The sequence below is a fragment of the Pagrus pagrus genome (assembly GCF_965226575.1).
Source record: "Pagrus pagrus genome assembly, contig: HAP1_SCAFFOLD_62, whole genome shotgun sequence".
Classification (NCBI taxonomy): domain Eukaryota; kingdom Metazoa; phylum Chordata; class Actinopteri; order Spariformes; family Sparidae; genus Pagrus; species Pagrus pagrus.
The window spans coordinates 10,772-154,950 of NW_028175401.1; the positions used below are offsets into that span (position 1 = coordinate 10,772).

The 144,179-nt window shown below is 41.5% G+C and overlaps 2 protein-coding genes across 16 annotated transcripts in view; both read left to right on the plus strand.

Annotated features, from left to right (window-relative positions):
• Window positions 1-23,888: 23,888 nt before the first annotated feature.
• On the plus strand, window positions 23,889-73,885 carry LOC311253891 (uncharacterized protein). Of its 6 annotated transcripts, XM_084384358.1 has the most exons (10): window positions 23,889-23,977; window positions 25,460-25,568; window positions 27,460-27,622; window positions 50,910-51,433; window positions 51,525-51,692; window positions 58,669-67,347; window positions 68,125-68,842; window positions 68,923-69,011; window positions 72,720-73,330; window positions 73,417-73,885. In XM_084384358.1, the coding sequence occupies exons 9-10, from the start codon at window positions 73,303-73,305 to the stop codon at window positions 73,770-73,772; spliced, it is 384 nt and encodes a 127-aa protein (XP_084240484.1). In that variant the 5' UTR covers window positions 23,889-23,977; window positions 25,460-25,568; window positions 27,460-27,622; window positions 50,910-51,433; window positions 51,525-51,692; window positions 58,669-67,347; window positions 68,125-68,842; window positions 68,923-69,011; window positions 72,720-73,302; the 3' UTR covers window positions 73,773-73,885. The 6 variants fall into 6 exon arrangements, 1 of the variants encoding a protein (XP_084240484.1); XR_014622016.1 differs by lacking the exons at window positions 50,910-51,433; window positions 72,720-73,330; window positions 73,417-73,885 and having other exon boundaries at window positions 68,923-70,920; XR_014622017.1 differs by lacking the exons at window positions 23,889-23,977; window positions 25,460-25,568; window positions 27,460-27,622; ... (2 more) ...; window positions 72,720-73,330; window positions 73,417-73,885 and adding an exon at window positions 52,943-53,470 and having other exon boundaries at window positions 68,923-70,920.
• A 42,318-nt stretch (window positions 73,886-116,203) lies between these two features.
• LOC311253889 (uncharacterized protein) overlaps window positions 116,204-144,179 on the plus strand; it is a 49,548-nt gene continuing 21,572 nt past the window's right edge. For 4 of the 10 annotated variants that reach the window (XR_014622008.1, XR_014622009.1, XR_014622013.1 and 1 more), the window contains exons 1-5: window positions 116,204-116,297; window positions 118,227-118,389; window positions 119,613-119,720; window positions 135,092-135,214; window positions 138,248-138,404. Coding sequence is in view for 2 of the 10 variants with exons in the window: in XM_084384355.1 (XP_084240481.1) it covers window positions 119,689-119,720; window positions 143,660-143,778 (151 nt within the window). In the remaining 8 variants the exon portion in view is untranslated. Of the gene's footprint in view, window positions 116,298-118,226; window positions 118,390-119,612; window positions 119,721-135,091; window positions 135,215-138,247; window positions 138,405-143,659; window positions 143,779-144,179 lie in introns of all 10 variants that reach the window. The other 6 variants (XR_014622011.1, XM_084384355.1, XM_084384356.1 and 3 more) reach the window with 3 other exon arrangements.

Consider the following 144,179-nt stretch of genomic DNA (forward strand, 5'->3'; position numbering starts at 1 on the left):
GGACCTTCCTTAGGGGAGAGCGTCTTGTCGTAAGAGGTCGAAACGCTCGATGATCCTAAGGCATTCAACTGAGGATGTGTCCCAGTGAGTACAAGACTTGGTTGGGCTGCGATCGGAATTGGACACTCCGGTGTTCTTTTTCCGCGTTTGGGGTTTCGCGGGCAGAAATTGCCCTCGTGCTCTTAAGTACAGACACAACATGTGGCTTTTTCACAACACTCTTGTGATCCAGTTTAAACATCAGGTCGGTCGTCACTGGCCTTCCTTGTGCGCATACTGAGAAGTAGGGATGTCTGTCATGGCGACGCGAGAGGTACCCGTCTGTCCTCGAGCTCTCTTGGACTCTCCACTTGCACCCACCACATTCCTCTCGGGGATTCAGGTGTAACAGGTGTGCCTGCTGGTGATGTGTCTTGGGAGTTTGATGGAATCTGACAGGGATGCTTTCCGCCGCTGTTCAGAGTACCCCGCTTAAGCCTTCTTAAGATCCTTTGCTGTAGTTGTCGGACTCCACTGGTGCGGACCACATGGAGGGGATGGCTATAGCGGGGACCGCGCCCAGCTCTGTACACCTCACTCAGCTATGATAATGTTAATTCAAAGTAATCACCTCTAAAAATCAAATGAAATTACACTTTTCCTAAAAATAGTCACTTACTATAGAATTCTGATCTTCTCTCTTTCTTTGTGTTTGCTGATTGTGCTATGTGGTTGGAATTTGTGCAATGTGCTTGTAATTTGTGCTCAGTGATCGACATGCTAGATGATCCTAAAAGACACTCACTTGTGGGGGTGGTCCAGTTAGCATGAGACTTGGCAGGGCTGCGATCGGGAAATAACATTCCGCTGTTGTTGTTTCTCCGCGATTGGAGTTTCGCGGGCAGAAATTGCCCTCGTGCTCTTAAATTCAGACATAACATAGGGCTTTTTGCAAGAGTGCTTGTGATCCAGTTTGCGAATTGGGTTTGTCGGTTGATAATGCTGGGGTCCTCACTCAATCCCTGCGGTGCCTGGGGCTGTAATGGCCACTAGGTCTGTGATAAGCGGCACGGGTGTGGACTTACAAGCTGCGCTGACTTACCTTTTGAGCACTGTTTCACGGGGCTTGCGCTTAAGCTCGGTTAAGATTATTATTATTTCTTCGGCTGTAGTTGTCAGGCTCCACTGGTGCGGACCACATGGAGAGGATGGCTATAGCGGGGGGAATGCACCCTGCTTTGTTCATCTCACTGTACTTACTTACCTGCATTTGACATTGGGCTGCAATGTAAAATTGGCCTATGAGATAATTTCCATACAATCATTTCCACATGAAATTCATAGACATAAATCACTCAGCTAAACAATTGTGGTCTTCTCCTCTTCCTCTTCCTCCTCTTCTTCTTCTCTTTCTTCGCTGTTTTTGATTGATTGTTGACTTACCTGCTCAGTCGCTCGATTCTATTCTATTTTGTCTTGCTCTCTTTTCACTCACTCACTCTGCTTGAAGTCGCTGTGGTTGTAATTTTGAACATACTAGCCTAGCTTCTAAACTAGCTTTTGGTCTGTGCTTTGATAAATAGGACATCCCAAGTTCACTTTTTCACTTCTCATACTCTCTACTCTCAACTCTTTTCTCCTCTTATATGGTTCATGGAAGCACGCGGGCGGTGGCCTGGGGACAAACATGCGTCGGCCCGTGCCTTGCCGTTGTCTCTCACACAAACCTATGTTGTCGTTGGGCAATGTAGGGAGAGGCTCTGAGTACCTTATCCACTATACCTAACCCCTTACCTAACCCCCTAACCCTAACCCCTTACCTAACCCCCTCACCTAACCCTAACCCTAACCCCCTAACCCCTAACCCTAACCCTAACCCCCCTAACCCTAACCCTAACCCTTTTTTATGCAGTTATTTTCCTCTAACCCTAATCTCTTTCCTTTATGGAATCGCTCTTCCAAATGCTTATAATAGCATTATTTTTTCCGAATTATAATTACTAGGAGTAATTACACAGGGTAAATCCTACTAACCCTGCTTCTGGGAATGATTTCACTTGTGGAGTGTGCACTGTAGAGGAAGGTAGATTAGGTAGGGATGGAAAATGGAAGAAACAGGAAGGAAATAGGTATGAGGGAATAAGGATTAAAAATAAATGTATTAACAAACATGAATATATAGACAATTGGATGGGTAGCAGAATTTATAACAAGAGGGTATTGGAAAGGGAAAGGAAGAAAGGGCAATAAATATATATTTCATAAAAACACTAAATTTAGAACCTAAATTCATAATTTCATATATAGAACTAATTGGGGATATAGGAAATAGGGTTAAAAACAACTAACAGTCCACGGTGGTGGAGAGTGCACCTACAGTTCCACCTTGGTGGATGCCGTTTTTTTCCCCTAACCTAACCCTAAGGCTTTTGCCTCCACGAACTCTGACAGGAAAACGTCTCGCATCAATGACATCAAGGCTCTGATGGAGCTGTAGATGTCTGACAATGGGCCTGAGTTCATGTGTTAACACTGCAACAAGACAAACGTTCACTTGTCTTTGAAGCATACCAACAGATGACTGTGTTTTATTTCTTTGGCACATCAGTGTTTGACATCCTTACAACTGATGCCCTACCCAGACACTTACCCTGACCCTAACCACTCCCTACCCCTACGCCCACATACCCCTACGCTCACACTAGGGTTACACTTGACACCTTACAGTCACACTTGACCACTTACAGTCACACTTGACCACCTAGGGTTGTTCAAATGTCATGACAATTGACAAGACTTGGATGCTAACATACCCCTACACTCACACAACCCTACACTCAACCGGACACTAACTAACTTTATTTCGTTGTTTTTACGCGTTTTACCTCGAAGCTCGCTACAGTATAAGGCATAATTTGTCTTTAAATGAAGGCTTCATGAAGGTGCCGGGGGATGCTACCCCTGGCACCTAACCCTAACCCGTACCCCTACACTCACACAACCCTACACTCACACAACCCTACACTCACATAACCCTACGCTCACACAACCCTATGCTAACACAACCCTACACTCACACAACCCTATGTCACACAACCCTAAGCTCACACAACCCTAGGCTGACATAACCCTACGCTCACACAACCCTAGGCTCACACTAGGGTTACGCTTGACCACTTACAGTCACACTTGACCACCTAGGGTTGATAAAATGTCATGACTATTGACAAAACTTGGATGTCAAGTGGTTAGGCACATAGGCCTTAGATGGTTAGGTTTAGGATAGAAACTCAAACCCTAACCCTCATACACTTTACCCAACCCAAACCCTAACCCTGGAGTGGTACGCAGATGTCCCCATCACCAAAATGAGGATGCTGGAGACATCTGTTAAGGACAGTCAAAAGGACAAAGTCAAGGGCATCTGAAGTGCCGGGGGATGATACCCCATAAGTATAAGGCATAATTTGTCTTTAAATAAATGTTTCATGAAGGTGCCGGGGGATGCTACCCCTGGCACCTAACCCTAACATACCCCTACACTCACACAACCCTACACTCACACAACCCTACACTCACATAACCCTACGCTCACACAACCCTATGCTAACACAACCCTACACTCACACAACCCTAGGCTGACATAACCCTACGCTCACACAACCCTAGGCTCACACTAGGGTTACGCTTGACCACTTAGTCACACTTGACCACCTAGGGTTGATAAAATGTCATGACTATTGACAAGACTTGGATGTCAAGTGGTTAGGGTTAGGCACATAGGCCTTAGATGGTTAGGTTTAGGATAGAAACTCAAACCCTAACCCTCATACACTTTACCCAACCCAAACCCTAACCCTGAAGTGCTCCGCAGATATCCCCATCACCAGAATGAGGATGTTGGAGACATCTGTTAAGGACAGTCCAAAGGACAAAGTCAAGGGCATCTGAAGTGCCGGGGAATGCTACCCCAACAGTATACGGCATAATTTATCGCTTAATGAAAGTTTCATGAACCCTAACCCAGGTTTTTGTTTACCAGGCAGTGTAAGTCCCATGTGGCATCCTGTTTTTTTTTTTCTCGTTTTACAAGCATTGGCTTCCGTTTTTGTTTTGGATTATTTGTACATAGTACATACACAGTGGTCCCAGGGATCCAATAGAATTCTATGGGACTGACCACTGAGGCCATACTAAAGAGTCCAGACAACAAATTCTATACCTCAGCATGTGTGTCCCAATCGACTCAGAATGGCCTGAAACGTGCTCCTAAACACTTTCTGGAACTTTGATTTTTCTTTGTGACACTTCCCTAACCCACTTCTCTCAACTCAAACCCTAATTGGTGGAAAACTACAAAACCTAATTCTTATTTCTATTCTAGCCCTATCCCTATACTCTAAACTTAAACCTAATATTAGATAAAGAAGAACCAAAGTATTGGGAGAAATGATTATAATTGGATTTCTAAAAGGGGAGGGGCTTATACATAAGGATTGGCAAACTAAATTCAGACAGACAGGACGGTATAAAAGGGAATGACACTGAGACACATCAGTTTGGCACAACACAACAAAGAAACAACATCTACTTACCTGTCCGGGGTGGCTTGCCTGAAGAACTCCTAGTACGGACGAAACGTCACGATGGCCACCTACGGACCAAAAAACAAAAAGCCATATTTAACCAAAATAATGGAAACATATGAAAATTTCGACTGAAACTTAGGACTTTTTAAGACCTTTTTAAGACCAACCCCGCACCTATTCTGGCATACATTTATGAAATAATGCAAAAAAATTCTGTCAGAATAACTAAAAATACCAGCATAACACAGGGAGAAATAACAATCACTTCTTTTAATAAACAATACAGTTTGTGTGCGCGCACGCCTGTGTGCAAAAGTATTACAAATGGAGCATACAGCCCTATAAAACTCTGCTGCAATCTCTCAACACTGTAAGAAACAAAACAACTGTGTGAGCAATGTGTGTGTGCAGATACATTACACAAAAGAACAATGTCTTAACATATTAGACGCAATTATATACAAAACACAATAACTGCAAGGAATGTGTGTGAGTGAGTGAACGTCTGTGTGTGCATGTATTACAATGGAGCTGGAACACTGTATTAACAATCAAAACCATAAAAACAACACAAACAACTACAGTGTGAGAAGTGTGTGCATGCACCTGTGTGTGAATGCATTACACAAAAGAACCATTTCTTCATCAAACCATTTCTTCACAAACATTTCTAAAAAGAAAAACACACACTCTTTTGGTCAGACGTTTCCTACAACATAATTTGTCTTCACTGACCGCCACCGTTTTACAATGTAACTCCAGGTGGTGCACAGCCCAGAGAAGAAAAATGGAGAGACGCCGGATCCAGCAGTTGGGCACCCGAACACCGGGGGGTCTCAACGAGAGGATGGAGGGGCCTGGTTCGTTGCGCAGTTGATGGCCTGAGCCTGGGTCGTGCCTGGAGGGGCAAATGTCAATGTGGTGTAACCGTAAAAACATCGTACCAAATAGTTAAACTTGTTCAAAAAAGGTGAAATTCTCAATAAAACACCGTATCAGCTACTTTGGCATAATCTTACATTTGTGTTGTTTAATAATGAATAAAATCAATGGAATGCCATTGTTCTGAATATTATAATTAATTTGGAGAATTGTGTCTGTCAAGTCAACTTCCTAAAGTGTCAAGGTGGTGTAACCAACATTCAAGGAGCCATTTTGTTAATTTGTGCAAAAAGACCACGTGACAGGAAATTATATCACAGAGAAGGACCCCTGATAAGCCAAACTACTGCATGACGAGACTAGTAACTCTCTTGGCAATCTTGATAATTTGACATTTTTAGGGTATGGTCAGGTGTGCTTAGGGTTACATGTCAAATGGTATGACCCCAGGAAAACATTTATCATTCATAATAATTGTAAAAATAAATATTTATTTTAAAAAATGTGTTTGAAATCTTCACACCGAGGCCACGTGCTTACATAGGTGTCCATCATAATGCCTGTTAAATTTGAATTTAAATTGAAATGTCAAATGGTGTAACTGGTTACACCGTTTGACATTTGACCTCCTCAAAATTATTCATACCCTTGCTAATTGTTGTGATCTTTTATTTTTGTGAAGAAATGACTGCACTTTTTCAAGTTTGTTTATGAATTATATGTGACCAATAAGTGAAATAATGACATCAACACACAATTCAAGAAATTCTTTATTTCAGGGGTATTTTATTCATGGATTCCCAAAAAATGCCATGTTCAAAATTATTCATACCCCCGACAATACCTCAACAAAAATGTGGTTATTTTAAGATGTTACAATGGAATAAATACCATTAACATTGTTGAACAAATTTTAAACGCTGATTTAAAAAAAAATTGCATCTTCCCAGAAGAGTATGAATAGAGGAAAAGTGTTCTGGTCATTCTTAATTTCTGGTCATCATGGTCAAGAAGAAGGAGCTCAGTGAGGACCTACCTCAACGTCTTGTGCGTGCCCACAGTGAAGGAAAGGGTTACAGGGCCATTTCAAAGCAGTATGATGTCCCTGTGGCAACCGTCCACAGCATAATCAACAAGCACAAGAGCTTCAATACTGTTAAAAACCTCAGCGGGCGTGGCAGGAAGCGCAAGATGTCCCCCAAACTTGCCAGGACAATCTGCCGAGAAGTCAACAACAACCCCCAAACCACAACGAAGGCCCTAATTGAAACGCTTGACCAGGCAGAGACAAAGGTGTTACGGCCCACCATTGAGCGAGTCTTGCACAGAGGAGGTCTCCGTGGACGTAGGCCTCGGAAGACACTGCTGCTCAGGAAGAAACATCTGGAGGCTCGCCTGTCCTTTGCAAGAGGTCATTTGAAGCAAGATCCCAGCTTTTGGTCAACTATCCTGTGGTCTGATGAGACCAAGTTGGAGTTATTTGGCCATATGGATGCTGAATATGTCTGGAGGAAGAAAAGAGAGGCATTCACCGAAGAACACTTTGCCCACAGTCAAGTACGGTGGTGGAAGCATAATGTTATGGGATGCTTTGTCAAGGTCAAAGGAATCATGAGAAAGGAGGATTACATCAGGATCCTTGATGAAAATGTGAAGGAATCTGCTGAGAAACTCCAGCTTGGCCACAACTGGACATACCAGCAAGACAAGGATCCTAAACATACTGCCAAGGTAGTGAAGAAATGGTTCAAGGACAATGATGTCAACGTCCTAGAATGGCCAAGTCAGAGTCCTGACCTGAATCCCATCGAAAACTTGTGGCATCGCTTGTAGACCAGAGTGAAGGCTAGGAAACCGACCAACCTGACCCATCTTGAGGCTTTCGCAAAGGAAGAGTGGGCAAACATCTCACAGGAGACATGCAGGAAGCTTGTGGACACATACAAGTATCGTCTCGAAGCAGTCATAAAAAACAAAGGCTATGCGATTGACTATTAAAGAAAGACATTGGACTAGGGTATGGATAATTTTGAACATGGCATTTTTGGGGAATCCATGAATAAAACACCCCTGAAATGAAGAATATCTTGAATTGTGTATTGTTGTCATTCTTTCACTTGTTGATCACATATAACTCATAAACAAACTTGAAAAAATGCAGTCATTTCATCACAAAAATACAAAATAACAACAATTAGCAAGGGTATGAATAATTTTCTATATGGCTGTATATGTCTTCCATTCACTTACAATTTTAAGCAATATATAGTGCAATAATATGTAATTTCATAATGTAGCAGAATGAAGTCGGTGAACAGTGACAATGTTGAAAATGAACAGCAGCTTTAAAAAGACTTAAAACTCCAATAATCTGACAAATGTTAGTCAAAGATTAAAATTTAGATCTGTAAAATTACATTTATTAACTTTCTATTGTTTCATAATTATTGCAATATAATAGAGCCTCTTTTCCCCCTATAGCTGCTATTTGCAGATCCTGCTGCAAGGGCCAATTACCTTGCCAAAAGGCGCGAAAGGTTGTTTTTACACACACACACACACACACACACACACACACACTTGAAATACTGTGAAAGAATACTCCAGTAGCTAAGCTTTCCAAAACAAAGCAGGAGAAGTTGAGGGAAAAGTGGAGAAAGTACCAGCGAGACTGCTGATGTTCTTAACTTAACCCCACAATCTATGGACACGTCAGATGAGCAAATTCAGCATCTCAACAATCCAGAGCATATGCATAATCATCTGGACGATCGTGACTATGAGCAGCCAGTTACAGAGAGGCCGCAAGCATCCTCAACCCCTGCAAGGAAAGGAAAGTAAAGAAAGAACAAATACTATACAGCTCAGTGCTGAAAGAGAGGGAAAAGCTGAGGTCTGAACTTCGCAAAGTTAAAAGGGAACTCCCGGCAGCAAAACAAAAGACAAAAAAAGATACAGGAAACTGCATTGGCAAAAGACAAAAAAGAAAATGGTCAGTGAAAAGAACAAAATGAAAAGCAATAAGAGCCTCACAAATTAAAAGAGAGGAAGTGGCCAGCTTTCTCTGTAGGGATGAGAATAGTTGCATGTTATCAGGCAAAATGTATCGCACCTGTGCAAGTGTTGCTATAATGAGATTGACTTTGAAGGACCTCTGGAGGAGACTGTTCTAACATGGCAGCAGTGTAGTCACATCTGAAGAAGGCAAAACCTTTGCTAACTTTGCAAAAGTCACACAAAGTGGAAAGTGTGATGATCTGCTGGCTTTGCTTAACAAGAAGCTAGACTCTCTAGCTAAGCACCAATTCAACTGGCTCCACCAAGTCAAAACACTCAGAGAGCTGAAAGAAACACTACGTGAGGATGAAGTCTGCATTCGTGTAGACTTCTGAGAAATATGGCTGTGAGCTCAAGAAGTGAAATTCAGGCTTTCCGCTTCGGGGCAGCCGCTAGCAGGTTACAATCCACGCAAGTGTGGTGTATACACCCTTATCATCCTTTTCCTATGCCGCTCTCTCTGCCTCTCCCCGCCATGATGAATGTGCTGTATGGGCTCGCATGGAGCCTGTATTGAAGGATGCCATAGGCAAATGTAACACACCCACCACTCTACATATCATAAGTGATGGACCAGTGACCCAATACAGAAACAAGAAAAAAAAATGTTCTTCTCAACACAATGCCTTTTCTAAATGGGTTTCAAAGGGTCCCTTGAAATTAGTGAGAGATCGCATGGGAAAGGAGCTCCTGATGTAGTGGGAGGGGCTGTCAAGCATACTGCAGACACAGCAGTCCAAAGAGGCACTGACTTGCAGACAGCTGAGGAACTTCCTGAAGGATCAGCCCTCAAGCATCGAGTACTTTTGGATATCCGAGGAAGTCGTTTCCAAGTACGATGAGTCGGTCCCAACAAATGTCCCGGCCGTAAAGGGTACGCTGAAAATTCGACAAGTGACCTCTGAAGAGCGAGCTGCGATTCAGTGGAGGGAAATTTCATGTTTCAGACCTGATATCTGCAAGTGCTATGATCCAACTGCAGTAGATCTCCGCAACCTGCAATCAGAAGACCTCCCCTCAACATCTACCAACTGTCAGCAGGATCTGAAAGGCAAGTTCATTCTGGTCAGATATGAAAGTAAGCCTTTCGTGGGACAGGTCATCCAGGTGGTGGGTGAAGAAGTAAAAGTGAGCTTCATGCAACAACTGGGTGGGAAGAATGTCTTCACCTGGCCTCATCTACCTGACATCCCTTTTTTATTATGCGCCAGAACCTTTGAACTCATGTAACTCAAAACTCATGACACAGGACTGGAAACATTTCCAAGCACACACACAGCCCTAAACACACGATTCTCCGTCTCTCTCTATCCCTTCCACCACCACCTCACACACACAACTTTTGACATGTTTTTACACTAATTCATCGCAGTCAAAACACGAGTTCACATGATTTTTGGAAGTTTGTTTTTCAAATTAATTCATAAAATAACACAAGTTCACATGATTTTTTGATGTTTGTTTTTTAAATTAATTCATAAAATAACAACTTCACATGATTTTTGGATGTTTAATTTGTAAAAATTAATTAATCTTGTTGATGTTTTTTCTTCATTGAAAATAATTTATAAAAGTTCAATTGACCTTGTTCACTGTCATGCTTGATTTTTAGTGCCAGTTTCTTCAACAGACAATGGCCTTTGTAGAAGCAACATAGTCAGGTGGTGTAACTGGTTTGTGTCAATTGGTGTCACCAGTATTTTTCATAAAAATTGTATAATATACAGGAACATTCATGAGGAATAAGATGTAATCCTCTACTGCAATGTATTAACGTGTTTTTACAGTTTATACATAATTTGTCAAATATTATTTACAAAACAGTGTTTTCAGCATTTGTCCGGCTCTATATTACTAAAACGCATACAATTTTCATTTAAAATAATCCTAATAAAATCTATTTTCATGTGATATTTTAAAATTAAGTAACTGTTTTCATAAGTACACTTGCAGACATGAAACCAACAAAAATACAAAATATACATTTTAGCAAACCTGATGCAAGCTTTTTAAAAAAATTTAATTTTTTTTTTGAATTGCTCATAATGCAAACCCTTATTTGTCACTGACCCGCCTCTGCCTCCTAATTGTGCTGCTGCCTGTCTCTCAGACTAAAATGTGAAATGCCCCAACGCCTGTGAGAAAAGACCTTTTTTGTTGTTGTCATAACCATTGCTTGACCCCACACATCAAACATCCAAGATCAAAGATGTTTTGGAAAGCAGTATGGTGTGACAATTTGCTCCATCGCACCACTTTGTGCTGCAGGGTCTTTTTTGACCCCAGAGGACAATTATTAAGGATTAATAATTCATTATTAATTATTAAGTAATTTGATTGGACATAATTCAATCAAATGATCTCAAATTTATTTCAATCACAAAGAGCATAGTATCGGACAACCCTCATTATTTTCAGACCATTTGATGAATAAAAAACAATTTTGACAGGAAAAGATTTAACTTGGGGTCAGAACCACAGGACAACACGAGGATTAAGGTAAATATGAATTGTTTTTTTCAACTTTGTAAGGTGTCCTGTTCAAGCCACACGTGCGTGGTCAACTAGGTGATGTGTGGTGACATCTATGTGTCCGCACTGAGCAGTGGGGGAGGGGCAGGGGTTACAGACACAGCACACAGAGAGAGAGAGAGAAACAGGAGGGAGGAAGACACACGCGTGAGAGAGAGAACAGCCCCTACAGAGACAACACGCTGGAAAGGTGAGAAAATGAGTGACGGCAGGAAACGCAGTAAAATTGAGTGTAGAGTATTAGACTTGCAGGAAGTGATACAATAGGCATAAATCATGAAAATTAATTTTCATAGTGAAATAACATTTTACTTTTTTGTATTTAAAATTAAAAGGTTTTCAAGTGAAATTCCTTCTCAGTTAAGATTGTCTAGCCCTGCCTGAAAGAAATGTATTAATTCTTGAGTGTTTGTTGGGGCTATGGAACCCACAATTACCTCTGAAGGGCAATGTGGTTATGAGCAAAATAGAGAACCGTACTCAATTGCACTAAGCAATGTTTGGTTGTTTTCCATGCGTCTCCCTCGACAATTTTAATGCTCGCAAATGCCAAGCGCATCTCTACTAGAAGGTTGAGATGTGTATATTGCAGTACTTTCAACATCCTAAACCTGAGTATTATGAGTGGCAAGTTATGATAAGCAACTTCACATAGGAATCCATTTTGTGCAGCGCTTCTCTGGATTCAGAGGCTTGTAATTCCCAACTACATCAATATATTAATACACTTTCTGTTTGAATGTGTAGAAGAGATTGTTCTGAATGTTGAATTTGAGAATCTTATCAAAACAGATTTCCATTAATAAATGACGTGGTTTTATTTTGCCTTTAAGTGTGGGGGCGGGGGAGGGGCGCCCCCTCTCCCTCCCTCAGAGGAGAGGGGCTGTGGGTTGAACTTGACTGTTATTTTAAATCACAACATACAGCTCTCCTGAGTAGAAACATGGATTGTGCTGCAAACAAAAGAAACCACCAACCTAATGGCAAATACCAGGTAATACAAATGTGTAACTTAACTCATATATTTAAATAATATTATCTTTTATCTATTATCTGTCCTTCAAGGTTAAGGTTTCATATCACAGATCGTGCAGGGCCAATTATTCCAGTCCTAACAACTGTAATCAAGATCTTTTTGCTTATGATGCCAAGTATCACAGAAGCTGCCTTGGACACTATATTTCAGAGAGAAACATTTCAGCAGCCAGACATAAATATCTGTCTGAAAAAAAGTTAAGTGAATATGAAGAAGCTTTCACTAAACTAATTGAAGAAATAACTAGCAAAGTTTTTTCTGAGAATATGACTGTCAGAACACTGAATGCTGTCACCGAGAGCTATGTTTCAAAACTGAGTGCAGCTGCAGGACCAAGCATGTATAAATCATGGAAACTCAAAGAGAAATTGATCCAGCATTACGGAGATGAACTGATTTTCATTGAACGTCCTGGAAAATCAGATCTTATCTGTTCTAGTGCCGTCGCTGTTGCTCACGCAATGAGAGGAGCTTCCATACTAAGAGAAAAACTAACAGAGGACAAGGAGCCAATGCCTCAACTGAGAACAGAGACTCTCACTGACAATCAAATCCTACACAAGGCTGCAGGTATCCTAAGGAGAAGTATGGAAGAGGTTAGGCATGAGCCTCAGTTCTACCCAGGTGGTGACACGCTTTCCCTTCTCCAGTGCAGTAAATATGTACCAGCAGAAGTGTATGATTTTGTTAACTGGTGCATTACTTCTGATGCCTTCAGAAAACTGCAGACCTGTAATGATGACCCAGCCATAAAGAAAAATCTACGTGTGATATCTTTTTGCCATGGTGTAATTGCACAGTGCTGCGGCCTGCCGCATATTCGTCACCGACATCAGATATTTATAAAAAGCAATAAAATCAGGCAACTACAAGGTCAACTACATTCCTGAGGACCCCATTTTCAAACCTTCAGCTCTACTGCATGCTTCAAGATCACTCAAGCTCCTATAAGTTTACCATTTTCCCTTAAACTTGTTCGTACAGATACTCTAGAGAGATGAAAGCTATGAAAAATACACTTCAAGAGGTAACAAAGGAAAGGAACAGAATGAAAAACCATTGGGTACAAGAACAAGCTTGGAATAAAAAAACACAAGAATCACCCTGAAAAAAAACAGAGCAGCTGCTGCGGGGAAGCCAACTCAAAAACCCCTCCATCAAGAAAATTCAGCTGTTCCACAATGCACTCATTCATGAAGTCTGCCCACAAGAACAAGAACTTGACGCTGTCAGGCAAGGTTCTGAAAAAATATTGGCTACTTCACCAGACAAGGCAATTTTGTTTTATTTTGTTTACCTGAACTTTGGTTCTACAGTGTTAATTAACATCTGTGAAAGAAACTGGAGTCTAGCATCCAATCAATGGGCGGCATATCATCTGTTCATCTGATCAAAATAGAGCATTAGGGATCAAAGTCTCTTTAGCCAGCCTGTTCTGCAGTGCATCATAGGTAGAATAAGATGATGCACAGAAGAGAAAAAAAATTGCAACAGTGACACTTTTGACACTGAAGTGGACTTAGCTTTTAAGCTAGAGATTTTAATGAATCCGTTGACACCAAATACACCATGCTGGCTTACTGGGAAAGGGGTGAAACGTTGCTCCAAAGTTGAAATGTTTTAGCACGAGTGAACTTTGAAGGGGGGAATCTTAATATCGCATGTCATGCTATGTGACTATCTCGCACGCGCACATCGCGATGGCGATGTTCAACCGATATAGCACTACTCAGAAGGTTCAGGATTTCTACCATAATGCAGCACGAATGACAAACAGGACACAATCACGCGGAAGGAAATAAAGCATCAGAGAATGATTCTGACTGATACAGTATTGAACCTCCACAAAAAGTTCACCAAGAAGGAACCAAGAGTGAAGCTCAGTTATTCATCCTTCTGTGCCTTACGTCCATTCTATGTCACAGCACCTAGACCGTCGGATCGTAAGACACGCCAAGTACCGTGAGAATGCTAAGCTGATGCTTGAAGTCCGAAGAGAAATGGTGTCGTCGAGCCTATCAAACTGGAGGATAGTTTTGAACTTGTCTGCTGTTCACAGACAAGCGAGGCACGTCTTCTGCGCTCCTGCACCCGGTGTCTCCACAAACATACACTTCCCACACCACAGCAAGACCAGACCAATGTTGAATGCCAGCAATGGGAACGAGTTCAGGATCAACACAAGACTTGTTGGGAGAGCTTCTCCTACGATATGAAGACAAACTGAAGACAGAAACAACAACACACGTGTGCTCATTTCAGAACCAGACCAGAGAGTACAGCAGCATGATCGAGAAGTGCAATGATAGCACAGTAAGTGTGCGTGTTGACTTTTCTGAGGCGTGGAAATGCAAGTATACTTCTGAGGTGCAGTCATGCCATTTTGGTCAGAATCTCCCACAGCTCAACCTGCACACTGGCATGTACTATACAAAAGAACAGAAGACAGGCTTTTGCACAGTATCAGAATTCAAGCGACAAGATGCGTCTGCCATTTGGACTCACTTGGAAGCAGTCCTGACAGATATTCGTTTAAAGTTTCCAAAAGTTGATACTATTCACTTTTGGTCAGATGGCCCCAGCAAGCAATACAAGAACAAGAAGAACTTTTCTCTCCTCTGCAGTGTCCCTCCAACTCTAAGTTTCAAGAGAACAACCTGGGAGATATACAACCTGTCTGCTGAAGTCATGGATTTCATAGAGGAGAAACATATACACCATATACTTCCCAATAAAGCTAAATGAGTGGTGGAGTGATGTAAAACAGTCAGGGAATACTCACAGGAGTTCACGAATTATCATTATTATTATTTTTGTGCCAGATGTGTTTTGTGGCATTTACACAGAATGCTTTCTTTAATTTGAAACATTTCAGTTTATGGAAAAGAGACTGTAAGACGTAGTTATTCATTTATCTGTTCTTCACGTCTAGTTTACAGAAGAATATGATCTATATTATTTTATGAGTGGGGGGCACTACATGACAGTTAAATATGAGGTCAGTGATGAATTCTATCTTATTGCTACTGGTAATGATTTTTTTTTTTACTTATGATGATTATTAAGGGGTACTTTTATTAATGATAGCCTATTGCTAATTGAAGATGTTTCTTATTGAATGTTTGCCACATTGCTCACAATTGTTATTTGTTATCTGTTCTTCACTTCCAATATACAGTTTACAGAAGAATATAATGTATTATTTTATGAGTAGGGGACACTACATGACAGTCGAAGATGATGTCAGTGATGCATTTTACATTATTCCTACTCGTAATTACTTTATTTTTTACTATGATGATTTGATATTTGATGGTATGTAAGTAAACGTTGTATGATGTTAGATCTTTTAAAAGGAGTACACGTGAAACAGTATAAAAAATGAACAAAAGTGAATATTCGACATTTAACAGCATATGTTTACTAACAATGCCAGATAATGATTTAAAAACTCTAAATACATATTAGACAAAATAAATTAAAATGTATTTGCTTTTTATCATGTCTGCGGTGTGGACAAAAACAAAGTAATAACTGGAAGAACGCCTATTTTATGAAGAAAATACAAAATGAGGAGGTTGCACCGATACATTGCTCAACAGCCAAGACCTTGGTCTATAATGATATACCTTCAGATTTTGTTATTTAACTAACTTTTTATTTTTCAAATTAAAACCCGTTTTATTCAAATTCCCAAGAATCGGTGAAAGCCACTGGACCAGTTCTAGGTTCTGATGGAGTGGGGCGACAGATTAAAATTAAACCAGAGACCAGGTTCTTTAAAATTAAAGCCTGTACTTTACTTAAAGTAAACAAGAACAATAAACACAACAGTGTTCAGACAGTGTCTATCGTATCCTGCAGGTATGGGTTGGTATTCGCTTTCCCTTTTTCAGGTTTCTTTTCCTGAATAAGAAATATTCTTCCTTAATAATTCATCCAGGTAGGATGATTTAAATTATGTTAGACCGGTCTGTGACCAACTATCTCAATTTATGGTAATAGGTTGCACCTACTTTGGTTTCGTTATTTTTCTATTAATTCCATAAGTAGAAAAACCTTTTCACTATTTAAAAGCATCTAAATCCAAATAAAGCAAAACAATATTACACCTTAAATCACAATATTGACAATTATGAAACAGAATGTAAACATGTAACACTTCAGTTCAAGTTCAATAAAGTTAAAGTTCAGTGAAATATCTCCAACACTCCTACCTCTCTGGCAGCGAGTTTACCAGTAATCCATCTGGCAAATCCTCATTGAAGCGATGAATATGAAGGTGAAGATGAAGATGTCTTTTAGGGACAAAGTCTGTGGGTTTGGCTCGCGATCTTGTGTCCCACGGTCGCGTGCGTAGGCTATGTGTTGTCTCCCGCGCCGAGGAAGAGTGTCTCTCTCTGGTTTAGCTAAGGCGATTACCTCTTTGCTAGCGACCAGTCACTCGTTCAAGTGCAAACAGTACAACGAAGCATCAATAAAACGAGCTGAAACTCACCAAAACCGCTGTGGCTTATTCAAACATGGTCCTCATGAAACACCAAGTACATGGGTATTATTTTCCAGGCGTTAAACCAACTGTCTCTGTAACTATTTCACTGTTAATTTCTCTGCTTCTCTCCCCTCCCCCCTCGCTCTCGGCTCTGCTCAGCTGAGCTCTATGCGTAAACACGGGGCAAAGAGTGTCTTAAAGGGGAAGCGTCATCACATTTCTTAAAGGCATGTTTTACATCATTTCCATGCAATTATTGCCAAATCTGTGTTAACTGGCTCTTAATGAAACGTATGCATTTAATCCAAAAACATACTTATGCTTCTAATTCTTTGTCATTTCCACATATTAATCCTGTGCTAACTCAACAAACCATACAAACTGAGGTAGCAACTATTCAAGAGGGTTGAGTTACTCCCTGCCTTGTAGGCTACACTATTTATTAATAGAAAAATAAAAGCTCAATTTCAACAAACCAAACTGATGAACTGAAGTGACTGACAGTAAATCACACACTGTTCACTTAATTTAAATTTCCACAGAAGACAATAATTTTCACAAAACTATATCAGGTTGCAGTGTCTCATGCAGCATTGTAAGCGGGGTTACCCATTGTTTATTTTACTCCTGAAACCTGGCATCTTTTAGCTTTCGCAAGTGCATCGATATCAGGTGTCACATCCTGACTGGCAGCCAATTTCAGGATGTTATTCAAGTGCTTGTGCTTGAGCCTTGAGCGCAGCTTTGTTTTATTGATGCTCATTACAGAGAAAACTTGCTCACAAAGACATGTGGTTCCAAACATGCTCAACACTTTTGCAGCAAGGGCTGTCGAGTTGGGGTGACCTGGCAAGAGATACTGATAAAATATGTCCAAGCCAGCTGTGGCAAATTAGCCCTTCAAATCTGAGTCACGAAAATGTGAAATTAACACCTTCATGACGTTAACACGTAAACACGTTTGACACCCCTGTTCTAAATCTAAAGGGAAATTTTGACACATTCGAGATTCTCCTCTGAAAATTGTGACACCACACACAATACAGTGAAATTCTATGAAATCAGAATTATTGCTTCAGTAATATTTGGCCGATGTATGTATATGTATATATTTATGTAGCACTTTTGTTTCTATTCTGTCTACCAGTTACTACTTAGTTATTGTAGCCTACAACAGAGTTAGGAAGTCCCTATAACAGATATATTCCTGTGTTGCAGAAGAACCTCAGCGATATTGATGAAAAATGATGGGCTCTGACTGCCATTGTTTTACATACATTCAAACTTAAACTTACACGGGGTCAAACTAGCAGTAGCAGCTACAGGTAAACAAGCCGGCTGTCGGGGGTGCGCGCGCAGCTCAGAGATGACATCTTCCAGGTCGGAGGTAGTGGGTCAACCTACAGACCGCGGATGTTGATAACAGACAGAGGGGAATAGCACTAGTAACAAAATATTGGTGAAATGAACTAGTTTTGTGGCAGATAATGCTCATAGAGGCTGCGCTTCAGTGCCCCGAACACTCCAGTCCAGTCCGGTCCAGGTTGTAAAAAAACTGTAGTTCCCCTTTAAGTAGTTTCTGTGCTTACAATAATGTTTGTGTCTTAATTGAGAAAAATAACTTTTTCTCTGATCTAAAACAGAGCTCTGAGCTGATCTCCTCTGAAGATAAGGGGTCAGGTGATTGGCAATTTGGCAGTTGGAATTTCTCTAATCCACCCAGTCATGGCCCATAGCCATGACAATAGCATTTCATGATGATGATATGATAACAACATAAACATTTAATTTTTAAGTATGATAACTAACAACAGCAGAGCTAGGGAGAGGAAGTGTTGGTAAACCTAAATTTGGTTGAAAAAATTTCCACATTGAAGCCACTGATACATAGAAACTTGGCATTCACTATTTTGTGTTTCTGATAATATGGGGTTTTCTGTCTGTAGGAGATGACAAAAAAGGCAAAGATGGCTGCACAAGTCCCTCCCCGGGTAGGTGTACTTGTATTAGACAATCTGGCTCTATTGACGCCTTTAAATCTAAACTCAAAACTCACTTTTTTGACTTAGGCTTTAATTAGTCCTTGACATCGACTGCTAGCTTCCTCGGTGGGTCGGTCTCAGTCTCGATGAGTAATCTATAGTATTAGATTCCACATTGTCCTGAAACAAGCTATTGTTTTGAAGAAAGTTGCATAACTGACAGGGGAGGTTAGAAATGGGTCTACAGTTCGCCAATACACCTGAATCTAGAGTAGGCTTTTTAAGAAGAGGTTTAACTACAGCTAATTTAAATGACTGAGGTACATAACCTGTAACTAGAGACAGTTTGATCACGTCTAAGAAAGAATCAGAATCAGAATCCTTTATTAAGAACTTCTTTAAGCAGACTGGTTGGGACGGGGTCTAGGAGACAAGTCGATGGTTTTGACAAAGAGATCGTTGAGGTTAATTGTTGAAGCTTGATTGGAGAAAAACTGTCCAGGTATACAGCAGGTTTTACAGCTGAGTTTAAAGTTCCTGTGCACTTGACACTAACAAATCTGAAGGTCAGTATTGGTGTATTTTACTTGAGAACCTGTTAGTGTTTATTTTTGATTTTTTTCTCTCAGATGAATTGGGCAGGGTGCCTGAGGAGAAGAGGACATCATGGAGACAAAGAAGTCAAAGTGGAGAGAGGGCATCCAAGGAGAAAAGGAACAGTTGGAGAAGAAGCGGGATGTCCGAGGAGAAGAGGATGACATGGAGACAAAGAAGTCAAAATGGGTTTTAACAACAGTTAAACAGTCAATGGGTTAAACAGTCAATGGGTTTTAACAAATAAGGTGCGAGTGACTTTGGAATCTTACTATAAGCATGTACTTTTACAAGTTACAATATATCTGACGAGAAAAAAAGGCAATTACACTGATTTACCGTGTGCTCCCGAATTAGAAGTCCATCTTCCTTACCAAGGTAGAGGCAAAGAGCCTTGAGAACTGCTGCCTTTTTGAGATTAACATCACTTGTAGCCTGTGTGAAGAGATTCCACCGATTAAAACATTCAGAAACACATAAATAACTGCAAAGAAATTTTCCAATATCCAACCTGTGGTAACCTACAAACATTGACTTCCAATCAGCTTTGTCAAGTTTGATCTATATAGCTCAAAAATATGTCAAACATACTGTAAAAGGTCATCCTTTTTTAATTACAAAATAGCTGAAGCGTGGCCTAGTTTTTATTTTTTTTAAAGTGAGGTATGAATATGTTTTAACTCCTGTTTATTAAGGGATATACAGTACAACCAACATCTACAGCCCGATCTTTTTATCACCACCTAAGAAAACAGGATTGAACTGGCACCTGTCTGATCACATGGCTGCATCTCTCGCCCATATGGTATTATTGCCTTAAAAAGACAATATTTCTTTAGAAATTATTTTTGCACCTTGCAAATAATCCAGGCTGTTACTGATGATGCAAACTGGGGCTTCATATGGACAATACAATTACACAGTGATTGCAATTAACATTGTATATTTAATATGCTGTTCTGTTTTAAGGGTGACTTTAACATCTGTCTATTTTCTGGCCAGAAACATCTCCCTTCTTCTGGAAAACAGATGTCAACTGGGGTAAAAGATTGTCCAACTGTACCATGAAGTTTGTCTCAAGTGGAAGTGTTGTAATCTGCTGGAATTAGGCATTTATCTGTTAGAAGTTAGAAGAGTAGCTTGCCATAGAGTTCTTCTGCCCCCAAGTGGCCAAAATAAAGAACTGCTTCCTCTACAGGAGATTTTTCTCTCTCCAAATGTTGGTTGTTTTACCGTATCAGACTTTAAATTTTAACAGGTGCACACTGAAATTGCACAATAAGAAGAGAGGAAAAGGCAAGCATGTATTTACCTCATCAGTATGAAAGAATGCAGACCATCTGGCTTTAAACTCTCTGGCTGCTGGGTTTTGCTTCACCACCTCACTGTTTCTTTGTCTGACATCATTCAAAAGTTCAACTCTCACATTTTCAAGACTTTCATCTGTGAGGGTGTGATGGACAATTTAATTTTAATTTTAATTTTAATTTTAATTTTAATGAAACGCTACAGATTGGATGGTGCCGGAATCATGTTTGTGATTGCACTTACATCTCCAACCCAACGCCACAATGCAATACCACCCAAAATGAAAGCCAACCAACGCTGCTTCTTATAGGCCAGTCAGCAATCGCAGACATTACCCTCGTTAATACCAAATTGAGTTAAAATGTTGAAAGTGCAAAAATTACCAGCATGGCAATTAATAGAAGCAAATAAATATAAGAATACTGTGCAAGTGGGCCTAAGTTTTCACACATTTTGTAGGATAATTTTAAAGTATAGCTTACTATTCATTTAACAGATATTTTCTTTTATGTGAAATAATATTTACAATTACACAGTCTTCAAAAGATTAGATTCTATGATTAAGTTTATCGATTTGAGGGTCCATCCTTTGCCCATTATCACCAAAAGTATATTTTTTATCTAGCTTTTAGGATCAACCAATCACAGCTTTTGTAATGATGACTCATACCTAGCAACGGGGTCAACCACACCTCCTCACTAAGATAGGAGTTTCTGTCCATTCCTTGCTCAGCATTGTCTGAGAATAATCTGGAATCACTCCTAAGCTAAGACTCCTTGCTAGGAATTTTTAGGTTAAGTTAGGAGCTCTCTGAGAGGATTCTCAGAATCTTTAGGAATATGGGCCCAGGTAAATATTTGTACTTAGATCTGTATCAAGACAACACAATGTCAACTTCACGGTTGACCTTTCCTCCAATACAGTAATGATGACATTAGTGTTCTGTTATTTTGTCACTTTTTGAATTAAATTCTTGAGAATTTGGACAAAACTGGTTTAAACTTTGAAAAAAAACCCAAGAAGAAATCTATACTCATGTTTATAGAACAATTTCTCAACAATTAAGTACAGTAATGTAAGTAAAGTTTTATGTCATTTGTTCATAAAATATGTGTTTTTCCTGTCATAACTTAGTTTTTGTCAACACCGTTAGACACGATAGAAAATTAATCATTCCTATTTGTTTGGTCTGCTATAGATTTAACCCTTGTGTCTTCACCTTGACTACACACATGTTAAATGTTGAATATTCCTTTTTATTAAATTTTTATGCTGTGTCACATGTGCTCTTTGAAAACTCTTACGTCACAAAAGTCTTATCATTTGCATTTAATACAAAGAATAAAAGTTCTGGACATAAAAGAACACATTATTTCATTTAAAGAAACAACTACATTAATAATTTGGCTGTTTTAGAGAAACAGTTTGAAAGTATTCAAAAATACATACAAAATACTAAAGATTTTCTCCACTCAAATACATTTAACTTTGCTCATCCACTTAATTAAACAATTTGGTACAACAAATAACTTATCATGTAAATTTTACTTTCTTTCACCACTGTCAGACAGAGAAAATGATGGTGTTGACAAAAATAACAAACCTATAGGAACTTTTTTGACCTTTTTATTTTAGCAGATGTGAAGAGTTGTAGGGGGGTCGTCAGGAATATAGCTGACTATGTATTTGTCTGATTTTACTGCTAAATTATAAATGGCTTTTTGCTGTGACGCTAGTTTGGATGCCTCTTTCCTTTTATTTTATTCCAGGCTGTTAAGGACAAACGCCTAAAGACATATTCGCCATAACGAACCCCTGCTTATGGTAAATATACCATATTTCAATATATTTCCATTGCACAGTCAGTGGTGTAGATGTCAGCGTTAGATGTTAACTACTATCTGATATTATTTTGCTTCTGGATTCTTTCTCTTCAGAAAAATTGGTCAGAGATTATCAAGGCCACGTTGCGGGTGCCAACCCCACAAAGAAAATGCTGGAGAACGCTAAACAGTGTTCAATGCACATCATTCAGTTTTTGCGGTTCATGGCCAACTCAAAAATCCCAAATGTGGATTTACTCTTTCTGAAGAATTATGGAAGAGTTCGAGAGTAAGACTACACATTTTTTAAAGATTTATCTCTTGGAATTGATGTGTAATTAAAATAAAAGACATGAACTTGAAAAAAATGTTCACCAAGGTTTGTGGCTGAACTCAAAGGGCGTGGATTCAAACCGAAAACACAGAAAATGTACCTCACTGATGTGAGGTGAGGTGTGATTGGATAAAAGTCTACAGTAACTGAAGGAACTTACAGCACCATGAGTGAGGAGGGCTTTGCTGTCCTTCAAGACAGTATTGAGGGCAAAATAGCTCCCCTGGAAGTCAAAAGATGTCATGATCATGATAATGATATATAGGAAATATTAAGGATATAGATGAAAAAAGACTTGACTTTATTGATCCCTTTGAGATGACTCCCTCAGGAAAATTGAATTTCCAGCTGCTTACAAAGTAAGGAAGCAGCACACAAGGCAGTTTGCAAACAACAACAACAACTACTCGCAAACGGGTTTATAAATATATATATACATATAAAAATAAGAAAAAAAATGAACAATAAACTCTTAGCTAAAAATAAACAATAAATTCTTGGTTAAAAATAGAAAGTAGAGATAAGAAGAAAATGAAAATAAATATAGAGGACTGTATATGGCATTGTGTTATTGTACAGTGGATAAATACAAGATACAGTTCAGTCACCAAACACGCTTAATTTTGTGGATTGTTACTCTTCATCTTGTGCCCTGATCAGGTTAATTAATAAGAAAGACAGATGATAAAGCTAAGATTCAACTATAATTCTCCTTGAGCATTAACATTCCAGGTCTGTCCTAATGTATACTTGTTAATTGATAGTATCAAGGATCAGGTAATACTGTATGTACCTTGCATGTACTTTGTGAATGTGGTAAAATGAATCCTTTATATTTTGTTTTTTGATCTTTTGTTTGTTTCAACTCACGCTTATGCACATAAATATGTATATATACTGTATATGGATTTGTATTATTCACCCCTTTGGATGTTTTCCTCTTATATATAAAAAAATATACAAAAAAAGAAACATTTTCAGAAATGGGGGAAAGCTGAAAATTCGGTATACAACAACTGTTGCCTGGGTTCTTCATCAGTCAAAGCTTTATTGTAGAGTGGCAAAGAGAAAACCACTGTTGAAGAAAGCTCATTAAATCTCAACTAGTGTTCACCCAAAGGCATGCGGGTCAACTGGAAGAAGTTTCTTTGAATAAAAAAATATTATTCATTTAATTTGCTAAGTAGCACGTTACCTTTCCTTCGTTAAATCGCCATTACATTGTGACTTCCGCCGGTATGCTTTTAATGTGAAATCTGACCGGAAGTTGGCTGTCATACAACCGCCAGCGTAACAACTCCGAGCCACAGCAACAGCTCCGTGCCACCGCTGAAGTCGATGAAACAGGGTAAACAAGCGGCGTGTTCAGTAAGTATTCAGTATTTTCTTGAGATATACAGTAGCGTAATGCCATGACAGTTTGATGCGTTGTGTAGTCATTTATTTATTTACTAAAACTGTCGGCTTTCTTGTTTAAGGGTCGCTAGCCGAACACAGGTGTATCACTAATTAGCACTTGCTAGAGTTAACAGTCAGCTAATTAAGACAGTTATCAGAGTTTTCGGGTACCATGGTGGACTGACTCGTTAAAATTAAGGTCATTTGCATGTTCGGGTGTCAGTTATCTTATTTATTTTTCTTTTTTATCTGTGCCAGGGTAGGAGTATAGCGGCCACATTCATCGAGTCCATCACACCTGGTGTGGGGGGATGGGTGATTGGTTTCGCAGCACAATGCACTTGACTCGATCCAAATTTAACCTGAAGTCATGCTTATGTGGGCGACGATAATCCAACCATGTTGAAGCAGGCAAAGTTTTTAGAGCCATGCTTTTCAGACAAGGCGCAGTTAATTTCGAACGATTTTAATGTTGGTTGGTTATAGTTATTAAGCAGTGTAGCAAGCCAGGTTTTGCTTGGAATATTACTTAAAAACGTAGTGGACGTGTAACCTAAATCATGCCAGTGGAAATCAAATTCAGAGAATATATATCTTTATATCATAGAAGAAAATAATAAACGAGCAATATGTTAAATGAAGGATTTAGGGAACCTACTGTTGGAGCCATATTGCTCATATATGAAATGTTTCTGTTTGAATACTGGTATTTATGCGTTTTATTTTTATGTTTAGAATTATTATATTATTGTAGGCTACATATTTTCATGAAACAGTGTTATGCCTTGGTTAGTTGAAATGATTGTTCCCCCTATGGTTTGCTTATGGTATCATCTGTGGCTTGATGATGAATTGTCAGGTGTGTTTAAACGGGAAAGCAGGAAGTGATTTCCCTTGGACATGGACGGGGTGATCGTACAGTTTTTTAACCACCGAATACCATCAGTTTACTATCAGTTTCGTTTCATTTGTTGATTATCCATTGGTTGATCGTTTGGAATTGTGCATCCTGATTTATGGAGTTCGTTTGGGATCGCAATAAATTGCTTTGGATTAATTAAGATAGACTACTGGGCGATTGTTGGAAGGTGCGTCTGAAAAGGTTTACCCTGATCTAGACTCGACTGTACTGATTGATTTCATTACACAATAAACTCAATATTTCACAACTAAGTTTAGGTTGGATTTAACAGAAATTGAGTTGGCATAGCACAATAAAAAGAACAGAAGACCAAGTACTCTGTTGTTTGAGTCTCGTCATCAGTTTAAATGCTTCAAAAGTGGCAGGTGGAGAGAGATGGTAAAAATTGAATGTTTGCACTTCCTGTTTCTCAGTTTGCTAAGGGGAAGAGTCCATATGTTACTCAGGTAACATATTGTTTAAAACCCTGTAATCTAATTTAACTAGAAGTGATGCCTAAGCTATCTCATTTTTTATTAATTTCTTTGCAGTTTGAAATGCCACCAAGGATCAGTCTTCTTAAAGATGCCTGTCACCATGTTGTTTTAAAGACTGACAAAACATGGAGATTGGAGGTGAAGTACATCAATGCAGTGAAAGGTAAGATGGTGTTAGATTAGATTAGATTAGATTGTACTTTATTTATCCCTTGGGAAGGTTCCCTCAGGGAAATTGAGGTTCCAGCAGCATCACAAAGACCGACAGTACAGTAAAAAAGTAAAAAGAAAAGACAAGCACACAGAGTTCAAATAGACAAAAAGTAGAAGTAAAAGCACAAAAAGAGCACAGTTGTGTGTAGGACAGGTACAGTGCAAGTATAAATATATAAATACAAAAATATAATAAATATAATAATATAAGAAAAATGGTACATTGCACAGTAGATATTGCACAGTTATTGTTGTTATTGCACAGAGATATTGTACAGTTATTGTAGTTACTGCACATTTACAGCACTACAGATCTAGGTGTTCAGGTCATGTTGAATGCACCTTCCCCACTCTCCTGCTACTCCTCCCCCTCCCACCAAGTGCAGAGTTATAGAGTTTGATGGCTCGTGGGACAAAGGAGTCTTTGAGTCTGTTTGTTTTGCACTTAGGGAGGAGCAGCCTGTTGCTGAGAATAAATGTTATTGTTGTTAGTGTTAAATGTGTTATTGTTTATCTGGCTGTCTATCTAGATGTATAGATGGACAAGTGGTGATACATTTCTTATCAGTACATATACTCCTTATCAGTTCTTTTGCTTACTATTTTCTTTTTCCAAGAATAGATTCAGAAACAGATGATGATAATTTTTTATTAATTTTTATGTTACATTATGTTGTTTCTAGAGCAGCAACAGTAAAGCTAACAGCAGGAAAAACCACTATATAAACTAATATATCACTAGAAATTAGTCAAAATGTCGGTAAAATAAATACATATTCTTGAAATCGTAATATTGAGTAAAGTTTAGAAAGGATACAGAATACAGACGTCATACAGTAACAGCCATTCATCCTGTCGTCCTCCCTCTGCTGAGGTGATGCACTGCCTGCATGTATCACCTCAGCAGCAGCTGCGTGGCTGAACCGTATACCAGCAGGGTCACCTTAATAGCTGGCAGTTGGCAGCACATCTCAATCATGCAGCCATGAAGTGAACTTAAATGTTGAAAAGGGAAAAAGCAGGAAGTGGAAGATAAAAATGATAAAAATGGATTTAAAATCCTTTATTCAAAACATGGCAAGGTACAGGAATGTGTTCTTGTGATGGATATAATAATGGATGCAATTTAATGTTTGGGTATTTCTTATAAGTGTAGGATGTACTGTACAGGAAGAACATGTGGGGGAGGCGTGTCGTCTTAAACGTGACTTGTATTGGGATGTCCTGATGTCAGCCTCCTGTATTCACCAGAGGTGGGAATTGTGGAGTCATCAAGTCATCTCCATGCCATGTATTTGTTCTGCTCAGTCACTGAACCAGGTGCATTCACTAATTAGCTCACCTTCCTGGCTGAAGAGCTGTGCTGATTGGACTCAGCTGGTTTAGTGCATGAAAAGAACAAATACAGGGCATGGAGATGATGTGATGACTCCACAATTCTCACTCAGTCAGGATTAGGTGGCCCCCCTTACCAAGGTTATAAACATTTTTGCCCTCTGTTCACCATTTTGTACCCTGATGAATGCCTTTTAGGTTGAAACAGGGCAGTGTTTTATCGTTCCATAAGTAGCCATGTTTTGAACAGAGGCATTTAAATCCAACTCAAGTATTTTTGTCCTGCTCCATTGCTTTTTTTTCTCATGTTGACCCTATTCTTTAAGAGCTCCAGCATTTTATTTAGTTTGACAGTATAAAGACAGGGCATGAGCACACCACTACCACTTTTTCATAAATTCTCGTTCTTTATCTACAGTGTGTGTTTTTATACATTTAGCTACAGATCAAAAAACAATTGTAGTGGACATAATTTGTTTTTTTTGTCCTTAATTTTTTTCTTACAGGACGTGGTTTATTCACCCGAGTTTCATTCTGCAAAGGATACTTTGTAGTTGAATGCAGTGGAGATTTGATTGATGATGACGAAGCCCAGAGGGGAAGAAGCTCTTACCACCCCTCATGCTCTACATTTTTGTTTGCATTCAAGTGGAGAGGGAAAACATGGTGGTAAGAGTTTCAGTTACTATACTGCTTTATAGTTATATACATTGTTAAATTTTTTCTTCAACAATATCTTTATTAGATTTTTTAACAACCCTAGAGCTGAATGAAAGGGCAATGTACAACAATATGACAAATAGGTACCAGATCAGCCCATCCCCACAGGTCCGACCATACATTCCTACAGAGTGTGTACCAAGTCAGATTAGTAAGAATAAATACAAGCCTTCAGTATATCATAAAAGAAAGAAAGAAAGAAAGAAAGAAAGAAACAAACATATATAGCCTAAAACACAACTGTTGCAGAGAGGGATTAAATGGCAGGGAGAGGTAGAAAAAAAAATTAAGACAAATAAAAATAAAGCTAGAAACAGCACCAAATGATGAATAAGCATGTTTAACAATCACATGACATTGTTTAAATATAAGAGGATTACTGTATTGTGGACTCCGTGTCCACATATGGTAGAAAACCACCCCAGATCTTTTGGAACTCTCCAGGTTTACCCTTCAAATTATACATAGTCTTTTCACCTGGTATGCATGATGCTAATACATCTTTCCAATGCATAGCTATACATTTGTTGGCTGTAATAAGGGCAATTCTAATAAATTTGAGTTGGTTTTTATTGACTTTCAACATAGATGTGTCACCCAGGAGAATTACTCTTAGCTCTGCGGGGATGGTTAGTCCTGTAATATCATTAAGCACTTTGACTATAGACATTTTATGTAGTCTGTCAGGGGTATAGTATGTTCTATGAATAAGATTGTATTGTGTAATTTTATGTCTAGAGTTAAAAGAAAAACACTGACTACTAGTACACAATGATCCCCTTCTTCAAAATTACACTCCAGGTCTTCTTCCTGTTTACATTTCACTCTTAGCTCTTCCCAACCTCTAATCTGAGAAATTCCTGAGTAAGAGTAGTATATTTACGCTGCCTGTGACGCATACCGGGACTTCTGTGAGATCGAAAGCTGTTGTTTACTGTGTCTCTCTCTTTCTCTATCCATCTTGGCTGTTTTTCTTCGATTTCTGAGTATTTCATAGTCAAACTGGTTTTGTACTGCAGCTAACGTTAGACTTTATAACTTGTACGTACTTTGTCGAACCGCTTTTCTGTTACTGGGTAGTCTGTTACTGCCCGGTTAGCTTCCTAGGCTTAGCCTAGCTCACTGCTTTTTGCCTTTCACCGCAGTCGACACAGCCTCGACAAACAAGTGTTACGATGGCTTGTGCTGACTGTTCTGCAGTTGCAGATAGGGTGTCTCTATTAGAGAGACGTGTCCGTGAGCTAGAACAGCTTCTCTCAGTTAGAAACACGGGCACTGCAGATAGTGTTAGCCCCAGGCCTGATAGCAGGCCTGCTAGCCTTAGCACTAGCTTAGTCTCGTCGGCAGCTGCTGTGGAATTTGTCCCTGCTCGGTCGCGGCGTGGAAGGCGCGGGAGCAAGCCACTGGTTGTGTGGTCTGAGAGCAGATGGCCTTCATCCTACTGGAGTCGGCGCTGCTGCTTTGTCTAGCAATATAGACAGGTGTTTGATGCAGGTTTGACATCAGGGATGTAGCATTTGGCAGGTCACAGGTGACTAGAGAGCCTGCTAGCGATACAGTCAATGCTGGTGTGGAGTCTAGTTAACATGGTATTGTAGTGCAGAGTACCAGACTGATACCCTAGTTTGCAACATTGAGACTGTCACCTTCCCCCGCCACTCTCTCATTGAATCATGCTCTAAATATGCGCGGGGCTTCTAACCGACGTGTACCCGGTTACACGTCTGAGATTTATGATCTCTTTCTATCGCAGTTGCCTCCATTCAACCGCCTCCTAATCCCATTAAATCAAAGCCATTCCAGTAGTTATCAGACAAAAACGTTTATTCAACGTTATTCTGTTATTCTTAACCCTGTTAAAAGAGCTTTTTCCTCACTCGAATCGAGGGTCGAAGGACAGAGGGTGTCGTCTCTGTACAGATTGTAAAGCCCTCTGAGGCAAACTGTGATTTGTGAATTTGGCCTATACAAATAAAATTTGATTTGATTTGATTCTTGTAGACCTATTTCAAATAGGTACTAAATTAAAGCCAACATAACAGATAAATCACAGAGCTTCATTTAACATTTTAAGGCTTAGGCCTACTTATGACAGAAAGTAAAATGAGTTGAAAATAAAATCTATCATTTTGACAGAAAAGAAAACGTGAGTGAAAGCTGAAAAAGGTTTAACCTTCTTCTTTAATCATTGTTTTAACTATTTCTCACAGTTGTACAATTTGTTTTTAAACTTATAGTTCAAACTGCATCCCTCTCTCGCAACGGAAGCTGCCTCTGAATTTTAATACGTCTCATAGTAAAAGTAATCTGGAATTGGCGATAGAAAGAAACTAAAAAAGAAGCCAAAGTATGCTGAAGTGAGAGGAAAAAACTTCACCTTTATATCCACAAAGCTAAAAAAGTAGAGGGGGAATCTCACAATTATTCACTAAAACTGTCGGGGGGGGGGGGGGGGATGTTTTTTTCCTCCTCTTTAGACGCGAGGATATGTGATCAGGTCGTAAAAAGCCGACACAGAACACCAACCAACAATATAATGTATACAACAACACGTAACAATAAAGGCTAAAATAAAAAGCCATTACAATTTTTTTTCGATTGCTAAGGAGCATTGGTCGAAACTGAAGCGACATGTTCAAAACTCTTAACACAGTCTGCATTTCCATCTTGCAGCTCAGCTCAACAGTTAATCTCATGCCCAAAAGTGTGTCTCACAACACACACAATCACTCTTAACAAACGGAACGGCAAAATACTAACAACAAAGAACATTACATCAAATACATCTTATATTTCAAGTTTGAATGATTTTTGTCAGGTAAATCAGTATTTTATATAGGATCTTTTGCACTTTAATGGTTCTAAATTATAGTATATGCTGTAATATATTGCAACAACACTGAATCAGGAATGCAGAGATTTATTCAAGAACATTTGTGCTTTTGCATAAGTACTTCAGGACCATACAAAAAATAAAGATTACGTAAACAGAATAATGCAGAATCTCAGAATTCCAGGGGTAGAATACAAATTACAGTAAGAGATAAAACTAAACTCCTTCCTCTCCTGGCTGCTCTTCTCTCTCTACCAACTTTGCCTGCTGCTCTTTGATCCATACTTGCACAGGAAAAAGAATCAGAAGCCACTCCTTTTGTATATGCTGTTATGGCTACTCTTGCATTCAAAAAAGGTCAGAGTAGTTTCTGAGGAGGAGGTCCACGACTCACTAAATAATAAGCACTCGCGGAGATGTTTCCAGTTTCAACAAAAAGTTTTGAATTTATTTACATAAACAGAAATATTCTCCGGGTTGACTTCAGACAATGAGCAAATAAAAAACGTAATTTAGTGGTTGATAAACTGTTTCACTCCTCACTCCTTCAACACAAAAAACAGACAAAAGCACAAACCAGCTGTCCTCTCTCCCTAATCACAGGAGGAGGATGGCCTGACTAGGAGGAGGGACCTGAGCAGCAAAACGATCATAAATAATAGTTCATGTACAATATATATCCTGAATAGTCATCCTTATCATTAGCATTATTTTATACCATTACCATATACCATTTTCCAAATAATTAATACAAAGAATCAATAGGCTCCAACATCCCGGCCCCTAATTGTTGGCTTTAGCAAAACAATTACATAAATAAGATTCAAAAGGAGCCAAAATAGAACAATTACACAAGGGAAATTAATTATGCTCTTTAAATTCAAAGTCCATTCAGTTACTTGATGATGACTATCTGTCTTCTCAAAGTTCATAATCGTGTCAGAATATCTGAAACGGTCCATAGTGAAGGCTGGAAAATCACGGCCTCTCTCCATTTATCCTGCTGCCTCCATTAGAAGACAGAGCTTATCTATTGGTCGTTGAATCGCACTGCTTTTGGTTTTAACCAAAACACTTCTCACACAGCCCTTGGCATCTGGAAATGTCTTTACAACACGGCCCATAATCCATGAGTTCCTTGGTGCTGTGTTATCAACAATGATGACCAGATCTCCAGGACTCAAGTTCCTTTTTATGCTCTTCCACTTACTTCTTTCTTGCATGAGAGGAAGATACTCTTTTGTCCACCATCTCCAGAAGAGATCTGTAAGGTACTGTGCTTGTCTCCACCTCTTCCTTGAATAATGATCTCCTGGTGGCATAGTTGTTTCGCTTTCAGTTGGAGCAAATGGTTTGGGGTTGGTGGTTCCAAATCATTGGGTTCACTTGACACTGTAGTTATCGGTCGGTCATTCAGGATGGCTTCTACCTCACACAGTGCTGTTGATAGAGTTTCATCGTCCAGCGTTTGTTGTTTTAGAACAGATGTGAGGATCTTTTTGACTAGTCTGATCAGTCTTTCCCAGACTCCGCCGTGGTGGGCTCACAAAGGAGGGTTAAGTCCATTTTACTCCCTCTGTTAAAAGGGTGTTTTGAATCTTCTGATGATTCAGCTCTTTCAAAGCTTCTTGTAGTTCCCTTTGGGCCCCGACAAAGTTTGTCCCACAGTCCGTCCTGATACTTATAACTGCTCCTCTCCTGCAGATGAATCTGCGTATAGCATTTATGCATGAGTCTGTGGTTAGGAAGTTTGCCATCTCCAGGTGGATAGCTGACTCACCAGGCAGTGTGTCTGACTCCTTCTTAGCTGACTTAGCAATTTAAGTAGTTTTTTCACCTTCAATATCCAGGCTACAGACCTCTGAAGTCGGTTCCATGATGAGTGATACTTGATTAATGTGCATATCGGATGTTGGTTTTCAATCCTCACAGTTAACTGTGATCTCCTTTTCCACACTGTTAACTGTGACCTCCTTTTTCACCTCAGGGTCATTTGCTGATATCTCTCCTAGACCTTGTGTGATCTTTGGCCATGTCTTTTTTTCCTCTGACCAGGTATTCAGGACCTCTCAGCCATCTTGATCTTAAGAAAGATTCCACGTGCAATCCTCGTGATGCGTCGTCAGCTGGATTGTCTCTTGAATTTATGTATCTCCACTGGCTTGTGTGAGAGAGATCATGGATCATTGCAACTCTGTTGGATACAAATGTATGAAATCTCTTTGTTTGATTGTGAATATACTTCAATACAGGTGTACTATCTGTCCAGAAAGTTGAATCTGTGAGTGGTAAATGCAGCTCCTTCCTCAGCATCCGATCCACTTTTACAGCCAATGTTGCTGCAGTGAGTTCAAGCCTGGGTATGGTGATCTGCTTGAGAGGTGAGAGTCTGGCTTTTCCAAATATAAAGGAGATATGGATTTTGCCTTGGTGATTTGTTAGTCTAAGGTAGCTTACTGTACCATAACCTGACTCACTTGCATCGCAGAAGTGATGCAGCTCAGCGGTCGCCACTGGGTCGTAGTTCTCAGGCTTTATACATCTTGCTGCTTGAAACCCACGTAACTGAATTAATTCCCCGATCCATCTCTGCCAGGGCATTGCAAATTCCTGTGGAATAACTTGATCCCATCCATACCTGGATTTGCAGAGCTCTTGCAGTAGTTGTTTGGCTTTCAGGATGAAAGGAGAGAGAAAACCTAATGGGTCATAAACTGAACTTACTGTGGAGAGTATACCTCTTCTGGTTGCAGGCCGGCTGTTGACAGTTACTTTAAAGCTGAAGGTGTCACTGTGGGTGTTCCAGTGGATTCCAAGTGCAGGCTCGACTGTGATTTGTTCTTTCAGCTTTTCTTTACCCAGGTCCAGTTCCTTGACTGCCTTTGCTCTGTGATGCTCAGGAATGCTTGCTAACACCTCACAGTTATTGCTGACCCATTTTGTCAATGTGAAACCTCACTGATCGCAGGCTTTAGTGAGATCTTTGACAAGCTTTATGGCTCGGTCTGCTGTTGCCACAGATTGGAGGCAATCGCCCACATAAGTTAGTTTTGATGGTTTTCATAACTTCATCAGAGTAATGCTTCTGGTTGTCATCAGCAGTTTGACGCAGGGCAAAATTAGCAATGCTCGGGGATGATACAGCGCCAAAGAGGTGAACTTTCACCCTGTAAACATCAAGCGGTTTGCTGATATCACCCTCTGGCCACCACAAAAACCTCAGAAAGTCTCTGTCCTTTTCATCAACATGTACTTGATAAAACATTGCCTCAATGTCTGCCATAACTGCAGTTTGTTCTTGGCGAAACCTTAATAGCACTCCGATGAGGGCGTTTGTTAAGTCTGGACCTTGGAGGAGCTCCTTATTCAGAGACGTTCCTTGAAATGAGGATGTACAGTCAAACACCACCCTCAGTTTGAGTTTTCGCTTGTGGTAGATGCCATCATGTGGGATATACCAGACCCGTCCATCCCCTCTGCGAAGCTGCTGAGGTGGAACCTTCTCTCCATAACCCTTTTTGAGAATGTCCTCCATGAAGGAGGTGTATTCCTCGGCATACGTCTTATCCTTCTTAAATTTTTTCATAAGGTGCAGTGTGCGTTCCTTTACCGTATCATAGTTATCAGGCATGACCTTGTCTTTATCCCTGAAAGGCAGTGGTAAATGACAGTGGCCATCTTTAAGGAATGCTGAGCTGGAATCAATCTCCATAAAACGTTTATCCTCAACTGACATCTCAATTTTCTCCTCATACATGTTCTCAGAGAAATCCTGGTTATATTGTCTGATGAGTAGATCCTTCAACTCGACAACAGAGATTCTGTTACTTGACACTGCAATGGGCCCAGCACGTTCTGCAGGACTATTAACACTGAGTGGTCCAGTTACCACCCATCCCAGTAAGGTTTGGACTGCATATGGTCCATTATCATGACTGTTTATTATTTTCCATGGCTCCATTGCTCGAGGAACATCAGTCCCAATGAGGAGTTCAATGTCTGCCTCAATTTCCTTTAACTGAGATAAGGCCACCTCTCCAAATCAGCTTCTGTGATTATGTTTTCCTTTGAGACAGGGATTTTGTTCTGCGTGTAAACTTTCGGCAGGTCCAGATATGTGCAGCCCTCCAAGTCTCCCACCTCCAGTCCTCTGACCTCATAGGTCCCTGCAGGGTTTTCCTGTCCCATTGTTCGCAAAAGTATCTCTGTTTTGCGTCCTTTCGCATTCAACAGGTTCATTAGATTTTCTGTGCAAAATGTTGCTGTGCTGCCTGGATCGAGGAAGGCATAGGTCTGAATATACCTGCTCCCTTTTGCCACCTTAACTCTGACTGGAACAATCGCAAGTGCACAGTCTCTCCCGGCCCCAGTTCCATCACCTGCTGAAACGAGCACTGCTTATGGGGTTATCTTCTGTCTCAGCAGTGGCTTTTGGTTGATTTTCCTGTTTTGGGCCTTTTGCACTTTGAATATGAAGTACAGTAGGATGTTTCATTTGACAAACTTGACACATTAATCTTCTTTTTTGCTTAGATGACCTTTTAGTAGGCAACCAAAGCAGTACCCATGGCTTCTTAAGAATTCAACCTTGTTGTCATGTGACTGTGTTTTGAATTGTGGGCGGTCGATCAGAGTGCGTTTTACAGCGCATCCTGCTTTCTCTGTATTCACTGCTACTGAAGTAGCGAAGCTGCTGTTTTTGCCTCTTATTAATTTTGGTTCATTTTTACTTCTTGGGATAGACTTTTTTGTTGTCATTTGGTCTTGAATGTCCCCGAACAACGGATCCAAAAGCATCTTAGAATGTTTTTCCACAAAATCCACAAGGTGCTGAAATCTGATTCTCCTGCCAGTTCTCTGTTGTGTCTCATAGGCTGTGGTTCGCCACCTTTCCCGGAGTTTGTAGGGTAGTTTGGATGCTATTCGCCTTAGGTTTGATGGGATCTCGAGTTCCTCTAAATACTGTAAATCTTGCATTACATTACAACATGCTCTCAAATACATTGCATATGCATGCAGCGTTTTCCCATCCTCGGCTTTAATCGCTGTCCAGTTCAAGGCTTTTTCCAGGTAAGCTCCAGAAACTTTCATTTCATTCCCAAAGTGCTCTTTTAAGAGGTGTCTTGCTTCACTATAGCCCCTGCTCCCACCCATGTGCAAGTCTCTTGGTAAACCAGAGATAAACTGCTCAAGATAGTAGAGTCTGTCCTGATTATTTTTAGTCTTGTCTTCAATCCAAGTGTTCAAATGCATGGATAAAAGACTGATATGCCAATGGGTTACCATCAAACACAGAAATCTCTCTTGCAGGTAACAGACAGGTTTTGCTGTGAGACAATGAGTTCTGCTAAGTCATTTGTCTTTGTCTTTGAATAACCACATCCAAGTTATCATGAGCAGCATTAGTTATGGTGTGATTATGATTTGCAGTTTCGTTTTTATGTTTTTCAGTTAAATTCTTGTTTTGAGGTTTATTTTCTGGTGTGTTGGTACCCCTTGTAGGTGGAGGTCTGTGGAGACTTAAGATGGTTTGGTGAAGTGGAGTTTTGGGTATTGCACCTAACTGTGCAAATTCTACATTGCTCTCCATTGTTTCTGGTTCATGGTGAGAGTCATAATACTCCTTCATGCCATCACCCAGAGCTTCCTGATCCACCTCATCACTTTGAAGGATTTTTATTTTAGCAGTTGATGCTGCGAGGTCTGCTTCCAGCTCCATTTGCTCCATCTTTGATTTCAGTTTTGTTTCCTCCAGTTGCAAAGTGTGTTTTTCTTTCAATGCAGCAGCTCGAGCCATCACAGCAGCTTGTTCCGCTTTGGCCTTTTTTAACTCTGAGGAGACTGAGGAAGATCTGGAGGTTGATGATCCAGTGGAAGTGGAAGACTTTGATTTGTGTGACACATTTGATATGCTGTCCAGTGGTCCAACTTTTGATTGTGCAATTTCTCTTTTCCATGTTTCAACATCTTTCATGAAGTAATTCAGGTTAGTTATTCTGGGTTCATACCAGTCATAATAATCATTTTCCTTTTCCTCCTCTGATAAGAGCTCTTGCACAGATTTGTGAGCATTTTTAAATTCATCCACAGCTCCTTTAAACGCTTCAAATGTGTCATTGACTTTATCAACATTTCCAACGTCAGTCATCAAAGCCTTTATTTCATTTGTCCTCCTCGTGCATGCTCCCAATCTGCCTCTGCGCGAAGCAATGCGCGATTTCAACATGTCCTCAGACTCAGTTGCGGTCTCAGGTGTGTCAGACATCATCACAAATAACCACACAAATTCCTTTAATTTCCGTTAAGTTCATTCTTAAACATCATTCCAACGTCCCCGTTTTATTGCAATCCACATCCACAATCCACAACTTTGCCTTCCATAGTGTTCGATTGTTTCTTTGTAGCGCAACGGCGCATTCGTTCATAGAGTCGATCAGCTGATTTTAGTCACGGCCCGCCGGCTGCTTTCTTCATCTGTCGGCGAGTGATCCGCCGACTTTCCACTTTCCTTCCTTGCATTCAAAAAAGGTAAAAAAAAACCTAGTTTCTGAGGAGGAGGTCCACGACTCACTTAATAATAAGCACTCGCGGAGATGTTTCCAGTTTCAACAAAAAGTTTTGAATTTATTTACATAAACAGAAATATTCTCCGGTTTGACTTCAGACAATGAGCAAATAAAAAACGTAATTTAGTGGTTGATAAACTGTTTCACTCCTCACTCCTTCAACACAAAAAACAGACAAAAGCACAAACCAGCTGTCCTCTCTCCCTAATCACAGGAGGAGGATGGCCTGACTAGGAGGAGGGACCTGAGCAGCAAAACGATCATAAATAATAGTTCATGTACAATATATATCCTGAATAGTCATCCTTATCATTAGCATTATTTTATACCATTACCATATACCATTTTCCAAATAATTAATACAAAGAATCAATAGGCTCCAACATATGCTTTCTAATGAGGCCAAACGCAGTGAGACAGTTAAGCCCACATGCATTTCTGTTTTGCAGACTGTGTTAAGAGTTTTGAACATGTCGCTTCAGTTTCGACCAATGCATCTTAGCAATCGAAAAAAACTAACAGTTTTTGTTTTCAGCAGGACGACATTTGCGCATGGAGAAGATGAGCGCCGCGCTCTTCTCAAGTCCTCCGCAGCCTATTCTACACAGCAGCTGTCTTGCCTTTAAGTGGTCTCGCTGGTCTGAAAAACACAAATAGCTGTGGCCGCGGGTTTTTTTTATATATCACAGAACATTGTGCCCTATGCATCTATTGTGTATGCGGATAACTGCACTAGTGGGAACATTTAATTGTATAGTTAGTTAATGTTTTTATCTGAAGCTTTTAGGCAACATTATCACCCCTAAAAATACTATAGGCCTATATATTGGTGAGAAATAAACGAGGAGGAAAAATGACGCGTAAACTTTTCTAAACGGTTATGATTTATTATCCGCGTACCCGTTTACACGTGTAGATGTTGACACCCCTATAAACCACAATAATTTAATCTTGATCTCCACCTCTGACAGTGGGGAAATGTCTTAGCAAGCACCTTACACAGTCTCGCATAATAAAATACCAAAGCTAATCACAATGGCATCCCGGCATCCCGTCATCCCTACCTGCATAGGCAGCCAAATCTAACTACTAAAAGGTACCTTGTTCCAATTCCTTGGCTTTATTAATATTAGATCACTGTCAACCAAAGCCTTACTGATTAATGATTTGATTACTGATCATAAGCTGGACATGATTGGCTTATGTGAAACATGGCTGAAATCTAATACTTTTCTGCCATTAAATGAAGCCTCCCCTCCTGATTATAACTATGCCCATGTTGCTCGGGCCTCTAAACAGGGAGGAGGCGTTGCTCTAATCTACATCTATCTATTTTCAGTTTAAGCTCCAACCAGGAAATTAAATTTACTTCTTTTGAGGCCCTGGTGTTAAAACCATCTCCATCAAGTAGTAACAGGCTTTCCCCTGGTGGTAATCTACAGACCTCCAGGGCCTTATTCCCAGTTCCTAGAAGAATTCGGTGAATTTATTGCAGATCTTGTAACTAGTTCAGATAAGATCCTAATTATTGGGGATTTCAATATCCACTTAAATAAGCCTTCTGACTCTCCTAGTCAGTACTTCTCAAATGGTGGGGGGCGCGGTGAGGTGTCGGGGGGGCGTGAGAGGCAGGTCAGGACTTTCATTTCATTTTCCACTGTCATTATTAGTAGCCCCATTCACACTGCTGTTTGCATGCGGGGATCCTGCGCCAATTCTCCCCATCTGCCTCTGTGTGAAAGTTTCAGATGCGGCGAGGGGTGAAATTTCCCTCTGCCTCTGATGCTCCTACGGAGGTATCAGAGGCACAGTATTGGCGAACCGAACCAGTGTGAGCAGATAAGCCGACGGTGGGGAGCGGGGGGTTGTCGATCTGATGGTGTTCACTGTGTGATAACTAAACAGGTCCGACACTCAATAAAATATAGAGAAATGTCCCACAAAGCAATGTTACAGGACCAAACAACAGTAACGTGGTAACTGGTCGTGTCTTTGGCAACTTATGAGGAAAAAAATACAGCAATTATATGTGGAAAAGTGTCTGTCAGCCTGTCGGTCCAACCGACTCTTCGTCACATTTCTGCCCGAAAAACGGCGTCTGTCCCCGGCAAAAAACTTTAACTCGGCAAGTGTTTGTCGCGGTGAAAAACATCACTGCTAAGTCAGCCCTACTGACCGAGACTTCAGTGATCTTTCCTCCATAAAACAGCCTCCCTCCCTGCGAGTGACAGACGGCGTCCCGTTTACTGATGGTGATTATGTAATTAAGAGAAAAATGTAACTTTGTCATTTTCCAGGATGTTTGGTGGGTCAGGATCCCACATTAACTGCATCCATATGATGATAAGTGTGTACATGTTTAGATTTGTCAGTGCGTAGTAAAATAACGTTTAAAAAAAAGCAATATTGTTGCAAATGTTGCACAAAAAAAATTAAAAAGTCCTTTTTGAAAAGGAATAAGCTGATGAAGCTGACAAGTGACCAATGTTTACAGTTTAAAGTTTTGAATGTTAATGTGTTAAGTCTATAAAAATGCACATCCCAGTGAATCATTTGCGCTTTTTTCTCTGTTTTGAGAATCACAGTCTTGTTTAAATGTTACAAATTGAGTTAATAAACTAAACTTGGAAATTGTTTGAAGTTGTTGCAGATGTTAACAGATGAGATGAGATGCAGATGTTTTTAATCTATTTTGATAATCAGGTGATTGTATGCAGAATGCTGGTGCCAGCAACTCATACAGTGGTTTATACAGATAAATGAATAATTATTATCAGGTTCTCAATAATATTTCAATTCAGGGGGGGTGTGAAAAAATGTCTGTCCTCTAGGGGGGGCATGACAGAAAATAGTTGAGAACCACTGCTCTAAGTAAAGCTTTTTTGGGTCTGCTCGATATGTCTAGCTTTACTCAGCTCGTTCATGAACCTACTCATTCCAGTGGTAACACTCTGGATTTGATTCTTTCCCATGGATTAGATGCGTCAGCCCTGAATGTTGCTTCCGTCTCCTCTGCTGTGTCGGACCACTCTCTTATTACATTTGAAGCGTCATTAGCCTGTCCCTGTATCAATGACACAAATGTTTCCACCTCTCGTCATATCAGCCCGGCAATCATAGCGACACTCTGTGATAAATTGGCTGGGGTCCTGGCCCCTTTTGCGATTGCGACAAAGCCTGTGGAAAAATTCACCAATTAAGTTAACTCGGTAATCGTTTCTCTCCTCGATTCTGTGGCACCGGTCTCTACCAAGACAAGACGACCAAAGAAATCTTCTCCCTGGTTTACTAATGAAACCCGAGATCTCAAACAGGCCTGCAGGAAAATGGAACGTGCATGGCGAAAATCTAAATTAGTCGTTTTTCATCTTGCATGCTGTCATAGTGTACTTAATTACAAGCGTGCTCTTAATGCCACTAGAACAGCATATTTATCTGGCCTAATAAACAATAATAAACACAATCCTAGATTTCTCTTTGACACTGTGGCTAAACTTAATCAAAAAACCACAGTCTGTGAGCTGTACATCCTTTAATGCAAATGATTTCTTAGATTTCTTTTGCAATAAAATTGATGATATTAGAGCCAAAATTAATTCATCATCTCTGGCTTCCTCGTCAAAGTTGATTATAAAACAGCCTTCTGCCGATTCTCAGTTAGCCCCGGCTCTAAACAATTTTGAAGATATCTCCCCTGAGATATTGTCTAAAATTGTCTCATCCTCAAAGCCAACTACCTGCATCCTGGACACCCTTCTGGCAAAACTGTTTAAGGATCTATGGCCAGCACTGGGACCTACAATGTTAAATATTGTTAACTTATCGCTCATGACAGGTGTTGTCCCTGCTAGTTTTAAGTCTGCTGTGGTTAAGCCTCTACTTAAGAAACCCCACCTTGACCCAGGATCTCTAAATAATTATAGGCCAGTATCCAACCTTCCCTTCTTCTCCAAAATCTTAGAAAGAGTTGTGTCCCAGCAACTTTCAGGCTACCTAACTAATAACAATCTCCTGGAACCTTTTCAATCAGCTTTCAGAGCCTGTCACTCCACCGAAACTGCCCTTACTAAACTCTTACTTAGATTTAGACTCTACCTCAGTGCTTCTGTTACTAGATCTCAGTGCTGCATTTGACACCACAGGTCACGGCATATTGTTATATTGTATATATAAAAGTACTACATCGATATTTACTGATGTGAAGTATGGTGTTCCATACTCGGAGTTTGGGAATACAGAGTTAGGGAATACATTTCCACTATGTGGAACTATGTGGACGACACTCAGCTGTATGTGCCCATCAAAGCTGATGATAAATCTCAAATCGCCAAATTGGAGACCTGCCTGTGTGCCGTGAAGAGCTGGATGTCAGAAAATTTCCTGCTCCTAAATTCGGATAAAACTGAGATGCTGGTCATTGCTCCCCCTCGACAGAGACACCCCTTTGAGAAATAACACAACTGTCGAGAGTTACTGTCACGTGATCAAAGTTCAACTGTTAAGAATTTAGGTGTTACTTTTGACTCTAGCCTCTCTTTCCATCAGCACATAAAAGAAATTACCAAGATCGCTTTTTACCACCTGCGCAATATGGCCAAAATTAGGTCCTTCCTGTCCACGGCCTTTGTTTCGTCTAGGCTGGATTACTGCAATGCCTTATTTTCGGGTCTTCAACATGGGAGCACTAAAGGTCTTCAGATGGTTCAAAATGCTGCAGCTAGAGTCTTAACATGTACAAGAAAATTTGATCATATTACACCAATCTTAGCCTCACTGCACTGGCTCCCAATACATATGAGATCAGACTTTAAGGTGCTGCTGATGACATACAAAACTGTACACAGCCTTGCCCCGTCGTACATGTCAGATCTTATTATACTGTATTCTCCAACTCGTGCACTACGCTCTCAAAATTCAGGGCTCCTGATGGTTCCCAGGGTTAAGAAGAAGTCAGCTGGCTGCAGGGCTTTCCCCTATCAGGCCCCCTTCCTCTGGAATAAACTCCCAGCTGATATTAGACAATCTGGCTCTATTGACGCCTTTAAATCTAAACTCAAAACTCACTTTTTCTGACTTGGCCTTTAATTAGTCCTTGACATCGACTGCTAGCTTCTTCGGTGGGTCAACTCAGTCTCAGTGAGTAAGCTATAGTATTAGACGCCACATTGTCCTGCCGACGAGTAATAATCTGCTTATTCTGATTAACATTGCATTTCTATAACCTTGTTTTTCTTTCTGTTCCCACAAGGTGCAAGCTGTGTCACTTTCTCCCCCTCTTTCTCCTCCTACTCTCTTTTCATTCAGGCTCCCTTCTGATGAACTCAGGCCCCAGAGACCATCTACCTCTCCTGGCTCCTACAGCCCCACATACTGTCAGATCTGGATTGTCACACCCGGGCTCCGTTGGATCGTTCCTCTCCTTGTTTCGCTATCTCCTTATAACTGTATTCCTGTAAATTTTGAGGCCTCCTCATTCTGATCTCTCTCTCTACTACTAATTATCCTGTGTGGCCTGCCCTCTTCCAGGTCACCACGGTGGACAGGAGGTCGTGTGGCTCGGGCACCCCCTGACGATGCCTTGTCCTGCTCAGTCGTCTCCTGGATCCACATACTTTACATATATAATTTTTATCAGATTTTCTGTCAATGCAACCTGTAAACTGTGATTGCTGTTCTTTCTGTACATGCGACATCTATTGCATGACTGTCCGTCCTGGAAGAGAGATCCCTCCTCTGTGGCTCTCCCTGAGGTTTCTTCCGTCGTCTTTTTTTTCTGGTTAAAAGGGTCTTTTTTTTTTTTTTTCCCCCATCAAGATGGCAAGTTTTTCCTCACTCGAATCGAGGGTCTAAGGACAGAGGATGTCGTTCACTTTACAGACTGTAAAGCCCATTGAGGCAATGTGATAACTTGGAACAAAACTTAATAGAATATGAACAGGTTATAGATCCGGAACATAATCTTTTTAAAAACAAACACCAGTTGCTGTTGTTATACAGAAAACAGTTTAACAATATTACTGTTGAACATGGGATAAATATTATTCATTTTAACAGTAGAATTTATATGCAAACTTCCAAAGTATAAATGAATATCTAATGCAGTCCAAAAAGCCTTTTAACATTATAGCCATCTTAGAAACATGGCTTGACGAAGAGAGAGGTACAGATTTTGTTTTGCAGGGATAGGAACTTAATTGCATTAATAGAGGGAGCAAAACTGGAGGAGACGTGGCTCTATTTGTTGACAAAGGCCTCACAAGGTTGTGGACAATATGTCAGTAATCATGGATGATGTAATGGAGTGTGTTACTATTGAAATATGTATTGGAAAAAAAGAAAAATGTCATTGTCAGTTGTGTGTATAGGAAACCTGGTTCAAACATTGAAATCTTTATAGAAAATATGGAAAGGGTATTCGCTAAAGAAAAGCAAAAAAGTCAATTATGTCTGTGGGGATTTTAACATAGCCTTGTTGAATCCCAACAACCATAAAATGACGGATGCATTTGTGGAAGCAATGTATAGTATGAGTTTATTTCCAACGATTACAAAACCAACCAGAATAACATCTCACTGTCACTCTGATTGACAATATTTTTACAAACAATATGGAGAGTAGTACTGTTAGTGCATTATTATTTAATGACATTAGTGATCACCTGCCTGTCTTTGCGATTCATGAATGTAACTACAATAGGAACTGGGGGTGTAATGAAGTTAAATACAGGAGAGTAAGATCTGAGGAAACTATAGCTGCATTTAGGAATGATTTAATTAATTATGATTGGAAAGTTTGTGAAGACACTGATAATTATTTTTAGACATATTCAAAAATGAGTATGACAAAAGCTGTCATATGTATATATATATGCAAACAATGTAACAAGAATAAGTATTCTGAAAACCCCTGGATGACTAAGGGACTGCAAAATGCCTGTAAGAAAAAGAATACTCTGTATAGGCACTTCATAAAATATAGAACAAAAGAGGCGGAGATTAAATATAAGAAATACAAAAAGGCATTAACTAATATTATGAGAGTATGTAAGAAGGGTTATTATAATAAAATATTAGAGTAATAAAAACAATGTAAAAAGTATATGGAATATATTAAAGGTATAGTTGGTAATCCTGTTCAGAAACACTTTTTGTTATACTGGGTGAAATGGCCTTTCCATCCTGAGAGTAGTCCATACATAATGTGTTCAGAAAAATAAACAAAATAAATCATACCTCTGTGGCAGCTGCAGGCCTGTAAAATCTCTGACCAATCCCTCCCTCTCAGTCAGAGTTTAAAGAACCGTTGCCGGATATATTCAACACAGTCCACATGAGCTGTGTCCAAATTCAGGGGCAGCATCCTTCAAAGTGCGGATTTGAAGGCCAATCACAACGCTGCGCGAAGGATGTCCAAATTCGAAGGCTCCTCCAAATGCAGCCCACAAATGCAGCCTGCTTCTCCCGCTTTTTGGAGGACGGACCGCTACTGTCCTTCGCGGCCTCCCATATCCCAAGATCCTTTGTGCGCCGCTGCTCAGTCACGAAAAAGAAGAGGGAAAACTGAACAATGGCGACATCAAGTGGCGCGGACTTGACATTTAAATGTAAGTTCTGGGTTTATACTCGGTTTTTACTCATTTGATCATCCATTGCCAGATATGTTAAACTTCAGCGGACTTTCAGTTAAAATACGTGACCCTGGTAATGCATTAGCATACGGCATAAATTAGCATTATGCCGTTGGAAGTAAAGCTATAAAAGCCTTCGCTTTCAAAATGTTAGACGTTCAGAAAACCATAAAATCCATTCAGTCAAAACTCTTTCGCGGGCCTGGGCGGCATCAATCATGACATAACCGTAAGGGCGGGAACATCTGGTGACGCAAACCAGGAAATACGCGGAAGGCTGGACCGTCCAATTTAACTATGGTTGACGCAACCGTCAAAGGACTCTCCGAAGGACCCGGCCTTCGAAGGATGCGGCCCCTGAATTTGGACACAGCTATGGAGTTAGCAGGAGATCCACACTCCAGTTCAGAAGGTGGCGGTAATGCACACCTAAAGTTGTTTGCCAACAGCCATAAAACAGCAGCAGAAGAAGAAGCAGCAGAGTTACCAAGAGAGAACAATGGCAGAGAAAATGCAGCCAAAAGTAGCACTTCCAGAAGTGATGCAGAGGTTGCTGTCTTTCTGTTGGACAGGTAATTAGTTGTTTTGCTTCGGGGATTTGTTATTTTCATGAAATATGTAACGTTAGCCAAATTAGCTACTTTTGTCGCTTGTCTTAGCCCAATGCTAATGGCTCTCCTCTGCCCTGCTGATGGACTGGACAACTATTCCCTTAAATAATATAATTAGAAAAAGACAAACCAAACCAGATTACCCTGAATTGTTTACGGACAATGGCATAACAATTACTGATAGGAATGAAGTGGTTGACAAATTTAACAGTTTTTTTGTTAATGGATGGGTCCTAATCTGGCCAAAGAAATAAATCCGAGAAGAAATGTGTTGAGGAAAAATGTGTGGAGAGAAATCCAAATTCAGTCATATTGGTAACTGAAAAGTAAGGAAATTATTGATATTGTAAATAAGTGTATAAGTAAAACGTCAAAAGATTAGAATGATATCGATATGAGTCTTCTAAAGAAAATAATAAATGGAATTGTGGGTCTGTTAACACATATATGTAATTTATCATTCATAACGGGAACATTTCCAGATAAAATTAAAGTTGCTAAAGTAATTGTATAAAGATGGTGATAAACACCTTTTCACCAACTATAGACCTGTATCCTTGCTTTCTCAGTTCTCAAAAATTATTGAAAAACTTTTTGTTACAAGACTGGATAATTTCATTAAAAAAAAATAATATATTCATGGACAGTCAGTATGGGTTCAGATCAGGCAGATTAACTTCTATATATTTGTTGACCTAAAAAAAGCATTCGACACAATTGATCATGGGATGCTACTTAAAAAACTGGAGAGGTATGGCATCAGAGGGGTTGCATTGGATTGGATAAAGAGTTACATTAAAAACAGGCTTCAATTTGTGCAGATGGGTCTTCACAAGTCAAAGAACCTGAACATTACCTGTGGTGTCCCACAGGGGTCGGTCTTGGGGCCGAAGCTAGTTATTTTGTACATTAATGACATTTGTAGAGTTTCAAATGTACTGAAGTTTGTTGTCTTTGCGGATGACACAAATATTTTTTGTTCTGGGGAAGACTTGCAGCAGCTCTTGGAAGTGGTCACGGAAGAAATGTATAAATTAAAAAGTTGGTTTGATATAAATAAATTATCATTGAACCCAGGGCCGCCCCTGGCAAAATTGGGGCCCTAAGCAGAATTTTATTTTGAGGCCCCCCCCCCCTTTACAAAATGACTGTATCACGGAATGCCATTTAGGTTTACAACCTTTTATAAGTAGGAACAAATCAAATGAACAGCCTCTTTCAACAATGGAACAAGCCTTTTACAGATGCAGGCTGCTTCAGTAGACATGCTGCCTGATGGCCCTTGTGACATACTGGGTGCTGGCTCCGTGTCACCCTTAGTAACAAACTTCAGCATTGACCCTGTTATGACAAGAAATCCACCATACAAGCAGATTATTAATTTTTGTTTTGGTCTTAATGGTAAATTACACAATGAAATTAATGTAAATACTAGCCTCACAAAGATTAAAATGCAATTAATGCAAATACGACTACAGCTAATAATATTCATTATGATTTGATTTGATGATATTTCTATATCTAAATATTTTTAAATACTTATTTTTACATTTAGTGCTTAGGTTCTATATTCCTACACTGCTGTTTGCTGCTGTAACGCTTTACATTTCTCCATTGTGGGTCAAGGATTATCTTAATTTTTCTTATCTAATCTTATATGACTGTTATAAATTAAATTCACCAAGAGATGGCGACATTTTACCTCCATAAAAATAGCCCAAAACTTCTATTGATAGCATAGATTGATAGGCTATAAACCTGAGCCAACATACGACCACCAACTGGTCAATTAACCGCTCCTTTTTCAACAGAGCTGAATGTATATGCAGTTAACAAGACATTCAATAAATGATAATCAGGGCCGCTGGAAAATTTCATCTCCAGTCCACATCTAGACAGAATTATCCTCTCTTCTGTCTCATGATTAGCATGCTAGCAGCTGGGGTGTTTATGCCACAAAGTTTTCTTTTTTATTTCAACAACATACCCACCTTCAAGTGAAGCACGAGCCTCCTCTTGTTTAGACTTTGTCTTTCTTTTGCTTGCTCCCGATTCATATTGCCGTTGGGAGGCCATCTCTCCACCTGCATCCAACTGCCTGTCGGCGCATCTGACCGCTGATTGGTCAGATGCTGCGTGCTGTCAATCATTGCGGCAACGTGTGCGGCGTCAGATTACTCGTCTCTTTTTTTTTCTCTCCTGCCTTTGGCTGACTTGGTGCTCTAAGCGTGCCTCACGGCAGCGATGCGCATCCTTTGCGCATTTGCGGAGAATGCGTCCCCTTGTGCAAAATGGGGCCCCCCACGGATCGTGGGGCCCTACGCACAGCGCGTGTTCTGCGTCTAAGGAGGGGCAGCGCTGATTGAACCTGAACAAAACTAAATTTATAAATTTTGGACATCGTAAAATGAATGAAGATGTTCACGTAGAAATGAATAATGTTGCAATAGAAAGAGTTTATGAAAACAAATTTTGGAGTGTTTTAATTTTTAATTTATTAATTTAGTTTTGCTGGAAGGCCCACATTAAGTATCTGTGTACTAAGATGGCAAAGAGCATTGGAGTGCTGAGTACATGTAGATATATCTTGAATCAAGCAACACTACACTTTCTGTACTGTGCACTCATTACAATATCTTTTTTTTATTTTTTTTTATTATATCTTTATTTGGAATGGACATAAATACACCAGCATATCAACATTGGTAAGAGTGAAAACAAGTGTCCTTCCGGTTTTGTTTGTTTGAGTCCAGGAAAAACGCATCACCAGCCGTCCAGGCATGCGAGTCCAAAAAAGGTATAGTCATGGGTCGTGGATTAAATTACGTTCGGCCTTTGTAGTACCCACTTTCCTCTAATAACTTAAATTACACAGCAATTGTAATGGAATAATATCAGTGGATACAGGTTATCCTCTTAAAAGACAGTACTGATAATTTGCGTGGGGTACACAAAGCCAGATGAGATTTACATGCTCACTTAGAGAGAACTCTGGTACAACTTACTTGTAGATCTCATCTCTCATCTCACAGTTTAAATGGAACTATGTACAGGAACCAGGGTGGTCGCCCGCTGCTGCTGTCATAGAAATAATTAACAATAACCAGTCAGAAATTAAGTAAGTAATCTAGGAAGTAATATTACCAGTGAGATCAAATGAAATCTGCTCTCGTGGGGGTTATGAATGAAATCCAGTTGTTCCAGATTTGGTAAAATTTGTCCTTTTGGATTCTTAATTGATAGCTCAATTTTTCCATCCTAAATATCTCTAGGGTAATTCCAATCCAATCATCCAGGGTAGGCTGAATCGGGCTTAACCATCTCCTTGTAATTGTTTTCTTACTAGCCACCAAAAGTAATTGCAGCAGCTTTATCTCGGTCCTGCATTTCAAAAAAGAGACAAGACCCAGGTACAGAACATCAAAAACCAGAGGTATTTGAGTGTTAAAAAACGTGCTTAAGGAAGCCTGGATACCCCTCCAGAAATCATTTAACTTGGGACAATCCCAGAAGATATGATAGTGGTTAGCAACAGTTGAACCACATTGTCTCCAGCATGCCATATGTGTGGAAAAATTCTGATTCACGTTCTGTAAGGTCGGTCAATTTACATTCATAAGCAATATATGATCGTAATTGCAGGTATCTATGAAATTTGTTTCGTGCCAAGCCGTGATTATCCCGCAAGGTCTCAAAGCTGTGCACAGGCTTTCTTCGAGTAAGTGAAAGGAGTGTTGTGAGACCATACAATGTCCATGATTTAAAACTAGAGTTGTGCCTATTGGGAATAAAATCTGAGTCATAGGCAAACCATCTGAAAATTCTCAACATTCTATGCATCTCACAAATATTAATTACCTTCTGCCAGACTCTGAGTGTGTGGGATACCCAGGGGTTCGCCGACTTTTCCAAATGAGACGTTAGACCTTATCCGCTATTACACATATTACCATATCTGATCTATTGTGTTGAAATCTGGGGTAATACTTACAAGAGTACCTTAAAAAGGATATGCACATTGCAAAAAAGAGCAGTAAGGATAATAAATCATGCTGGGTATCTTGATCATACGAATCCTCTATTTTTTAAATTACAGACTTTGAAATTTATGGACTTAGTGAAAGTTAGAACAGCAATAATAATGTTTAAAGCAAGAAATAATGCACTGCCTGAAAACATTTAAAAAAATGTTTCAAGATAGAGAAGGTAAATATCATCTAAGAGGAAAATTAAATTTTAAAAAACCTTGTGTACGTACTGCTTTTAAAAGCATGTGCATATCAGTCTATGGGGTAACATTGTGGAATGGTCTTGAAGAAGAAATCAAAGTACTAGCTCTATACAGTTTAAAAACAGATACAAGAAAGCAATTCTTGACAAATATAATAAAAAAATAAGACCTCAAAACAACTATCTATTTTCTGGATGTAATTATTCTATTACATTTCTGTTCCTTATACGAAGCAATATGTATAATATAAATATAACTAATTGCAATCACGGCTGGGTTATGGAATACAGTACTTCACTTTGGTGGTATATGGGGAGTGACTGGGGAATTAACTTTTTCGAGTTTAGGATATTGTAGGAGGCTAGTTTAAGTATGCCTTGATTTTTTGTTAATTGTTTTGTTGTATTTATCATTTTGTCATTACTTTGTATTTTACTTTTATATATTTCTTTTTTGTTGTATTTATTTTATGATGTGAGGAAGTTGTGAAGAAGGGACAGGACTAAATAAGCTTTCTGCTTCCTCCTGTTCCCTCTCGAACAGATTATTTTGTTTGTCTGACATATCATTTTGATGGCTACTTGTTGTTCAAGATAAAATGAAGAATAAAGAATGAATTGTGATTTTGGGCTATATAAATAAAATTTGATTTGATTTGATTTGATAAACCCCCCCCCCACTCCCTGTTTACTACGCACAAGTTTATCTAGAGGCTGCTCTTTTAATGGTTGAAGATGGCCACCCTGTTCGGAGATAACAAAGTGCCTAACCTGGAGGTATTTGAAATAATGGGTGTGGAGTAGTCCATACTGAGATGAGAGCTCTTCAAAAGTCTGAAGGGTTCCATCTTTGAACAAATTCCCAAAAGTTGTAATACCTCTTGTAAACCATAGGTTTGTAATACCATCTCTAAGGGCTTTAGGTAAAGAGGGATTGGAGTGGAAAGGGGATTTGTCATAAATAGGTTGAATACAGCCCGTTTTCTTCCAAATTTGCTGCCATATCTTATAAGTATGGACAATAACTGGGTTTGTTGTTGTAACCAAAAGAGAGCTAAGCGAGCTGTTATATTGAACTGATTCCAGTTTGAACTCTGTTAAATGGTTCTGTTCAATTTGTTTCCACTTAGGTGAATGGGATTTGCACTGTTTGCCAGACCCACATTGCTGTAATTTGTGCTGCCCAATAGAAATGCTCAAAATTGGGGACTTTTCAGTCCACCTTTTTCTAGAGGGTTTTGCAATATTAACATCTTTATCCTGGGTGGTTTGTTTCTCCATATAAACTGTGTGATGCAAAGGTTGAGTTGTTGAAAAAATTGCTTTGGGACCAGAACTGGTAACATCTGGAAACCTGTACGCCTACAGGTGAGAGATTGACCATTTGGTGACCTGGTGCAGCCAGAACAACCTGGAGCTTAATGCTCTAAAGACAGTGGAGATAGTAGTGGACTTCAGAAAGAACCCAGCCCCACCCGCCTCCTTCAACCTGTGTGGCTCCCCAGTCAACTCTGTGGAGTCCTGCCGTTTCCTGGGCACCATTATCACCCAGGACCTAAAATGGGAGCCGAACATCAGATCCCTCACCATAAAAGCCTGGAATGGGAAATTGCATTACTATACCATTTTTATTCATTATGTCGTCTTACATTGTCTTCACTGTGTTCTTCCCACATCCTCGAATGTTTGTACTGTCAGCACAAAGAGAGATATGTGCTTCTTGTTATGGGAACGGAGCCTGGTACAGACATGAGAAGGACACAGGGCATTCCTTTCCTTTAACAAAAAGGGTTCTCAACTGTCTCATCTTGTTCTTCTTTCTGCAGACCGCATGCCACTCTGTTGATTGATGAACCTTTTTTATAAAGAATAAAATCCTTAAAAGACAACTGGTATTTCTTACAAGTTTGTTTCAGATATCTCACAAATAAGACAAATTTCCACAACAATTTGGTGTCAGAAGTGGGATTCCTTGTGTGACAGGATCTGGAGCCTGCAGCGGACTGTGACCGGCCAGCCTGGAGGAAAACTTCGTCCAGCCTCTACCTCGAGAAAAAATCTTAAGAGACGAGAGGACTGACCGCTGCGGCCCCGGACCGTCATCACTGGAATCCTTATTGAGGGAAAAAGGACCACGTTGCTTAACAAACGGTGAGATACTGAAAGAAACGAAACTTCTTTAAGAGGGAAAATAAATGAATAAATAATTATAATTATGTTTTGGAAAAAAAAAAAAAAAATTAAGTAAATTAGTAATTTTTGCTGGATTTCTGTTGATCATTGTGATAGTTGGGCGACTCGAACCAATTCAGGGCAGAGTAATACCGGGTTCTGGGAACACCGGCGCTAATAGGAAGAAAAGGTGTTTATCCTATTAAGCTGTTTTACCGCTGGATTGGGGGCCAAATCAGGGCCGAGTGAAACCAAGCAGAGACAAGGGGTCTCTTAAGGTTATCACCGCTGGTTGGCTGCTTTTTTTCAGAATTTGTAGCGTAATTAAACTGAATTCATGGTAATGACCGGGTCTTAAGGATAAATATAAAGTGCACTGGGACAAGTGACAAGTAGAACAATGGGAGGCAAATCCAGCAAAAAAACAGGAAGCTGGCGTAGGACCAGACCTGGCTGCCCCAAACATAAATTACATAAAGGTTAATGATGGTAATGAGGCTATAGAGCCTTTACATGTCTGGGTGAGAGAGTTTGGTTTTCCCTGCGGAGGGACATTCAGCATGAGACAGCTGAATCTGTTGGAGGAGAAGATTAATTTTAGAATAAAAGAGATAAAAGCAAAAAGAAAAGTGTCACATAAAAAAACTTGGGGAGGTTGAAAGGCATTTGAAAGCCTTTAGGATGTGGAAAGTGGATGCAGGGAGAGACGTAAATGTGCTAGTCAAAATGAGAAGGAAAAGAAGAGTGCAAGTGATGAGAAAAGAACAGAGTTGTCTTCTCAGAATCGGGTTTCTTCTCTGTATCCCCCACTTCCAGGTCCTATGCCTCAGTGTCTCAGAGTGGACTATGACCTCGACGCGTCCCTCCTGTTCAACCCATAGCACCGCCGAGACCACCACCGCCACTACGGTCTCCAGCACCACCGCCATACCCGGACGACCAGAAACCGTCATCGTCTGCTTCCCAACCAGATATGAGCGCAGCGGGACACAAACAAGGGGATGCGAAGCTCAGTGCCAACAAAGGACAGCTAACCAAAACCACATCTGTTGCTGCAAACTTTGGAGAACATTCCCCTCTTACTCCTCGACCTTACACCAGAAGCAAGGCCAACAAGGAAGATAATACAGGAGCCACCGGCACCTATCCCATGGTGGAGGTGGCAGGAGCCCGGGGCGTCCAAATGGTTTTCCGCCCCAGGTCTGATACTGATGTGAAAGAACACCTGCCACAGCCGAGTACATGTGGAAAGAAATTTGATGAGGACTTAGAACTTTTCTGTCGAGAATTCAGCCCAACCCTTCCTGAACTGAAACGCCTGCTAATCCTGAAAATGGGAGCAGCAGATTGGTCAAAGCTTTCAGAAAAGTTTCCAAGTGGCGACACGTGCTGCTCACATCATGACTGGGACGACGTGGAAAATGAAGACTATAGACATGCTGTTACCGCGCTGTATACAGTAATTACAGCTGCCTTCCCACCTCGGATGAACTCTGCTAAGATCTCTGACTGCGTACAGGCGAAAGGTGAAACTGAGGCTGCATATCGAGGACGAGGTCACAGAGGATACGGTGACTGGAGACGCTCTTATTGTGATCCAGAAGTGTGTCTCCGATGTGAACAAAAAGGACATTGGGCCAAGGATTGCACCAAGACTCTAGCTGCGACCTCCAGCCAGGCGGACTGAGAGAAGGGAAGGGGGGTGCGGCCGGACAGCTCATTCTCTACTCTGACTCACCCGACGCATCTGGAGCCTGGTAACACACCCACATCGCACACTACAGATCACACGTTTGAATTGTTATGTGATGCAATAACCTTCCTTGAAACAAAATGTTCACCTCCAGCTGGTACATATGTGAAATATGAAAACAATGCCTTTAAGAAAATGCCAACATATTCTCTATCTGTGAATGACAGAATGGTTTCTTTCCTTGTTGTCTCTGGTGCCACACACTCAGTGATCAAAGGAAAGGAGTTTCTGAGCTCTCCTAAAATGTGAGTCTGCTTTGTCAACTCTGCAAGTGCTTCTGGTGTAGTAGTACGTGAACATTTTACTGTTCCTCTTAAATGTTCCGATGATAACAGCACCAACTTCAAACATGCATTTCTGTTGTCAGACTGCTGCCCTATAAATTTATTGGGCAGAGATCTCATGTGCAAACTGGGAATAACTCTTATTCCCACACCAGATGGTGTTCAAGTCATAAAACCTCATGAAAATGCACAGTTGTTTGTGAAATATTGCCCTGATCAGCTGTTGTATGCTTATCAGTGGAAGCTACCGTAGAGCGATATCTGCAGTCTATTTTTGGAAGAGGCCAGAAAACACACACCCCCTGGCCCACCACACACGCACGTGCAGTGCATGCCAAATGACTCACTTCAGTGTACATCTTTTGTTTCAGTGGGTCCAGATAGACAGTATGAAAAGAAATGGTATGATGACAAATACAAAAATGAACGGTTGTGTATCACACACCTATGTTGGACAGAAAACAAATGCATTGCATCTGTGCAACTTACACCCACTCAAAAACATCAGTACTATGTAAATAACTCTGCGCCGCACATTGCACTTGAAAAAGCAAACACTGATAAATGGGAGGATTTGGGTCTTTTTGCACGTGCATGTAGATCAACCACTAAGTGGGACCCCACAGATGACCCACATGTGTTTTACAATCCAAAACTGCATGCATTTAGAAAGGTTTTTCTGCAACCACTCACACACAACGAACAGTTCAGTTAGTTCCACCTATAACATCCTCGCACATTTTTCTGTCAGAGACTGAGGCTGCAGCCATCCCAGCCCTCCAGGAAGTCCTAAGACTCTGTGGGCTCGAGGAAAACATGATGTTGGTCTAATTAAAACAGCAGAACCAGTGGTGATCACCCCCAAATCTGATTACAGACCTTGCCAACACCTTGCCAAACCTGAGGCTATTGAAGGTTTTTGAGTCCCTGAAAAAGGCAGGAGTAATTGTGCCTTGTGACACTTCTCCTGTGAGGACTCCTATTTTTTCCTGTGAAGAAAATAAGAGACAAAGGTCAACCAACTGAATGGCGTTTTGTACAAGACTTGCAAGTCGTAAATGATGCTGTACAGCCGAGAGCTCCTCAAGTTCCTAATCCTTACACAATTTTGTCACAAGTGGTTTTCGGTGGTGGACCTGGCCAATGCATTTTTCAGTGTTCCTGTTCATCCAGATAGTCAGTTCTGGTTTGCGAGTCCCGTACTGTTTACGACGCGTTGCGGAAAAGTCTAGAGCCTCTGGCTTTGTCCGAGGGCTCTGCACTTTTGCAGTATGTGGACGACCTTGTGATTTGTGCGCCAACAAAAGAACAATGCGAACGCGATACGATCCGACTCCTAAAACATGTCCGACAAAAGGTCACATTTTTGGGTCATGAGATTTCCAGCGACGGGAAATCCCTTTCACCCAATCGTGTTGAGGCAATTCAGAACATTCCCAGGCCTAGAACCAAAAAACAAGTTCTTTCGTTCCTGGGAATGTGTTCTATGCAGTGTTAGAAGCACCACTTGGTGCCACGGTGCATGGTAAAAGCCCACAATCACATGATTTAGTGACATGGACTCCTGAGGCTGAAAAGGCCTTCACTGACCTGAAACTAGCTCTACAGACAACACCTACTTTAGGGCGACCTGACCCGAGCAGACCATTCACACAGACTGTTGATGAGAGGAATGCATGTATGACATCAGTGCTGCTCCAAGATCATGGGGGGAAACTTAGACCTGTGGCTTATTTCTCTGCTAAACTCGACCCTGTAGCTGCTGGGTTGCCACGTTGTCTCCGGGCTGTAGCAGCAGCTGAGAAAGCTGTTATGGCTTCAAGGGATACTGTAGGTTATTCAGATCTGACTCTCCTTGTTCCTCATGCTGTTTCTCTAATTTTGCTTGAACAGAAAACCTCACATCTCTCCACAGCACGATGGCTAAGACACAATACTGTTTTGCTTGACATGCCTAACATCAAGATCAAAAGATGTACTGTTCTTAACCCTGCTACATTGCTTCCCATTCAGGGGGAGGGTGAAGATCACAACTGTGTTGCTGTGTTGGACGAGGTGTGCACCCATTGCACCGATTTGTCTGAAACTCCACTGATTAATCCTCACTTTGTTTTGTTTGTTGATGGCTCAGCATCCCGTAACCCAGAAACCGGTAAAAAAACAGGTTGGTTATGCTGTAGTCTCACTACATGAGACTTTGAAATCAGGTTCTTTGCCGCCTCACTACTCTGCTCAAGCTGCAGAGTTAGTTGCTCTCACAGAGGCCTGTAAACTAGCAGAAGATAAATCAGTAACGATCTGGACCGATAGTCGTTATGCTTTAAGCGTTTTGCATGATTTTGGTGCTCTATGGAAGCACAGGAAATTCATAAAATCTGATGGAAAGCCTATTCTGAATGGTGACAAAGTTTCTGCATTATTGGATGCTGCGTTATTGCCCAGAGCCATTGCTGTGTGTAAATGTCAGGCTCACACTAACAACAGTGATTCAGTTTCTACAGGGGGGTATTTCAGAAAGTGGGTTTTGTGAAAACTCTGAGTTTGTTAACCCTGAGATGAGAGAAACTCTGAGTTTTTAGTTCCAGAAAGAGAGGTAACTTAAACTCTGAGTCTGTTACTGCGGTAACTGACTCTGTGAACATAACCTGCTCACTGGCAGGTTTACCTGAAGAAACCCTGAGTCTGACGGAGCTGTCTGACAGCAGCTGTCCTTTCCTTCAGTCCGATCATGTTGAAGCAGAAATAATTCACATAGTTTTACACCAGGAGGAGAATTTAGATTCATTTAGATGAGCTCTCACTCCCCGACGAGGACTGAACCGAACAGTAGACCGCTTCTCATCAGTCCGTCATTTATATTCTCCGGCCGCACAGCGAATATCAGGCTACACATCGCTGACGTGCTCTCAGATCTGAACAATCCTCTTTGTTTGTTTTTTTTGTTTGTTTGTTTTTAATCACTTCGCAGGTTAATCAATCACCTTCAGCAACCAGAAAAAGAGAAATAACTCACATTTCATTTGACTTTCTTTATTTCCCACAGATAGCTACAAAAGTAACCATCAGTAGAGCCTATTGTATTTTTTCCAACAACGTAATTTCAATGTCCGTGTTTCTAGTTTGCAGCCGCATTGAGTATAAGATTAAATGACTTCTAGTTAAATCTGTAGACAGTAGGCTACGTGTGTGTCTGACTCCAATGTTGGGTACTGGGGGAGAGTGACGCCCTCAGCCTCTGGTCACCCAGCGACCTGACTCAGGACCAGCTCCTCTGTCTCTGGCGGACGTGGTGGAGGTGAGCACCACTTCATGTTCATCTACTCAGCAGGATGTTAGGACACAGATGTGTGTTAAACAGCATCTGTTGGTGGTAAAAGCTACTACAAGTTAAAATATCCACTGAATAAACTTTTACTTTGTTTAATATGTGAAATAAAACCAAAGTGAGGAGCCATCGTGAGACTGTTTTTATATTTTCAGCCGATTTGAATTAAATAAAATAGCCTAAAATAAAATAAAACACTGAACAACATTCAACCACTTCCTCAAAGGCTAATATAAAAGAAAGTGATGTTAAATTCAAAATGAAAAGACGGCCGCATCTAAAACTCTGTCAGTGATTTTTATTACGGCTGCAGCCGTGTTACTTTTTTTCCCCACAGAAAATGTCTGCTTCCTGTTTTCTCCCCTGTTGCCATGGTGAATCACAGTATCGGAGCTCCATTGATGATGGCTTTTTACTAGTCGTCAGGCACGAGCTCAACTCAGAGTTAACGTACTCAGAGTCGACTTACCTAACTCAGATCAGCTATCCTGGAACTGAAAACTCAGAGTTTCACTTCACAGGGTAAGTCAACTCAGAGTTCAGGGATAGACTCAGAGTTTGTTGAACCTCCTTTCTGGAATACCACTCTGGAAATGCACGAGCAGACGCAGCTGCTAAAGCTGCTGCTGGAAAACATGGAGTAAGACACACCCACACCCTGCTTCACTCTGACCCTGAAAAACACACAGACACTAGTGCTTCCAACTCTGACACACACACACAGATATTAGCGCTTCTGCTGATGAAAAAGGAATCTGGCGATCACTCGACTGCACATACACTAACGGCATCTGGCACGGACCTGACAGTAAACCATGTTTACCAAAACACTTTTTTCCACATTTTGCCAAATTTGGGGGGGAATGGGGGAATGTTTGATCTGATAAAAAAACATTGGTTCACAAAAGGCTTTACAGCCTATTCTCAAAGATTTTGCCAATCCTGTCATATCTGCACTACACATAATGCAGGTAAAACTACACGACAGCCACAAGCAGCACATCCACAACCAGAGGGACCTTTTGAACATGTCATGATGGATTTCATTGAACTAACCCCAAGTGAAGGCAAGAAATATTGCCTTGTGATGGTTGACATGTTTTCCAAATGGGTTGAGGTGTTTCCCACCTCAAAGCAGGACAGCGCTGCTGTGGCCAAGGCCCTGATGACGTGTGTGATACCACGATGGGGTATCCCCAGGAAAATAAGTAGTGATAATGGTACACCATTTGTGAGTGAAGCTATTAAACAGCTAGGAGGTTTTCTTGGGATTGACTTGAGACAACACTGCTCCTACCATCCAGCGAGTGGGGGTGCAGTGGAAAGAGAAAATTGCACTTTGAAATCAAAACTTGCAAAGTGTTGTGAAGAAACAGGTCTCTCATGGACTAAAGCCCTGCCGATTGTGCTAATGTACATGAGAATGAGAAAAAGAGCGCGCGCAAATCTAAGTCCCTTTGAAATCCTCCTTGGCAGGCCTCCCGAACTGGGAGTAGGGCCTGTTAATAGACCACTCCCTGAGACCTGTTTCTATGAAAATGATATGTTGCAATATTGCCAGACGTTGTCCTCTGCTTTATCTCAAATCCACAGACTGGTAAAGGACGCCCTTCCTGCTCCGGCCAACCATCCTCTCCACAGCCTTACTCCAGGCGACTACATCGTGATTCGTGACCTCAGGCAAAAACACTGGAGGTCCAAAAAGTGGAGCGGCCCGTTCCAGGTCCTCCTCACCACCCACACTGCCGTCAAAATCGCTGAGAGAGCCACCTGGGCACACGCCAGCCACTGCAGGAAGGTCCCAACTCCACAACACGCTGAGGACCAGGAGTGTTCATAACGCCAGGAAGAGAAGCAGACGGTCACAGTATTGACATACTGTGGGAGGAAACAACTTTCGGAGCGCCGATTGATCGAAGCACTGATTCACCTGTGTGCAACATGGAAAGACGTCAACGTCCGTGGCATCCATTCAGGCAGCCAGGCATGTGCGGTCTCCGAGGCACCTTGTGCTGTCTTGTGGGGATCGCTGTCATCATAGTGGTACCCATATTATGGCCTTCGACTCATCCCAGCAAAAGTGTCTCACAAAACACTACCACTCACAACAACACTGCACTTCTACACAGAACCAAAAGACACCTGACCTCTGACCCCTATGGACCAGACAGGGCCCCTGAAGAATCTGTGGATGCAGTATGTCAATTATACTGCACGCACAATGACAAACTCATCATGCCTCATCTGTCAAGGCTACACAGCAAACCTGTCACTGGTCAGTCTGCCTGGAAATCCTCATTGTCGCACTGAACCCAAACCAAGAGTGGGTCCCTTTGTAGTGTGTCTGGTGGACTGTTTGCTCACTAGAATATCTACACAACCTCACTGGAGGTACAGCCACTCACTGTTCAAATCTTGCCCTCCGCTGCCCCGTTTCTCAGTTCCTTCACCACCATTACCAGTTGCAGGACAAGTTGAAGTAGCATCGGGTGCTACCTTTATTTGTTTCAACCGCACCTATGGCAGTATCAGTGTTGGACAGACACGTCTTAAATGTGCAAAAACTCATATCCTGTATCCTCCTGACAGCAGCAGGCAAAGAACTAATCGAGGATGGCTCTTATGGTCGGCGCTGGAAGCGTGATGCGTTTGACTATAAGATAGAGCCATACCCAGACATCTACTGGGATTGTGGTAGAATGCGAAAATCTCTACCTGCTAATTGGACTGGTTTGTGTGCAGTAACCATGTTTGCTTCGCAGGTACACCTGTGGCCGGTTGGAGAATACCATCACTCCCAAAATTACAGGGTGAAACGTTTCTCTAACCCACTTGGCAGTTTTGACAAAACAGTGTACATCGATGCTATAGGGGTGCCTTGTGGTGTCCCTGATGAATTCAAAGCTAGAAATCAGGTTCTTGCAGGCTTTGAAACAGCTTTTTGCTGGTGGTGTACACTGAATAAAAATGTGGACTGGATTAATTACATCTATTACAACCAACAGAGGTTCATAACTACACACATGATGCCCTCACTGGACTAGCTGAGCAGATGTCAGCAACATCTCTGATGTCTTGGCAAAACAGAATGGCGCTTGACATGCTGCTGGCTGACAAGGGGGGCGTCTGTGTAATGTTTGGTGACTCTTGCTGTACTTTCATTCCCAATAACACAGCCCCAGACGGATCTGTCGCCCAGGCTCTTGAGAGACTGAGGTCTCTTCGTGGAGAACTTTCTGGTATTAACAGCACCTTTGGCTGGTTTGATACAATGTTTGGTAAATGGAAAGCACTGATCTTGTCTCTGCTCACTGGGCTCATTGTAGCATTAACTCTCATGGGACCAGGGCCGCCCCTGGCCAAATTGGGGCCCTAAGCAGAGTTTTATTTTGAGGCCCCCCCCCCCATTACAACATGACTCTTTCAACAATGGAACAAGCCTTTTACAGATGCACACGTCTGCATTTTCTGGATGCAAAGTCATCAATGAGGTCATCATATGACAGCTGCTGTGCCACTTCTGAGTTGATGCTTATGATAGCCAGGCCACTAAAGCGTTCTTGCGCCATTGATGAGCTTCAGTTTTTGCTCAGCAAAGGCAACTGTAACAGGGAGAGTTCCTGCAATGGTGCTAGCCTCCTCACAAAGATTAAAATGCAATTAATGCAAATACGACTACAACTAATAATAATATGCATTATGATTTGATTTGATGATATTTCTATATTTAAATATTTTTTATATACTTATTTATACATTTAGTAATTAGGTTCTATATTCACACTGCTGTTTGCTGCTGCAACGCTTTAAATTTCTCCATTGTGGGTCAAATAAAGGATTATCTTAATTTATCTTATTTTATTTTATCTTATATGACTGTTATGAATTAAATTCACCAAGAGATGGCGATATTTTACCTCCATAAAAACAGCCCAAAACTTCTACTGATAGCATAGATTGATAGGCTATAAACCTGAGCCAACATACGACCACCAACTGGTCAATTAACCGCTCCTTTTTCAACAGAGGTGAATGTATATGCAGTTAACAAGACATTCAATAAATGATAATCAGGGCCGCTGGAAAATTTGATCTCCAGTCCACATCTAGACAGAATTATCCTCTCTTCTGTCTCATGATTAGCAGGCTAGCAGCTGGGGTGTTTATGCCACAAAGTTTGCTTTTTTATTTCAACAACATACCCACCTTCAAGTGAAGCACGAGCCTCCTCTTGTTTTCACTTTGTCTTTCTTTTGCTTGCTCCTGATTCATGTTGCCGTTTAGAGGCCATCTCTCCACCTGCATCCAACTGCCTGTTGGCGCATCTGACCGCTGATTGGTCAGATATTGCGTGCTGTCAGTTGTTGCGGCAACGTGTGCGGTGTCAGATTACTCGTCTCTTTTTTTTCTCTCCTGCCTCGGACTGACTTGGTGCTCTACGCGCGCCTCACGGCAGCGATGCGCATCCTTTGCGCATTTGCAGAGAAAGCGTCCCCTTGCGCAAAATGGGCCCCCCCCACGGATCGTGGGGCCCTACGCACAGCGCGTGTTCTGCGTTTAGGGAGGGGCAGCGCTGCATGGGACTGTGTGGTTGTTGCATCATTCCTTGCATTTTTTTTTTTAATTTATTTATTTAGCACAAACAATATCATATAAAGAAAAAAACCAACATGAACAATCAACATGACAGGGATGTGCAAAGGGGAGGTATGAAACCCAAAAGGGCTTATATGAAAACCTCACCCACATATTCAAAGATCAAATTTAATACAGTTTAAAAACAATAACATAGGAAAATAATTAAACAATAATGAAAAATAAGTAGAAAAGTAAGTGATTAAACAGTAAATGTAAGGAAGTAAGGGGAAAAAATACATACATAAATGAATAATACAAAACAGAAATAATGAATGAGATGATAAGGAAAGAATAAGAAGTGTGAGAGAGAGAGAGAGACGAAGGAAAATCATGACAATAATTGTCTTATGTTTGATGGTACATGGTTTGACTGATTAGGTACTTTTTGAGAGCCTTTTTAAATGACGATAAATGAATAATTTTTTTCAGATTGTCGGGTAGCTGATTCCAGAGACGTAATTGCATTAGAGTCTTAATTGTTGGAGCCATAGATAGGTCCATCTCAACGTCAACTGGAATGGCATCACTTGAACCACCTCCATATTCAGAAGATAATTCCCTTGATCTGTTCCCTCACCCTGGTTGGTCCCCTCCTCCTTATCCTGACTCTGACGATGAAGACGTGTAAGGTGTGGTGAGTTGAAAGAACACACAGAGACTAATGAAGTCACTGTGTGTGATATCAGTATTATTTTTCTCAAGCTTATACTATTATGAAAAGTTTTGACATTTAGTAACAAGTTCACTAATCATTTTTTCTCAAATGTTTACAGCTATACTTTTATGATTATTGTTTACCCATTTCTAGTCATAAAATATGTGATGAATAAAGATCAGGGATTTGCAGCAGAAGACGACATCATACTACCTTGTGATCGTGCTCGTAACCTCTCCAAGGTAGTGGCCCCCTCTACGCTTGCAAAACACAGGGGCTGGAGAGGAGCAAGCCTGCATCCCTGAATCCATTTTAGCTTGATAAATTGAAAAATATTCTTTAAGACACATAGATGATTAAGATGTGTTGGTCTATTTTATTAGTGGATGTTTGCTTAAGAATCAAATATATGCAGTGTTCTATATTTTTGTTAGAAATAATCACATGACATGATCAGTAATTCACATGTGTTTTGCCTCCTCCCAGCTTGCAATGAATACTAGTAATGTCTATGTTCCACAAACACAGCTATTATTGATTTTCAACTATACAATATGTGATAACTTAAATTGAATCCTGAGTGAATTTTTAAGTTTGATGTCTAGTGTGTAGTTTGTATATACTTAAAGTGATCAATAAATGATCAAAAGGGAGGAGTGTAATGGGAAATTGTATTACTATACCATTTTTATTCATTATTATGTCTTACATTGTCTTCACTGTGTTCTTCCCACATCCTTGAATGTTTGTACTGTCTGCACAAAGAGAGATATGTGCTTCTTGTTATGGGAACGGAGCCTGGTACAGACATGAGAAGGACACAGTGTAGGAGATACACTAGTAATAATTGTAATTTATTAATCACTGGCGATTAATAAAACACTCGTTAATGGGGCACCACCGCCGATGTTTTGTCTATTTGAATAATCCGGAGGTAATTAATCAAATCCGACTAAACAAGGTTAACTTGTATCAATTCTAATCAATTTTAAATCAATTTATTCAATCTCATAAATGAAGTAGTGAATTCTACACAGTTTCCATCGGTTCTCCACATTAAAAACAAACCTGCACAGACAACGACATACGGTTAAATAGGTTTATTGACTAAATAATTCAGATTAAATAAATGAAATGGCAATTTAAATGAATAGCAACAGGGAACAGGAAATGTTACCAAATTTCTCTTAAACTAAAAGATCAGAACCCTAAGACACCACTCATTTATCATGTGTGAATCCAGCTGTTATGGGTGATGGAGAGCCTACTTTCTTAGCAGAGTGGCGGAGTCAGCGGCGGAGGGTTTCTCTCCGGTGGTTTGCGACTCTAGCCGGAAGTCCCGGTCCAATGGCCGAGTGTCAGCTCATCGGGAATCAGCCGGTTGGGGACCACGGTCCGATGTCTTAGGAAGAGTGTGGCTGGTCCAGTACTGAGCCGGTGACGATTCTGGCTCACTGCCCAGCGGGGAGTTACCGCTTGAGAGTGTGCTGTCTTTCACAGGAACTCACTAAAACTAAACTATAGTTTTTAAACGTTTCAAAACAGTGCTTCACCTTTCACAGAATCTCACCATGGCTCAATAGATGAACTTTGTCTATCATGAAAAAGGATTATGTCATGATTAAAAATCACTGAACAATTAAAGGAAATTAAAACAGGATCAAAATAAAAACACACTTGAATATACCGTAGAACTAGTAGAATTGATCACTTACTTATTCCTCCTGGTTCTAGCTTAATACTTGTTAAAACAAAACATATCAGAAACATTTACTGGTTATCAAGGAACTTATTACACAAAAGATCTCCTGAAGGTCTGTCCCAATCGTACCAGGGCTTATCATCAGGAGGTGCTGTGGTTTCACCGAACACAGGACACATTAAACATTAAAATTGATTTTAATCAAATTTCATCACAGAGACACGGGGAAAAGTTCAGTGTTATCAACTTCTTTAGCTGTTTCTTAATCTGTTAACATTAAGAGCATAAGTTCCTGGTTTAATGACAATTAGAACTTGCTTAAAATCTGGATGAGTGCAGAAACCATTATAGGATGGAATGTGTGATAAGAGAGGCATAGTCCTAAACCATTTGGGCAGGAGGGCTAGGAAAACAGAGGAGAGGCCCAGAGTGCTTTTACTCTGGAGGGTGTACTTGATAATTCTTGTCACAAGAAGACAAGAAGACACAGAACATCAGAGTCGTTACCTAATTTACAATTGCAAAGAAATAAGTTATAACACATGATTATGACAGTTCTTCTGTTCCTCATCATCTCTGAAAGGAGATTCATTTGATGATGAACTCGACCTACCTGAGAGAAAGGAGTGTTCATCTTGAGTGGGGGAAGAGGGCAAAAAGGGTTATTCAAGCTGTAAATAAAGAAGAGGGGTTTTTCCTGTGATGCGTCAATCTGACGGTTTCATTGGAAGCAAAACAAGTCAGGTGAAGAGGTGAGAGACTTCATAGCGTCTTTTTCCTGAAAACAGTCAGCTTGCAGATGAGAGGAGTAATTAATGCAAGAGCAGAACCTCAATGGAATGTAGAGGCGATGGACATGTGTTCCTACAACAGGGCATTCCTTTCCTTTAACAAAAAGGGTTCTCAACTGTCTCATCTTGTTCTTCTTTCTGCAGACCGCATGCCACTCTGTTGACTAATGAACCTTCTTTATAAAGAATAAAATCCTTAAAAGACAACTGGTATTTCTTACAAGTTTCTTTCAGATATCTCACAAATTAGACAAATTTCCACAACAAGCCCAACAGAGGATGTTCTTCCTGCGGCAGCTGAAGAAGTTCAACCTGCCAAAGACGATGATGGTGCACTTCTACACTGCCATCATCGAGTCCATCCTCACCTCCTCCATCACCATCTGGTAAGCTGCTGCCACTGCTAAGGACAAGAGCAGACTACAGTGTATCATACGTTCTGTCGAGAAGGTGATTGGCTGCAACCTTCCATCCCTTCAAGACCTGCACAGCTCCAGGGCTCTGAGGCGTGCAGGTAGGATTGTGGCCGACCCCTCCCATCCCGGTCACAGACTATTTGACCCTCTACCCTCTGGCAGGAGGCTGCGGTCCATCAGGACCAAAACCGCCCGCCACATGAACAGTTTTTTCCCCTCTGCAGTTGGGATCCTCAACAAGTCCCGGGTCCCCCACCCCCACTGACACTGACTCTTTCACTCCTGCACTCAAACCCACCTCTGCCCTTGAATCTTTGCATTACATTAATGCAGAATTTGTACATCCTGTATTTTTAATATCTTCTATATTTTATCTTCCGTCTTTATTTATCAGCCATCCCACACTTTTTGCCTCTGTGTGTTGATAGCGTTTATATTGTTTATATTGTATATGTTATAGTCACTGTTTGTTTGTTTATTGTTTATTGTCTTCAATGCATGCACCTTATTCACCAAGAAAAATTCCTTGTCCGTGTAAAATCCCTCTTGGCAATAAATCTGTTTCTGATTCTGATTATTATGAATGCAGAATTGACTTCAACATAACACTGTAATGTATCTTATATTAGTGACAGGGGGTTGTAACTGCATGTGTTGGCATGTGTTGAAAGGCGTGCAAGATTACAAATTGTTATGTGTATGTGGATGGATTAGTATTTTGCACTGCATTGCTTTAGGCTCAAGTTCACATAGAATTGTTACGTTTATGAAATAAGAAAAAGTTTGGGAAATACTTCATACTTCAAGTCTCATGTGCTGATCAGAGTTGTGATTAAAAATAAGGGCGGGCCCCAGATGATTTCCAAATACCAATAGGGTCGCGTCATTCTTAAAGTAGGGAATGACTACACTCCCATTAAGTGTAATTGTTGTTTTTGTACACTTTTGTGCAGTTATGGTTACACATACCCTTTTTCCACCCTCCCACTCTTGTATTTCGTTTGTTATTCATTTGACATAAAAGAGAAAAACACACAGTAAATCATGCAGTGAAAAGCTGACAGCCCTATGCCAAACACATACTTTATATGACTTGTTAATATGGATTCAAATGGGCAAGCTGAATCATCAAGATACACATTTTGTAAACAACCCTAACCTGAAGCTGCACTTGTACTACTGGGATTGCTTTGAGTGTTGCTGTATATAATCTGAAACCATAGACAGCTGTTCTTGATCACGGAGACAAAGATCACAAACAACAAAGCATCAGGGTACTGTCAGTCCAATGGCCATTGTTCTCGAACATTTTTCAAAACAATTGAAGCACCCAGCCTTTACACCCACTGACTCATCCTCAGCATTTTTTTAATGTACCACAGTAATTTAATTTTTTTTAATGTAAAGTATACACTTACTTACTGGACAAAAGATTATGAGGTGCACACTCCACAGTAAACTGCACCCCAATAGACCCTAAAAATTGCTTCTTTTTTTCTTTAATGCCACCTAAAGATGTGCACTGAGCTCAAAACTCATATCTGCATATTTTGTTGTAGCCACACAGATATTGGCCGCGTTTCCCAGATACCATAATTCTTAAGGACTTAAGAAGGCTTGTAAATGACCTTTAATATGAGCATAGTATTTCTATAAATGTGTTTTTATGTTTACTTATTAACATTCTTTAAAGCCAGGCTTTTATTTTTTATATATTAAGCAGACGTTACATTCAGTGCTTTTATTTTGAAAGCGTCTCGCCGAGACCTCGTACACATCCGGTGCTTCGGACTTTACCTGCAGTAGGAAAAGTGTGTCTGCAAGGCCAAGAGTTTGTCTTCAATGCTAAAGTGTGCCTAACTCACATGAAACGCCCTAGCACCTGGCTAATAAGGGGCACAAGGTTTGTTTTGTTACCTTTTCATGCCATATTTATGTCCGGCTCGAGTTTGGTTGCCGTGGATATTTTCATGTATAGAACGTGTTGTGGTTAACGGTAGCTACTATTAGCAACGGCCAAGCTGTCGTGTCGGTCTGTATTGGAAATGAGATGAAGCTATAAGCTAACTCGTAGGTTGTTTTATTAGTGCAACAGGATGTATTTTGTCTGTTTTATGTGAGATCTGCTGAGGTTAAAAACTGTTTTTTTTGAGTTAGAAACGAACGGTTAAAAATGCTAATTTCATGTTAAATATTGTTTTATATTTCACTCTATGGGAGGTTGTCCTTCAGTTAAAATATGAATTTTCCTTCATGATTGTTACATCAATCGTAGCAGTTAAAATATATATTTAAATTCATGGAGTAAAACCTGTGAGTCTACAATGAGTTTATTAAAATAGTTAAAAGGAGAGTCAACTTACATGATTGTTTATGGGATAAAAGCAGTTAAAAGTAATTTCATTTAAAGGTAACTGTATTTTGTTTTCTTCTTTCATAGCTCTTACGGTGTGTTTACATTGAATATGGTCCAAGGAGTAAATCATTGTGAAGCACAAGTTTGAGAGTTCGACCATCATTTAGCCGGGGATGCTACAAGGCTCTTAAGAAGGGTTCGGCTAAGAAGGAGCGCTAATACACGGGTGTTTCCCAGACGCGTTCTGAACTGCCTTCTTAGGAGAACCTTAAGATCAAGCAAAAGAAGCTCTTAGTGGGAGCTGTCCACCGCAGTGGTGCTGAAACTGAATCAATCGATGCCAGGCAAATTGATCACCCACCTCTTTATCAGCACAAAAGTCACACACAGCGCCCCGTGGTCCCCCCACACAGTGCAATTAGGCTACGCATGTATCGTGTGTGTGTGTGTGTGGGGGGGGGGGGTTTGCGGGTGTGTGTGTGTGCCAACAGGTGTATCCAAGTAGTAATCAAGCCCATTAGCGCATATATACCCCCGTGGATATAGCCACACACGTGAGAATGGAAGAAACTGGCAGCAAAAGAAACAAGCGGGCACCGTCGTTTACCGCCGAGGAGATGGGCGTCTTAGTGGACGAGGTCTGGCAGCACCGTGATGTTTTATTCGGGGGAACAAGGGGCAAAAAGAACATCACAGTGAAGAACAGTGTTTGGCAGGCCATAGCCGAAAAGATCTCCCCCTCAAGCCCATGTGGCCTGCGTGAAAGTCCTCTCCATCATCGAGAAGACGGCCTCTGAATGCATTAGTGGGGGCATCGATGTTCAGGGGGACGAGGGGCTCTCAGAAAGTGAGGATGAAGAGGAGCCATCCGGGAGCGGAGCAGGGGTGTGCCCGCCCCCAGGAGAGGACGACCCCCACAACAGTGCCCTGTCCCTGCGCGCCAACCAGCAGGGCCTGCTGTCTGCATGCGGGGAGGCTTAACAGGGCAGCCCACAATAACGACCTGCGCCTGCAGCGAGATGCTGGTGGAGAAGCTGGTGGTGCTACGGGGGATAGAGGGCCGACTCGAACGACAAACTGCCCTGCAGGAAGAGATGGTCCGGATAAAGCAGGAGAGGTTGGAGCTGCACCGGAGACAGCTGGCGCTTGCCGAGGCGCAGTTCAACCGTCCCTCCATCTCGGTTCCAATCATCCTTCCCCAGGATTCAGGTACGGGGCATTTCTATTTTGTATCTGCATTATGCAATGTATCCCGTTCAATTTTACTAATCAATCTTCCTTCATTGCAGGTGATGCAGACGCCCAGTAAAGACAGTGCGGAGCCATAATGCTATCCGCAGCTCGAACATCTGCATCCCAGCTGACTTTGCTATCATTAGTAAGAGGATTTAGTAAATCTAATGCTGGGATTCAAAGGAAAATATCTCTGAATGAATGTTTAATTTTCATAGTTTTGGGGGACCATTTCGATAAATTATGATAGTCTAAATAATATAATATAATATAATATAATAGTAGTGACCAAAATAAATTTTGAAATTAGCGCTAGCTAAAAGTAAGTAAAGATATTTTACTGATACTTTTCTAAGTTTGATATATTCCAGGTATGTTGTGCCGTTCTCACTACCAGTGAGTCAAATACAGCAGCCTGGTCAGTTGTCCTATGCTTCTGAGTACGACACTGTAGTTACCCCTCTATCCCATTGTACAGTGATTCCCAAAGTGTGGGCAGCAGCAGGCTGTGGCCCCTGGTGGGCTGTGAAGGTAATTCACAATAAATAAATATGGTTTAAAAAACATAAACACACACAATAAAACTAAAATCACAGGATCGTGACAAGAAATTTCATTAACAGTCTGATGATTGCCTTAATAGATGTGTTCAAAATACACAAATCACAATTTCCCTCAAGATACAGTAGAGGATAAGGAAGATACGATTTGGATAAGGAAAAACTCCCAGCTTTGAATTTACAACTGACAACTTAAGAGCTATTTGAGAAGGTGGTTACATGCTAAAGTTGATACACAAACAATTACCTTACCAACATACAGTAGGCTAGCAAGGGATATTGAGCGGTAGGATAGCAGATAGGGATGCTGATTATCAATCACTGATCGAAACACCGTTAAGAATTTTTTGTCGTATTTAGTTTATTTTTCATGTAACTTGGTGTATACCTTGTCTGTTCCTTTAACTCATAATGTAGCCTTATGTTGGGACCCACAGATGAAGTCATTCATTGTGGATTTCAAAATGGACTCTGAACTGAACTCAGTGTCCCAGAATTCCCCATTCTTCACACCTAGGTGCAATATTTAGCTTTGAGCTACTATTGGTCAGGGTGACAAACCCCCCTCTGATCAGAGAGTCAAAACTCCAGCGCCTTCCTTTGTTCTCTCTCTTCTCCTCAAGCCTCTCCACTCCTTTGACTTCTTATCCTCAAGGGCTCCTCTCCATCCCCCCCCACCGGGCTGCCTGCCCTCAAGATCTCTTCTTCCGGGCTTAACAGCTGCGGAGAGCTGCAAGCTTCATTTGCAGCAGGCCCAAAGAACTTCTCCTCACTGCAGCGGCACGAGGTCCTGCCAGTATTCCTGATCAGTTAGCACCAGCAGCTGCGACACAAAGCTTGCCAGCTAACTTCACCATCTGAGGAACACCAAGCAGGTTAGCACTGAGCTGCTACCCTCGCAAAGGACAGGAGCGAACCTTTTCCTCCTCTGCTGACTTTCATCGGTCCTTGCACAGCAAGAACAGCATTCATTGGAATCCCAACGTTCTCCTGCAACCACCGACACCTTTTCCTTAAAGACTGGTAACATTGAACTGGGCTTAGATAGCATAGCATAGCACAGCTAAGCCCAGGACTTTAAACTCTGATTGATGTAATGCATGTGTGTTCAATTTATGTGTGTCCACTGTTTGAGTGTTATTGTAATCTCAGGTCAGGTTATTGGTAGTTTGCTTTCCTAGACGGCTAATTCTACATTAGTCGATTGATGCTTCACACAGACTCAGGGTCTTTGCATGCAACTAACCATCTTCTATAACCTGGCATCCCGTCACACACACACACACACACACACACACACACACACACACACACACACACACATTCCTTGAGCCTGGAGCATATCAAACCCACATGTGATATCAGTGACCACCATTGTTTCTTTGTTCTGCCAGACACACACACACACACACACACACATACACACACAAACCTGTATATAGTACATGGAAGTTAGTGTGTTTCATCTTTGTAAATAAAAGACTTTTGAACCCACATGTTGTCTATTTAATATTGTACAAGAGTGATTGTTGCCAACCTCTACTTTGTCAAGAGCTCCAAAATCCTTCAACCATTACTTGCTGTTATGGTAATTGGTTGTAGTTATTAAGTTCATTATTAATCAGAGTTACAAACAGTTTAGTACCTTTTCTGAGACTGATTTGGTGAATTGGCTTTTTTTCCCTTCTTCAAGGGTGGTGCCCCGAGGTGATCTAATGTAAATTGGAACTTATTAGTAATCATAATTTATAATTATCCCTGATAATCATTAATTATTATTGATAGCCAAATTTAACCCCAAACTCCCTATTACTGTTGCATGAAGCACTACATTATGGTGGCTCGTGTGTTGTGAGCACAACACTTATGTTTAAAGTGTTTTCCATAAAACAATATTCATATTTCATATATTATTAATGATTAATTGATAATCAGCAAAGTATCAATTAAAGAAATTGTTTAAAATGTACATCCCTAGTAGCAGATACTACGAGCAGTGTTACTTTTAAAGCCCCACTCCAATATCCAGTGTTACTTCATTATTAACAGTTTTGTTGTAACATTCTTTTCTAACAGACTATGAGCATTTCTCAATACCAAGAATGCAAAGAATGGACTTGTGTTCTTGAGGAGAATGTTCTTGCTAGTCGTTCTCCGAAGAATGAACTCCGGAGATCACAAGAATACAGAATGCTCCGTTTTCAGTTTTGAGACGATGCATTCTTGTGGAGCCAAATGCAGCCTGCACTGATTAAACAGCTGGGCGTTATCATCCAAAACAAGTGCTCTCTCTCTCTCTCTCTCTCTCTCTCTCTCTCCTGTGTATGTGACATGTAAATAAATAAATACACACGTACATAAAGCAGCAACAACCTTCATTCGTTGTACATAAGTATGTTATTTATTTTATTTTTAAGTGCTTCTCAATCTCACGAGCCAACAGCGGGAAAAAAAACCCGCGAAAAGGCTGTTGTTTGTAGATGATCGCCATTGTGGATTTGTGGATTGTGTAGTTAGTAGAGTATTACCACCGTTAAATATGGACCGGCAAGTGTTGCTAGCTGTCGCGGTCGGTATTCTTTACTGGGAGGCTGAGGAGGAAGCTGCTGAGCTGAGGGGGCGTCTTCAGCGGAGGAGAGCCAGGATGAGGAGGAGGAGTCTGGAGAGACCTCGCGCTATCCTAGCCTTTGCTGGATTCGTAAGTTATCTTTTCTTCGGGAGCACTTGGTTTTCCATTCATATTAAAGTTAACAAAATAAATATGGTACGGTTTAGAAGTATTATTATAAATATTAATGTATGAAACAGGATTAACAGGGTCCGCCCCAAACTGTTTAGTAATAGTAACGCTATAGACCCACCCCTTTCATTCATAAATTTCCTACTATGCTACTATACTTGATATGTGATACCTAGCACCACCTACTGGTGAAATCATGGGGGGACCCAACAATTACAGGTGAAATAGAGGAGCATATTAAGTTGTATAATTTCTTTATTTCTGATATCTGATACAAGTCTGATAAGTCTTGTGTAATGAATCAAGTGAAGCTCATTTGTATAGAACACAAAACATACATTAAGTTTCATGAGAGAACTATAAATACATTTTTACAGCATGTGTTTAAATTCATCAGTCTATTCAAATATTCATAGTTGATAGTTAAAAGCAAGTCATTAATAAATAAATAAATACATTCAAATATTATTTCATAAAGTAATAAATAAATAAATAAATTCAAATATTATTTCATAGTTTTACTAATTAAAAAATATTTTTTATTTTACTACAGGATCATTCTCCTCGAATGTATGCACAAGTTAACAACACTGTGCCCATCCTCTGCGCCTTCTTCTCTGAGGAGGCTGACCTCAAACCAGCCTTCAGGCTGTCAAGGGAGACCATCAATCTGTTGGTCCAGATGTTGCCCCGGCTAAAGCCACATGGCAGGAGCCACGAAATTGAGGTGGCTGTCTCTCTGTACTGGCTGGCATGTGGCACTTCCTACAGGGTCACGGCAGACATATTTGGAGGCCATGATGGGCATCCTCCACAAGGCTATCCATTTCCCCAAGCCTGAGGAGATGGAGGAGGTGGGAGCAGGTTTTGCTCGGCTGGCTGGGCATGAGGCTTTTCCGGCGTGCAGTTGGAGCCATAGATGGATGCCACATCCGGCTTGTCCCACCTGCGGAGCAGAAGAAGAGCAACAGGGGATTTTTGCATTTTTGGATGTTTACATCGGCAACACGGGGTCAGTCCACGATGCCCTTGTCCTCCAGAGGTCTCCTATGTACAAACAGTCCCTCTACTCACCAGCTGGCTTCTTCCTCCTGTGAGACGGGGGGTACCCTTGCCTGCAGCATCCGGTGGCCCTCATGACTCCCTACCGTCAACCTGTAGCAGGTGAGAGAATAAATTATTTATTACAGTTGTTACTTTGAATTTGAATTCCTGGATGTATTCTACATTACCTGTATTTTAATCAACAGGCCAAGTTGAGGCCCGTTTCAACAGGCATCACGCCAAGGCCCGCAACATTATTGAGTGCACCTTCGGGTTGCTCAAAACCCGCTGGAGAGCCATCTTCCTCCGGGCTTTGGAGATCCGGGCTCTGTTCGCCCCCAAGGTTGTTGGAGCATGCTGCATCCTCCACAACCTTTGCCTGTTAGCTGGTGACATCCAGGAAGAGGAGGAGGCAGAGGAGGATGACTGGGAGGATGAGGAAGCTGGGGGGAATGCTGCCCAAGGTCAGGAGCTGTCGGGAGTCAATCTCAGAGGCAGACTTGCTGCCGAAGAGTCTGCCCCTCAAGAGCTCCCGGCATTTCTGAGGGAGCATGATTACTAAAGAAAAACCCCAAATTCATAATCAGTTCAATAATTATTTGTAATTTTAATTAATGTTAATTGTAAATATTGTTTTGCTGATTAATTAAACATATAACAATGGTTAATTGTAAATATTGTTTTGTTGATTAATTAAACATATAACAGTTAGTTAAACATATAACAATGGTTAATTGTAAATATTGTTTTGTTGATTAATTAAAAATGATTGTATAGTTTATCTCAATTAAAAATGATTATATTATGTGTATAGTTAAACATATAACAATGGTTTGAAAAAACACCTGTAAGTAAAGTCAACCTCCCAATCAGATTTCAGTTTCAGAAGCGTTTGTTGTGACCACCGTTACAAGCCTTGGTGCCTCGATTTGTCTAGGAAGACGTTTTACCTCTCATCCAAGAGGCTTCATCAGTTCATGTTCGCTGACCAGGCTGAGACTGGTCCAAGGTCCGAGGACCAGTCTCAGCCTGGTCAGATGCGAACATGAACTGGCAAATAACTGACAGATAACCAAGTCCAGTTGCGTTTCGAATTTCTTTGAGACCACTTCATTCACAACTCAATACTCACACTATTTAATTGACAGAATAACAATAAAACAACAACAAAGAACTACATTTAAAAATTACCTACAACTACTACGTATATACACTATTTACATTTTCTCCACAAGCCTCTCAAAGAGAGACAAATACTTGTCAGCTCTCTGACTTGCTGCCCTCTCCCTCTCTTCTTCCCTCGCCTCTGCCCTCTTCTCCCTCTCTTCCTCTTTTTCTGCCTGCTCTCTCAGAAAGTCCATCAGCTGCCCACTGGCCCTGGCGGCTTTTCCCCTTCTCTGGGAGGGGCAGAGGACGGGAGGGTGACAACACCACCTGTAGCGGGGGTCAGATTGGCCGCAACTACCAGGGGCGGACTAATGGAGTGCTGCCCCTGGAGTGCGGCATCCATCTGACCATACCATGGCCAGATGGCAGCTGTCACCCCTCCTGCCTCCACCCCTTTCCCCGTTGGTGGGTCCCTAAGCTCCTAAAAAAATAAAAATTCACTGAATGAATGTTGCCATGTCCAACTTGTTTACTGAAAAGTAGATAGAATGGTGGTACCTTGTACTTTTCTTTCAGGTTATTCCACTTCTTTTGCGCCTGTTTGGGGGTGACAGGCACAGCACTGTCTCTCACAAAGACTCTGGATAAAGCACACACATTCACACAAAAAAGGACAACTTAAACATATTATTACACATTGAGAACACGTTAACAAAGATATTACAGTGACTAACACACAAGCTGACAGAGACTACTGAATGTGATGTAGTTAGGATGATTGCACTTACATGCATGCAAGGAAGAGAATAGAGAATCATTATTCTCTTCCTTGCATTCATGTAAGTGCAATCATATTATATAGTGAATGTCTGTGTAAATACAAATACTTCATCAATAGTTATATTGATAATATATAGTTAATATTGTTAGTACAAACTAGTATATCACTTAGGTTGATAACTACACCTGTACTATTGCTGTTGCCCTTCACTTGTACTTTGTGGCACTTTAAGTCATTTTTGTTCACCAGGTTACAATTCACACTACTTATTTGATTTGTAGTATTATAAACATTTAGTTTAGCTTTATACTATATTTTTCTTTTATTCATTTAGGTTGCATCAAACTATTTTAAGAGGCTGTGAAGTCTGGCACAAACAAACACACCACCGGACCACTGCTCCTCGTATAAAAACACATAAAAAGCTTACTCACTCCCATCCGGTTTTAGACGAATTCCTCCATCTGGTGAAGAGGGCTTCGTTAGCGGCTCTCCATTTTATGAGAGCTGCGGTTTCGTCAGTTGTCCCTTGATTGAAGTTAAAACAATACAAAAATCAACCAAAATACAGGTCGTTAAACATTTGGCTAGGCTAAGTATAATCTCTTGAACTGACGTTAGTTTACATTATAATTACTCGGATATTAATTTGACGGAATGGCAGCTGTACGAATATGAATTGAAACCGGGGAGAACGGAGGAGCCTGATCCGGGGCCGGGGAGCGACTGAGCAGGAGAGGGAGACCAAAAAAAAAGACATAACATACACACACATGCGGGGCCGTAACACCATGCATGATGTACACTTATTTACGTTTGAAGGCACGGACCACAGCACCAAGCACGCAGCACGAAATACACAGACCACAGTTCGAGTGGACAGACCACAGAACGAGAGCACAGTATACAGTACACAGCATACACACACAGACCACAGCGTACCGTGTAGATAGATAGTTTATTTCGAACATGTAAAAACCAAAATTATCATGTACAAGGTAAACATAAACTGAAAACTATAAATTCTGTTTACATATCCGAAAAGGAATGGGAGGAAGGATAAACTTATTTTATTCCACCCCCTTTTAATAAATAATACCACTGAAATACTTAAAAACAATATACCCCTATTGATTATCAAACACCTGCCTCATTTCTGTACCTTGTAAAAATCATCTCCTTATTTTAAAAAAAAAACTGGTTTATGTTTGGACATTCCCTGAGCGTCCCCTCCAGACTGTTCCATACCGTTCTAGTTTCTTGAATAATATATCATGGTTTTAGGTCTATGAATATCTCAACTGTATACTCTTTTTGGTCTATTGAATTTGTTAGTTCCTCAACTGAATCGATTAATGCCAGTGATGTTGCTCTGTTCGATCTAAATCCATATTGACTTTTAGTGAGTAATTTGTGTTATTTATGAAACTGTCCAGTCGGTTATTGAAATGTTTTTCTAGAATTTAAGAGAATCTATAGTAATGACACAGGTCTGTAGTTTGTGAATTGGTGTTTGTTCCCAGTTTTGTACAGAGGTATGATCTTTGCTATTGTCATTTTGTCTGGAAATGTCTGGATCTGGGATTTCAGAATCAGAATCAGAATTCCTTTATTTGTCCCGCAAATGGGGAAATTTCTTTGTCACAGCAGCCAAAGGACAGTATCACACTTAAACAGTAATAAAAGTAAAAAATAAACAATATAATAAGACATAAGAAATAGAATTTAACTGGTATATACATAATATCTACAATATGAAATTGGTATTTACAATATGACATAGTATTTATTATTTATAATATGGACAGTGTAAGTTTAAACAGTTGGTATTTTTATTTACAAACAATAAATAATAAATATGGATATTAAAAATGGTCCAATTTGTGCAAAACAGAAAGTGTGTGGATATGTGCAGAGTTTTTTATTGTACAATGCACAGTGAGGTCTACTGGGAGCAGTGCTGGTTGTAGACTCTGACATCAGCAGGAAGGAAGGACCTGCGATACCTCTCCTTCACACACTTGGGGTGTATCAGCCTGTCACTGAAGGAGCTGACCAGTGCTGTGATAGTGGCCTGTAGGGGGTGGGACTCCTTCACCAGCAGCGATGATAGCTTGGCCATCATCCTGCTGTCTCCCACCACCTGCACTGGGTCAAGATTTGTTCTGCTAGGTCAGGTCCAACACTAACAAAACATTTATTAAAGCTGTTAACTACTTCATTCATATCGTACTTTTCAGTGTTATTGATAATAAAATACTTAGGATAACTTAATTGTTTAGAGCTATTTTTTATTACAGTCTTCAGTATGTTCCATATACCTTTAATGTTATTCTTATCATCTAATAGTTTGTATACTATTCTTTCCGAGCTATTCTTATAAAAACAAGTTAACTAATATTATATTTTTTTTCTGCCTCCTTGATTCTCTGTCTCATACTTTCTCTGTACAGTGTATTTCTCTTTTTGCAGGCATTCTGCAAACCCTTTGTGATCCAAGGATGATCAGCATATTTTAGTTTCCTATTAATTTTTATCATAGTGTTTTAAATATTTTTAAGAATTCATCATATGCACTATTTATATTATTGCTATTGTATACAATATCCCAGTTTTGCACCATTAGGTCATTTTTGAATGCTGTTATCGATACTTCTGTTCTCACTCTCCTGTACACAGTTTTATTGTCAAGTCAAGTCACAAGACAAGTCACAATTTATTTATAAAGCACATTTAAAACAACCTCAGTTGACCAAAGTGCTGTACAATTGCAAAAGCACAACAAAGTTAATCACAAACACTACAACAAATAATTAAAACAACACAAGGGATAGTAGTCATTTTAGTAGTCATTTTATTTTAGATTAAAAAGAGAGAATAAAAAAGGAGTAAAAAAGAGAGAGAGAGGGAAAGAAAAAGAGAGAGCCAAGATTGCTTGCTTAGCTGGGAGTGAACGCCAAGGAGAAAAGATACGTTTTTAGGAGTGTTTTAAAATGTTCAACAGACTGTGCAGCTCTAACATGGAGAGGTAGGCTGTTCCACAGCTTAGGAGCCGCGACTGAGAAGGCTCTGTCTCCACGAGTGGAGAGTCTGGACCTGGGTACTGCCAGGAGCACGTAAGTGCCCTAGCAGTGGTGTGCAACTGTAAAAGCTCAGATAAATAAGGTGGTGCCAGACCATTCATACATTTAAAAGCAATTAATAAAATTTTAAACTGAATCCTAAAATTAATAGGCAGCCAGTGCAAAGATGCAAGGACAGGAGTAATGCGCTCGCGTTTTTTCCTTCCAGTCAGCAGGCGGGCAGCCGCATTTTGAACAACCTGCAAGCGGCGCAGTGCTTTCTGGTCAAGGCCAACAAACAAGGAATTACAATAATCTAAACGTGATGTAATAAAGGTGTGAATTAATCACTCAAATACATTTTTTGGGAGATAAACATTTGCTTTTGCCAACAGCCTTAGTTGGAAGAAGCTTGTTTTGACTATGGAGGATATCTGCTTGTCAAACCTAAAGTCACTCTCTAAAATAACACCAAGGTTCCTTGCAAAAGGATGACAGTAAAACTTAAGGGAGCCAATGGCGCCGTCACATCCATCAAGCAGATTTTGTTGACCAAATAAAATGATTTCAGTTTTGTTTTTGTTTAAAGACAGAAAATTAACTTCCATCCAAGTTTGGATATCTTTAAGGCAGTCTAGTAGAGTCTGAACAGAGGCTCGCCCATTTATCTTTAGGGGTAAATAGATTTGTACATCATTGACAAAACAATGAAAAGAGATGTTGTAATTTCTAAATATGGATCCCAGAGGCAACATATATATCGAGAAAAGGAGTGGGTCCAAAACAGAACCTTGGGGCACTCCACAACTTAGAGGGGAAGTGGCTGAAAAATGCTGGCCAAGCTGAACAGAGAAGCTCCGGTCTGAGAGGTAGGACTGAAACCACTTAAAAACAGTGCCCCTAATGCCCACACAGGTGTTCAAACGTGACAGAAGAATTTTATGATCCACTGTGTCAAAGGCAGCTGTCAGATCTAAAAGGACCAGGACAGCAGAGTTACCAGAGTCAGCTTTCAAAAGAAGGTCATTAAACATTTTTAAAAGCGTTGTTTCTGTGCTGCGGCGTGACTTAAACCCAGACTGGAACTTCTCTGAGATACCATTTTGATCAATAAAAGACTGAAGCTGTTCATATACCACCTTCTCCAAGACCTTAGAAAGAAAAGGAAGCTTGGAGATGGGCCCTAAAGTTTGATAAAACTGTTTGGTCAAGGTTATGCTTTTTGATGAGGGGCTGGACCACAGCATGTTTTAAAGCAGCTGGAACACAGCCGGTCATCAAAGATAAATTCATCAGGTCCATAACACGAGGGCCAATGATATGGAAAACCTCCTTAAAAAGGCGGGGGGGGGATGCTGTCAAGAGGACAATAGAAAGGCCTGAGGTGCTGTACAATATCAGTTAAAGATGGGAGGGAGACTTGCTCAAAATTCTCAAAGACAGCAGGGCATATAGGAGGGACAGCAGGATCTGATGCAGACGGCAAAAGAGAGGACCTAATAACAGAAATTTTATCAATAAAGAAATTCAAGAAATCTTCACACAGTTTGGATGAAGGAATAATAGCACTGTGATCACAGGGGTTCAAAATATTATTCAAAGTACTAAAGAGAAACTGAGGCTTATGGTTGTTAGCTGACACAAGATTGGATAGAAACTGACTTTTAGCAAATTTGACAGCATTTTGATATTTGATCAGACACTCATTTAAGATTTCTATGGAAACTTGTAGATGATCTTTTTTCCACTTTCTCTCAGCAGGTCTGCATGTGCGTCTTAATGTGCGAGTGGTGTCATTAAGCCAAGGCTCTCCTACTCGCTTAGAGCGTTTGCACCTAAAGGGAGCCACCGACTCTAATATGTCAATACAGGTACCATTAAACATGTCCAAGAGCTCATTAAGAGTGAGACCACAGTCGTGATCCTGCAGTACAGAGTCGCAAAAGGCTGCAGAGAATTCGCAGGCAGTTGAAGGGTTAATTGTGCGCACACGGAGCTCCGTGGCGCACAATTTAACCGGGGGATGAGGCAGTGTGATATTGAATAAAACAGCAAAGTGGTCAGAGATGTGTGTGTCAATCTCAATGACATTTAACTCCAGACCGAATGACAATATGAGGTCCAGTGTGTGTCCCTTTTCATGTGTTGGGTCAGATACAGACTGAGTAATATTAAGGTAGATTAGTCTTGTAGTCATTGTCATACACTGTAAAAACTGGCAGATGGTCACTGATGTCACTAAAAATATAACACACACACACACACACACACACACACACACACACACACACACACACACGTAGATGTTGCTCGCTGCACTATACTGTATAGTATACTGTAATACATACAAGCAATGATATATACCTATAAAGTCTCCCTAAATGTCCCACCCACAGCACTCTTTGTATATATAAACTGTATACACACAGTCCACATACACAGTATACGTATACAGTCCACAGGATATGAAAAGAAGGATTGGCTGACTGTGGCTATTCTGAAGAGACTGTTGCCAGTGTGGGGAAACGAACCCACCATAGATGATCCGTCAGATTCATAGTCCAGTATTTCAGTTTCAATTAAATTCTTTATTGGTGATTGAGCATGATTGCAAACTTAATTAGGTGTGGTTTTCCTATAAAAGGAAATAAACAACAGAAATAATAGCGAAGGCTTTGACCATCTGGAAGCCCCCGGCAAAGGCACGGACCGCCGGCGGCGAAGGCTCGGACCCTCTGAAGCCGGAGGCGAAGGTGGCTAGAACCCTCTGAAAGCCGGCAGCGAAAGGCGGCTGGAACCCTCTAGAGGTCGGCAGCCAAGGCTCAGACTCTCTGGGAGCCGGCGGTGAAGGCAGCTGGAACCCACTGGAGGCCGACGGCGAAGGCTTGGACCCTCTGGAAGCCGGCGGTGAAGGGGGCTGGAACCCAATGGAAGCTGGCAGCAAGGGCGGCTGGAACCCACTGGAAGCTGGCGGCAAGAACCCTCTGGAAGCCGGCGGCCAATGATCGGACTCTCTGGAACCCAATGGAAGCCGGCGGCGAGGGCGGCTAGAAACCTCTGGAAGCCAGCGGCCAAGGCTAGAACTCTCTGGAACCCACTGGAGGCCGGCGGCCAAGACACGGACCCTCTGGAAGCCGGCGACGAAAGTACGACCTGCAGCGTGAAATACACAGACCACAGAACGAGTACCCAGTACAAATGCCGCATACACAGACCACAGTACGTACACCGAATACACAGAATAGAGTACACAGACCACAGTACATAGTATACAGCATACACACAGACCACAGTAAAAGTCCACGGTATACGTATCAATCCGAAGTGCACATACACGGTATACACAACAGCCCACAGAATACATACAGTCCACATAATAGTCCACAGTATGAATACAAAGTATATATAACAGTCCACGGTATCAATCCACAATATACATAACAGTCCACGGTATACACAAGAGTCCACAGTGCACAGACACGGTACACATAACCGTGCACACAACAGTCCACAGTATGAATACAAGGTATATACATAACAGTCCACAATATGAATCCACAGTACACACAGTCCACATAATAGTCCACAGTATGAATACAAAGTATACACAACAGTCCACATACATAAAAGTGCACACAACAGTCCACATAATAGTTCACAGTATGAATACAAAGTATACATAACAGTCCACGGTATAACTCCACAATATACATAACAGTCCACAGTATGAATACAAGGTATATACATAACAGTCCACGGTATAAATCCACATACAGGGTATACATAACAGTCCACATACAATATACATAACAGTCCACACAGTCCACATAATAGTCCACAGTATGAATACAAAGTATACACAACAGTGCACATAACAGTCCACGGTATAAATCCACAATATACATAACAGTCCACGGTATGAATACAAGGTATATACATAACAGTCCACAATATGAATCCACGCTAACACAGTCCACATAATAGTCCACAGTATGAATACAAAGTATACACAACAGTCCACAGTGCACGTACATGGCATAACAGTGCACACAACAGCCGACATAATAGTTCACAGTATGAATACAAAGTATACATAACAGTCCACAGTATAACTCCACAATATAAATAACAGTCCACAGTGCACATAATAGTCCACAGTATGAATACAAAGTATACACAACAGTGCACATACATGGCATACATAACAGTGCATACAACAGTCCACAGTATGAATACAAAGTATACACAACAGTCCACAGTGCGCATACATGGCATACATAACAGTGCACACAACAGTCTACATAACAGTCCACGGTATAAATCCACAATATACACAACAGTCCACATAATAGTCCACAGTATACACAACAGTCCACATAATAGTCCACACACAGTCTACATAATAGTCCACAGTGCACACAACAGTCCGCATACATAACAGTGCATACAACAGTCCACAGTATGAATACAAAGTATACACAACAGTCCACAGTGCGCATACATAACAGTGCGCATACATAACAGTGCACACAACAGTCTACATAACAGTCCACGGTATAAATCCACAATATACACAACAGTTCACACACAGTCCACATAATAGTCCACACACAGTGCACACAATAGTCCACAGTGCACACACATGGCATACATAACAGTCCACATAATAGTTCACAGTAGGAATACAAAGTATACACAACAGTCCACAGTGCACATACATGGCACACATAACAGTGCACACAACAGTCTACATAACAGTCCACGGTATAAATCCACAATATACACAACAGTCCACATAATAGTCCACAGTATACACAACAGTCCACAGTATACACACCAGTCCACAGTCCACATAATAGTTCACAGTAGGAATACAAAGTATACACAACAGTCCACAGTGCACATACATGGCACACATAACAGTGCACACAAAAGTCTACATAACAGTCCACGGTATAAATCCACAATATACACAACAGTCCACATAATAGTCCACAGTATACACAACAGTCCACAGTATACACACCAGTCCACAGTCCACATAATAGTCCACACACAGTCTACATAATAGTCCACAGTGCACACAACAGTCCACAGTGCACACACATGGCATACATAACAGTCCACATAATAGTTCACAGTATGAATACAAAGTATACACAACAGTCCACAGTGCACATACATGGCATACATAACAGTGCACACAACAGTCTACATAACAGTCCACGGTATAAATCCACAATATACACAACAGTCCATATAATAGTCCACAGTATACACAACAGTCCACACACAGTCCACATAATAGTCCACACACAGTCTACATAATAGTCCACAGTGCACACACGGCATACATAACAGTCCACATAATAGTTCACAGTAGGAATACAAAGTATACACAACAGTCCACATAATAGTTCACAGTATGAATATAAAGTATACACAACAGTCCACAGTGCACATACGTGCGCATACATAACAGTGCACACAACAGTCTACATAACAGTCCACGATATAAATCACAATATACACAACAGTCCATATAACAGTCCACAGTATACACAACAGTCCACACACAGTCCACATAATAGTCCACACACAGTCTACATAATAGTCCACAGTGCACACACGGCATACATAACAGTCCACATAATAGTTCACAGTAGGAATACAAAGTATACACAACAGTCCACATAATAGTTCACAGTATTAATACAAGGTATATACATAACAGTCCACGGTATAAATCCACATTATACATAACAGTCCACATACACGGTATACATAATAGTCCACAGTATGAATACAAAGTATACACAACAGTGCACATACATGGCATACATAACAGTGCACACAACAGTCCACGGTATAAATCCACAATATACATAACAGTCCACACACAGTCCACATAATAGTCCACAGTATACACAACAGTCCACATAATAGTCCACAGTGCACACACATGGCATACATAACAGTGCACACAACAGTCCGCACACAACAGTCCGCACAATAGTTCACAGTATGAATACAAGGTATATACATAACAATCCACGGTATAAATCCACATACACGGTATACATAACAGTCCACAGTATGAATACAAAGTATACACAACAGTCCACAGTGCACACAACAGTCTACACAACAGTCTACATAACAGTCCACGGTATAAATCCACAATATACACAACAGTCCATATAATAGTCCACAGTATACACAACAGTCCACACACAGTCCACATAATAGTCCACACACAGTCTACATAATAGTCCACAGTGCACACACGGCATACATAACAGTCCACATAATAGTTCACAGTAGGAATACAAAGTATACACAACAGTCCACATAATAGTTCACAGTATGAATATAAAGTATACACAACAGTCCACAGTGCACATACATGGCATACATAACAGTGCACACAACAGTCTACATAACAGTCCACGATATAAATCACAATATACACAACAGTCCACATAATAGTCCACAGTCCACACACATGGCATACATAACAGTCCACATAATAGTTCACAGTAGGAATACAAAGTATACACAACAGTCCACATAATAGTTCACAGTATGAATATAAAGTATACACAACAGTGCACATACAATGGCATACATAACAGTGCACACAACAGTCTACATAACAGTCCACGGTATAAATCCACAATATACACAACAGTCCACACACAGTCCACAGTCCACATAATAGTCCACACACAGTCTACATAATAGTCCACAGTGCACACAACAGTCCACAGTGCACACACATGGCATACATAACAGTCCACATAATAGTTCACAGTATGAATACAAAGTATACACAACAGTCCACATAATAGTTCACAGTATGAATATAAAGTATACACAACAGTCCACAGTGCACATACATGGCATACATAACAGTGCACACAACAGTCCACGGTATAAATCCACAATATACACAACAGTCCATATAATAGTCCACAGTATACACAACAGTCCACACACAGTCCACAGTATACACACCAGTCCACAGTCCACATAATAGTCCACACACAGTCTACATAATAGTCCACAGTGCACACACGGCATACATAACAGTCCACATAATAGTTCACAGTATGAATATAAAGTATACACAACAGTCCACATAATAGTTCACAGTATTAATACAAGGTATATACATAACAGTCCACGGTATAAATCCACATACACGGTATATATAATAGTCCACAGTATGAATACAAAGTATACATAACAGTGCACACAACAGTCCACGGTATAAATCCACAATATACATAACAGTCCACACACAGTCCACATAATAGTCCACAGTATACACAACAGTCCACATAATAGTCCACAGTCCACACACATGGCATACATAACAGTCCACAGTGCACACAACAGTCCACATAATAGTTCACATTATGAATACAAGGTATATACATCCACATACACGGCATACATAACAGTCCACAGTATGAATACAAAGTATACACAACAGTCCACAGTGCACATACATGGCATACATAACAGTGCACACAACAGCACACATAACAGTCCACGGTATAAATCCACAATATACACAACAGTCCACACACAGTCCACAGTATACACAACAGTCCACATAATAGTCCACAGTATACACAACAGTCCACACACAGTCCACAGTATACACAACAGTCCACATAATAGTCCACAGTATACACAACAGTCCACATAATAGTCCACAGTCCACACAACAGTCCACAGTGCACACAACAGTCCACATAATAGTTCACAGTATACATATAGTCTACATAAATTGTATACAGAACAGTCCAGTCCACATACAGTCTACAGACCACAATAGACATAGCACAGTCTACATACCACCGACCATAGTATACATACCACAGTACGAGGATCTTCTGGAAGCCTGCGGTGAAGGCGGCTGGAACCCCTCTGGAAGCCAGCGGCAAAGCAAGCAGGAACCCTCTGGAAGCCGGCGGCAAAGCCAGCAGGAACCCTCTGGAAGCCGGCGGCAAAACCAGCAGGAACCCTCTGGAAGCCGGCGGCAAAGCCAGCAGGAACCCTCTGGAAGCCGGCAGCAAAGCTGGCTGGAACCCATTGTAGGCCAGCAGCGAAGGCTTGGACCCTCTGGAACCCGGCTGGAACCCACTGGGGGCCGACGGTGAGGGCTTGGACCATCCGGAAGCCAGCGGTGAAAGCAGGGACCATCTGGAAGCTGGCAGCGGAGGCTCGGACCCTCTGGAAGCCGGCTGGAACCCACTGGGGGCCGACGGTGAGGGCTTGGACCATCCCGAAGCCGGCGGTGAAAGCAGGGACCATCTGGAAGCCGGTAGGAACTCGATGGAGGCCAGTGGCGAAGGCTCGAAACCTCTGGAGTACACAGACCAAAGTATGAGTACACAGCATGCAGACCACAGCAGGAAATACATAGAACGAATGCTGAGTACACAGTGCGAGTACACAGTACCAAGTACACAGACCCTCTGGAAGCCAGCGGCGAAACTGGCAGGAACCCACTGGAGGCCAGCAGCGAAAGCTCGGAACCTCTGGAATACACAGTACGAGTACACAGCATACACACAGACCACAGTACGAATACACAGTATGAGTATACAGCATACATACAGACTGCAGTATCAATACACAGTACGAGTACATAGCGTACATAGCATACATGCAGTCCACATACCACAGAACATAGTATACATACCACAGTAAAAAAGGATTGAATCCTCTGGAAGCCAGCGGCGAAACTGGCAGGAACCCACTGGAGGCCAGCTGGGAAGTACACAGACCACAAAACTAGTACACAGATCACAGAACAACTACACAGTACGAATACAGAGTAGACAGGCAGACCCCAGTACCAACAAAGAATACACAGTACGAGTACATAGACCACAGTACATGCAGTCCACATACCACAGAACATAATATACATACCACATAAAAAGGATTGAATACTTTGGAAGCCGGCAGCAAAGGCGTGGACCCTCTGGAAACCGGCAGGAAACCGGCAGGAACCCACTGGAGGCCAGCGGCGAAGGTTCGGAACCTTTGGAATACACAGTATGAGTACACAGCATACATACAGACCACAGTACGAATACACATCATACATACAGACCACAGTACAAGTACACAGCATACACACAGACCACAGAACAAGTAAACAGCACAAAATACAAATTATTATTATTATTATTATTATTACATAAGTTTATGATGAAACCTAAATGCAGTTTAATTCATGGTTCTGCCATCAGACTTTATTGAAATGTTTAAGTTAAAATAGTGGTGAGAGATTACTTCCTGTCGGACTAATGTAAGACGTGAGCCGGAAGTTGTGAGTGAGAATTGAGGAAGAGAAAAAGAGACGAGAGAAACTACTGGCTAATCAGGCACACACGTTAATTATTCTGTATATTTGTGTACGTTTTGTATGGTAAATAATTTCTGAGAGTGATGTATGTGAATTGTGTTTGTTGCAGTTTTCACAGTGCTCCGTAACTTTCAAAGAGAGAAAATAAATTGATTGTGGACATCAGTAAGAGGCGTGATTCCTTTAACCAGAGTAGATACAGTGAAAATGTGTCCTAATCCATCACAAGGCTTCAGAGTTTCTCATCCGACTACGGCTAAGACGAGTGGCAGTGCTTACATCCTGCAGCAAGCTACAGGCAGTGGTGCTACACATCCTGCAGCAAGCTACAGGTTTCGGTGGGCAGCAGTGCTTCTCATCCTGCAGCAAGCTACAGGTTTTGGCGGGCGGTGGTGTTTCTCATCCTGCAGCGAGCTACAGGCATCGTTGCTACACATCCAGCAGCAGCTGCAGGTTTCAGCGGACACGCCGTGGAGCAGTTTCGGGCTACAACGTGAGTCCTCAGGTCAGACTGCAATTATTATGGCTCAGGAAATCGATGGATAGAACATAAACTACCGTTTAATCTCGACAAACAGGAGTAAAGGGATCCTGAACATCAAGAAAAAAAAAAGGGGTCTATTGAATGCTTTAAAAATAACTGCTATTGTTTTGCCGAAAAGACTGCTCAATATTACTTGATTTCATCAAGTTGGGAAAGTTAATTTCAGGTACTAACTAAATATTAAGGTGTCACTTTTGAGTGAAAGTTCAAAATGTCTCAAAATGGTGATAGTCTAATGTCATGTCACAAGGGCAAGATGCAGGAGAGTTAGAGGAAAAAAGGAAAATCCTCTCGTGAAAGACGATTAACACCTAAAATGCAAGAACTGAAAGAGTAACAGTTAATTCAAAATAAGAAATTTAAAGTAACATGAGAAATGGAAAAATATAAAGGAGGTATTAAGCTGGTTTAGATCCTACCTATCTAACAGAACTCAGTTTGTACATGTTAACGATGAATCCTCTTTGTACACCAAAGTGAGCTATGGCGTTCCACAAGGATCAGTACTTGGTCCAATTCTATTCATTTTATATCTGCTTCCTCTTGGTAGCGTTATTAAAAAATATGACATTAATTTTCATTGTTATGCGGACAATGTTCAGTTATACTTATCCTTTAAACCTAACGCAACCAACAAAATTTCTAAACTTCAAGCTTGTCTGCAGGATATTAAAATATGGATGACTCGTAACTTTCTGCTGCTCAACTCAGATAAGACTGAAGTTATTGTACTGGGTCCTAAACATCTTAGAAAACATCTAGTCAATGATACTGTTATTTTAAATGACATCTCTTTAACTTCAGCCCTCACGGTCAGAAATCTTGGTGTTACTTTTGATCAGAATTTATCATTTGACTCTCACATTAAAGAAATCTCAAGAACTGCCTTTTTTCATCTGCGTAACATTTCCAAAATCAGATCCCTTCCATCTCTAAAGGATGCTGAAAAATTAATTCATGCATTTGTGACTTCACGACTTGACTACTGTAACTCTTTACTGTCGGGTTGTCCGAGTAAGTCACTAAGGACACTCCAATTAGTTCAAAAACACTGCTGCCCGTGTCCTGACCGGGACGAGAAAAAGAGACCATATCTCTCCTGTCTTGGCTTCTCTACACTGGCTCCCAGTAACTGCTAGAATAGATTTTAAAGTTGTCCTCCTAACATATAAAGCACTACATGGTCAGGCACCCTCATATCTTTAGGACCTTATAGTTCCCTACCACCCAAATAAGACTCTGCGATCCCAAAATGCAGGCTTGCTGGCTGTGCCTAGAGTATTAAAAAGTAGTATGGGAGGCAGGGCTTTTTGCTATCGGGGCCCAACTTCTCTGGAATCAACTCCCAATTCAAATTCGTGGGACAGATACTCTCTCTATTTTCAAAAATCGACTTAAAACATTCCTTTTTAAAAGAGCATATAATTAGGGATCTGAGTATGGTATCTTATCTTTTTATTTTTTCCTCAAATTGATTTGTTTTTAACTTGGCCTAATTTTATTTGTATGATTGTTTTTTTGTTTTATCACTGCTATTGTTTTGTTGTCACTGTGTATTTTTACTGCCTGACTGTTGATTAATACTGTTTTTAATTGTTTGATGATTTGTTTAAAGCACCTTGAGATGCATTTCATGTATGAAAGGCGGTATATAAATAAAATTATTATTATTATTACTACTCGTACAAGGTTGAAGCAAGAGTGCTCTGAGGGCGCCATGTATGATATGTTGGATAGAGCTGAGAAGCTTGGTTCCCAATTAAAGGAGCTGTACGATACCATCCGACTCCAAACTACACCAAGTCAAGAAATTTGGAGGAAAGTTGATGCATGCTCAGCTGTGACAGCAGACTTACCGCAATTAATGAGTACGCCTCACTGGAGGAGGAGATGAGTTTGATGCTCAGGCAGAAAGATCAAGGTTACGCATGCTACTTGATAACGACTATGCTAGGTCCATATATGGATCCGCAGCCTCCAGAGTTACTGCACGCAGCTGCCACCATTCTGATCATCTCTCAGAGTCACCTAGCATTTCGGCTAAGAGGGCAGAAACAGCTGATCAGTTGGCTGCAAAGAGAGCTGAAATTGATATGGAAGCTGCCATTGAAGCAGGTGAAAAAAGTGAAAATCAGAGAGACATTGATGTTATTCAAGCAAACTAAATGTTTACACTGAAGAAGAGACAAAAGGAAAGGATGGATCATGCAGTCCTGTATGCAGCAAAGTTAATGATACGAACCCACTCACTCACTCCATCCCAGGCCAAGAACAGCAAGCTGTAAAAAAAATGAGACATCCCTAGTCCAGGCATTACAAGAGTCATTAGCTCTCACTCGCCTTCCAACCCCAGAACCTACCGTATTCTCAGGTGATCCTTTGAAGTTCACAGAATGGAGTACAAGCTTTAAAGCTCTTATAGAAAGACGATGCTCTAATCCTGCAGATAGGCTGTTCTACCTGCAAAAGTACATAGCAGGGGAAGCTAAATCTTTTCTTGAGGGCAGCTTCTACAGAAAAGACGAAGAAGCCTATCAACAAGCATGGAATAGGTCGAACGCCAGATATGGCCATTCCTTTGCAGTGCAACGGGCTTTCAGAGAGAAGCCAAGGATCGGTGGAAAAAGAGTGTCAAGCTGAGAGAATTCTGTGATTTTCTCCAAACATGTAGTAATGCCATGTCCCATGAAGAGTTTACAGGTTCTGAACGACTGCGAGGAGAACCAGAAAGTGCTGGTCAAGCTTCCTGAATGGGTGACATCCAGGTGGAATTGCGTCACAGAGCAGCTGGATCAAGGCCGTGACTATCCAAGCTTTCATGAGTTTGCTTCATTTGTCGCTAAAGAGGCACATATTGCATGTAATCCAGTGTCATCCTTACATGCTTAAAGGCACTCTGCAGAGACACCAGCAAGAGAGATGAAGCGCTCAAAAGCGAATACGTTTGAAACAAATGTGAAGGCCCCAGTTTCATCGAGCTCCACATCCAAACCAGACCTTAATGAAATCCGGTTGAAAGATGCTGGAAAATCAAAGCAATGGAGCACACCGCAACAAAACTCAAACATAAGCAAGTGTATTTGCTGTGGAGAAAACCACTCCATACATAGATGCAAAAAGCTAACAAATGTCTGCAGGAAAAGAAAAAAAATTATACATGAAAATAAACTGTTTTGTGTGTCTGAGAAAAGGTCACAATTCTAAAGACTGTAGAAACAGAGCCATGTGTGGAACAGGCCCGGACTGGCCATAGGGAGAACCGGGAGTATTCCCGAAGCGCCGGCCTATGATTGGCCTGCTGGCCTGCATCTCTCTCTCTGGTACCTGCTGCGGTGTGTGTGTGTAGCGAGTGGACCGGGAGAGGAGATGAGGCTTCGTCGATGATGGACCCTAACCCGGGTAAAAAAAAGAGGAAAGGCGGTGCCGAGAGGGAGAGAGAGAAGAAAAAGAAAGGCGCTGGAGGATGACGCGGCCAAATGCCTAAAATTGACTAATTTATCCCCCCCCCCAAAAGCTAAGTTATCTAAAAAAAACACTGGTTCTTGTCAAAAGCTACAGGCAGCAATGGAACCAGTAAAGCTGAAGCTCTCCACCATGATGGGGAAAGATTCAATTGTGCAGAGTCAAAGAGTATGTGATCTCAAAGTCAGAGGTCTCTCCTCAAACATTTCCATCAACTTACCTCCAGCCTACACGAGAGACTTCATTCCTCTTGACCGCGCACATATCCCCACTTGTCAAACAGCCAACAAATGGAAACACCTGGTCAACATAGCCCAAGAGATACCCCCATTAAAGGACTGTGGTGTCGGATTATTGATTGGCTATGACTGCTCCAGAGCGCTAATTCCAAGGAAGGTCATCCCTGGGTGTGACTGAGCCCTACGCTATTAAAACTGACCTTGGTTGGAGCATTGTGGGAAGCGCACCAAAGCGTGCGACTGCTAAAGAGGTGACTGGTCTTTGTCATCGAGTATCTGTCAGAGAGCCACCACCTATAACACCATCTTCTGAATATTTGCTTCCTGCAGATTTTAAAAGGGAAGAATCAAGCAAAACAAGCATGGTCACCTTGAGATGCCTCTTACCTTTAAGGTACGTCCTCACCTCCCAGACAATAAGAAGCTGGCTTTGGCTCGGCTGAAGCACCTCAAAAGGAAGCTGGACAGGGATCCCAAGTTTCAAAAACGACTATGTGAGGTTTACGGAAGGCGTTTAAGGATGAGGATGCAGAGAAAGTAGACACCCAACCAGAGCCTGGGAAAATCTGGTATATCCCACATCAAGGGGTTTACCACCCCAGGAAACCAGACAAGTTTCGGGTTGTTTTCGACTGCTCTGCAAAGTACAAAGGCACCTCATCAAATGATTATCTGCTAACAGGACCCGATCTTACAAACGGTCTCACAGCTGTACTGTGCCGTTTCCGTAAACATCCCATTGCAGTCATGTGTGATGTGGAAAAAATGTTCCACAGGTTTCATGTCAGCAAAGAAGATAGACTATTTGCGGTTTCTCTGGTGGGAAAACGGGGATACAAACTCAGAACCCACAGAATACCGCATGAAGGTGCACCTGTTTGGAGCATCATCTTCCCCTGGATGCGCCAATTATGGCATGAAACACCTCGCTAGTCAAAATGAGAAAGAGTGCCCCTTGCAGCTAGCTTCATCAGGAAGCATTTCTACGTCGATGATGGCCTCATAAGCGTGAAATCGGTTGGTGAGGCAATTGAGTTAGTGAAGGAAGCCCAAGTTGTGTGTGCTAAAGGACAGTTGCACCTTCACAATTCCTTTCAAATAGCCGAGAGGTACTAGATTCCATTGACATTGCAGAACGCGCTGTGGAGATAAAAAATGTTGATCTCAACCATGATGACTTACCAGTGCAAAGAGTGCTAGGTGTAAGATGGAACATTGAAAGCGACAGCTTCTCCTTTAAGGTGATACTTGATGAGAAATCAGCGACATGACAAGGGATTCTTTCAATCGTGGCCTCTTTATACAACCCTTTGGGGTTTCTAGCTCCATTTATCCTTGAAGAAAAAAAAGAGTACTGCAGGAGATGTGTCAGAGAGGTATGGGGTGGGACGATTCACTACTGGATGAAGGATTTGGAAAACCTTGAGAAGATCAAGATTCCAAGATGCTTCATACCTGATAGCTTTGGTGAGGTCCAGAGAGTTGAACTGCATCATTTTTCTGATGCGAGCAGTCAAGGATATAGCCAGTGCTCTTACATCAGGTTGTTGAGCAAAGAGAAAGTGCACTGCTCCTTGGTCATGGGCAAAGCGAGAGTCGCGCCAACCAAAATAGTCACAATACCAAGGTTGGAGCCAACTGCCGCAGTAACCTCAGCAGCCGTAAGCAACATGTTAAGGGAGGAGCTGGAGCTCACGATCGATGAGGAATATTATTGGACAGATTCTCAAGTGGTTCTTGGCTACATCAATGAAGCACAAAGGTTTCATGCTTTTGTTGCGAACCGTGTCCAGAGAATTCGAGAAACCACTAACAAGACAGTGGCACTACGTCGACACAGGAGAGAATCCGGCTGACGATCCCTCCAGAGGCCTCAAGGTGGCCGACCTCATCAACTCAAATTGGCTCTCTGGTCCTAAGATTTTATGGGAGAGAGATAACCACAAACCAGGTCACATCAGAGCTGTTGGTGGGAGATCCGGAGGTGAGGATTACACAGGTGCTGAAAACTGAGGCTATAAGGCAGTTTGACATCCAAGGACACCTGTCAAGGTTCTCAAGATGGACCACAGCGCTCAATGTCATTGCTTGTATCTAGCGGTTGGCTAAGAGAATCAAGACCACGGAACCTTTAAAAAGGTGAAAGAGAGAAGGCAAGCCGCACTGACTCATTAAGCTTGCGCAACAAGATGCCTTCCAAGAGGAGTTGGACATGCTCAGTGAGAAATCAGGAAAGCTGCCTTGCAACCACCAACTCAGCTTGACCCGTTTCTCCAAGATGGTATAATGAGAGTGGGAGGAAGACTGAGAAAGGCATCTGCGCCTTTTGAGTTGAGACACCCAGTAATCCTTCCTAAAGATGGCGCTGTCACAAACCTCATCATTGCACATCATCATGATAAAATACAACACCAAGGCAGAGGACAAACTCTCAATGGACTAAGAGCCAACGGTTACTGGATAGTGCGTGGAAGTATAGCTGTAGCCTAATACATCAGGCAGTGTGTATGGTGCAGGAGGGTGCTTGCACCGCCAGAGGAACAACGGATGGTGGACTTACCGAGTGACCGTGTTGATCCTACACCACCGTTCACTTACTGTGGCATGGACTGCTTCGGTCCCTTCCATACCAAGCAAGGTCGTAAGGAACAAAAACGGTACGGCCTCCTCTTCACATGTCTTTGTTCCAGAGCAGTGCATATAGAAATGTTGGAGGATATGACGACCGATGCGTTCATCAATGCCTTCCGATGCTTTGTCGCTATCCGTGGAACTGTTAGACACATTAGATCGGACCAGGGCACTAATTTCGTGGGAGCAAGAAAGGAAATGGCAAAGGCTCTGAAAGAACGCAATAAGGAAAGAGTGGCTGCATACCTGGCAGACAATCAGTGTGACTTCCAGATGAATACGCCGCACTCAAGTCATGCTGGAGGTGCCTGGGAGCGCCAAATCAGGACAGCGAGAAGTGTACTGAGCACAGTCCTTGCCAGCAGTGCTGGAAGGGTGGACGATACATCCTTAAGGACATTCCTTTAGGAAGCTATGTCCATTGTAAACAACCGCCCACTCACTGTCGACAACATCAGCGATCCCACAAGTTTGGAGCCACTCACGCCAAATCGCTTGATCACAATGAAATCTTCTGTTCCACTCCCTCCATCGGGAAAGTTCATCAAGGAAGACCTGTACACTAAAAAACGGTGGAGAAGGGTTCGATACCTGTCAGAGCAATTTTGGCACGGATGGAGGAAGGAATACCTATCAAACATTGCTCTATGACAGCGATGGCATGCGCCAAGCCGTAACATGGATGTGGGTGATATTGTAATCATCAAAGAAGAGGACGTCCCTCGCGATGAATCGAAAATTGCTAAGGTTGTTGAAGCACGTGAAGATGATGGTGGACTGGTACAAAAAGTGACAGTGCAAGTTGGAGAACGAAAGTTAGGAAAAGGGGGTGAACGCCTCAACCAGCCATCCATCGTTCAAAGACCCATTCAGAAGCTAAAAGGGGGAAAGATTAGTCATTGATTAAATGTCTCCTTTAAGCTAAAAGTGGTCATTAGCCGCTTCAAGGGACGTCCCCTTGAAGCGGCTGAGCTGCAAGCAGCAACAGAGCGCAGCAGAGCCAAGTTTGAGATAACTTGCACTACAAGGAAAGTGAAAAAAGGAGAAAAAGACAAGTGAGAGGAAATGGGGAAACCTAGAACAAACACCAGGTCGGAGAATAGCGCCGAAGCTGAGTCAATGTTGGACGCTATGAATGAAAGCCTGGCGGCGATGAGAGAGGAGCTTAAGGAAAGCATGACCGAAATCATGAAGAAGATGGAACCTCTCCAAAAGGTGATAGCTGAAATCAAACAGCTCCAGGAAGAGAATGCAAAAAAAGACCAGCTGCTAAAGGAGCTGGGGAACAGAGTGGAGGAGCTGGAACAGCAGGGAAGACTCAATGAGGTGATTGTGACTGGCCTCAAAATTAAGCATCAGACATACGCAAGGGCGGCTGCGGCCAACCGGTCGTCGGAGCCTGATGAATCGGATACCAAATCTGTGGAGAAGCAGGTGTCTGAGTTCCTGGCTGACAAAGACATCGATGTGGATTTCAACAATGTGGAAGTATGTCACCTCTTACCCCGGAGGAAAGAGTCTGGAACGCGAGCTGTCGTGCTGAGATTCACCAATAGAAAATACAAGACAGCACTGCTGAAGCAGGGCAGGAAGCTCAAAGGCTCGGATGTCTACATCAACGAGAATCTCATCAAAAAGAATGCTGACATCGCCAGAAAAGCTCGCCAACTGAAGAAAGGGGGCAAGATTCACCACACCTGGACGGCAAACTGCAGAATCCACATCAAAACAAATGGATCTTCAGCAGAAGAAGTCATAATAATACAAATCAGGAGTGAGGACGAACTGGAGAAATTCAACAATTAAGGTATGGCTCACGAACACTCCATAACTACAGCACAGCAAAGGTCAAGGGTTTTTACACAGACTAAAAAGATGATGGAAATATCAGAGAGGATTGCTGAGCATGAAAGTGAGGAGCTGATTACAAATCAACATGTGAACCACACCTTAACAGAACCGAATGAAGGAATTGACCCGGATAATCACTTCTACTTTAACATGACTGAGAAATGCCAGTGCTACACTGAAGATCAATACAACGAGAGCATTGAGATGGATGGGAAACTGTCTAATTCACTTTAATAGCAGGAGTCTATAGACCAACTTCAACCACATCAAGGAATACCTAACATCACTTCAAAAATCCTTTCATCATTGCGGTGTCGGAAACATGGATTAATGAAGACGAAGGCACAGATTTTTGCCTGGATGGATATAAACTTGTTTGTGTTAACAGAAGAAACAAAGGTGGAGGAGGAGTGGCCCTGTTCATTGACAATAACATCAAGTATGAGACTGTACAAAATATGTCTAAAGCTGTTGAGCACTTAATGGAATGTGTGACAATTGAAATCTGTGACAAAAGGTAGAAATATAGTGGTAAGCAGATTCAAAAATAGAAGCTATCAATGAATGTGTGGGAGGAATAATCTCAGAAACTAGCCAAAAGAGGGTTTTTATCTGTGGTGATGTAAATATTTACTTAACCCAAAACAAAATACAGTGATTGATGAGTTCACTAATATGATGTATACGATGGGCTTACAACCTCTCATTACACGACCAAGCAGGATCACAACACACAGTGCTACTCTAATCGACAATATTTTCACTAATATTATATTATATTATATTATATTATATTATATTATAGGGAATGACATAATAAGAGGACTACTGATAAATGATACAAGTGACCACCTACCAATCTTTGCCATCTATGACTGGAAACACTGAGACAGACACTGAACAAAAACACATATAGAAGGGTCAGGACTGAAGAAGGAATGAATACACTGAAAAATGAACTACTGAGGCAAAACTGGAACAATGTTTACAATGAAACAGATGTGAATGGTGCATATGATTCCTTTTTGCAAGTATTTAAAACGCTGTATAACAGACACTGTCCTGTGAAAAAAAGACAAATCAAAATAAGGAGGGGAAACCATGGCTAACAAACATTGCTAAATGCCTGCAGGAAGAAAAACACCCTGTACATAAAATTAAGGACGGACCAGTCAGAAACGAGATACAAACGATATAGAAACAAACTAAATAGCATCCTAAATGATCACAAGAAAGAATACTACAGTAATCTACTAGCAGAAAACAGGAACTATACCAAAAAACTATGGGATACTCTAAACGATGTGATCAAGAATAAAAATACAAAACCTAGCTACCCTCCCGACTTAAAGGATAATACCATGAAGGAAGATAACATGAGAATCATAGCAGAAAGATTCAACAACTTCTTTGTTAATGTGGGGCCAGATCTAGCCAAGGACATTCCTGACTCATCCCTACAATGGGACCACTTTGATAAGGACAGAGGCAGAAATCCCAGCACAATGTTTCTCACACCAATGAAGGACATAGAGATTAGACACCTGGTCAACAAATGCGTAGCAAAAACATCCACTGATGTCAATGACCTCGACATGACGCTAATTAAGAAAGTATTAGATGGAATCATTTCACCTCTAACACATATCTGCAACCTGTCATTTCAAACTGGGACATTTCCCACCAAAATGAAGTTGCAAAAGTTGTGCCACTGTTCAAGAAAGGTGACATACACGAAATTACTAATTACAGACCAGTCTCAATACTGCCACAACTGTCAAAAACTCTAGAGAAACTATTTAACAATAGGCTAGACAACTACATCAACAAACACAATCTGCTATACGATAGCCAATATGGATTCAGAAGAAACCACTCGACTGCTCTAGCTTTAACTGAGTCTGTGGAAATCATTACTGATGCTGCTGACCAAAAACTACATTCAATAGGAATTTTCATAGATCTGAAAAAAGCATTTGACAACATTAACCATGATATTTTGATAGCTAAACTGGAGAGATATGGTATTAGAGGTATAGTACTGGAATGGGTCAAGAGCTACCTACACAAGAGATCCCAATATGTTAAAATGGGTGATAACACAATAACTTGCTTGGACATAGTTTGTGGGGTCCCACAGGGGTCAGTTCTGGGTCCAAAGCTGTTTATACTATATATAAATGACATATGCAAAGTATCCAATATTCTGAAATTAATATTATTCGTAGATGATACTAATATTTTCTGTTCTGGGGATGACTTGAACCAATTAGTGGAAACAGTCAATAATGAAATGGCCAAGCTTCATATGTGGTTTAATATAAATAAACTATCACTAAATCTAGAGAAAACTAAATACATGCTGTATGGGAAAAAAGGCTACAAGAAGAGTATTAACATTCAAGTTAATGGAGTGAATATTGAAAGGGTTAGTGAGAACAAAGTGCTGGGAGTGATTATCGATGACATGTTAAGTTGGAAGCCATACATAAGACACTTAAAAAGTAAGCTGGCCAGGAGTGTGTCCATACTTTGGAAGGCACAAAAACTACTAAATCAGAAAGCACTTTATCTGTTGTATTGCACACTAGTCTCTCCACACCTACAATACTGTACAGAGGTTTGGGGACACACTTATAAAGGCAACACACATGCCCTGCTAATACTCCAAAAAAGAGCTTTGAGAATTCTACATTATGCCAATTACAGGGAACATACAAATCAATTATTTATCAAATCAAAAATACTCAAATTATATGATTTAATAAACCAATTGTACCCAAACAATAGCTGACATTGAAAAGCACAAATGTCAACTTGTGTGAAGAACTCAGCTGACTCCTGTAAATCGAGACACTAAGGAGAATCAATTGGTCCATGATGGAGTTGCTAAGCTGGTCACTGAATGCGATTGACAGACTGTTCTCAACAAGGCGTGTGGGTTCTGGTGAACCTACATGCCCGGATGGGACCTTCCTACCTTCCTATCGGAGTCAGGAATTGAGTCTCTAAACGACCCGGACTGATTTGAATACTCCAGCCCTCGCGCTGGGTATCTCCTCCCACACTATGCCAGCTACCTTACTCGCTTACTTGTAAGGTAATTGGCATAGTGTGTAATCTTAGCTGCTGGCATGAGAGACCAGACCTGAGAGCACCAAAACGTTATCTGCAGTAAAGCAATCACTACTTTGTTTTGGAGCCGGAGACAGGGGTTACCTGCTACATGTCTGCTGTGCTACTATCAGTTATATGCAGGCACGGACACAGAAAAGTTGCTTTGCGTTGTGTATTGCTCGTTGCCATGGTCATGCGATGCCATCCTCACGTCTTCCTCCTGGCAGGAAGAGGTGGGAGGCGCATGCAGTAGGGAAAGGCACTCAAACCGGCCGCTTAGAGCAGGGCTGTGAAACTGGTGTGTAAAGAACCCTGCTGTGCTTAATCCTACGTTTTTTTCGACCAAAGCATGTTACTATCATTTAATTTAGACCATTTAGTCACCTTTAAAGGACACAACAGAACAGTACTCAGAAATCACCATTAATCATCTAATGAAGAGTAAGTGTATTTCACATCTCCATTTGTGCTAATCAAAGGTAATTTGGTGAGAGTGTAGCTGACGCTCGCCATAGCATCTATGTGTTACCATGGCAACACCGAAGTTGGGTTGATATCACATTTGACTTCTGAATTATTATTATTATTATTATTATTATTATTATTATTATTATATGATGAAACCTAAATGCAGTTTAATTCATGGTTCTGCTGTCAGACTTGAAATGTATGAAATGTTTAAGTTAAAATAGTGGTGAGAGATTACTTCCTGTCGGACTAACATAAGATGTGAGCTGGAAGTTGTGAGTGAGAATTGGGGAAGAGAGAAAGAGACGAGAGAAAACTGTCTACTACTGGCTAATCAGGTGCACACGGTAATTATTCTATACATTTGTGTACGTTTTGTTTGGGAAAATAATTTCTGAAAGTGATGTATGTAAAATGCGTTTTGTTGCAGTTTTCACAGTGCTCCGTAACTTTCAAAGAGAGAAAATAAATTGGTTGTGGACATCAGTAAGAGGCGTGATTCCTTTAACCAGAGTAGATACAACAAGTACATAGCATACATACAGACCACAGTACGAGTACACAGACCACAGTACATGCAGTCCACATACCACAGTATACATACCACGGAACATAGTATACATACCACAGTAAAAAGGATTGAATCCTCTGGAAGCCCGCAGCGAAGGCGCGGACCCTCTGGAAGCCGGCGGCGAAACCGGCAGGAACCCACTGGAGGCCAGCTGGGAAGGCTCGGAACCTCTGGAATACACAGTATGAGTACACAGCATACATACAGACCACAGTATGAGTACACAGATCACAGAACAAGTATACAGTACGAATACAGAGGAGACAACACGCAGACCACGGTACAAACAACAAATACACAGTACGAGTCCACAGCACAAAATACACAGCAGGAAATGCATAGAACGAATGCTGAGTACACAGTGCAAATACACAATACCAAGTTCACAGACCACAGTATGAGTTCACAGCATACATGCAGAGCACAGTACGAGTATACAGCATACATACAGACCACAGTACGAGTACACAGACCACAGTACATGCAGTCTACATACCACAGTATACATACCACGGAACATAGTATACATACCACAGTAAAAAGGATTGAATCCTCTGGAAGCCCGCAGCGAAGGCGCGGACCCTCTGGAAGCCGGCGGCGAAACCGGCAGGAACCCACTGGAGGCCAGCTGGGAAGGCTCGGAATCTCTGGAATACACAGTATGAGTACACAGCATACATACAGACCACAGTATGAGTACACAGATCACAGAACAAGTATACAGTACGAATACAGAGGAGACAACACGCAGACCACGGTACAAACAACAAATACACAGTACGAGTGCACAGACCAAAGTACGAGTCCACAGCACAAAATACACAGCAGGAAATGCATAGAACGAATGCTGAGTACACAGTGCAAATACACAATACCAAGTTCACAGACCACAGTATGAGTTCACAGCATACATGCAGAGCACAGTACGAGTATACAGCATACATACAGACCACAGTACGAGTACACAGACCACAGTACATGCATTCCACATACCACAGTATACATACCACGGAACATAGTATACATACCACAGTAAAAAGGATCGAATCCTCTGGAAGCCCGCAGCGAAGGCGCGGACCCTCTCGAAACCGGCAGGAACCCACTGGAGGCCAGCTGGGAAGGCTCGGAACCTCTGGAATACACAGTATGAGTACACAGCATACATACAGACCACAGTATGAGTACACAGATCACAGAACAAGTATACAGTACGAATACAGAGGAGACAACACGCAGACCACGGTACAAACAACAAATACACAGTACGAGTCCACAGCACAAAATACACAGCAGGAAATGCATAGAACGAATGCTGAGTACACAGTGCAAATACACAATACCAAGTTCACAGACCACAGTATGAGTTCACAGCATACATGCAGAGCACAGTACGAGTATACAGCATACATACAGACCACAGTACGAGTACACAGACCACAGTACATGCAGTCCACATACAGTATACATACCACGGAACATAGTATACATACCACAGTAAAAAGGATCGAATCCTCTGGAAGCCGGCAGCGAAGGCGCGGACCCTCTCGAAACCGGCAGGAACCCACTGGAGGCCAGCGGCAAAGGCTCGGAGCCTCTGGAATACACAGTAAGAGTACACAGCATACATACAGACCACAGTACGAGTACACAGCATACACGCAGACCATAGTAGGAGTACACAGACCACAGTACATGCAGTCTATATACCACAGAACATAGTATACATACCACAATAAAAATGCACAGGCCACAGTATGACTACACAGACCGAGTACACGGGTACGAACACCAAATCGCAGTACAAGTAAACCTACCACAGAACGAGTACACCAACCACAGTAAACAGTACACCGCATACCACAGTGTACATACCTTAGACCACAGAACAAGTACACGGTACAAATACCGAGTACACAGACCAAAGAACTAGTACACAGTATGAATATCGAATACACAGTACCAAGTACACAGTCCACAGCACAAAATACACAGCCCACAGCACACAATATGCAGACTGCAGCACAAAATACACAGCAAGCACAACAGTCAAGCAAAACTTTGTCGTCTTTTCAAAGATTTTTAAAAATGGGTATAAAGAACAGGATTGTAATGTAGGACAGTAGCTGAAATAATGCAAAGTACTAACTGGAAAATAAATCATATTTTAAGCCATCCCTGAATCAAGTTGATTTCCAAGTGCAATGTTATGCCCCTGGTCTAGGGGAACCCAGGACATAACTGGATGGGAATCTACCCATTCTTTTCACTCCAAAAGTCAGTGTCACAGAGGAGTCACATTAAAGAAGCACTTATTTTGCTTCAGAGGGAGAACAAGGCTAACACAACAAACAAAATCCGTTTACCCTAACTTCCTGCCTCAAATCAAAAATATAAAGACAAAATCTTCCCTCACTCCTAAATCAGTATAAACAGGAGAAAAATGGGTTGTCAAAAGAAAAAGGCTTCTCCCTCCTACTATGCTAACACACAAGTAGTCTATTAATGAATTAAAAAGGACAGGTAAAACCAAATTCAACCAGTTCAGGCTATGAAACACCTTGAAAAACCTTTTTTCAGTCAAATACAGCTTATGCTACTGTACAGTGCAAAAAGAGACTTCTCTCGCTCAAAATTGACATAAGCCAGTTTTCACCCTTAATGACTTAAAGGACAGGTAAAACCTTGTTTGTCATGAAATGGATCCAAATTCAACATTCAGGCCAGGAAACTTGCTTGAAAAACCTTTTTTCAGTCAAATGCAGCTTATGCTACTGAACAGTGCAAAAAGACTTCTCTCGCTCTGAATCACTCAAAATTGACATAAGCCTGTTTTCACCCTTAATGAATTAAAGGACAGGTAAAACCTTGTTTGCAATGAAAGATCCAAATTCAACCAGTTCATGCCAGGAAACTTGCTTGAAAAACCTTTTTTCAGTCAAATACAGCGTATGCTACTGTACAGTGCAAAAAGAGACTTCTCACTCAAAATTGACATAAGCCAGTTTTCACCCTTAATGAATTAAAGGACAGGTAAAACCTTGTTTGTCATGAAATGGATCCAAATTCAACATTCAGGCCAGGAAACTTGCTTGAAAAACCTTTTTTCAGTCAAATACAGCTTATGCTACTGTACAGTGCAAAAAGAGACTTCTCTTGCTCTGAAACGCTCAAAATTGACATAAGCCAGTTTTCACCCTTAATGAATTAAAGGACAGGTAAAACCTTGTTTGCAATGAAAGATCCAAATTCAACCAGTTCATGCCAGGAAACTTGCTTGAAAAACCTTTTTTCAGTCAAATAAGCCAGTTTTCACCCTTAATGAATTAAAGGACAGGTAAAACCTTGTTTGTCATGAAATTGATCCAAATTCAACATTCAGGCCAGGAAACTTGCTTGAAAAACCTTTTTTCAGTCAAATACAGCTTATGCTACTGTACAGTGCAAAAAGACTTCTCTCGCTCTGAATCACTCAAAATTGACATAAGCCTGTTTTCACCCTTAATGAATTAAAGGACAGGTAAAACCTTGTTTGCAATGAAAGATCCAAATTCAACCAGTTCATGCCAGGAAACTTGCTTGAAAAACCTTTTTTCAGTCAAATACAGCTTATGCTACTGTACAGTGCAAAAAGAGACTTCTCACTCAAAATTGACATAAGCCAGTTTTCACCCCTAATGAATTAAAGGACAGGTAAAACCTTGTTTGTCATGAAATGGATCCAAATTCAACATTCAGGCCAGGAAACTTGCTTGAAAAACCTTTTTTCAGTCAAATGCAGCTTATGCTACTGTACAGTGCAAAAAGAGACTTCTCTTGCTCTGAAACGCTCAAAATTGACATAAGCCAGTTTTCATCCTTAATGAATTAAAGGACAGGTAAAACCTTGTTTGCAATGAAAGATCCAAATTCAACCAGTTCATGCCAGGAAACTTGCTTGAAAAACCTTTTTTCAGTCAAATAAGCCAGTTTTCACCCTTAATGAATTAAAGGACAGGTAAAACCTTGTTTGTCATGAAATTGATCCAAATTCAACATTCAGGCCAGGAAACTTGCTTGAAAAACCTTTTTTCAGTCAAATACAGCTTATGCTACTGTACAGTGCAAAAAGAGACTTCTCTCGCTCTGAATCACTCAAAATTGACATAAGCCAGTTTTCACCCTTAATGAATTAAAGGACAGGTAAAGCCTTGTTTGCAATGAAAGATCCAAATTCAACCAGTTCATGCCAGGAAACTTGCTTGAAAAACCTTTTTTCAGTCAAATACAGCTTATGCTACTGTACAGTGCAAAAAGAGACTTCTCACTCAAAATTGACATAAGCCAGTTTTCACCCTTAATGAATTAAAGGACAGGTAAAACCTTGTTTGTCATGAAATTGATCCAAATTCAACATTCAGGCCAGGAAACTTGCTTGAAAAACCTTTTTTTCAGTCAAATACAGCTTATGCTACTGTACAGTGCAAAAAGAGACTTCTCTTGCTCTGAAACGCTCAAAATTGACATAAGCCAGTTTTCACCCTTAATGAATTAAAGGACAGGTAAAACCTTGTTTGCAATGAAAGATCCAAATTCAACCAGTTCATGCCAGGAAACTTGCTTGAAAAACCTTTTTTCAGTCAAATAAGCCAGTTTTCACCCTTAATGAATTAAAGGACAGGTAAAACCTTGTTTGTCATGAAATTGATCCAAATTCAACATTCAGGCCAGGAAACTTGCTTGAAAAACCTTTTTTCAGTCAAATACAGCTTATGCTACTGTACAGTGCAAAAAGAGACTTCTCTCGCTCTGAATCACTCAAAATTGACATAAGCCTGTTTTCACCCTTAATGAATTAAAGGACAGGTAAAACCTTGTTTGCAATGAAAGATCCAAATTCAACCAGTTCATGCCAGGAAACTTGCTTGAAAAACCTTTTTTCAGTCAAATACAGCTTATGCTACTGTACAGTGCAAAAAGAGACTTCTCACTCAAAATTGACATAAGCCAGTTTTCACCCTTAATGAATTAAAGGACAGGTAAAACCTTGTTTGTCATGAAATTGATCCAAATTCAACATTCAGGCCAGGAAACTTGCTTGAAAAACCTTTTTTCAGTCAAATGCAGCTTATGCTACTGTACAGTGCAAAAAGAGACTTCTCTTGCTCTGAAACGCTCAAAATTGACATAAGCCAGTTTTCACCCTTAATGAATTAAAGGACAGGTAAAGCCTTGTTTGCAATGAAAGATCCAAATTCAACCAGTTCATGCCAGGAAACTTGCTTGAAAAACCTTTTTTCAGTCAAATACAGCTTATGCTACTGTACAGTGCAAAAAGAGACTTCTCACTCAAAATTGACATAAGCCAGTTTTCACCCTTAATGAATTAAAGGACAGGTAAAACCTTGTTTGTCATGAAATTGATCCAAATTCAACATTCAGGCCAGGAAACTTGCTTGAAAAACCTTTTTTTCAGTCAAATACAGCTTATGCTACTGTACAGTGCAAAAAGAGACTTCTCTTGCTCTGAAACGCTCAAAATTGACATAAGCCAGTTTTCACCCTTAATGAATTAAAGGACAGGTAAAATCTTGTTTGCAATGAAAGATCCAAATTCAACCAGTTCATGCCAGGAAACTTGCTTGAAAAACCTTTTTTCAGTCCAATGCAGCTTATGCTACTGAACAGTGGAAAAAGACTTCTCTCGCTCTGAAACACTCAAAATTGACATAAGCCAGTTTTCACCCTTAATGAATTAAAGGACAGGTAAAACCTTGTTTGTCATGAAATTGATCCAAATTCAACATTCAGGCCAGGAAACTTGCTTGAAAAACCTTTTTTCAGTCAAATGCAGCTTATGCTACTGTACAGTGCAAAAAGAGACTTCTCTTGCTCTGAAACGCTCAAAATTGACATAAGCCAGTTTTCACCCTTAATGAATTAAAGGACAGGTAAAACCTTGCTTGTTATGAAATTGATCCAAATTCAACATTCAGGCCAGGAAACTTGCTTGAAAAACCTTTTTTCAGTCAAATGCAGCTTATGCTACTGTACAGTGCAAAAAGAGACTTCTCTTGCTCTGAAACGCTCAAAATTGACATAAGCCAGTTTTCACCCTTAATGAATTAAAGGACAGGTAAAATCTTGTTTGCAATGAAAGATCCAAATTCAACCAGTTCATGCCAGGAAACTTGCTTGAAAAACCTTTTTTCAGTCCAATGCAGCTTATGCTACTGAACAGTGGAAAAAGACTTCTCTCGCTCTGAAACACTCAAAATTGACATAAGCCAGTTTTCACCCTTAATGAATTAAAGGACAGGTAAAGCCTTGTTTGCAATGAAAGATCCAAATTCAACCAGTTCATGCCAGGAAACTTGCTTGAAAAACCTTTTTTCAGTCAAATGCAGCTTATGCTACTGTACAGTGCAAAAAGAGACTTCTCTTGCTCTGAAACGCTCAAAATTGACATAAGCCAGTTTTCACCCTTAATGAATTAAAGGACAGGTAAAACCTTGTTTGTCATGAAATTGATCCAAATTCAACATTCATGCCAGGAAACTTGCTTGAAAAACCTTTTTTCAGTCAAATGCAGCTTATGCTACTGTACAGTGCAAAAAGAGACTTCTCTTGCTCTGAAACGCTCAAAATTGACATAAGCCAGTTTTCACCCTTAATGAATTAAAGGACAGGTAAAACCTTGTTTGTCATGAAATTGATCCAAATTCAACATTCAGGCCAGGAAACTTGCTTGAAAAACCTTTTTTCAGTCAAATGCAGCTTATGCTACTGTACAGTGCAAAAAGAGACTTCTCTTGCTCTGAAACGCTCAAAATTGACATAAGCCAGTTTTCACCCTTAATGAATTAAAGGACAGGTAAAACCTTGCTTGTTATGAAATTGATCCAAATTCAACATTCAGGCCAGGAAACTTGCTTGAAAAACCTTTTTTCAGTCAAATGCAGCTTATGCTACTGTACAGTGCAAAAAGAGACTTCTCTTGCTCTGAAACGCTCAAAATTGACATAAGCCAGTTTTCACCCTTAATGAATTAAAGGACAGGTAAAATCTTGTTTGCAATGAAAGATCCAAATTCAACCAGTTCATGCCAGGAAACTTGCTTGAAAAACCTTTTTTCAGTCCAATGCAGCTTATGCTACTGAACAGTGGAAAAAGACTTCTCTCGCTCTGAAACACTCAAAATTGACATAAGCCAGTTTTCACCCTTAATGAATTAAAGGACAGGTAAAGCCTTGTTTGCAATGAAAGATCCAAATTCAACCAGTTCATGCCAGGAAACTTGCTTGAAAAACCTTTTTTCAGTCAAATACAGCTTATGCTACTGTATAGTGCAAAAAGAGACTTCTCACTCAAAATTGACATAAGCCAGTTTTCACCCTTAATGAATTAAAGGACAGGTAAAACCTTGTTTGTCATGAAATTGATCCAAATTCAACATTCAGGCCAGGAAACTTGCTTGAAAAACCTTTTTTTCAGTCAAATACAGCTTATGCTACTGTACAGTGCAAAAAGAGACTTCTCTTGCTCTGAAACGCTCAAAATTGACATAAGCCAGTTTTCACCCTTAATGAATTAAAGGACAGGTAAAACCTTGCTTGTTATGAAATTGATCCAAATTCAACATTCAGGCCAGGAAACTTGCTTGAAAAACCTTTTTTCAGTCAAATGCAGCTTATGCTACTGTACAGTGCAAAAAGAGACTTCTCTTGCTCTGAAACGCTCAAAATTGACATAAGCCAGTTTTCACCCTTAATGAATTAAAGGACAGGTAAAACCTTGCTTGTTATGAAATTGATCCAAATTCAACATTCAGGCCAGGAAACTTGCTTGAAAAACCTTTTTTCAGTCAAATGCAGCTTATGCTACTGTACAGTGCAAAAAGAGACTTCTCTTGCTCTGAAACGCTCAAAATTGACATAAGCCAGTTTTCACCCTTAATGAATTAAAGGACAGGTAAAATCTTGTTTGCAATGAAAGATCCAAATTCAACCAGTTCATGCCAGGAAACTTGCTTGAAAAACCTTTTTTCAGTCCAATGCAGCTTATGCTACTGAACAGTGGAAAAAGACTTCTCTCGCTCTGAAACACTCAAAATTGACATAAGCCAGTTTTCACCCTTAATGAATTAAAGGACAGGTAAAATCTTGTTTGCAATGAAAGATCCAAATTCAACCAGTTCATGCCAGGAAACTTGCTTGAAAAACCTTTTTTCAGTCCAATGCAGCTTATGCTACTGAACAGTGGAAAAAGACTTCTCTCGCTCTGAAACACTCAAAATTGACATAAGCCAGTTTTCACCCTTAATGAATTAAAGGACAGGTAAAACCTTGTTTGCAATGAAAGATCCAAATTCAACCAGTTCATGCCAGGAAACTTGCTTGAAAAACCTTTTTTCAGTCAAATACAGCTTATGCTACTGTACAGTGCAAAAAGAGACTTCTCACTCAAAATTGACATGAGCCAGTTTTCACCCTTAATGAATTAAAGGACAGGTAAAACCTTGTTTGTCATGAAATTGATCCAAATTCAACATTCAGGCCAGGAAACTTGCTTGAAAAACCTTTTTTTCAGTCAAATACAGCTTATGCTACTGTACAGTGCAAAAAGACTTCTCTTGCTCTGAAACGCTCAAAATTGACATAAGCCAGTTTTCACCCTTAATGAATTAAAGGACAGGTAAAACCTTGTTTGTCATGAAATGGATCCAAATTCAACCAGTTCAGGCCAGTTCAGGCCACTTGCTTGAAAAACCTTTTTTCAGTCAAATGCAGCTTATGCTACTGTACAGTGCAAAAAGAGGCTTCTCTTGCTCTGAAACGCTCAAAATAAGCCAGTTTTCACCCTGAAATGCCAGATTGTAGTGCAGCTGAGTTACTTACAACTGGTTTACGTCACAAACAAAACACTGGTCAAACCAGACACTGGTCCATGTTGGAAGTGGAAGATTGGTGGAAAGGGAGATTGCAGTAAGCCGGTGGTTTAAAAAGGGCTGCTCTCCTCCCTCTGACCAATCCAATGTCAGCAATCAAGCTGAGCAAGCCAATCAACAGGTCCAACCTGCTCTCAATCAGAAACACACACAATCACACAGAGACTGCTCACACACAACACTGAGGAGGAGATTAAGATCAGCAGCAAATGAAAAAAAAAAAAAACACAATCATGACTCAGGGTCACAACAGTAGGCCTAAACTATATTCACTATATATTTAATCACATAAATGTCTGAACTGATTACACTTAAATTGCAGACACGTGTTTGCTTTTATCACTATTGTCACTACTATTTGATCACAGGTAGGCCATATCCATGGACACCGCAGGAAATCGGTGTTGGGCTGTCGAGGTCATAAAACAGCCGTCATCAGAAACGGACATTGCTTCACGTGACGCTGCAGATGAAAGGACGTCTCACTTGTATTCAAACAGATTTCTTTGGTCCTCTCTCCTCCTGTGGTTTCCTCGGGTCTCTCCCTGAATCCTTGGGGGCTGGACTAAGACACAAGGAAAGGACGCAAGAAAGGACGCAAGTGAGTGAAACGTGGATGCAATTTACTGGCCAAATTGGGGCCCTAAGCAGAATTTTATTTTGAGGCCCCCCCTCCCCATTACAAAATGACTCTTTCAACAATGGAACAAGCCTTTTACAGATGCACACGTCTGCATTTTCTGGATGCAAAGTCATCAATGAGGTCATCATATGACAGCTGCTGTGCCACTTCTGAGTTGATGCTTATGATAGCCAGGCCACTCAAGCGTTCTTGCGCCATTCATGAGCTTCAGTTTTTGCTCAGCAAAGGCAACTGTAACAGGGAGAGTTACTGCAATGGTGCTAGCCAAATGCAATTAATGCAAATACGACTACAACTAATAATAATATGCATTATGATTTGATTTGATGATATTTCTATATTTAAATATTTTTATGTACTTATTTATACATTTAGTAATTAGGTTCTATATTCACACTGCTGTTTGCTGCTGTAACGCTTTAAATTTCTCCATTGTGGGTCAAATAAAGGATTATCTTAATTTATCTTATTTTATCTAATCTTATACTGTTATGAATTAAATTCACCAAGAGATGGCGACATTTTACCTCCATAAAAACAGCCCAAAACTTCTACTGATAGCATAGATTGATAGGCTATAAACCTGAGCCAACATATGACCACCAACTGGTCAATTAACCGCTCCTTTTTCAACAGAGGTGAATGTAGATGCAGTTAACAAGACATTCAATAAATGATAATCAGGGCCGCTGGAAAATTTAATCTCCAGTCCACATCTAGACAGAATTATCCTCTCTTCTGTCTCATGATTAGCATGCTAGCAGCTGGGGTGTTTATGCCACAAAGTTTTCTTTTTTATTTCAACAACATACCCACCTTCAAGTGAAGCACGAGCCTCCTCTTGTTTAGACTTTGTCTTTCTTTTGCTTGCTCCCGATTCATATTGCCATTTGGAGGCCATCTCTCCACCTGCATACAACTGCCTGTTGGCGCATCTGACCGCTGATTGGTAAGATGCTGCGTGCTGTCAATCGTTGCGGCAACGTGCGCCATGTCAGATTACTCGTCTCTTTTTTTTTCTCTCCTGCCTCGGGCTGACTCGGTGCTCTATGTGCCTCATGGCAGCGATGCGCATCCTTTGCACATTTGCAGAGAATGCGCCCCTTGTGCAAAATGGGGCCCCCCACGGATCATGGGGCCCTACGCACAGCGCGTGTTCTGCGTTTAGGGAGGGGCGGCGCTGGCAATTTAGGTGAAATGGGATGCACTTCTGCTGTGAACGGTTGTTAAGCTGTCTAGGGAGGGAACTCAGAACTGCATTGTAGGTGGGTGATAGGTAATGTCGTAGACCACCTCCTCTGTTCAAAGATGGTTGTTCCAGTTTGACATAGATGGACTCTTTTACTCCTCTTTCAAAACATCTGTCTTCTCTGGACAGGATGTTTACATTGTTGTCCTCAAAGGAATGATTTTTCTCCTTCAGATGTAAGTGGACAGCAGAGTCTGGACCTGAGGAGTTGGCCCTCCTGTGTTGTGCCATTCTTCTATGGAAAGGTTGTTTTGTTTCCCCAAACAGTATTATTTAGTTGTAAAGCCTGAAGCTGCTCCTCTGTCACTAACATAGTTTATAACTCCATGGTATCATAAACTGTTTGATATAAATAATCTAAATTCAAATATACTGTTATATCCCACATTGTTATTTATTCAACTGAACATCACCCTGAAAGTTTTAGTGTAGCACAGAGTGTAGAAGATCAATTGACTACTGTGTTGTTGTTTTTCTTTACTTTTTCTACAAGTGGAGTTTTGTAGTGTATTCCTGTTAGTCATTATATTTCATATGACTTTGTGCTCAGAATGCCGAAAGGCCTTGAAATTGTAATTTCCTAGAGAAAGATATCTGTATACAGTAATTGATAAAATAAAATAATAATAAGTATAACCAGTATAATAATACTGGACCAGTACTGAGTGATAAACCTACACTTGAACCACAGATAATGATGATGGAATTAGTAAAGCTCATACCAACAATTGGAAAGTGTGTATGTTGCAGCTGCAGGTGTGCCACTGGAAGCACAATGACATCATGACTTGTAACCAGGCCACTCTTGTCCAGGTTCCCAAGCCTCCTCTGTACACCTCACAGCTCAACCGAGAGAGGCGTCACCATCAGAAGCAACGCTTAGCACAAGAAGCTCAGGTGTGATCCACATTAAATATTGATCGTTTATATTTTTTGCCTTGATGACAGGATGAGATATACGGTGTTTTGTAGGCTAATGCTCACTGAAAATGGACCTTAAATCTAGGCAAGCAGAAGTTCAAGTTTGTTATTGCTCAACACCTGTCATTGTTCACAGAGGGGATTTTGTTTCTGAGTCACTTTCTCTGTCAGGATGTAATTGGAATTCCAACTGATGGCCCTCTAAATTGATTAATTTGACTAAAGTTTAACAAACTTTTCTCCCAGCACATTTGTTTCACATGTCAAACAAAGAAGAAAACAAATGAGTGACATGAGTTTGTTTGTCTTGCTGTTATTATTGTAAAGTCTGTCCACTTTGTCCATGCAGATGGTCCAGACTTAAATAGCCCAGTTTGAGATGAACAGGAAGAAACTGGTTACTTATGGCTTTGCTTCCTCATCAAGGCGAAAGAGAAAAAAAACATTTCCATGTTAACATTTAAGTAGAATTATGTATTTTTTTAATTTAGTTTAAGGAGTTTTATAGCAATATTTACAATCATACATTAGAAACATGACATTATGTTTGATTAGAATCTTTTTTATTCCAGTGGTCAGCCCTTGCCTGGAGACTTTGCTCTTCCTGGCAGCAGTCAGGGCTGTGACGCCTGTTCAGAAAGCAGCTGTACCAGGAGCGGAGAGAGAAGGATTTTCAGGAAGCTCTGGAGAGAGAGGTGGTGAGATAGGATGAATAAGGAGGAAAAGAAATCCTCTCTATTGTCACTTCGTATTAAGCATATTAAGCACAGGCTTGACTTTGTTAGTTTGTGCAGTATCATCAACAGGGTGTTAGGTATTATGAAGAGAGAGAGAGGGGCAGGAGGCGTAGTAAGACTATATGACCCATTACATGAACAATTATATGTTTATGCTATGTTTATGTTTAACAGCAATAACAAATTTAGTTAAGAATGCACAGATACTTGCATAAACACTGTTGGGACCCACAGATGAAGTCATTCATTGTGGATTTCAAAATGGACTCTGAACTGAACTCAGTGTCCCAGAATTCCCCATTCTTCACACCTAGGTGCAAAATTCAGCTTTGAGCTACTATTGGTCAGGGTGACAGACCCCCCTCTGATCAGAGAGTCAAAACTCCAGCGCCTTCCTTTGTTCTCTCTCTTCTCCACAAGCTCTCTTCTCCTCGCGCCTCTCTTCTCCTCCAACTTCTTATCCTCAAGGGCTCCTCTCCATCTCCCCCCCCCCCACGGGGCTGCCTGCCCTCAAGATCTCTTCTGGGCCTAACAGCTGCGGAGAGCTGCAAGCTTCATTTGCAGCAGGCCCAAAGAACTTCTCCTCACTGCAGCGACACGAGGTCCTGCCAGTATTCCTGATCAGTTAGCACCAGCAGCTGCGACGCAAAGCTTGCCAGCTAACTTCACAATCTGAGGAACATCAAGCAAGTTAGCACTGAGCCGCTATCCCTGCAAAGGAAAGGAGCGAACCGTTTCCTCCTCTGCCGACTTTCATCAGTCCTTGCACAGCAAGAACAACATTCAACAATGGAATCTCAACGTTCTCCTGCAACCACCAGCACCTTTTCTTCAAAGACTGGTAACGTTGAACTGGGCTTAGATAGCATAGCATAGCACGGCTAAGCACAGGACTTTAAACTCTGGTTGATGTAATGCAAATGTGTTCAATTTATGTGTGTCCACTGTTTGAGTGTTATTGTGATCTCAGGTCAGGTTATTGGTAGTTTGCTTTCCTAGACGGCTAATTTGACATTAGTCGAATGATGCTTCACACAGACTCAGGGTCTTTGCATGCAACAAACCATCTTCTATAACCTGGCATCACGTCACACACACACACACACACACACACACACACACACACACACACACACACACACACACACACACACATTCCTTAAGCCTGGAGCATATCACACCCACATGTGATATCAGTGACCACCATTGTTTCTTTGTTCTGCCAGACACACACTCACACACACACATACACATACACACACACACACCTGTATATAGTACATGTTAGTTAGTGTGTTTTCATCTTTGTGTTGAATAAAAGACTTTTTAACCCACATGTTGTCTATTTAATATTGTACAAGAGTGAATGTTGCCAACCTCTACTCTGTCAAGAGCTCCAAAATCCTTCGAATATTACTAGCTGTTATGGTGATATTGGTTGTAGTTATTAAATTAATTATTAATCAGAGTTACAAACAGTTTAGTACCTTTCCTGAGACTGATTTGGTGAATTGGCTTTATTTTCCCTTCTTCAAGGGTGGTGCCCCAAGGTGATCTAATGTAAATTGGATCTTATTAGTAATCATAATTAATAATTGTCCCTGATAATCATTAATTATTATTGATAGCCAAATTTAACCCAAAACTCTTGCATGAAGCACTACATTATGGTGCCTCGTGTGATGTGAGCACAACAACACCAGGATGATGGCTACAGTTAAGCATGGTTTCAGTGTTAAATACACAGTATGCTTGTCTTCATTTGTCCAACAATCCTAGAGCAGATTGTCGAGCAATTAAGTGTCAGACTCTGCGGTCATTTAGATTTAGGGAGAAAATCACACAATCAAACGTACATCCATACTAGCAGTTTAATGAGTTATTAATTATGGTGTGTCCATTGACAAACTAGGGAGATGATAAAAATATTCCTTTCTTTTTACTGAAACCTTTAAAGGAAAAGTTCACTCTAAGTCCGGTGTAGTTTCTTATTCCTCAAAGTGCAGCTGGAGACCCGCGGGGGTACCCTCCGGCAGCAATAATCCATATAACGAGCGTTAATGGCGTCCGAAACGCCATTAACGCTCCTCCATACTGCTCTTCCGCTGCAATCCAAGTGTCCTGAAGTGGTGACATCCAGAGTTTACTCGAAACAACGTCATTTAGTAAATTTTTCTAGCCTAAAGAGTCACTATACTATATTTGTTTGGAGGCATGCTCCCGCGTTCACGCTAGTCTCCCTCACAGCGTTTGCACTACGGAAGCCGTGCCAAACAAAATCAACGAGACTCGCGATAGATACACACCTGTAGTTACATCCTCCATTAAACCTCAACTAGTGTTCACCCAAAGGCATGCGGGAGACTCCAAGGTCAACTGGAAGAAGTTTCTTTGGTCTGATGAGACCAAAATGAATCATACTAGATGCTATGTTTTGCAGACACCAAACACTGAACATCACCACAAACATACCATCCCCCCTGTGAAGCATGGTGGTGGCAGCATCATGCTGTGGGGAGAGGGTTTAATGAATGAAGCAAAATATAGGGAAATCCTGGAGGACATCCTGATGCAGTCTGCAACTACTACTTGGGAGAAGATTTATTTTCCAGAAGGACAATGACCTGAAGCAAACAGCTAATGCAACACAGAAATGGTTTAAAGACAACAAGGTGAATGTTCTGGAGTGGCCCAGTCAAAGCCTAGACCTCAGTCCAATAGAGAATTTGTGGCTGGACTTGAAAAGGGCTGTTCACACCCGACCCCCATTCAACCTCACAGAGCTTGAGCAGTTTTGCAAAGAAGAATGGAGTAAAATTGCAGTGTCCAGATGTGCAGGCCTGATTAAGATCTATCCACACACACACAGATTCAGTGATTGTATTGAGGGCAAAGGTGCATCTACTAAATACTGACTTTAAGGGGCAAATACTTATGCAGTCACTTATTTTACATTATATATATTCAGTTAATTTACATCAATTTGTAGAAATCTGTTTTCACTTTGACACTGAAGAGGTTTTTTTTGTTATATATTTTTGTTTTGTATATATTTTCTATATTGTCCATGATTCCATTTCTAAAAGCAATGAAAAGGGGAAAACAAATATATATTTATATATGTTAATGGGAGATATGAGATCTCAATATCTGCTCTTATGGCAAGCAAAATGATTTGTGACAAAGCCCCTGCAGACCAGACTAGGAAACCCGTTTAATTCGCTGAGTAGCACATTACCTTCCCTTCATTAAATCGCCATTACATTGTCACTTCCGCCGGTAGGCTTTTAATGTGAAATCTAACAGGAAGTGGACTATCATACAACCGCCGGCGTTACAGCGCCGTGCCACCGCTGAAGTCGATGAAACAGGGTATAACAAGCAGCGTGTTCAGTAAGTACTAAGTATTTCATTAAAATATACAGTAGCGTAACCATGACAAGCCATGACAGTTTGATGCGTTGTGTAGCCATTTTTTATTTACTAAAACTGTCGGCTTTCTTGTTTAAAGGTCGCTTGCCGAACACAGGTGTATCATAAATTAGCACTTGCTAACAGTCACAGTCAGCTTAAGACAGTTATCAGAGTTTTCGGTCACCAGGGTGGACTGACTCGTTAAAATTAAGGTCATTTGTATGTTCGGGTGTCAGTTATTTTATTTATTTTTTATATTTTATGTTTGCCACGGTAGGAATGTAGCGGCTATATTCACTGAGTCCATCACACCTGGTGTGGGGGGATGGGTGGTTGGTTTCGCAGCACAATGCACTTGACTTGATCACAATTTGACCGGAAGTCATGCTTATGTGGGCTACGATAATCCAACCATATTGAAGTGGGCAAAGTTTTTAGAGCCATGCTTTTCAGACGAGGCGCAGTTAATATCGAAGATTTAGTGTTGGTTGGTTATAGTCATTAAACAGTGTAGCAAGCCAGGTTTTGCTTAGAATATTAATTAAGAATGTAGTGGATGTGTAACCTAAATCATGCCAGTGGAAATCAAATTCAGAGAATATATGTGTATATATATATATCATAGAAGAAAATAATAAATGAACAATATGTTAAATGAAGGATTTGGGGGCCCCACTGTACTGATTGATTTCATTACACAATAAACTCAATATTTCACAACTAAATTCAAGCTGGATTTAACAGAAATTGAGCTGGAATAGCACAATAAAAAAAAAAAGAGATGGTAAAAATGGAATGTTTACGCTTGCTGCTTTTCAGTTTGCTAAGGGGAAGAGTCCATATGCTACTTGGGTAACATATTGTTTAAAACCCTGTAACCTTATTTTACTAGAACTGATGCCTAAGCTATCTCATTTTTTATTAATTTCTTTGCAGTTTGATCCCGATCTGAGTCATTTAATATTTAGTATCTGCCGATACCAAGTCCCGATCCGATACTTAGCCCAATATTTTCTTAGATAATACAGCTGCATTACGAAAAAAAACACCTGCATCCAAGCTGTTCTTAATAGCTTTTTTTTATTTTGTTGAAACAAAGTAAATACTTTCATATGGCTCTTTCTTATTCTGCATACCCTATTGCAACATTGGTTTTCATTAGTTTAACAAAAACAACAAGTAAACAAAGTCAGTAAGTAAACCCTGATCCTCTACCACAGAGGTGGGCTGGTTATCCGGAGCGATGAATTCAATGACCTCTGTAATATTTGTTGCCATGTCGCTGACTCGAGGATATTTCTTTTTCCTTTGGAAAGTATCCACGAGTGTTTGTTGCTTCGGTGCCTTTGCCTGTATTGCTTGAGTGAACTCATGTTTTTGTTTATGTGCTAAACAGATAATAAGAATTTTTTATCTATTATTATTTATTGTTTCTAGAGCAGCAACAGTAAAGCTAACAGCAGGAACATCACTATATAAACTAATATATCACTGGAAATGAGTCAAAATGTAGGTAAACATAAATACATATTCCTTAAAATCATAATATTGAGTGAAGTTTAGAAAGGATAAAGAATACAGACGTCAGTCAGTAACAGCCATTCACCCTGTCCTCCTCCCTCTGCTGAGGTGATGCACTGCCTGCATGTATCACCTCAGCAGCAGCTTCGTGGCTGAAAACATTTTTTTCTCATGTTGACCCTTTTCTTTAAGAGCCCCAGCATTTTCTTGAGTTTGACAGTATAAAGACAGGGCATGAGCACACCACTACCACTTTTTCATAAATTCAAATTAGTCATTATTCTCGCTCTTTATCTACAGTGTGTATTTTTTAATACATTAAGCAACAGATCAAAAAACAATTGTAGTGGACATAATTTTTTTTTTTGTCTTATTTTTTTCTTACAGGACGTGGTTTATTCACCCAAGGTTCATTCTGCAAAGGAGACTTTGTAGTTGAATACAGGGGAGATTTGATTGATGATGACAAAGCCCAGAGGAGAAGAAGCTCTTACCACTCCTCATGCTCTGCATTTTTGTTTGCATTCAAGTGGAGAGGGAAAACATGGTGGTAAGATTTTCAGTTACTATACTGCTTTATAGTTATATACATTGTTAAATTTGACATACAGGCTTGCACAATCAGTGATCGCCATTTTGCCATCTGCTAATATGATCCTGCAATGTAAATGAAATACATTTCGAAATGTATCAAAGTTAAAACAAATAATTGTATAGGACCTGTAGGAGACTATTTTCATTTCTGTAATATTTTCCCCCTCCCTTTACTTGTTTTTTTTATCCTTTTTAAGTATTGATGCCTCCAGAGAAGACGGTTTATTTGGGTGTTTAGTTAATGATGATGCTCTCATGGGTAACCACTTCTTCTTTTCTACTTTGTGTATGGACTTTTAACTTTGATGTGAAGCAAGACTTATTTTTTGTAAGATTTCTACATGTTTTATCCTGCCTTAGGACAACGGATAAAATTTAGCAACTGTGCTAACTCCGGCATATTTACATTGATGCTTTTCGCTGATATGTTGATTAATATGCATTGTCCTAATCAAATAGATAAATAAATAAATAAAAATGAACACAGACATCCAAATTGTAAGATGAAAAAAATTGATGTGGAAGGAAGACCACACTTATGTGACATAAAGGAAGGTGAGGAAATTACATATGACTATGGAGGAGATGACTGCCCATGGCGAATGCAAGTTTGTGTCACAACTGCACAGTGTTTAAGTGTGTAGGGTTTATTGTCTCAGAATAACATGGTGGTTGAATGTAGCGTCATTTGAAAAATAAATGAAATCTAATCAATCTGTGTATGAATACTTTCACGAATTTATGACATTTAGGACAGATCTGAACTTTAATAGACATGTTTTCCTTTGGCAGAAATATTACTCTAATCGGGGACATTCACAACGTCCCCACAGTGCACTTTTACTCTGGTGTACGAGTACAAACTTTTTTTGTTTCTGATGACCTGGAGACAACTGGTCCCCATAAATGATGACAACGTGGTGTGTGAAATGTCCCCACTAAGCTTCTTGTTTTCAAGATGTGTGACAGCACACAATAGCTGAAGTAATTGTAGGAAAAAATGCAGTAGAATTGGGTGTTTGTTTTCCTCTGAAGTCTGGTGTGTAGGCATGTCTTTATCTTTAGAGCTAAGTCCTTAAGGAAATGTATTACTCTAATTGAATATTATTAGTGTTAACATCAAATTGACCAATTGCTTAACATATTTTTTATTTTTTTTCTTCCATGAAATCATTGCAGACGACCACAACCACAAGGGATGTTCCTCCTGTCACAGGCTCCAACCATGCTGTCGTTACAGAGATGGAGATAACTGATGCTTCTTGTCCACAGGACACTTATCAACAGGTACGTTCATAGTTGATGTTAACTTCTGGAGTCTCTGAGTCTTCTTTTAGTGCTGTTATCTTTAAGCAAGTAAATGCAACAAGTAAGGTCAATATGAGGGAAATCTATTGTGAATCAGGTGAGCCATACAGTTTGATCTACTGCACCCATAAGGCAGATGATTTAAGGGACATTTAGGATAGATCTGAACTTTAGTAGACATTTTCCTTGGACAGAAATATTGCTCTAATCAGGGAAATTCATGACGTCCCCACAATGCACTTTTACTCTGGTGTACGAGTACAAACTTTGTGTGAGGTTTCTGATGACCTGGAGACAACTGGTCCCCATAAATGATGACAACGGGGTGTGTGAAATGTCCCCACTAAGCTTCTTGTTCTCAAGATGTGTGACAACTAGACTTTTAGTCAAGACTGCCTAAACCGAGACCAAGACACTACCAAGACCAGAGAGTATCGAGTACCAAGACCAAGGCAGACCAAGTCAAGACCAAGACTAGTTCAGCTCAAGACCGAGACCAAAAGAAAACTATTTTTTTTTGCCATTTTGCACGAGTTGTAGAACATAAGCACCATATTGGGTTCAGCTGCTTAGTATAAATATGAGATTGTATTATATCAACTACAGGCACAATAATACAGAGACAGTGCATGTATCATAATGCATCAAATATGTGTAGCAATTGCATGACCGCTATTTCTACACTATTTGAGGATTGACTTCTTGAGTGCTGTTAAGGACTGACATGACTATAGTCCCAAAGTCATCTAACAAAATAACAAGCCTCCAACACCACCCTGCACCTCAAAAAAAGTCTATGGGAAACATGTTATGATTTAAATTAAATATGATTTAAATTGTACTTAATTTGTAGATGAAACGTGAATTTTAAATATAAAAGATACACACAATTATCAACTTGAAATTGCATTATTTCCAATTATAGTAGCCAAATTACACCGTATAATATCAGCATCACTGAAATGGCATAGGCCTAATGCTTAATCAATCACAACGATATGCAAATATTATTCAAAGGCCAATGATGCCATATATTTATTCAAAGGCCATTATAAGCACAATGTTTCACAATGTTTCCATGGAGGGTTTCCACACTGTCCAGGCTGACAGGGACTGCACTATGAGCGGTAAGCGCAAAGGAGGGGGGCTTGCTGTTTATGTGAACAACAGGTGGTGCAATCCTGGTCACATTACTATCAAAGACCGCATCTGCAGCTCGGATATTGAACTGTTAGCTGTGGCTCTCCGTCCCTACTATGTACCCCATGAATTCTCACATGCTATTGTCGTGGCTGTGTATATTCCACCGTCCGCTAACCCGATGTCGGCATGTGACGTCATCCACTCGACAATAGCCGGACTACAGACTGCTCACCCGAGTGCTCTCATTATAATCTCGGGTGACTTCGACCATGTCTCCATTAAAAAAACACTCCCGAAATTCACCCAGTATGTGACCTGTAAAACCATAGAGGAGAAGACCCTGGACCTGCTGTATGCTAATGTAAAGGACGCATACACCTCCACGTCTCTCCCCCCACTGGGAAGATCAGATCACAACCTGGTGCTTCTCACCCCCTGCTATGTGCCTCTAGTGAAGAGGCTGCCTGTGACCACAAACACAGTGAGGACATGGTCAGAGGACTGCTATGAGGCACTGCAGGGCTGCTTTGAGGTGACTGACTGGAATGTACTCTGTGAGCCACACAGAGAGGACATTGATGGCCTTACTGAGTGCATTACGGACTACATTAATTTCTGTGTGGAGGGCATTGTCCCAGCAAGGACTGTGCGCTGTTACCCAAACAACAAGCCTTGACTTACAAAAGAGGAGGAGCTGAGGGACATTCAGAGGGACCTGAATGTCAAGATCAAAGAGGCTAAGGACGGCTACAGAAGGAAGCTGGAGTGGAAACTCCAGCAGAATAACATGAGGGAGGTCTGGAGTGGTATGAGGACCATTACCGGCTTCAGACCAACTAGCAGTGGAGCTGAGGGTAGTGTGGCTAGGGCCAATGAGTTAAATCTATTCTTCAATAGATTTGACACTGCAGCCCTGGCCCCTGCTGGCTCTCCTGTTGACTGTCTCCAGCCACCACAGCTTCAGACCCCCCCTCCTCCTCCTGCTAGCACCCCATCCAACTTCTTGAGCACCTCACACCCATCCCCCACTCCTCACACCTACTCTGGCTCCCATGCTACCTGGCCTCCTCTCATTGTGGACTCCAACTCTCCCCCTCCTCGACCTGCACTGTTTACACCGCTTCATGTCAGGAGACAGCTGAGCAAACTCCCCGCCGGTAAGGCTGCAGGCCCTGACGGTTTCAGCCCACGGTTTCTCAGAGCCTGCGCCGAACAGCTCTGTGGAGTGCTTCATCGTGTCTTCAACATGAGCCTTAGCCTCCAGAAGGTCCCTGTGATATGGAAGACGTCCTGCCTCGTTCCAGTGCCAAAGACGCCGCAGCCCAGTGGTTTCTCGGACCGGTGGCACTGACGTCACATATCATGAAGACCCTTGAGAGACTCGTCCTGGAGCAGCTCAGGCCTATGGTCAGGCCGCACCTGGATCCCCTCCAGTTCGCCTACCGGCCCCGGATTGGAGTCGGGGATGCCATTATCTTCCTGCTGAACCGTGTCCACGCCCACCTGGACATGCCGGGGAGCACTGTGAGGGTCACTTTCTTTGACTTCTCCAGTGCTTTCAATACCATCAGGCCTGCTCTACTGGGTGACAAGCTGACGGCGATGCTGGTGGATCCCCCCCTTGTGTCCTGGATTGTGGATTACCTCACTGGCCGACCACAGTACGTGCGCTTGCGGAACTGTGTGTCAGATGCTGTGGTCAGCAACACCGGGGCTCCACAAGGGACTGTCCTCTCTCCTTTCCTCGTCACACTTTATACCACGGACTTCAGCTACCAGACAGATGTCCCCATTATGGACATCTAAATCTACCCAGCTCAAACCAAACTGGGGACAAGTAGTGGCGGCTCCAGAGATTTATTACTGGGGGGTCCATGGGGGGGGGCCGGATTGTTTATAGGAGGTGCTAGTGAATTCTGACACAACAAACACCAAAAAAATAATCTTAATAATAAGATTTATTGATCCCAGATTAATATACTGTACATAAGGGTTTTGTGTTTTGCTTTACTTCAATTATCAAAACAATCATACAATCAACCCAGTATTTATGTCCCCTAACCAAATAACATGACGGCACAAAACAAAAACAGCAGCTGATCACCATCACTCCAAAACTAAATAGAAAGGGTTCCAGATCTTGTCCGACTTGTGTTTCAGGCTGTAACATGTAACATCATAAGCACTGTGAATTATTTTAACAAGCACCACAGAGAACATCTGTAGATTTACAAAATAGTGCAACTGTGAGCAGCAACAAATGTAGCACAGTATATAGTTAAATATACAAAGCCATCTAACAAAATAAACTGTTACAGGCTACATAACTTGTGTGTCACTCCTCTTGTGTGTCCTATAAACTCCTCTCCACTCCCATCCTCCTCTGTTCTCCCCTCCTTTTAGGGCTCCACTGAAACTAACAAACAATAAGTAGCATAATTCAGACCTGTCAAAAAAGAATTGTGTACTCACTAGTCATAAGAGAATGATCCGCCTGTTGTTGTGATTAGCTGCGAAGCGGTCAATGACTGCATCCACATCCAGTTCTTTGGTCCTTTTTGGAGCTGATTGCCAGCACACCCAGATTGCTGGTTCGGGCATATCCACTTCTGTTCCTGAGGTAGGTTTTTAAACGCCGTAAGCAGGAAAAACTCCTCTCACATGCAGCTGATGTGATGGGCAGTGTCATGGAGATGCACACAAGTTTGCACAGGTCGACAAAAGCATCCTTGTATGTCCTCAATAGCACCAGCACATCATGGGTGGTGCTGACAACGTCCCCACTTTGTTTTTTCCTCACAATAAGTCTTTTTACCTGGTGAAGTTCTGCTCCAAGGTTTTCCTCCAAGACTCTACAGTGTTTAGCCATGGGCAAAAGGGCATTTTTGTCCATGAATGTCTTGTGTTTGGGGTTAACAGCTGCTGCTCCTTTCAGAATGTGGCAGCTTTCAGAAGAAAATCGCCTGTTCAATTCACTGATTAATCTGTCGATTACTGGGGAAAAAGCAGTGCTTGCAATAGTCATCTGAAGTTTCCAGTGGCTCTTTTGATCCTGTTTGGCTGTTCACCACAAACTCCAGCAGGTGGCGGGGCTGTTTTTTTCTCCTCACTTGTGGGCGCTGCATGTCAATGCTAAGTGACTCACACATGTCACTGGCACAGTCCCAGATTTTTGTCCATGTTTCAGCATTGCGTTTGTCATTGAGGGCATCAACAACTGCAAAGACCAGGTCAATGGCAGATGCCAGCTCCAAATCTGTGGCCTGTAGATGATCAGATAAGGTTTTTGTGAGACTAAATATGCTCTCCAGCATATAGATGTGCAGAACAAACTGTGCATCAATAAGTCCAATCAGTGATTTCGCTTCAGTAGCTCTATGAGCATTCGTCTGGTTGCTCACATCCACAAGAGTTGCTAAGATATAAGGGATTGTTCTTTTTATTGCCCACAGTGTAGAATATTGGCAGGCCCATCTGGTATCTGATAGTCTTTTCAGTTCTGCTGTTCGTTTAGTGGGCTCGAGTTCTTGCTGTTTCTCCATGAACACCTTGTGTGTCACTGCCCCAGAAAAAAAGTTGTACAGCATCTGGACTGTTGCAAAGCATTCTGCAGCTGGTTTCACATTATGCACACAGTCAACTAAAACTAAGTTTAGTCTGTGCGCTTCGCAATGGATGTAAAGTGCATGTGGCACTTCTTGGCGAAATTTTTCCTGGACACCGTTGTTGCACCCGGACATGACAGATGCCCCGTCATAGCACTGTGCAATGCATGCATTTTTGTCTATGTTGCACTTAGCCAATGTCTGTTTAACTGACTTGAGTAAAGACTGTGCATCCAAGCCATCTGCAGGGATAAAGTCCAGAAACTCCTCATGAATGTTGTCATTATTTAGGCAACGCAGAACAACAGATATCTGCTCTTTCTTGCTCACATCTTTTGTTTCATCCACCATTAGAGCAAAGTGCTCTCCTAGCTTAACCTCGTTGCTTACTTGTTCTCTCACCATGCTGGACATAATATCAATCAGCTCATTTTGAATATCATGGTGCACATATTTAGCATTACCGGGTCCACTAGATAATTTCTTTGACACAGTACTGTCAAATTTCCCCAGCAGATTTAACAGTTCAAGGAAATTACCTCTGTTGGTGGACTGCTCATCCTCTCTGTGCCCCCTCTGTCCAATCGTTTGACAAGCTGTAAACTGCAGTGACTCCACCACTGCTTGCATGTACTGCCTGTTTTCTTGTACAATCTTGCTATGTCCAGTATCAAGGTGCGTCAAAATCCTCGACCCGCTTTTCTGTTTTTCCTTAAACTCACACCATCCTTCCATGGCTAGTCTGTGAGAAGCACTTGCATTGTGCTGAGCCAGTTTCTCTGCTCCTTTTCTCCAGTTTGTGAACCCGGCATGGGTGAAGCTCTTTTCTGTGTGACTCGGCCCATGGCCAAGGTGGTGGAAAAAATGCCTACAGGCATGGCAAATGGCCTCATCAATTGACAGCGAGTATTGCAGCCACGAATACTGTTTGAACCACAAGTAGTTAAAACTCCTTAAAGTTGGCTGGGAATAGGATCCAAATCTCTGACGCATGTATGACTGGAGTTGAGGCCGCCTCGGTCCCTCTGCTGGGTCTTGGCTCAAATCCACAGGGCCACCAAGATTCCTGCCGCCCGTGACCACAGTTTCACCGCTCGTTGAAGCACGCCCTTCCATCTCGGCACCGTTCTCATTTTCGTGTCTGTTAGCATTACCTCTGGTCTCAGAGTCAGAGTCTGTTGTTGTTGGAAATAAACCCTCTGCGGATGCAGCAGTCGCCGCTGATTCCGCTGACGCCGTTCCAGTTAATGCCTCTTCCTTGTCTTCATCCTCCCCTTCATTCTCATTCTCCACGTTTGGCACCATCACTCTATCCTCCATGCTGGCGCTGGAATGTGTGTGTGAATCGCCGCAACCGCCATCGTCCACTCTCACTCATTTTTTTGGGATAACGAAAGTAAATCGGTCCATGATGCTAACTCGCAAGCTAGCGGTTAATAGCCTACGCCAAGCAACGTCAAAAGGTCAAATGTAACGTGCCGTCTGCGTGCGAAACCAGCCAATCAAATCACGTGACACAATAGCAGCAAGGGTCATCATCATTTAAAAAAGTTATGCCGGTGGCGGCAAGGAAGTAGATCCGATGATTAAATGGCTCCTCGGGATCCCCCTGCTCCATGTTGATCCATCTGAAGATCCCTGAGAACCTCTTCTCTAAAGACTTTTTTAGTGCTCTAACTATTGTCACAATCTGCGGCAGCTGCACTTCCATCTTGTTGAGGTAAGTTCCAGGACGGTGGGGACCAACATGCTGATGGTAACCACAATATCTCCTTCTGTGAGGTCTGTTGCCTCAGAAAAAGGCTCAAGCACAGTACAAAGGTCTTTCAGCTTGGGCCCATTCTCGGACTGAAAACGCAATATTTTCTGTATCACATTCGCTGCACATTTCTGTGACAGCCCTGTGGTATTGCTAGCTGCCGGGATAGATTTATTAGCCCCAAAGTGGGTCTCAAACATGTCTCTGACCTTAGAACTGCTGTGAAGCAGGGTTGTGAACTGGCCTTAGCAATGGCTCTTGCAATTACCTTCACTTCTTTCATGCCATCACTGACGACCAGTTGGAGCGAGTGTGCGAAGCAAGACAAGCGTTCACCTGATGACCACGGCTGTTCAAAGTCTTCTACGTCCTCCCACATCATTTCATCATCAAGGTCATCACTGTCACTTTCAGGTTGCTCTGAGTCTGGCAATCTCACTTTAAGGGCCCGCTTCATGTTGGATATGTTATCCGTCAGAATGAAGCTTATTTTGTTGCTAATGCCATACTCCTCAACAATTTCATCAAATTCTGAGGTGATTCGTGTCTTGTACTTATTTGTACCTCGTAATACAACAAACGGACCAGAGACCAAGACGTGTAGTTGACTCTTTACTGAAGCATCACTTCCTATCTGAACACTTGCGCATGCGCGCTCATTACATATCCAAACCTGCTCACTACATCTCCCCCTTTAAACTGAGACTTTCCACTTCTTTATAGAAAACTGAAATCATATGCTATTAAAGCCTAATGCAGATTTTACCTTCTACGCAGGGGAACAGATGACATGTTAACCATCACTGTAAACATGAGCATATATGTAAACTGGTTAGATTAACTGGTTGATTTCAATGTTACATCACTTATCACATCTCATTTTCTCTCTTTTTTTTTTTTTTTTTTTTTGAACATTAAGGTAAGTACATAACCTAACTGAGAGGTAGGGTAGACTGCCTGATCCTCTCTGTTGTGGTATGGAGTTTATTCTGCTCCATGTATACACACAACACTAAACTACAAATTCAGTCTTTTCACAGGCTTGACTTCCCTGCCAGCCCTGGTGTGTTGTGCAGAGTCTGGCTGGTCCTTAGACGATGAAGGCACCACTCTCAGGTGAGAACGGTTTCTCCGGAGACTGCCGGTGGAGGTTTGAACCACATAAGAGCGTGGTGTCCCTGCTGAGCCAGAGACGACTCCTGTGTGTGTTGTGTTCCGTATCCAAACCTTCTGACCTGGCTTGAGAGGTGGTGTCTCCCGTGCTCTGTGTCGTCTGTTGTATCCCTCAGCCTGTTGTCTTTTCAGCTCCTGGTCTTTCAACTCAAAAGCCCTTAAGTCCGGCCAGGCTGGTGTGAGGGTGTTTGGACTCACCGGAAGGGGTGTTTGAATGTTTCGCCCCATCAGGAGCTGTGCAGGTGATACTCCATGAGCAAGAGGAGTTGCTCTGTACGTCATGAGTGCTTTGTGAGGGTCCTCACTCTTCTGCAGCAAGGCTTTGACAGTTTTTACTGCCCGTTCAGCTTCCCCGTTGCTTTGTGGGTAACGGGGGCTACTGGTTACGTGTTGAAAGTTGTAATCCTTAGCAAAATCTGCAAACTCAGTGGCAGCAAACTGTGGTCCGTTGTCTGTGACGAGTGTATCCGGCACTCCGTGGCGGCTAAAGATGGCTTTCATCTTCTCGATCACAGCTGTTGCTGAAGTGCGTGTAAGATTGACAACTTCAATGTAACGTGAATAATAATCAATGACAACTAAGTACTGACCCTTCTTCCACTCAAATAAGTCAGCTGCTAGCCGCTCCCAAGGGCGTGAAGGCAAGGGTGTGGTTATCAGAGGTTCTGTGGCATTTTGACACTCTTTAGCGCAAATTTCACACTGACGTACTTTCTCTCTGATTTGTGTGGTCAGCCCTGGCCACCACACTGATTCATGCGCCCTGGCCATGCATTTCACCATGCCTTGATGACCCTGGTGTAGTTTGTCCAAGATGTCGTTTTGCATGCTTAATGGGATCAGTATCCTGTTTCCTTTCATTAGCAGGCCATCTACCATCAGCAGGTCATTTCTGTATTGCCAGAAGGGCTTTAACTGTGGTGCCGAACTGTTTCTTTCCCACCCTGTGTGGATCAGGGAGGACAGCTGCTTACACACGGGGTCTTCCTCCTGAGCTCTCCTTATTTGGAGCAACTTCTCAGGTGAGGCTGGGAGCTGCTGAATGACCTCCTGGATATGAGCGTTCACGTCATTCTGAAGCACAAGGTCATCCTCTGTTGCTGTCGACTGTAGTGGCGCTCTTGATAAAGCGTCGGCTGCCACTAGGTTTTTTCCTGGTACGTGTATGATCGTGTAGGAAAAACGCATAAGTCGTAACCTAAATCGCATGATGCGAGGTGGGACGTCATCAAGCGGCCTTGAGCTGAGGAGACTGATCAACGGTTTGTGATCTGTTCGCATCACAAAGTGCAGACCCAGGAGGTAAGTCTGAAATCTTTCGCAAGCCCAGGTGACTGCAAGGGCCTCCTTCTCAATTTGGGCATATCTGCGCTCTGTCTCAGTCATACTGCGGGATATGAAAGCCACTGACCTCCAATCTCCTGAGTCTTGAAGCTGAGACAGCACCCCTCCTAACCCATACGAAGAGGCGTCTGCTGACACTCTTGTCGGTTTGTCTGGGCTGTACTGGGCAAGGACAGCAGATGAACTGAGCTCGTCTTTCACTCTATCAAATGCACTCTGCTGCGCTGCTCCCCACATCCACATGTTTTCTGCTTTCAGGAGTTCTCTAATAGGTCCTGTGAGCTCTGCAATGTTAGGTGAGAACTTTCCCACATAGTTGACCATTCCCATGAAGCGCTTCACATCGGACACGTCTGTCGGTGGTGGCATCTCCCTAATCGCTCTGATCTTCTCTGGATCTGCATGTGTGCCTTCTGCACTCACAACATGTCCAAGAAATTTGACCTGCTTCACGGCAAACTGACATTTGTCATTTAGAGTGAGGCCATGCTGCTGCAGTCTTTGCAACACTTTATGCACTCTCTCATCATGTTCTGTGGGGGTGGCACCGAAAATCAGGATGTCATCTGCATGACATAAGGTTCCCTCCAGGCCGTCCAGCAGTTGCGTCAATCTCTTCTGGAAGTGCTCAGGGGCCGACGATATACCAAAAGGGAGACGATTAAAGCAATAACGACCAAAGGGCGTGATGAAGGTGGTGAGTGGGGCTGAAGCTCTGTGCAAAGGCACCTGCCAAAAACCAGCAGTGGCGTCCAGTTTGGAAAAAATTCTAGCTCCGGCTAGTTTAGCTAGTGTTTCATCAACTGCTGGAAGAATATGTCGCTCCCTGCACACATTTTCATTCAGGCGGGTTAGGTCAACGCATATTCTAATTTTTCCATTTGGTTTTGGTACTACAACCATACCTGAGCACCACTCTGTAGCTTCCTCTATGGGAGAAATAACACCCATTTCCTCCATCCTTTTTAACTCTTCTTGGACTTTTCCCCTTAATGGCAATGGCACGCGACGTGGCACAGCGAGGGCAAAGGGAGAGGCATTGTCTTTTAGTTTAATTTTGTATTCTCCCTGTAGCTTACCTAAGCCAGTGAAAACTCTGGGATATTGTTCTTTGTAGCTTGTTTCCGCTGTTGTGATAGCCTGTACTGGATTGAGCAGGTCAAGGTCTTGTATAGCAGGTAATCCCAGCAAAGGAGTCACTAAACCTGGCACAACGTACACCTGCTGCTTTGCTACAGTTCCATTATGGCTAATCTCTGCAGTAAAATGTCCGTTTACCTCTATGGGAGCGTTGCTTGGTCCACACAGTCTTTTGGTTGTCGGTAACAGCCCCCCGTGTAGCTTTTTTGAGTACAAGCGTGCTGGGATAGCTGTCACTGCGGCGCCCGTGTCCAACTTGAACACCATCTGCTGGCCATTCACTGCAACTGACTTCTGCCAACATGTGTCGGATTTTGTACAATTCACTGTGCCCAGGAACAATGACTCAACTCTCTCATCCAAGTCACTTTCTTTAATTTCCTCCATTCTCATTTTAGTTTTACAGACAGCGGCGAAATGTCCCTTTTTCTTACATTTCTTGCACTCAGCAGTGCGGGCGGAACATGCATTGAATGAGTTTTCATGTATCCTTCCACATCTGCCACATTTATCATTTGCATAATTTTGCACTGTTCTTTCCTTCGGCTTAAAGCCACTCTTCCCATGTGGGGAGAATTTCTGTTTGAACTTGAATCCAACTGCATCCATGTTTGCCTCAGTGGCATCAGTGCTACTTCTTAATACAGGCTGTTGCTTTTTAATTTCCTCACTTTGTCGGATTTTCGTCGTAGCTTTCACAAGAGTTAGCTCAGAATCTAGCTGTAATTTCTCTGAAAGTGCGTGGTCTTTGATACCTACGACAAGGCGGTCTCTGATCATCTCATCTTTGAGAACTCCATACTGGCAATGCTCAGCCATTTTATGCACAGCTGTAATAAACGCTTCTGCCGTTTCTCCGGGCTCCTGGCGACGTTTGTTGAATTTAGCTCTCTCGTAGATAACGTTATGCTTGCAAATGAAATGCTTGTCAAACGCTTCTTTTACTTTGTCATAGTTTTTCTTGTCCCCATCCGACAGTGCTAACGTGTTCAGAACATCATCCGCCATATCTCCCATAGTGTACACTAGGGAGTTCCCTTGATACTCTTGACTTTTTTGATTAAGTCCTGCTGCTATGCGGAATCTTTCAAAGCGTCGGCTCCAATGTGGCCAACTACCAAAGTCTCCGAAGTCAAATGCTTCTGGTGGACTAATCGAAAATAGAGAATCCATTCTGTTTTACTTTCCGAAGGCTCCCCTCTGTATCATTGACCGATGTTGTGTCAACGTAGCTTCACGTTAGCTCTGCTAGTTCACTCACTTCACTGGAGTTGGCGAAAAGTTCTCTTCCCGTCGGTAAACTGCAACGAACCTTCCGTTTACTTGCGTCGGGTAGTTGCTTTCTTATCAGAGGCGAGGACGGTCACTTCTGACACCATGTCTTGTACTTATTTGTACCTCGTAATACAACAAACGGACCAGAGACCAAGACGTGTAGTTGACTCTTTACTGAAGCATCACTTCCTATCTGAACACTCGCGCATGCGCGCTCATTACATATCCAAACCTGCTCACTACAATTCGTTCACCACAGTGCTTCCCTGTGAAATGCCGACAATCCAGCAGAAAGGATTTTTAACTGTAGGAGTCCTTGTCTTCGCAGGCAATATGCGCAGTAACCCCAAGGAAGGAGCGAAGCCTCCTGTCAGACCAGAGGTCGGTTGTAAGCGCAACACTTGCCTGAGCTTCCACCGCTTTGATGATGTCATCCTTAACCTTACTGACTAGATAAGGTATCTGCTTCTCTGTCAAGCTGGTCCTAGACACAGGAGTGTATTTGCAGTCTATGACAGAAAGAAAGTGTCTAAAATTTGGATTTTCTACTAGAGACAGGGGCAGAGAGCATCCAATGACATGGTCCTGGAGGATGGCTTGTGTAATGGCCTGTTGCCTGGATGAATGGGCATATAAGTGGATTCTTTGTGCAAAGGAAGGTATTGTCTGCTGTGTGGTGTCTGCCATTGCCAGTGATGCAGGTCCTGCTTTGTACTCCAAGTACCTGCAAAATAGGGAAAGAGACATCTGTAAGACATCTGTTCATATTCAACCACAACCAACTGTCTTGCAAGTGATATGAAAATTAAGTGTACAGTCTGTAAGGGAAATTCTCCTTTGTGAGGTTGAGAGTTGCTAAATCTCAGAAGAATTGTAGACTCAGCGTGATGAATCGGATCTCTTTAATACATGCAGCATGGAGCGAAGACCTGAAGTGTTCTCTCCCGTCTTCCAAATGTTTCTGACTTAAACACAAAACAGAGTGGGGGGTTACAACATTTCTTCCCAGAACAATGACCCCTTGATGTTTGGTGGATCGTCTCTTTCCCAGGACAGTGACCCTTTTGATACTTCATTAGAATGTAAATTTCATCTACCATCTATCTTCCTGTAACACCCCAGACGAGAGGCAATTGTCTCTCGTCTGACTCTGACACTTACGGCAAAAGGGGTTTCTCCCCTTTTGCTCTCACATCCTGATATGGTGTTTACAGTATATTTCTTACTCAATGGAAAACTATTTAATTTCTCACAAGTCTAAACATCAGGTCTTTGCATTATGAAACCTAAATCCAATCCAGTATGACACATTAACAGATCATCTCTGTATTTGACTTCATCTTTTTGCATAACTGCAGCACTATGCCTGCTCCTCCTGTCAGCCAACTAACTCATGTGTATTGCTGCTGATAAGAAATGAAACCAATCTTAACAGAAAATACACTTCTGCTCTATAAGGTCTGATGTTGTTCTCTACAGAATCTGTAGCTTAAACCATTCTGCAGCTGTAGTGGCATGATAGGCTCATAGGGCCACACAGAAGTGGACTTAACCGTGTTAACCACATCACACATTATACATACATGTACCATAAGGCTGTGTGTGTGCGCGCGCTCTCACGGATTGACAGACTGTGTGCAGCGACACTGTGCCGTACCGTATCCACCCCCCCCCTTAAGACAGTGATGAAAGCCATGATCCCAAACAAAGAAAATACTTTCTTTATGTTTTACTGGATGACTGCGGTATGGAGAGTCCCACCATATGTGACGGCACAACACCTGACTTGGACATCAACTACATCGCATCTGTCACCACTATTGAAGAAGAACCCTGCTCAAGTCAGGACCCCAATGGCAGCGTAGTTGTTGGTGCTTTCCAAAAAAAAATGGCAAAAGAGTCTACAATAAGAGACACTTCTGTGTCTATTGCAGTAAGCCATATGCCAAAATTGCAAGGCATCTTGAAAGTGCACACCAAGATAAAATGGATGTGTCAAGAGCTCTTAGCTTTCCAAAGGGATCCAAAGAGAGAAAACAACAGCTAGAATATATTCGTCACAGAGGCAACTATGTTCATAATGCTGCTGTCATGGAGTCAGGGAAGGGGCAACTTGTCCCATTGAAACAGCCACCAAAAGAAGTGCAGGCAACTGATATCATGAGCTGTGCGTACTGCCAAGGACTCTTTACAAGAGAGGTTCTGTGGCGACATGTGCAAATTTGTAAACTCAAGCCTGGGTCAATCAAACCAAAGCCCGGAAAGAACCGTGTTCAGGCTCTGTGTACATACACAGGTCTTGTGCTTTTGCATATGAACAGGCACTTGTGGGAAGTTTTCAGTGCTATGAATCCCAGTCCTTTCAAAGAAATTACAAAAAAATGGCCGCGTGAGTTTGGAGAGCACATGCTCAATAAAGGTGGGATGACAGCAAAAAATCAACAGTGCACTTGAGAAAAAATGTGTGAACTGGGACGACTGCTGGCTAATGCCAGGAAATTTACATATTTACATTACACAATTTACAATAACAGAGATGGAGGATTTTATTAATTATACCTAGAGTTGGTCAGAGCTGTCAAAGTGACATGCGGCTATGAGAGCAGCACAAACACTTTTGCCATTCCGTTACTTGCAACTAAACTTGGAAACTCTCTGGTAAAAGTCAGTAAGCTCATCAAAGCTCAGGCGCTAATATCCAATGATCAGGAACTTGTGAAGCATGCCACAGAATTCCAGCAAGTGCACAGTGAAAAGTGGAATGCAATGGTTTCTGCAACAGCACTGAGGAACATTGTTGAAGCCAAGTGGAATGCACCAACTGTAATTCCCTTTACTGAAGAAATTCAAAAAACGCATCGGTTTCTAAATGACTTCCAAGGTGAATGCAGTGGTGCGCTGTCCGAACGTCCTTCTACAAAGGCCTGGATAGATCTGGCAAAGGTCTGTTTAAAACAAACCCTGCTATTCAACAGATGCAGGGAAGGATGCATTTTTGTCAAGGGACACATCTGAGCCCCATGAGGATTTGAACTGGGCACTGTCTGCAGAGCTTTTTTCCACCTCAGACATTTCTCAACGATTATCATCAGAGGAAAGCGAGGCAGACCAGTTCCAATTCTTCTGACTTAAAAAATGCTCTGTGCATTAGACATCCTTGAGAGGCTTGAGGGGTTCTTAAAGACAATTGTTACATGTTTGCGAGACCTGCAGCTATGTCACACTTCCATGGTTCAGACTGCATTCGTGGCTTTGCAAATGCGTGTGGTGCAAAGTGTCCCAAGGCATTGACATCAACCAAACTGTGAAAGCATTCTGCGACCCTTTCAACAGTCCTGAACAAGACAGACACGGAGATGGACCAACTGGCCAACTTTCCACGACATCAGACTACATCGTGAGTTCTATCGACTCGCTGAGAAGACGCTGCAACTCGCGAAGATCAGCAAAGTTTTTATGGCACTTGAGCAGGAAAGATTGGTCGAGTTCCATGACAAGAATTTGAATGAAATCACAATTGATCCAAATAGTATGTTTGATTTCCATTCTCCTTTGTCTACCATTCTTTTTGTTTGACCAGATTTATAAGCTTGGTATGTCTCCTGCAGACAAAGTTCTGGGTAGTGTTGATAAAGATGGGTGCAGAGAGGAAGGAAACCATTCACCTTCTATTGATGGTATTTTTTATTTAGTTTTTAAGTAGGTTGTTGTACCATTTATTTTTGTCTCATATTCAAGATGACGTCTTTTATGGTACATTTCCTCACAACGTTCAAATACATTTGCAAATTAACACAAATATAGAATTTTAAAACTTTAATCTTTTATGGCACTGAAGTGTTTTGACACTTTATGGTCAGCATTGTTACAGCACAACTGAAGAACATATCTGACTAAATTATGTATTTCAGCAGAAAATAATGTTGCAGGTAATGAGGGGGATAACATCCCACTAACACGCAAGAGACGCAAACAACCATCAGCAGAGGATGGCGCATATTCTGGAGATGGTGCTGTAAGACCTTCTTGCAAAGGTGAATTTTTACACAAGATCAGTAGATGAAAAGCGTTTGAAAATAAACAAAAGATTCCTTCCATCTTTTCAACCCTGAGTTTGGGGGTGCAGAGGCATTGTTGCTGATCAGGTAGAATAAAACAGTCACAACCTGGTATAGTTTACTGCAACCATTACTTTTACTGAAAATATTTGAATTACATTATCCCAATTCTGCTTAAATTCTTCAGTAACATTTGCAGTGAAAGATATTTCCTTGTAAGTGTGATATTATTTATTTTACTTTAAGTATAGGTAAAGTAAAAGATCAGAATACTACGCCCACCACTTCAACCAAAAATATAGAAATATAGACACTGCATTGGCTGCTGGATTGTACCTCAACGTCGCCGCCATATTTGACCTGGCAAAGACTCGCCTGTGCACGAATACAAATAAACAAGGGAACTGTGGTTTTTCTGGGTGAAAAGTGCTATAGCATTGTAATTTCTCAACTGGTTTTGAGAGTAGTAAAAAAATAGTAATAAACCATTGAATATAAAAATGGCTCATTGAAATTAGTTGAGAAATTCAAATGTTATAGTGCTTTTTAATCATAAAAAGCTCTGTAAGCTTTACTTATATACATTTACAGGCCAGTCTTGCCCAGTCTGATATGGTGGCGAAATTGATGTATTGCGGTAATAAACCAAAGTCAGTGCAGCATGTACATGTACATGCCTTTTGTAAGCAACATTAACACGTCAGACTAAATAAGAGCTTGAGTCCCTGTGAGCTTCAATAGATTAAACAGTGTTTAAAAGATTGGTTAATTGAGCCTTTTTTCAGGTAAATACTGGATGTAATTCAGTGACAGTGAAGAAGTTGATTGTAAATCAGTTCTACAACATTCAAATGCATTTGCAAATGATGAATGCAAATACAGAATTTTAAAACTTGAATCTTTCATAGCACTGAAATGTTTTGACACAATTTTTTTTTTTTATGGTCCGCATTGTTACAGCACAATTGAAGTATTGTCTTGTGACGAAGAGGACATCGTCACCTTGCTTTGCACACATGGCACCACGCACTTTGGACTGAGTGTGACTACAGTTTAATAATTGCACAGACACTTTAAGAGGAGCACCAGCACTTTATTGGAGATTTGCACAATACATTTTAACACTATTTTTTGCACATTTGTATGGATATGTTTATCGTATTTATTGAACGTTTATTGTCCTTGGTCGGGTCTTGGTATTGCAGGTGGGTGCTGTGTGTGCCACGCAGCTCCACCTAGAGCAGAGGGACAGAGGGTTAACAGTGCATAATAATTGTTAATTGCTTCAACAAGGAGCTAAGCTAAGAATTTGTATTGTGTTGCTCAATAAGTGCATGCAGTGAAGAAGTCAAGTGTGTTGTGTACTCACCAGTCTTGTCTTCAGGGTGTGCAGTCAAAAGGCTTCCCCCAGTAAAAAGGTAACCAAGCGTAAATTGGTGTGGGGGTGGTGGATGTGTGTATTGTATTTTAGTAAATGTAATATGAAGTGGGATGTGTATTTTTTTTGTTAGGGGAGGCAAATGAGGGTGTGTATATAGGTTACTGATTAGGTAGTGTAAATATAGGAATAAAAATGGTGGATTAAACATGTTGATAGGCAGTGGATCCCTGTGGATGGAATCTTCCAGGGTCATTAGCTGTGACACCAGCTGTCGTACTGATGTGTTTATGCTGTTTGCTGAGATGGAGGAATAAAGAACCACCTCTGTGACCCACCTTAAACCTGCCTGTAGATCATTTTTTGCTGCACCATCCAGCCGTAATTGTGGTCATTCTCACAAGTGGTGTCAGAAGCTGGGGCCCACGTTACAGCAAAGGATGCCAAGGCAGGGGAAGAAAAATGTCCAAGAAGAACCAGATGAGGGGCCCTGCGGAGCAGGTGCTCCAGACACCATGACGGATGCTAAAACAGAAGACAAGCTGGATGAATTAGCAGGTATGGTGAAATCACTCATGCGAGCACAAACGGAGAGAGACCAGCAAAGAGAGAAAGAGTCCTCACTTCAAGAACAGCGATGGAGACGCATGCAGTATCAAGTCTCCCAAATGCAGCAACAAGTTAACATGAGGAGAGAAGAACAAAGAACAGAGCCGGACACTATGGATGAGAGTCAGCGCCCACAAATAAATGATGAAAATTATGGTGATTTTGATGACCCAGATGAAATGATGAGCCAGGCAAGTTGGGTTGTCAGACAGAGGGAACTCAAGCTACTGCCATTATGTCCAGATGATGACATTGAGCATTTCTTAACAACATTTGAGAGAATGGCCCAGGTTTGTCACTGGCCTAAAGATGGATGGGCTGTGCGTCTGGTCCCTCTGCTCACCGGCAAAGCCCGCAGTGCTTGTGTTCTGATGGACATGAAAGAATCTGAAAGATATGAAAAAGCTCCCCAGACAAGAGGACATCTTCCAGACCCGCTGCATCCGGAAGGCTAAGAGAATTACCAGAGACAGCACACACCCTGGTCACTGCTTCTTTGCCCCGCTGCCCTCAGGAAGGCGCTACAGAACACTGAGCGCCCCCACAACAAGACTAAAAAACGCCTTTACCACAGAGCTGTTACACTACTGAACTCCACCCCCCTCCCACACTGAAACCCCCCCCATCAACACACACTTACACACACACATTGCACTACTGGTCCCTTTAAGGCTTGGACTTCTTTGCACACATTTTAATTATTGTTATATTGTTGATTGTTTTCTTTATATTTTTATATTTATTTATATGTACAAGGCAGCTGGAAGGCTACTCCAACAAAATGTCATTGCCTCGACAATGACAATAAAGACTATTCTATTCTATTCAAAGTTAAAGCAGCAATTCTGGCAAAATATTAAATTACACCTGATACTTACTGCAGAAGATTCCGGTCCCTCAAGTTTGAGCCTGGTGAAACTCCAAGAGAGCTGTATGTGCATCTAAAAGACCTTTTTTGCAAATGGGTTAAGCCAGAGAAATCAACAGTTAAAGAACTAGTTGACACTATTATTCTTGAACAGTTCCTGAGGATGGTCCATGCAGAGCTGGAGATCTGGATCAGAGAGCATGACCCCAAGACAGCAGAGGAAGCTGCACGCCTGGCCGGCATCGTCACATCAGCCAGAAAAGGAAGCTGAGCTGCCACCTTTGGCTGGGAGAACCACCAGGTCCATTCAAGTAAGTCCTCTGGGGGTAAACAGGGGCTTGGTCAAGTCACGAGGTAGATGGTTTTCAAGTGATGGGCAGTTTACTCCCCAGGCCACAAGCTATGCTAAAAGTCGATGTCAGGTGTTACCACTGTAATGGTTTAGGGCATAGAAAACCATTTTGCCCAGCTTTGAGCCACACTAAACCATCTTTCCTTTATTCTGCTCCAAGGCCAGCTACAGTGGGTACAGTGAGGGACGCAGGCCATGCAGCCCCAGTTCTGATCAATTGAAAGCGTGAAATAGCATTACTTGACTCTGCACGTTTTCAGACTGTAGTTTTGTCCGGTTTGGTCCCCAGAGATAAATGGAGTAAAGACAGATCACGGATAAGCTGTATTCATGGAGATGAGCATGTTTATCCTACAGCTGAAGTTTATCTGACTGTGGGGGGGGGCAGACTTTAATGTTGCCTGTGGCATTAGCTCCAACATTGCCATACACTCCAGGCCAGTGGTTCTCAACCTTTTTAAGTCGCGACCCCCAATTCAATATGCACTGCTGTCCGCAGTTGAATACATTGTGATCTCGTTGATCTGCTCTGTACATGCGACATCTATTGCACGTCTGTCCGTCCTGGGAGAGGGATCCCTCCTCTGTGGCTCTCCCTGAGGTTTCTTCCGCATTTTTTTTTCCCTGTTAAAAGGGCCTTTTTTTGGGGGCAAGTTTTTCCCCACTCGAATCGAGGGTCGAAGGACAGAGGGTGTCGTCTCTGTACAGATTGTAAAGCCCTCTGAGGCAAACTGTGATTTGTGAATTTGGGCTATACAAATAAAATTTGAATTGATTTGACCCCCCCCCACCCCACCCACACACAATCAATACACCGTAGGCTACGTCGAATTTACAAATCAGACAAGCACTTATGATCACACTTCAGCTATTAGTTTCTTTATCATTTTATTTTGAAACACTTTTGAATATTTTCAAACAAGAGTCTGACTTTTCACGTGAGTTACAGACCGACGATGGTCGCTACATCCCATCATATTGCTGGTAGTTGAGCCGGTTAAAATGTAAACAATTAACGCAAACTTTTTTTCTTTTTAATGAAATAAAATGATAACCAGCACATGCTAATTAGGAAGCCTTAACAAAACACACTGGGGAGAAAAACTGCCCATGTTTCATTTTAAACATCTATGTTGCTGAGAGCTTAAACATGAAAAAGAACGTCATAACATTGTGTCATAACAACAACTTAACAAGTTTTGTTAAAACAAACTCCTAACTCTATAAACGTTGTCTTCTTTTTTTTTTCTTCACAAAGCCAAATAGCTGCAACCACTATGTAATGTGATGGCTGGGCCTTTTGTTTGCCTCTTGTTTGAACAGAGCAGCTGCATTCTTGGCTTTATGTTAGACACGGCCACGCGAAGATCACTCTCAACTCTGAGGAGTCGTGATCTGTATTTGTTTTTCAGTATTCATCTGTATTTTGTTGTCATTCATCTGTATTTTGTTGTCAGTGCAGAAAAGGTCTTTTCACACAGATATGTGGATGCAAATGGAAATAGTACATCGGTTGCAGCTTTTGACAGTGCTGCGTACTTTGTTGCTACTGACAACCAGGACTCTTCCAGTGCGCATGCCGAGATAGCAGTCTGTAACGTGCGGTCAGAGGAGAGATCTAGCAGGGCGTCCTGCAGCTCTGATGGCAGGTGATGTGCGGTGGAGGTGGTGAAAGGCTGGCATATCCAGTCGTACTTTTCCGGCGTGTCATCATTTGGGAAGTACTTATTGAAACTTTCAAGCAGGCTTCTGAGGTGAGAGGCAATAATTCCTTTCATAGTTTGAATGGTTATGTCGTAACTCTCCATAAAGTCATCAAGCTCAGGGAACATTTCAACACTTCCCCCTTGCACTCGCACAGCCCACCACTTCAGCTTTCTCTTAAATGCCATGACCTTATCAGAGAGAATAAGGACATTTGTGTTTGGGCCTTGTAGGGACAAGTTTAAGCTGTTTAGTTTGTCAAAAATGCTGGCTAAATATGCGAGGCTCGTGACCCACTTTGGGTCAGTCAGATAGTCAGCAAGGGGAGAACTACAGTCTGATAAAAATATGCGGACCTCCTCACGCAGTTCAAAGAGCCTCGTTAAAACTTTGCTGTGAGAAAGCCACCTGACCTCTGTGTGAAAGAGAAGTCCTTCGTGGTCTGATCCCATTTCATGACAGAGTGTGGCAAAGAGTCTGCTTTGCAGTGGCCGTGATTTAATGAAATTGACAATCTTAACTGATGTTTGGAGGACACCTGCCAGCAAGTGCTTCCCTGTGGATCATACAGTGCAGAAATTTCACATGGGGGCTACCTCTAACACGCAGGCCCTCAAACCTTTTCTTGCCCCCTGCATAGCTCCAGCTCCATCTGTGCACACAGAGACACAGCTCTCCCATCTCAGTCTCTCTTTTTGTATGTTACTGTTGAGCTTGTTGAAAATGTCCCGTCCAGTGCATGTTCCCTCCATTGATGAGCAAAACAACATGTCCTCGTAGCTGTACCTCACAAAGGCCAGCAGCTGCGCATCTCCTGACACATCTGTGCATTCATCAATTTGCTCTTCCTCACTCTGTCAATGAGTTGCTCTTTAATGTCATTTGCTATGTCCTGAATGCGGCGCCCCATGGTGTCATTTGACAGGGGAATGGTTAAAGAGTGTTAGATATTTTCTCCCCATGCATTGCTCTTGTGATTGCTACAGCTGCGGGACGGATGAGACTCTCCGCAATCGTGTGAGCCTTTTTCGATTGAGCCACCAGATATGCGACCTCATATGAAGCTGCCAGGGCCTTAGCAGGGACTGTAGAATATTCACTCACCACTGTTTTTTGCCTTTTTAGTTCTTGCTCCCTGCGCTGAAAAAAATCAATTGGCTTATAAGTTAAGCTGCTGTGTTTTGTCTCTAAATGTCTTTTTAGTTTTGCTGGCTTCAAGCTCTCAGTGCCATATGTTTCTCAGGTGGTGGTTCTGGTGGCTGATCTTGGGACCCCTGCTGCTGCTGCTGACTGTCTTGTGCTGGAACACTTTTTCTTTTAAGCCATCGCTCCATTTTTCCAGCTAGCAAACTTGCTGCAGCTGTGGCTAAAACAACAACGCGCCTTTTTTCTCTCTCTTTTTTTTTTTTATTTCCCCCCACGGTGAGAGGCGGGGTAGAGAGAGAGCCGTGTCTGTATGTGTGAATGAGAAGGGCAGACATGCAACTGGTTTTGAGTAATAAAATGCCTGTTTGAGACCAACCGCTCGTCGTCCTTGTAACATCCGGTTGGACGCTCATTATTTTGCGCATTTATATTTTTCCAAAATGATTTGGCGACCCCCAGAAATCATCTCGCGACCCCAATTGGGGTCAGGAATGGCTGCTCTAGGCGATGATGTACCCACACTCTATGACCTTATGACCCCGCCAATATGCAAACCTGACGGGAGCAGTGAGGAGGATCAGAGTTCAGTAGCCGATTTCAGTGAGCCATTGAGTGATTCAGTCACATTGCCTGTGTCACCACCAGAGTGCAGAGGGAGTCCTCAGAGAGCTGCCTTTCTTTGAGGTAGACTGGGAAGCAGGGCCAGTTAAACCTCACAAGTCACAAGCACAGTGAAGACGGGAGAAGCTAAAGGGTTCACTTAGACAAGGAGCACAAAGCTCTCCTTAACCACCAGAACTGCTTGATTTTGAGTTTCCCCCAGATTTGAGCTCACTGCAAAAACAAGATGTGACACTGAAGCAGTAGTTTGAAAAGGTGACAGATGTGGAGGGTGTTCAACAAAATAACCCAAGCTGTTTAGATGATGACACCTACATGGTGAAGGAGGGTCTTCTCTATCAGAAAAGGGGAAAAAAATGAGACTTTAGCACTGCCACAACAGTTCAGACAGAGAGTTATGGAGATGGGGCATTCAATTCTATGGGCAGGTCACCTGGCTTTCCAGAAAACTCTGAACAGGATTGGAAGCTGCTTTGTTTGGCCAGGGATGTACACTCAAGTCTCTCAGTGCTGTGCTTCCTGTGAAACCTGCCAACTAACCTCTGCTAGAGGAGTTACACGTACCCAATTACAGTCTTTGCCCATCATTGATACACCTTTTGAGAGGATAGGCATGGACATTGTAGGCCCATTTGAGAAAAGTTCCTCAGGCCACCTTTACATTTTGGTCATGTGCGACTATGCCACACGGCACCCTGAAGCCTTCCCTCTCAGGTCTTTCAAAGCTAGACAAGTAGCAGATTGCCTTTTACAACTTTTTTCTAGAGTAGGCATACCCAAGGAGATTTTAACAGACTGTGGGACGGATGGGCTGATGGAGCGCTATAACCAGACACTGAAAAACATGCTGCGCAAGTTTGTGTCTCACACAGGTTCGGATTGGGACTGCTGGCTGCCATACCTGCTGTTTGCGTACAGAGAGGTCCCATAAGCATCTACGGGCTTCTCTCCGTTTGAACTGTTGTATGGGCACCAGGTGAGAGGACCGCTGGACCTGCTGAAAGATTACTGGGAGAGTTCGAAGCCAGAAGGAGAAAATGTGGTAGCATATGTGGTAAAAATGAGGGAGAGACTGGAGAAGATGATGGCGCTTGTACATGAACACATGGAGTCGGCTCAACAAAACCAGAAGGTGTGGTATGATCAAAAGGCCAGAGAGCGGGTCTTTCATCCAGGCCAAAAAGTACTGTTGTTGTTGTTGCCAACCAGTGAAAGCAAGTTGCTGACTAAGTGGCATGGACCATATGAAATCAGCAAACGTGCGGGTAAGGTCACACATGAACTTTTTATGCCGGACAGGTTTAAAAGATACCAGACTTTTCATGTTAACCTGCTTGAGGAGGTCCAGGTGCGTTCAGAGCCTGTGCACCAGCAGCTTTTGGTCCGTGAGGTGCAGGAGGAGGATACTGTTGACAAGTTCTTCCCAGCTACCACCACAACAGCAGAGGGCCCAGAAGTGGACCTGTCACATCTGTCTCTCACCCAGCAGGCAGAGGCGAAGCCCCTGCTTGACCCAGAACTCTTCAGGGAGACACCAGCTTTCACCTGACTGGTGCAGCACAGGATTCGGCTGAAGGGAGATGCCCCAGTGCAGTAGAAAAGCTACAGGATTCCTGAGCGGTTGATTCCTCTGCTGCAAAAGGAAATTAGGCTGATGTTGGAGCTGGGAATAACAGTGAGTGGCAGGCCCATTGTATTGGTCCCAAAGAAAGATGGTACTCTCAGATTTTGTATTGATTTCAGATACCTGAATACAGTGTGCAGCTTTCGGTACATCACCACACTGGACCTCAGCAAGGGCTACTGGCAGGTTGCCTTAGCACCAGATGCCAAGGAGATGACAGCTTTCAGAACACCATTTGGTATGTATCTGTTTAAGGTCATGCCATTTGGTCTCCAGGGGGCGCCAGCCACGTTTTAAAGACTAATGGACCATGTTTTGAGGGATTTATCTGACTGTGTGGCTGCATATTTGGATGATGTAGTTATTTTCAGCCAATCATGGGAGGAGCATATGGTGCACCTGCAACAGGTGCTGCAGAAAATAGAGGCACCCCCATCTACCCCTCAGACACTGTCATTAAGTTTGCCGATGACACGACTGTAGTTGGCTTGATCTCAGAGGAGGATGAGACAGCTTACAGGCATGAGGTGGATCATCTCATACAGTGGTGCGGAGCAAACGACCTCATCCTCAACACCTCTAAAACCAAGGAGATGATCGCTGACTTCTGTAGGACTAAGGTGGAACCGTACGCACCCC

Bases quoted from the DNA above. Each gene is read 5' to 3' on its own strand.
- LOC311253891 (XM_084384358.1), top strand. From the start codon at position 73,303: ATGACTCCCTACCGTCAACCTGTAGCAG. The intron at 73,331-73,416 runs GTGAGAGAATAA...TTTAATCAACAG, and splicing joins CTACCGTCAACCTGTAGCAG to GCCAAGTTGAGGCCCGTTTC.